This window comes from Lithobates pipiens, unplaced genomic scaffold (genome assembly GCF_037356315.1).
Source record: "Lithobates pipiens isolate NorthernLeopardFrog02 unplaced genomic scaffold, aLitPip1_a1.2 Scaffold_13, whole genome shotgun sequence".
Taxonomy (NCBI): domain Eukaryota; kingdom Metazoa; phylum Chordata; class Amphibia; order Anura; family Ranidae; genus Lithobates; species Lithobates pipiens.
This window is the reverse complement of record NW_027507718.1, coordinates 143,321,732-143,465,910: the sequence shown is the minus strand read 5'-3', so window position 1 is coordinate 143,465,910 and position 144,179 is coordinate 143,321,732. Positions and strand designations below refer to the sequence as shown.

General features: G+C 43.7%; 1 protein-coding gene across 1 annotated transcript; it reads right to left on the bottom strand.

Annotated features, from left to right (window-relative positions):
- Positions 1–43,659: 43,659 nt before the first annotated feature.
- LOC143974374 (complexin-4-like) lies at positions 43,660–142,010 on the bottom strand. Its single transcript, XM_077475665.1, has 3 exons — positions 141,639–142,010; positions 89,183–89,270; positions 43,660–45,829 (listed from the first exon to the last, which is right to left on the bottom strand). Exons 1-3 carry the CDS (start codon positions 141,806–141,808, stop codon positions 45,611–45,613), a joined length of 477 nt encoding a protein of 158 aa, XP_077331791.1. The 5' UTR covers positions 141,809–142,010; the 3' UTR covers positions 43,660–45,610.
- Between the last annotated feature and the right edge of the window lie 2,169 nt (positions 142,011–144,179).

Genomic DNA, 144,179 nt, shown 5'->3' with positions numbered 1-144,179 from the left:
TCTCCAGTTGCCGGGCCTCTCCCTAGATGAGACGGCACCGGACCTCCTTTGAATCATTATGGCCTCATATCCATTCAGGCCTGTCCCTGCAGTTGTTTCGCCTCAGGCTATCCAGCCCCGAGGCTCGGAATTGCATGAATCCACACCCCATGCCAGGAGGGCCATGGGGGCTGGTCAGGACAATCAGGACCAGACAAAAAATCTCTTCTGGACTGGAACCGCGAACCACGTGATTGCAGTACCTTAAATACCACCTCCCAGAATGCACAGCAGGAAAACACTTCCACTGGGCTGGTTCCGAGACAAGGATGTCACTCAATACATCCAACCGGCCTGCGTTCTACCACTTGCTGGTGGTGACAGCGACACCGGCAGCCAAGGAGAACTCAGTGCAATCCAGCTAGACTGGTACTGAAACCTCAATTTAACAAAATTATCCCTAAAACCCAACTGTGGTTTTAGGAATATTAATTTTCAAAAAAACATACAGCACATGCTCGTCAGGAGCCGGCGCTACATATATATTTTTTGTAGAGGACCAAGTTTATATTGTATGGGTTACCTCTGAGGATGCATATGTTAGAAATGATAGAAACTTGCAACCCTAGCAGTTCTGTAAATCAAATTTATATAGGAATGTGACATACTGTAGGTGTGCACAGCACAGCCTATTGCATTAGGGTGTGCACCCCAAAGCTCAAACACGTGTGTGTGTGTGTGTACTATATATTCTATATATCAGCCCTCAAAAATTCCACTCACCCGCTCGCATTTTGCGAGTGGATTTTGAGGGCTGGCGAGAAGGGCTGCCTGGGAGCGGGGGGGGGGGGGGGGGAGTGAGCACCACCGATCACAGAGAGGAAGAGAGGAGAGCCGCAGGCTGGATGATTAGAGCAGGGAAAATCACAGCTTTCATTTCAATAGCTGTGTGTTGTTCCCCTGCCGTGCACCATCACATAAGCCCTTCCTCTTTTTCCTAGGACTATGATAGACAGATCACCCGTCCAATCCTAGGATGGGTAACATGTATCAAAGTTTCCAAGACAAGGGGAGGGGCTTATGTGGCGGAGCGTGGTGGGGGAACAATACACAGCTATTGAAATGAAAGTTGTGATTTTCCCTGCTCTGATCATCCAGCCAGGGGCTCTCCTCTCTTTCCCACCACAGGTAGGTTGCATGGTGTGCACACAGGCTGCATCGTGGACACAAACTGCATGGGACACAGGCTGCATTGCACACAGGCTGCATGGTGGGCACAGGCTGCATGGGACACAAGCTGCATTGGACACTGGCTTCATGGTGGACACAGGCTTCATGGTGGACACAGGCTGCATGGTGGACACAGGCTACATGGGACACAGGCTGCATTGGGCACAGGCTGAATGGTGGGCACAGGCTGCATGGGACACAGGCTGCATGGTGGTCACAGGCTGCATTGGACACAGGCTGCATGATGGGCACAGGCTGCATTGGACACAGGCTTCATGGAGAGCACAGGCTACATTGGACACAGGCTGTATGGTGGGCACAGGCTGCATGGAGAACACAGGCTGCATTGGACACAGGCTCCATGGTGGGCACAGGCTGCATTGTGGGCACAGGATGCATTGGACACAGGCTGCATGGTGGGCACAGGCTACATTGGCGGGCATAGGCTGCATCATTGGTGGCCACATGCTGCATTGGTGGACATGGATAAAGTTGTTAATATGTTTATAGCTGAGCTCTGCATAAAACATTTAAATGTAATTCCATGAGATAATTTATGGTGGTTTTAGGGGCCAGTTTAAGGGCAGGATAGGGGTTGGGCGGAGCAACTGGTGGCAAGTAACCCTTGAGGCCTGCCTAGTAGCTCAGGATTTACAATTTTGAGCCCTGCTATATGTTAGGGGTGCACTGAATGGTTTTTTTTTGTGCCAAAACCGATACCGAAAATGAAAAATACACTAGGCCGAAAACTGAAACCGATACCGAAAATGACCGATACCGAAACTTATTTAAAAAAAAATATTTTTATACAGGAGATGGTCAGAGACTGGGGACATGGTACAGGAGATGGTCAGAGACTGGGGACATGGTACAGGAGATGGTCAGAGACTGGGAACATTGTACAGGAGATGGTTAGAGACTGGGGACATGGTACAGGAGATGGTCAGAGACTGGGGACATGGTACAGGAGATGGTCAGAGACTGGGGACATGGCACAGAAGATGGTCAGAGACTGGGGACATGGCACAGGAGGTGGTCAGAGACTGGGGACATGGTACAGGAGATGGTCAGAAACTGGGGACATGGTACAGGAGGTGGTCAGAGACTGGGGACATGGTACAGGAGGTGGTCAGAGACTGGGGATATGGTACAGGAGGTGGTCAGAGACTGGGGACATGGTACAGGAGGTGGTCAGAGACTGAGGAGATGGTCAGAGACTGGGGACATGGTACAGGAGGTGATCAGAGACTGGGCACATGGTACAGGAGAGGGTCATAGACTGGGGACATGGTACAGGAGATGGTCAGAGACTGAAGACATGGTACAGGAGATGGTCAGAGACTGGACATGATACAAGAGATAAATGCAGCCAGCCTGTGTCCCCATTGCAGCCAGTGTGTCCCCTGTGCACCCAGTGTGTTCCCAGTAGTGCAGCCAGTGTGTCCCCAGTAGTGCAGCCAGTATGTCCCCAGTGCAGCCAGTGCGTCCCCAGTAGTGCAGCCTGTGAAGGAAAGAGCGAGGAGAGCCGCCTCTGCCGCCTGGTTGATTAGAGCGGCGGGAACATCACAGCTTTAATTTCAATAGCTGTGTGTTCCCCGCCGTGCGCCGTCACATACAGCCCCTCCTCTTTGTCCTGGCACTTTGATAGACAGATCACCCATCCAATCCTGGGATGGGTGATCTGTCTATCAAATGGTATAAAGAGATATTCCTGCGCCTAATCAGGGTAAGAAGGGAGACGTACTGCTGCACACACTGGAGGGAGATATCTAAACCCAAAAGAGTAAACTAGTAAATAAAAAGTAGTGGTGTGCTATACTGTGACAGGGGTAGTCCAACCTCAGGGGATGGTATGCTATATAAGAGCTTGAACTATAAGTACCGTGGCTAGGCAATTATGCAGATACTAGTTTGACATAGCACAAAATTAATTGCTCACAAATGTTTGAAACATATATATAAATCAGTATAGCATATGCTCTATAGGAAACCACGCAATTATTCCTCTCTAAACATCAGAAGGTTGTGACATTCATTTTAAATAAATATCAGGAATTTATATATATATATATATATATATATATATATATATATATATATATATAGAAAAAAGGAAGAGGAAATCTGCGCTACAGTGTATACTTAACGAAAATGTGTGATGCAGCAATTCTAATATATACCCAAAGTGAAATATACATATGAAAACAAAGAAAAAGAAGAGAACTGCGCAATCCCTAATACTTCTATTAGGATGTAAACCACTCTACCTTAAAGAAGTGTATCTTGTGATCTATTATTCTAACACACCAAACTAATGACTAAATAAACCATAAGGCATTACTTATAACTAAATACAGTAAACATATATATTGCCCCTCATAGGTTATGAACCAAAAGGAAAAAATGTACAATTCTAAGTCAGCGATTCAAAAACAAGAAACATATAAAGTAGAATCAAACAGTACTGAAAATGTATGTGATAACATAAAGTCCATTAAAAGTCCAACTGGAGAAACACCCTGTGTAGAAGGGATCTATTCAATCGTAAAACTTTTCAATCAACGTGAAGTAAAACCAGGTGCACCTCCACCAGACAAGTAATAATAGCCCCTTACCAGACGTCCCGGTAGGGAGCGCTTAATCACAAAATGGGTCTGAAGATGGATCAAACTTGAGCCCTCCAAATGGAATACTTTTACGTAGGGCAGGTTAGGAGATACGCCAGTCATAAACCATCCAGCAGGGGAAAACGCTGTTTGAAGCGGGACTCAGATGTGTAGCATTGTAGGATCAAGGAAGGTTCACCATAGGGAGGAAAAGATGCTCCAAATAGTGTAAAATCATTTATTAAAACAAAAATATAAAACAAGAGATGCACTTACAAACATGAAAGAACATCGGGCATATCATCAAACTGGGCAAGCGTCGGCCGATCGCGAACACCAATCGATATCCCTTCTGGTACCAGTTCACATGAGGCAAGTCAGCGTGTCACGCCACCCAACGCGTTTCGTGAAAAATTCACGTCGTCTGGGGTATGGGTGACACGCCATATTGCCTCCATTATATAGTGAATGTTGGAACAAGCCACCTCCTCCGTTGTGTGAGAGCCTGTTTCACTTCCGGGATCAAAGGACCAGGCCTCACTCTCATATCCAATAGAGTGAGAGCCTGTTTCACTTCCGGGATCAAAGGACCAGGCCTCTCTCTCATATCCAATAGAGTGAGAGCCTGTTTCACTTCCGGGATCAAAGGACCAGGCCTCACTCTCATATCCAATAGAGTGCGAGCCTGTTTCACTTCCGGGATCAAAGGACCAGGCCTCACTCTCATATCCAATAGAGTGAGAGCCTGTTTCACTTCAGGGATCAAAGGACCAGGCCTCACTCTCATATCCAATAGAGTGAGAGCCTGTTTCACTTCCGGGATCAAAGGACCAGGCCTCTCTCTCATATCCAATAGAGTGCGAGCCTATTTCACTTCCGGGATCAAAGAACCAGGCCTCACTCTCATATCCAATAGAGTGCAAGGTCAAAGAGCCAAGGCGGCGGAAATGTTCCATACAATCACCCGCCCCTCCCTGTTTACGACTGTAAAACGACGCTCCTTACAACGGCGTGACAACACGCCGTACGTAACGAGCGGATGACGCCACATCGTACGTCACGAGCGGATGACAACACGTGGTACGTAGCGAGCGGATGGACGGCGCACATCACCCACTACAAGGAAGTATGTGCGCTCCATCTGATGCCAAGTCTCGCTTTCAATACAATGTACGTAACGAGCGGATGACAACACACCGTACGTAGCGGGCGGATGGGCGGCGCACATCACCCCCTGCAGGGAAGTGTGTGCATTTCATCTGGTGCCATGTCTCGCTTTCAATACAGTGTAGTCGTGGCTCCAGACCTCCATAGCAAATAAATCTTCCTCCATATCACGAAGGAGGAAGAATAAAGAATTATATATATATATATACCTCAAATAAAATTAAATTAAAAAGGGAGGAGGGGACTAGTCCAACCACAAGATTAAAAATTATTAACTAACACTTAATAATCAAAAATGGATAAAAAATACAAGGCACTTTGTAATACATGGCTAACTCAATATGTGGTTAAACACTTCATAATATTAAGATAGCGGTATTAACTAAGCTACAAAGTTCACCCACAGCAAAAAGTGAAAGGGGCATACACAACTGTATTATGTAGAACTCAATACATTATGAGAAAAAAGGATGAGAAAAAAGATATTTCTCTCTCAAAATGGAAAGAATGGGAGCTTACAAGAAAAACCATCAAACGCTACATTGAGGTAGAAAAATCCACAAATATCCAGATCCCACAATGTCCCACAATGTCTGATGGAAAAAGTCATAAATGCTTTACGTCTGTGGCAGGAACAACACGTTAAGCATTATTAATAAACGCATTAACGTCTGTATCTGTGTTCATACCGTAAGGGGTGTAAGTTTTTAGTCTATGGATCCACGACATCTCCAGCCGTGAGATCTCTCTGACCAGAGCTCCCCCCCTCCAGTGGGGTTTGTACTTATCAATCCCCATGTACAAGGTGTTAGACGGATCCCTTCCATGTTTCTCGTCATAATGTCTAGAAAGGGGATGTTTGTCAAAACCCCGTTTAATGTTGGCGATATGCTCATTCAATCTGACCTTGAGGGCTCTCTTAGTTCTCCCCACGTACTGAAGCCCACAAGGACATTGGATGAGATAAACCACTGCTTCTGACGAGCATGTGATGAACGGCTCCACTATATACCTTCTCTGGGTGCTGGTGGAGACGAATTCAAGGATTTTAGAATTTTTGTTCTTATTGTAGGAGCATACCTGGCAATTCCTACACCTATAGAACCCTTTGAGGTTCTGAAAGAAGCATCTGTCATTCACAGGGGGGTTCTGTACACTAGGAGCAATCATATTGCCTAGTGAAGAGACTCCTTTAAAAATTACTCTAGGGACTTCCGGTAGGATAGTTCCAAGAGTTTGGTCATTGGTCAAAATATGCCAGTGTCTACGGATCAGCTGTTTAACCTTCTGATGTTGCATCGAGAAGGTAGTAACGAAGGGTAATAAAGACTGATTGGCATCGGCCTCACTCTCCCTATCTGCCAGCAAGGTAGATCTGTCTCTCTCCCGTGCTTTTGTATAAGCCTCGGTCAACAGGTCTGCCGCGTAGCCTTTCTCCGAAAACCGCTGAGATAGTAACTTGGCTTGCTCATCAAACTTGTTGGTGTCAGAACAGTTTCTCCTTATGCGTAGGTACTGTCCCAAAGGGACCGACCTTAACCAGGAGTCCAAGTGACAGCTGCCCATAGGAATATAGGAATTCCTATCTGTGGATTTGAAGAAGGTGGAGGTAACAAAACTCTCACTATTAACCTTGATGTTTAAATCTAGAAAGTTCACACCTTCCTGGCTGGCTTCATAGCTAAATTTGATGCCTCTCGAGTTGTTATTTAGCCCTTCCATAAAGGCATGGAGTTCATGTTCGTCACCATCCCACAGGAGGAGGACGTCATCAATATATCGTGCCCACAGCACTATCTCCGGTCGTCTGGGAGAATCGATGACATCCTCCTCCCATTTGGCCATAAATAAGTTAGCCAAACTGGGGGCATATTTGGCCCCCATGGCAACCCCTTTGTCTTGACGATAAAACTGGTTGTCGAACCAGAAATAATTGTGCTTGGCTGCAAAATCTAAAAGGGCCAAAATGAAATCAATCTGAATCTGTGTTAAACCAGAGTCTCGCTCCAAATAAACCCTGGCGGCTTCAAAACCCAATTCATGGGGAATAATGGTGTAAAGTGATGTGACGTCGGCTGTCACGAGCCATAAGCCTGGGGTTGGTTTGTAGGAGTTTAACATATTAAGGATTTGCTTGGTATCCCTCACGTATGATGGGATTTTCTTCACAAGTGGCTGAAGAAAAAAGTCTATATACCTGCCCACCCTGGACGTCACCGAGTCTATACCGCTAACAATAGGGCGACCAGGGGGGCAGGTAGTACTCTTATGTAGCTTCGGGAGATAATAGATAACTGGGGTTCTAGGGGCCATAGGTATAAGGAAAGATTTTTCCTTGTCCGTAAGGATCCCTCTACGGAAGCCCTCATCTACAATCCCTGTTAATTCCTTTTTGTATTTAATCACTGGATCCCTGCTAAGCAGGGAATAAGTCTCCCTGTCATCAGTAATGCGATGCAACTCTTTGAGATAGTCGCACCTGTCCAGGATGGCAATGCCGCCCCCTTTATCTGCAGGTCTGATGACAAGGGACTTATTGTTGCAGAGGGAATCCAAACCCTTCTGCAGATCACCCCGAAGTTTGCATTTCTTTACTTTCATCCCATCCAAATCCTTAAGTACTAGATCCCTAAAGACTTTGATACTAGGAGCCAGTGTCCCTGGGGGATTGAAAAGGGATGCATTGGCGAGGCCGGAATGTTGAAAGACCGGACTCGACCTATTATTCTCCTGAATGGGGTTACCCAACATGTACCGCTTGATGTTTAATCTGCGTACAAACTTGTGTATGTCCATGTAGGTCTGAAATTTGCTCAGACATCTTGGTGGAGCAAATTTCAGACCCTTATCCAAAAGCCGTTTTTCGGGGTCAGAAAGTGCCTGGGTGCTGAGATTAAAAATACCCTCCCCTAATGCCTTTTTCGTTTTAGCTGCTTGTATCCGCCTCCCCCCTCTGACTCCCCTCTTGGTTCTATAGGCCTTTTTAGGCCTCTGTGGTCCCTGGGAAAATCCCACCCACGATTATTGATGGAGTCATGACTGGGTTGGGAGGGCCTAAACACTGCACTTTGATCTACCCTCCGTGATCCAATCGGGTATGGTGCTTGCTGGGGATTATCCTCTCTCTGGCTCCCCATGTATGGGGCTTCAAAGTCTGCCAACGGGAAGAAACGGTTTTGAGTTGGAACTTCCCAAGGTTGATTTCTCCTATTGGAGTATACTGACCTCTCTTGGTCAAACCCTTGAATGGAGTCCCATACTGGATAACTGCCAGGTCCTTGAGTTAGGGTAGGTCTCTGATGACCTCCCTGATATGGGCCCTTATTGTACTTTTTCTTGTTTTTGTTATTGTATCTCCCATTTACGGGTCCCCTCCCCGGGGAAGCCCACGGGGGTCTTGGAGATGCCAGAGACAAAGAGGTATTACCTCGTAGCTGCCAAGGACCTGTGCCCGAATGGGCCTGACTGCTCGGTGTGACTCTGACTCCCTGTACCCATTCTGTGGGATAATGCACTATGTTGTCCCTTGGGACTGCCTCAGAAGGACCCCTCTGAGTATTATTAGGAGCATTGGGAGGAAGAGTATCCATCTGTTCTCTTTCCATGGCTAATTTCTTCTGCCATAGAAAGATGATCCCAGACTGGTAATCCTCCTTGTCCCTGATGAACTTCTTTTTCTTCTTGAGCTTTTGCTCTTTCTCCTCTTTCTCAAGAGTTTTAAGGAGGTTCTTAGAACACTCCTTATACTCTTCAGTAGTGCTCAGAGGAACTAGTGATTCCTTGATTAGTTTGATTTCTTTTAATGATTCAGGGCTCTGTCTTTTACGGTTTCTAGCTCAAAAAAAGAGCGAGAAATTAGCCCGCCTTGATGAAGAAATCAAACTAATCAAGGAATCACTAGTTCCTCTGAGCACTACTGAAGAGTATAAGGAGTGTTCTAAGAACCTCCTTAAAACTCTTGAGAAAGAGGAGAAAGAGCAAAAGCTCAAGAAGAAAAAGAAGTTCATCAGGGACAAGGAGGATTACCAGTCTGGGATCATCTTTCTATGGCAGAAGAAATTAGCCATGGAAAGAGAACAGATGGATACTCTTCCTCCCAATGCTCCTAATAATACTCAGAGGGGTCCTTCTGAGGCAGTCCCAAGGGACAACATAGTGCATTATCCCACAGAATGGGTACAGGGAGTCAGAGTCACACCGAGCAGTCAGGCCCATTCGGGCACAGGTCCTTGGCAGCTACGAGGTAATACCTCTTTGTCTCTGGCATCTCCAAGACCCCCGTGGGCTTCCCCGGGGAGGGGACCCGTAAATGGGAGATACAATAACAAAAACAAGAAAAAGTACAATAAGGGCCCATATCAGGGAGGTCATCAGAGACCTACCCTAACTCAAGGACCTGGCAGTTATCCAGTATGGGACTCCATTCAAGGGTTTGACCAAGAGAGGTCAGTATACTCCAATAGGAGAAATCAACCTTGGGAAGTTCCAACTCAAAACCGTTTCTTCCCGTTGGCAGACTTTGAAGCCCCATACATGGGGAGCCAGAGAGAGGATAATCCCCAGCAAGCACCATACCCGATTGGATCACGGAGGGTAGATCAAAGTGCAGTGTTTAGGCCCTCCCAACCCAGTCATGACTCCATCAATAATCGTGGGTGGGATTTTCCCAGGGACCACAGAGGCCTAAAAAGGCCTATAGAACCAAGAGGGGAGTCAGAGGGGGGAGGCGGATACAAGCAGCTAAAACGAAAAAGGCATTAGGGGAGGGTATTTTTAATCTCAGCACCCAGGCACTTTCTGACCCCGAAAAACGGCTTTTGGATAAGGGTCTGAAATTTGCTCCACCAAGATGTCTGAGCAAATTTCAGACCTACATGGACATACACAAGTTTGTACGCAGATTAAACATCAAGCGGTACATGTTGGGTAACCCCATTCAGGAGAATAATAGGTCGAGTCCGGTCTTTCAACATTCCGGCCTCGCCAATGCATCCCTTTTCAATCCCCCAGGGACACTGGCTCCTAGTATCAAAGTCTTTAGGGATCTAGTACTTAAGGATTTGGATGGGATGAAAGTAAAGAAATGCAAACTTCGGGGTGATCTGCAGAAGGGTTTGGATTCCCTCTGCAACAATAAGTCCCTTGTCATCAGACCTGCAGATAAAGGGGGCGGCATTGCCATCCTGGACAGGTGCGACTATCTCAAAGAGTTGCATCGCATTACTGATGACAGGGAGACTTATTCCCTGCTTAGCAGGGATCCAGTGATTAAATACAAAAAGGAATTAACAGGGATTGTAGATGAGGGCTTCCGTAGAGGGATCCTTACGGACAAGGAAAAATCTTTCCTTATACCTATGGCCCCTAGAACCCCAGTTATCTATTATCTCCCGAAGCTACATAAGAGTACTACCTGCCCCCCTGGTCGCCCTATTGTTAGCGGTATAGACTCGGTGACGTCCAGGGTGGGCAGGTATATAGACTTTTTTCTTCAGCCACTTGTGAAGAAAATCCCATCATACGTGAGGGATACCAAGCAAATCCTTAATATGTTAAACTCCTACAAACCAACCCCAGGCTTATGGCTCGTGACAGCCGACGTCACATCACTTTACACCATTATTCCCCATGAATTGGGTTTTGAAGCCGCCAGGGTTTATTTGGAGCGAGACTCTGGTTTAACACAGATTCAGATTGATTTCATTTTGGCCCTTTTAGATTTTGCAGCCAAGCACAATTATTTCTGGTTCGACAACCAGTTTTATCGTCAAGACAAAGGGGTTGCCATGGGGGCCAAATATGCCCCCAGTTTGGCTAACTTATTTATGGCCAAATGGGAGGAGGATGTCATCGATTCTCCCAGACGACCGGAGATAGTGCTGTGGGCACGATATATTGATGACGTCCTCCTCCTGTGGGATGGTGACGAACATGAACTCCATGCCTTTATGGAAGGGCTAAATAACAACTCGAGAGGCATCAAATTTAGCTATGAAGCCAGCCAGGAAGGTGTGAACTTTCTAGATTTAAACATCAAGGTTAATAGTGAGAGTTTTGTTACCTCCACCTTCTTCAAATCCACAGATAGGAATTCCTATATTCCTATGGGCAGCTGTCACTTGGACTCCTGGTTAAGGTCGGTCCCTTTGGGACAGTACCTACGCATAAGGAGAAACTGTTCTGACACCAACAAGTTTGATGAGCAAGCCAAGTTACTATCTCAGCGGTTTTCGGAGAAAGGCTACGCGGCAGACCTGTTGACCGAGGCTTATACAAAAGCACGGGAGAGAGACAGATCTACCTTGCTGGCAGATAGGGAGAGTGAGGCCGATGCCAATCAGTCTTTATTACCCTTCGTTACTACCTTCTCGATGCAACATCAGAAGGTTAAACAGCTGATCCGTAGACACTGGCATATTTTGACCAATGACCAAACTCTTGGAACTATCCTACCGGAAGTCCCTAGAGTAATTTTTAAAGGAGTCTCTTCACTAGGCAATATGATTGCTCCTAGTGTACAGAACCCCCCTGTGAATGACAGATGCTTCTTTCAGAACCTCAAAGGGTTCTATAGGTGTAGGAATTGCCAGGTATGCTCCTACAATAAGAACAAAAATTCTAAAATCCTTGAATTCGTCTCCACCAGCACCCAGAGAAGGTATATAGTGGAGCCGTTCATCACATGCTCGTCAGAAGCAGTGGTTTATCTCATCCAATGTCCTTGTGGGCTTCAGTACGTGGGGAGAACTAAGAGAGCCCTCAAGGTCAGATTGAATGAGCATATCGCCAACATTAAACGGGGTTTTGACAAACATCCCCTTTCTAGACATTATGACGAGAAACATGGAAGGGATCCGTCTAACACCTTGTACATGGGGATTGATAAGTACAAACCCCACTGGAGGGGGGGAGCTCTGGTCAGAGAGATCTCACGGCTGGAGATGTCGTGGATCCATAGACTAAAAACTTACACCCCTTACGGTATGAACACAGATACAGACGTTAATGCATTTATTAATAATGCTTAACGTGTTGTTCCTGCCACAGACGTAAAGCATTTATGACTTTTTCCATCAGACATTGTGGGACATTGTGGGATCTGGATATTTGTGGATTTTTCTACCTCAATGTAGCATTTGATGGTTTTTCTTGTAAGCTCCCATTCTTTCCATTTTGAGAGAGAAATATCTTTTTTCTCATCCTTTTTTCTCATAATGTATTGAGTTCTACATAATACAGTTGTGTATGCCCCTTTCACTTTTTGCTGTGGGTGAACTTTGTAGCTTAGTTAATACCGCTATCTTAATATTATGAAGTGTTTAACCACATATTGAGTTAGCCATGTATTACAAAGTGCCTTGTATTTTTTATCCATTTTTGATTATTAAGTGTTAGTTAATAATTTTTAATCTTGTGGTTGGACTAGTCCCCTCCTCCCTTTTTAATTTAATTTTATTTGAGGTATATATATATATATAATTCTTTATTCTTCCTCCTTCGTGATATGGAGGAAGATTTATTTGCTATGGAGGTCTGGAGCCACGACTACACTGTATTGAAAGCGAGACATGGCACCAGATGAAATGCACACACTTCCCTGCAGGGGGTGATGTGCGCCGCCCATCCGCCCGCTACGTACGGTGTGTTGTCATCCGCTCGTTACGTACATTGTATTGAAAGCGAGACTTGGCATCAGATGGAGCGCACATACTTCCTTGTAGTGGGTGATGTGCGCCGTCCATCCGCTCGCTACGTACCACGTGTTGTCATCCGCTCGTGACGTACGATGTGGCGTCATCCGCTCGTTACGTACGGCGTGTTGTCACGCCGTTGTAAGGAGCGTCGTTTTACAGTCGTAAACAGGGAGGGGCGGGTGATTGTATGGAACATTTCCGCCGCCTTGGCTCTTTGACCTTGCACTCTATTGGATATGAGAGTGAGGCCTGGTTCTTTGATCCCGGAAGTGAAATAGGCTCGCACTCTATTGGATATGAGAGAGAGGCCTGGTCCTTTGATCCCGGAAGTGAAACAGGCTCTCACTCTATTGGATATGAGAGTGAGGCCTGGTCCTTTGATCCCTGAAGTGAAACAGGCTCTCACTCTATTGGATATGAGAGTGAGGCCTGGTCCTTTGATCCCGGAAGTGAAACAGGCTCGCACTCTATTGGATATGAGAGTGAGGCCTGGTCCTTTGATCCCGGAAGTGAAACAGGCTCTCACTCTATTGGATATGAGAGAGAGGCCTGGTCCTTTGATCCCGGAAGTGAAACAGGCTCTCACTCTATTGGATATGAGAGTGAGGCCTGGTCCTTTGATCCCGGAAGTGAAACAGGCTCTCACACAACGGAGGAGGTGGCTTGTTCCAACATTCACTATATAATGGAGGCAATATGGCGTGTCACCCATACCCCAGACGACGTGAATTTTTCACGAAACGCGTTGGGTGGCGTGACACGCTGACTTGCCTCATGTGAACTGGTACCAGAAGGGATATCGATTGGTGTTCGCGATCGGCCGACGCTTGCCCAGTTTGATGATATGCCCGATGTTCTTTCATGCTTGTAAGTGCATCTCTTGTTTTATATTTTTGTTTTAATAAATGATTTTACACTATTTGGAGCATCTTTTCCTCCCTATGGTGAACCTTCCTTGATCCTACAATGCTACACATCTGAGTCCCGCTTCAAACAGCGTTTTCCCCTGCTGGATGGTTTATGACTGGCGTATCTCCTAACCTGCCCTACGTAAAAGTGTTCCATTTGGAGGGCTCAAGTTTGATCCATCTTCAGACCCATTTTGTGATTAAGCGCTCCCTACCGGGACGTCTGGTAAGGGGCTATTATTACTTGTCTGGTGGAGGTGCACCTGGTTTTACTTCACGTTGATTGAAAAGTTTTACGATTGAATAGATCCCTTCTACACAGGGTGTTTCTCCAGTTGGACTTTTAATGGACTTTATGTTATCACATACATTTTCAGTACTGTTTGATTCTACTTTATATGTTTCTTGTTTTTGAATCGCTGACTTAGAATTGTACATTTTTTCCTTTTGGTTCATAACCTATGAGGGGCAATATATATGTTTACTGTATTTAGTTATAAGTAATGCCTTATGGTTTATTTAGTCATTAGTTTGGTGTGTTAGAATAATAGATCACAAGATACACTTCTTTAAGGTAGAGTGGTTTACATCCTAATAGAAGTATTAGGGATTGCGCAGTTCTCTTCTTTTTCTTTATATATATATATATATAAACTATAAGAAAAATACAATAAAAATCAAAGTGTCCTAAATCGTGCAAAATAAAATGAATGATTAAAAATGCGATTGTAAAAACTGCCAAAAAACGCATACAGTGCCAGTGTTACAATATGTTACGCAGGTGAATAAACTCTCTAAAACATATTACAATATTGAAAATAAAAACGAAATCTTATTTAGAATGACAAACGTCCATTATACTGTGCAAAATGTCGCGATTATATCCAAAAAATCGCATAAAGTGCCAGTGCTTAAATATAGTAGTGAAAAAATAGTGAACAAAATGCAGCAAAGGTGATACTGGTGATGGTGGGTATATCTCTCGTGATCCTGTGTGGTCTGTTTATGGGTGTCCCCTTACCTTACAGCTGTAAGGTAACAGCATATGAACAGTATATCCTTAGGGTCCTTGACGCTCTTTCCCTTTAAGGTCTGCTGTGGTGTCCCCAAATCCTGGCGTTTTGTGTCCTGCCTATTGCGCTGTATGGCCCCTTTAAATGGTAGCTCTGAGGTTTTTAGCGTGGGGGTCCCTCAGCGGTTGGCATATGTGTGGGATTAGAGAGATATAGAGGAAGGATGCCCCATAGTGTAGTAATTTGAACAATTGACTTTTATTAAAAATAAGCAGATAAAGTACTCACAAAAAAATATTTTAAATGAGCGCTATATAAACAAGCAGTGAGCTCAGTATGCGTCACTTCCGGTAGTTCTCATCCCGACGCGTGTTCGTCACGGGTCACGTGACTTCATCAGGGGATGGATAGTGCTATTGGAAGTGTCTTTAAATAGGCAGAGGAATTAGTATTATAGCGGCCATTTTGGTGTAGACCCGGAAGTTCCTCGGCGGCCATTTTGCGGTCTACCTGGTCGCCGGAAGTATGCATGTGGCCATTTTCTTGGTTAGCTAGCAGCATCCGGTTTCCCGATGGCCGTAAACGGATCAGTGGCCATTTCAAGTGTCACCAACAGTAAACATCCGTTTTTTTTGCAGCCGGAAATGTCACCGCCCCTTTCTTTTAGGTTATTGAGGCTACAATGCGGATACACCGCTACTAGTAAACCGCGCTTCATTCGGTCACACAAAAAGAAAGAGGGGGTGGGGGAAACTCATAATAAAGAAGGGCAAACGGTATGCCCAAACGAAGGCAGAAAAAAACAGGGCACGGAAACTAAATTATATAATAAAAAATATGGAAAAGGAAAAAATTATTATATCAGGCACAAAAAAACAATAACAGAAGGTAGAAAATAAAAATAAAGATAAAAATGAATATTTAAAAATAGCAGTAAAATTGAGAATAATAAATGGGAAGTATTAAAAATTTCAAATAAATAAAGACAGAACTATATTAAAAAATTACGAAAAAATATTATGTGTGTATATATGTGTAAATAAATATGGTGAAAAACGCAACAAATTGCTGCTGGAAATGCCGTATTGAACCACACCATATAGAACATACATCCAAAACAATAAACATAAAATATATATATAAAAAAAATACATATATATGTGCATATAAAATTATATATAGACGAGGGTCTCTATAGAGGAAAATGGGGCAATGGAAAATCCTAAAAATTATGACAAGAAGTGTATAATATATTGATAAATATACAATAATCCTATATTCTAGGGCCATTTGATATATAGGAGCGAAAGACGAGGTAAATATTCCATGAATACAGAGATAAAATGTTTCATTTTCAGGGGGGCTAATACTCATTGGATGTTAATGGGTTGGGGTAAACAGACAAACTAGAGTATAATCTGATGCGCATTACTTAATGTAGAAATAGGAGGAAATGCACGGAATGCATGGGGAAATTATTTAGTTTTCTTTTTCCTTTTATCTTCTTGGGGGGGCTGATTTGCAATAGAAATATAACATATGGAGTAAGTGGAGTATATGATACAAAGTTGCAGAGACAGAGTATCTATATTGAACTATAGTGAGATATAGGTAATGAAGCGTGAGGGTCGCAGGAAATAGGGGGTCGGGGGGTCTGTAATTATCGAGTGATTCCCACATAAATATGTTAAAGCGATACAAAGGGGGGATTAAAAGTCACTAATAAAGCAGTCAAGGTCAAATTCAATATTGAGACCCTTTGGCGTAAGTGTGTCTAGCGTAAATATCCATTTGGACTCAAGTTGACTGAGAGTTCTTACTTTGTGTCCCCCTTGCCAATGTTTCACATAGGGCTCAATCCCCCAAAATTTCAGTTGAGATGGGTCTTTGTTGTGATGCAGGGCGAAATGTCTTGATACTTAATGCTTGTCGAACCCCTTTATTATGTTTTTTACATGTTCTTTCACTCATACCCTGAGTGGTCTCTTGGTGCGGCCTATATATATTGGAGTCCACAGCTACATTCTATAGCATATACCGCTCCAACAGTATTGCAACAGATAAAGTTGAAGTGAATTATTTTTTCTTTTCGTTAGGGCGCTGTGTTCTGGTGCAGGCATAGCATCTTTTACAGGGAAAGAACCCTTTCCCCGTGAAGAATGTCAGTCCTCTACCTGGCGGGTCTGGAATACTTTTCACGATTTTGTCCCTGATGGTGGGGGCTCGCCTATAAACGAATTTTGGACAGATGGGAAGGATATCATTTAGGCGTGTGTCTGCTCGTAATATGTTCCAATTCCGTTTAATGATCCTTTCTATCCGTTTATATTGTACATTAAAATCCTAAATAATTGGGACATTATCTTGCGACGGCTTGTTGCGAGGTTTATTTTTGATAAGATCTTCACGGTTTATTTCTGCTACTTCTGTTATTTTTTTATTGATGAACTCTTTTTTGTAGCCTTTTTCTATAAATCTCTGTTGCATGTTTATAGCCTGATCATAATACTGTTCTTCCTGTGTACAATTGCGTCTCAAGCCCATTAATTGGCCTTTCGGTATGTTGTATAGCCAGTTTTTATGATGGCAACTTTCTAACGGTAAGTAACTATTCCGGTCTACGCTTTTAAAGTGTGTTTTGGAGAAGAGTCTTTTGTTCTCTTGTATTATTTCCAAGTCCAAGAAAGCGATTGACTTGTTGCTTATTTCCCATGATAGTTTGATGTTTCTATCGTTCCTATTCAAATTCTCCAAAAAGGCCATAATTTTCATTTGTTCACCTCTCCACAGGATGATGACAGTATCAATATATCTTCTGTATGTGTATAGCTCGCTTGGGGGGTTAGCGAAAACTTCTTCCTCCCACTGTGACATGAAGAGGCCTGCAACGCTGGGAGCAGATTTTGCTCCCATGGCTACACCTGTCTTCTGGTGGTAATAGTTCCGAATGTACCAGAAGTAGCTATTCTTAAGGCAGAAGTCTAAACATTTTACAAGAAATTTCCTCTGAATACATGGTATATCATCTAAGATTTGTAATATGTGCTTTGTGTCCCTTAAATAGGCTTGTGTCTTTTGCACAGCCGGCTGCAAGTAGTGGTCTATGTACTGTCCCATTCTCGCTGTCAGTGAATCTATGCCATTCACTATTGGTCTAGGGGGTGGGTTTTCTTTGTCTTTGTGAATTTTTGGGAGTGAATAAATGATTGGGGTTCTGCATGACTCTGGTATTAGGTATTTTGCCTCTTTCTTGTTTAGTATGTCCTTTTTTAGGCCTAAGTGCACGACTTGTTCGAGTGCTTTCCTGCACTTAAACATTGGGTTGCTCAGGAGCCGGACGTATGTCTCCTCATCTTCCAACAGGGAATTCATACCTGCGTTGTATTGTTCTTTAGAAAATATCACAATGCCCCCTCCTTTGTCTGCTGGATGTATGACTAAGTCTTTCCTCTTAGCTCGTTTCTGGATCCCACTTTTAATATGTTTAGGTTCATCGCGTTTCTTTATCTTCAGTTCTTTTAGCTCCTCAAGGACAATTCTTTTAAATACCTCTATATGTTTATTATCTTTTGTTGCAGGGCTAAAAATTGATTTATTTCTTAGAGTACTGTGCATAATATCCTCAGTGGGTTATCTAGTACTCCTATTTCTTCGTGGGAGAGTGGTTGTCCACTAAGGTTGAAAATTCCTTTTCCATTTACTCTCTTTTTCTTTTGTGTTCTCTTCACCCCTTTGCATCCTCTCTTCTTTCTGGTGTCTTTCTGGTGTTCTTCTTTGATTTCTTGGGTTCTCGTTTCTCCTTGGTGGATTTGGGGACACCACAGCGGGACCTTAAAGGGAAAGAGCGTCAAGGAACCTATGGATATACTATCTATCAAAGTTCCCCGGACAAGGGGCGGGGAACACACAGCTATTGGCCTATGACTCTAAAGTGCTTCCCAAAAACACCCCGCCGATGTAATTCAGATGCCCGGCACACAAAAATGGGTGCACTGGCACTTTATGGAAGTGCCACCACTGCTGCCAGGCCTCCTGCCTGGGGATTGGTCAAAACTCCCATCGATATTCAGACCCTGCCCGTTTCCCTTCGCCCTCTAGCTTCTAAAAGTTTCCATGGACCTCCAGAACAAGAGGGAGGCGATAGAGTCATGGTCTGCAGAGTCTTTCAGCCTGAGCTTAAGTTGAACCCGCAGAAAATTCCAGATTCACATAACTACTGTTAGTCAGCATGAATTTACTTCACTACACTGTACACTGTCTCTCTCTCTCCTTGGATTGCAAGCATAATTCGTTCTGGAAACTTGCTGGCAATCCAAAGCACTTGTAAGTGTAGCAATATGGTTACATTTAGACCCCTTTCACACTGGGGAATTTTTCAGGGACTTTTGGGCTAAAAATAGCACCTGTAAAGTGCCTGAAAAACACCTCCCCTACAGTCCCAGTGTGCTTTCACACTGGGGTGATGCGCTGCCAGGACCGCTCCTGCCCATTGAAATGAATGGGCACCACTGCCGAAGTGCCTGCAAAGCACCTCAGCAACGGCACTACACGGTCGCATTTAACCCTTTATTCGGCTGCTAACAGGGATTGAAAGCGCATGGCGTTGCTAAAATTACGGTAAAGCGCCGATAAAATTAGCAGCGTTTTACGGTCAACACCTGCCCCAATGTGAAAGTGGTCTTAATGAAGGTACATTTAGCAACTCACATGGTTCATGATTAAAAAAATCTAAGTATACAGACATCTGGGGTAAAGCTGTTCACATAGACCAGTGGTGCACAACCAGTGGCCCGCAGAGCCCTCTGGGATAGCGGGTTGGCAAGCCCAGATTGCAAGTTGCCAATCTGCCATCCCAGAGAATTAGTGTTGTGAATTAAGCTGGGCGGTAGAGGAAGCACAGCTGTGGGGAGAGCAGAGTTGCATAAGCTAATGCTTCCTATATAGCGCCGACTCCTGTCACAGGTGAAGTGATACCAAATGCACTCTGTCTAGGACAGCAACAGCCGGCAATACCTAAATGGAAGACTGTTAATGAAGGTACATTTATTACTAAAATCACATTGTATATATGAGCATATCTGTTCTGCAGTGGTTACTGGGCTGCTTTCAAACTGATCCGCAGGTGCAGTGCAGTGTGCCTGCGGGTTACCAGTAGTACCAGAGTTTGGTGCCCTTTCAGAAAGTGCACTACGCCTGCAAGATATAATAGAAGTCTATGGCAAAGTGCAGCTTATCCAAAGGAAAGCCACAGGTGCACTGTGCTGCACCAGCAGTGTAGATAAACCGTAGCGCATCAGTAGGGAGTAGCTTGGTGTTTGAGTCGAACACTGGCTGTTCGCTCTTTCGGCGAATTCCAAACGTTATAGGCTAGTCGCGCCACATTTGTGTGGCGCTCACAGCCCACAATGCACTGCGCCATCTCAGTGCATTGCTGGCTCATGATTGGCCAAGCATGCACTGTGATCCCGCATGCTTGGCCAATCACAGTGCCGGCAGCGAGGAGAGCCTGCTGCAGAGGCCTGTTCTCTAATACAGGCATCTGCAGCAGTTAAAGTGGGTGTTGTGTGCCTCCAGCACAGTATACACCTGTATATACCTTGTATTGATGGTGTTCTCTAATACAGGCATCTGCAGGAATTAAAGTGGGTGTTGTGTGCCTCCAGCACAGTATACACCTATAGCTACCGTTTATTGCTGGTGTTCTCTAATACAGTTATCTGCAGGAGTTAAAGTGGGTGTTGTGTGCCTCCAGCACAGTATACACCTGTATCTACCCTTTAATGCTGGTGTTCTCTAATCTAGGCATCTGCAGGAGTTAAAGTGGGTGTTGTGTGCCTCCAGCACAGTATACACCTGTAGCTACACTTTATTGCTGGTGTTCTCTAATACAGGCATCTGCAGGAGTTAAAGTGGGTGTTGTGTGCCTCCAGCACAGTATACACCTGTAGCTACCCTCTATTGCTGGTGTTCTCTAATACAGGCATCCGCAGGAGTTAAAGTGGGTGTTGTGTGCCTCCAGCACAGTATACACCTGTAGCTACCCTTTATTGCTGGTGTTCTCTAATCCAGGCATCCACAGGAGTTAAAGTGGGTGTTGTGTGCCTCCAACACAGTATACACCTGTATCTACCCTTTATTGCTGGTGTTTTCTAATACAGGCATCTGCAGGAATTAAAGTGGGTGTTGTGTGCCTCCAGCACAGTATACACCTATAGCTACCCTTTATTGCTGGTGTTCTCTATTACAGGCATCTGCAGGAGTTAAAGTGGGTGTTGTGTACCTCCAGCACAGTATACACCTGTATCTACCCTTTAATGCTGGTGTTCTCTAATCTAGGCATCTGCTGGAGTTAAAGTGGGTGTTGTGTGCCTCCAGCACAGTATACACCTGTAGCTACCCTTTATTGCTGGTGTTCTCTAATACAGGCATCTGCAGGAGTTAAAGTGGGTGTTGTGTGCCTCCAGCACAGTATACACCTGTAGCTACCCTTTATTGCTGGTGTTCTCTAATCCAGGCATCCGCAGGAGTTAAAGTGGGTGTTGTGTGCCTCCAGCACAGTATACACCTTTAGCTACCCTCTATTGCTGGTGTTCTCTAATACAGGCATCCGCAGGAGTTAAAGTGGGTGTTGTGTGCCTCCAGCACAGTATACACCTGTATATACCCTTTAATGCTGGTGTTCTCTAATCTAGGCATCTGCAGGAGTTAAAGTGGGTGTTGTGTGCCTCCAGCACAGTATACACCTGTAGCTACCCTCTATTGCTGGTGTTCTCTAATACAGGCATCTGCAGGAGTTAAAGTGGGTGTTGTGTGCCTCCAGCACAGTATACACCTGTATCTACCCTTTATTGCTGGTGTTCTCTAATCCAGGCATCCGCAGGAGTTAAAGTGGGTGTTGTGTGCCTCCAGCACAGTATACACCTGTAGCTACCCTCTATTGCTGGTGTTCTCTAATACAGGCATCTGCAGGAGTTAAAGTGGGTGTTGTGTGCCTCCAGTACAGTATACACCTGTAGCTACCCTTTATTGCTGGTGTTCTCTAATCCAGGCATCCGCAGGAGTTAAAGTGGGTGTTGTGTGCCTCCAACACAGTATACACCTGTATCTACCCTTTATTGCTGGTGTTTTCTAATACAGGCATCTGCAGGAATTAAAGTGGGTGTTGTGTGCCTCCAGCACAGTATACACCTATAGCTACCCTTTATTGCTGGTGTTCTCTATTACAGGCATCTGCAGGAGTTAAAGTGGGTGTTGTGTGCCTCCAGCACAGTATACACCTGTATCTACCCTTTAATGCTGGTGTTCTCTAATACAGGTATCTGCAGGAGTTTTTTTTTTTTATATTTATTTCATAATTTTTTCCATGCACAAAGTATAAAACATAACATACAAGGAAAAACATCTTGCCCCCCCCCCCCCCCCACCTATAGCCCTGCCACCTCGCTATATTTCTTAGTTAATTTAAACACTTTCCATTGCTCCCATTTCTTTCGGAATTTGTTGTTTCCACTCTCTTCATCTTCTTCCCATCCCTCCATTCTATACATAACCTCTACTCTTTCTATCCATTCCCTCAGTTTTGGGGCTTCTACCTGCCTCCAATTTTTTGGAATCAGGCTCTTTGCTGCATTTTTTTAGGTGTCCTATGAGGGCCTCTTTATACTTTTGGGTTGAGGTATCTGTACCATGGAAGAGGCATGTCCAAGGGTTTTCTGGTATCTGAGCTCCTGTTATTGTTTTTATCAAATCTAATATTTCTCTCCAGAACTTTATAATTTTTGGGCATTTCCACCATATGTGTGCCGCACTCCCTTGTTGTCCACACCCCCTCCAACAGTTCCCGGATTGATCTTCTTGGTATCTCCTCACCCTGTCTGGTGTCCTATACCACCTAGCAAGGCTTTTAAATTAATTTCTATTGTGCTAATATTTTTAGATGTCCCGTGTATTAAGTGCAGGATTTTTTCTATGTTCTGTTTCTCCCCTCGTGGTCCTATTTCTTCTTCCCACTCTTTTATATATGTAGGCACCTCCAGCTCACCCATTCCCCCCAGCGTCTTATATATCTGTGAAATGTTTACCCTTGTTACTTTCCCTTCGCACATCCGTTCTAGGGCGTTAAGATCTTCTCCGCTTCTCAGCGGTTGCGGCAACGCTGAGACGAAATGTCTGAGCTGGAGGTACCGCCATCCATCTATATCCATATATTCCTTCTCTCTTTGTAATATTTCTAAAGTAACTATTTTACCCTCTTTTATTATGTGTCTCAATTGAGTATCTTCTCTTTTAATCCAATGCCCTCCCATAGTGCTCTTCCCCGGTGGGAATAAATGATTTTCTTTTAACCCCATTAATGGGGAATTGTATTTCCATTTATTATTTTTGTGTATTCCATCCCATATTCGAAAAACATTTTTTGTAAGTGTAAGTGTTGTTGGTCCTAGTGATCTGTGTTTTAGAGGTATCCAAATTTCCCTTCCCAATCGTGTCTCTGCTGAGCTGTGCTCTATTGCCACCCACCTCTTTTCATTATCTAGTTTTATCCACTCCACCACCCGTGTTAATTCTATGGATTCATAATATTTCTTAAAATCCGGTACCTTTAGACCTCCCCTCTCTTTTTCCAGTTGTCATACCTTTAAAGCTACTCTAGGTTTCTTATTTTTCCAAATGAGCTTAATTATTAAGGATTTGATAATATTGAAATAGACTGGAGGGATATATATTGGTAGCATCTGTAGCTTGTATAGTATTTTTGGTTGTATGATCATCTTGAGGGCATTTATCCAGCCAAACCAGGACAATGGTTTCATCATAATTTTTTTCATATCTTCTCTTATTTCATCCAATAGGGGGATATAGTTTATCTCATAGATTTTCCTTAGTGAAGCGACCAATTTTATACCGAGGTATTTAATTTCCTTCTTCCACTGAAAGGGGAATTTACTCTTAATATTCTGTTCTTCTCCACTGCTCGTGTTGACATTTAGCACTTCCGTTTTCTTTGAGTTTATTTTAAAGTTTGATAATTCTCCATACTGTTCGATCGGCTTTACCAAATTTGGCATATAGATTCTGGGTTTTGTCACATAAAATAGGACATCGTCCGCAAATGCGGCTACCTTATGTATCTCTTCCCCAACCTCAATTCCTCCTATATTGGGGTTTTTCCTCACTGTCTCCAACAATGGTTCTAACGTCAACAAGAACAGTAGGGGTGAGAGTGGGCATCCCTGTCTAGTCCCGTTATACATCCTGAAAGGGTCAGACAGGTTACCGTTTACCCTTACCACTGCCATTGGGCACTCATAAAGTGTCTTTACCCAGCTCAGGATTCGGGTACCGAATCCCATTTCCCTCAGTGTGCCTATCATGAATCCCCAGTCTACTCGATCGAAAACTTTTTCTGCATCTATCGATAAGAGTAGACTGGGGATTTTGTTCTCTTGCATTTTCTGGAGGAGCAATAGTGTCCTCACACCATTGTCTCTTCCCTCTCGGCCCCCCACAAACCCCACTTGGTCTGGGTGGACCAAGTTCGGGGTTCATTTTTTCATTCTTGTAGCCAGTATTTTTGCAAACAATTTTGCGTCAGTATTTAACAATGAGATTGGTCTATAATCTGAGCATATCAAACCCTCACTTCCTTCTTTCAGTATTATAGTGATTGTTGCTAAAGAGGCTTCCTTACTCAGACCATAGTTTATACCTAGACCGTTAAAGTATGCGCATAACCTTGGTGACAATATTTCCCCAAATTTCTTAAGATATTCTATTGTATAGCCATCCGGGCCCGGGCTTTTCCCTCCTGTAGTTTCTTTTATTGCTTGTTTTACTTCAAATACTTTTATAGGGGACTCCAATTCCTGTGCTTTTTCCTCTGGTAATCTAGGGACCTTGGCGTTTATTATATATTCTTTAATTTTCTCCTTTCTTATATCCTCTTGTTTTTCTGTCTCCTTTTTCCTTACCCCATACAGTTGCTCATAGTATTCTCTGAATACCTCCGCTATATCTTTAGTCTTATACTTGGTATCGCTGCTTTTATCTAATATTTTCTCAATAAAGTTTTTTGTTTTCTTTTTCCTCAATATCCTTGCTAGACTCTTACCGTTCTTATTTCCCCACATATATCGCTCCTTCGCTATTTTATAATGTTTTCTCCTTGCTTCTTGCTCCATTATTTCTTCTAACTCTGATTTTTTAATAGCTAGATGTCGTTGTAACACCTGTGTCTGTCCTTGTCCCCTCTGTTTCTCTATTTTATGTTTTAATTCCAATCTTCTAATTTCTTCTCTTAGTTCCTTTACCTTATTATTCCTTTCTTTCTTTCTTTTTGCCCCAAGGGAGATATATATTCCTCTTATGTAAGCCTTATGAGCCTCCCATAATATATTCTCCGCCGTCTCTTCCTTCTCATTTGAGGCAAAAAAAAAAATCCAATTCCTTTCTAATTGTTTCCTCTCCTTCTGCGTCTAGTAGGTCTTTATTGAGTTTCCAAGTAAATGTTTTTTTTTTCATCTCTGGGATATTAATTCTCATAGTTATGGGTGCATAATCTGACAGGGTCCTAATTCCAATGTCCGTATCCACCACTTCCTCCAATAACTGATGTTCCACCAACCAATAATCTATCCTGGTGTATGTCCCATGCACAGGGGAGTAGAACGAGTAGTCTTGTTTCTTTGGGTATTGCATCCTCCACACATCTATCAGCTGTAACTCAGCCATCCGTTGTTTAATTGCGTTCCTTTGTCCGCTCCCCATCTCCTGTGCATGGGACGAACTATCCAGTCTTGGATTCATCTGAAAATTTAGGTCTCCTGCCACAATCACCCTCCACTCCTTAAATTCCCGGAGTTTTCCCAGTATCGTTCTTAGATAGACTATTGGGTTCTTATTTGGGCTGTATATATTTGCCAGGGTATATTTTATTCCCCAAAGTTTCCCTTTTAAAAACAGGAACCTCCCTTCCGGGTCCCCCATCATGCCCTCTACCTTAAATTGTATATCCCAGCCTAGTCCCACTGCTACCCCCTTTGTTCTACTTGAGACTGAGTCTCCATAGAACCAAATTGGGTATCTTGGGGAATATAGTCTTATCTTACTTTCATGATTTAAGTGTGTTTCCTGCAAGAACACAACCTCTGCATTAAGTTGCTCCAATTCTCTTAATATCCTATACCGTTTGTTTGCTACATTCAGACCTCTCACGTAATATGACACACAGTTAACCGTTATCATACTGAAACCCAAAGAATACCCTTTTTACCAGAGGTTTTGAGCTATAGGTTATTCTCCTCCCTCCCTCCCTCAATCCAGAAATACTTAAAGCGGGAGTCCACCGGGACTCCGCGTTTTTTTTTTTTTTAAAAGCCAGCAGCTACAAATACTGCAGCTTCTGACTTTTAAAATAGTGACACTTACCTGTCCAGCGCGCCCGCGATGTCGGCACCCGAAGCCGATCTCTAGGTCATCTGTCGGGTCCTGCCGCCGCCATCTTGAGTATGGGAATCAGGAAATGGAGCCTTTCGGCTTCATTTCCCGGTTCCCTACTGCGCATGCGCGAATCGCGCTGCGCAATAAGGACGCTCCCCGCTGCCTCTGGGATCTGTGTGTTTCCCAGCAGGCAGCGGGGCACTTGCGGGAAGGGGCGGGCACTTGCAGAAAGGGGCGTACGTTAGGCCCCTTTCCGCAGAGAGCTATCCCGGAAGTGGGTGCAGTTACCTGGATTATCCAGGTAACTGCACCCCCCTCCCCCCTGAAAGGTGCCGATTGTGGCACCGGAGGGGGGGAGGGTTCCGATGAGCGGAAGGTCCACTTTAGGGTGGACCTCCGCTTTAACAACTAAAGTAGGGAACAATAGAAACCCAAGTATGGGGGAAAAAAACAGCCCAGTCAACTAAAGGTGCGAGAAAAGAGGCAGCTAAACTAAAGGGGGCCCAAGGAGAGAGGACACAGGAGAACATGGGAACAGAAATGGAGACTATAGAGGGGAAGACCTGAGAAGCGAATCCCAAATGCCCACTAAATTGGATATGTTGGCAATGTTTGAGAGAATGGAAAATCTGATTAACAGTGAGGTTGCTAATGTACGAATGGATGTGGGACATTTGTTAAAGAGGGTAGAAGAGGTGGAAGAGAAAACGGAGAGACAAACACTGGAGTTAGCTGGGTTGAAAACACAAATGAAAGAGATTTAAAAACAACAGAGGGACTGTTACTATAGAATGGAAGCGCAAGAAAACCAAAATAGGCGCCAAAACCTAAGAGCTATACCAGAACAGAATGGAGAAAATCTGGAGGAAAAAATGAAGGAGATATTTAACCCCCTATTAGAGAGAGGACAAGCCGAAAAGATAAAAATAGAGAGAGTACACAGAATAAGGAAACCACCTGGATTAAAAGAGGATATGCCACGGGATGTGCTCATTAAGTTTCACGAGTATTCAGATAAAGAAAAGATATGGAACAATCTAAGGAAGGGACCCCCTCTACAGTATGAACAAAAGACTTTACAAGTGTTCGCGGATCTATCGGCAGAAACCTTAATAAGAAGAAGGAAGCTCAAACCTTTGTTGGACCAATTAAGAGAACTAAATATTAGATATAGTTGGGGGTTCCCCGCAGCACTAATAGTACACAAGGAGGGGAAGACAGTAAGGTTGAGATTTTTAGAAGATGTTCAAGATTTTTGTAAAAACCTACAGATTCCAATACCAAAAGTATCTGCAGGAGTTAAAGTGGGTGTTGTGTGCCTCCAGCACAGTATACACCTGTAGCTACCCTTTATTGCTGGTGTTCTCTAATACAGGCATCTGCGGGAGTTAAAGTGGGTGTTGTGTGCCTCCAGCACAGTATACACCTGTAGCTACCATTTATTGCTGGTGTTCTCTAATACAGTATTAAAGTGGGTGTTGTGTGCCTCCAGCAAACCTGTAGCTATCCTTTATTTCTGGTGTTCTCTAATACAGGCATCTGCAGGAGTTAAAGTGGGTGTTGTGTGCCTCCAGCACAGTATACACCTGTATCTACCCTTTATTGCTGGTGTTCTCTAATACAGGCATCTGCAGGAGTTAAAGTGGGTGTTGTGTGCCTCCAGCACAGTATACACCTATAGCTACCCTTTATCGCTGGTGTTCTCCAATACAGGCATCTGCAGGAAATAAAGTGGGTGTTGTGTGCCTCCAGCACAGTATACACCTGTAGCTACCCTTTATTGCTGGTGTTCTCTAATACAGGAATCTGCAGCAGTTAAAATGGGTGTTGTGTGCCTCCAGCACAGTATATACCTATAGCTACCCTTTATTGCTGGTGTTCTCTAATAAAGGCCTCTGCAGGAGTTAAAGTGGGTGTTGTGTTCGTCCAGCACAGTATACACCTGTAGCTACCCTTTATTGCTGGTGTTCTCTAATACCATACAGGCATCTGCAGGAGTTAAAGTGGGTGTTGTGTGCCTCCAGCACAGTATACACCTGTAGCTACCCTTTATTGCTGTTGTTCTCTAATACAAGCATCTTCAGGAGTTAAAGTGGGTGCTGTGTGCCTCCAGCACAGTATACACCTGTAGCTACCCTTTAGTGCTGGTGCTCTCTAATATAGGCATCTGCAGAAATTAAAGTGGGTGTTGTGTGCCTCCAGCACAGTATACACCTGTAGCTACCCTTTATTGCTGGTGTTTTCTAATACAGGCATCTGCAGGAGTTAAAGTGGGTGTTGTGTTCCTCCAGCACAGTATACACCTGTAGCTACCCTTTATTGCTGGTGTTCTCTAATCCAGGTATCTGCAGGAGTTAAAGTGGGTGTTGTGTGCCTCCAGCACAGTATACACCTGTAGCTACCCTTTATTGCTGGTGTTCTCTAATATAGGCATCTGCAGGAGTTAAAGTGGGTGTTGTGTGCCTCCAGCACAGTATACACCTGTAGCTACCCTTTATTGCTGGTGTTCTCTAATACAGGCATCTGCAGGAGTTAAAGTGGGTGTTGTGTGCCTCCAGCACAGCATACACCTGTAGCTACCCTTTATTGCTGGTGTTCTCTAATACAGGCATCTGCATCAGTTAAAGTGAGTGTTGTGTGCCTTCAGCACAGTATACACCCGTAGATACCCTTTATTGCTGGTGTTCTCTAATACAGGCATCCGCAGTAGTTAAAGTGTATGTTGTGTGCCTCCAGCACAGTATACACCTAAAGATACCCCTCATTGCTGGTGTTCTGTAATACAGGCATCTACAGAATTTACAGTGAGTGTTGTGTGCCTCCAGCACAGTATACACCTGAAGCTACCCCTTATCACTCCTTCCCTAGACCCACCATGTCCACCTGAGGAGTCCCCCGAACTGTTTGAGCACAGTGTTGGGTACATGCACCAGGAGGATGCCCAGCGTTTTGAAGGCTCTGATGATGATACCCATTTAGAGGAAGGCAGTAGCGTGAGCGCAGAGAGAGGGGATGCTCAAGAAGGACAGCAATCTGGCAGTTTTGCTCCAGTGATGAAGAGGGAGGGGATGATGAGGTCACTGACTCCATGTGGGTGCATGATTGGAGATGTGCCTCCTCCTCTCTCCTATGAGGCAGGATGCCCTCCGGGGGCAAGCTTAGGGGCAGCACACCGACTGAATCACACCGCAGAGCTCTGCCTGTGCAGGGCGCTGCCTCTGCGTGTTATTCCAAAAGTTCTTTGGTGTGGGTCTTTTTTGAGATGAGTGCATCAGATCGCACCGCTGCTATTTGCAACATATGTCTCAAGCGTATCTGCCGTTGCCAAAACATCAGCCGCTTGGGCATCACATGCTTGACCAGACATATGTTGACCTGCCATGCAGCTTGTTGGCAAGCGTACCTTAACCACTTAAGCCCCGGACCAATGTGCAGCCAAAGGACCAGGCCCCTTTTTGCGATTTGGCACTGCGTTGCTTTAACTGACAATTGCGCAGGTGTGCGACGTGGCTCCCAAACAAAATTGGCGTCCTTTTTTTCCCACAAATAGAGATTTCTTTTGGTGTTATTTGATCACCTCTGCGGTTTTTATTTTTTGCGATATAAACAAAAATAGAATGACAATTTTGAAAAAAATGCAATTATTTTTTACTTTTTGCTATAATAAATATCCCCTAAAAATATATAAAAAAACATTTTTTTCCTCAGTTTAGGCGTTTATACGTATTCTTCTACATAGTTTTGGTAAAAAAATTGCAATTAGCAATTATTGATTGGTTTGCGCAAAAGTTATAGCGTTTACAAAATAGGGCATAGTTTTTTAGAATTTTTATTAATAATTTTTTTTTTTACTAGTGATGGCGGCAATCAGCGATTTTTATTGTGACTTCGACATCATGGCAGACACATCGAACATTTTTGACACATTTTTGGGACCATTGTCATTTATACAGCAATCAGTGCTATTTAAATGCACTGATTCCTGTGTAAATGACACTGGCAGTGAAGGAGTTAACCACTAGGGGGCAGTGTAGGGGTTATGTATGACGTGATGTTTTTTTTATTGTAAGGGGCGTGGCATGGCTTGTGACGTCACTGATCGTCCTTCCCTATAAAAGGGAACAGACGATCGGTGACAGCACAGGGAAGCACGGGGAGAGGTTTGTTTACACAGTTTTTCAGCTCTGTGACCCGATCACGGGACACCAGCGGCGATCGAGTCCACTGGTCCCGCGGCCACGGTCACTGAGCTCCTGACCCACGGCTGGGCACTTAAAGAATCACGTACCGGTATGTGATTGTGCCCAGCCGTGCCAATCTACCGACGTATATCATTGTGAGGTGGTCCTTGTGGTTAACCTGAAGTGGTTAAAGACCCACACCAAAGAATAAAGCGGTCCTCTCCTTGCTCCTCATCAGCTGGGATCTCCAACCCCGCTAGACCTTCAGTCCTCTCTGAAACCTGCTCTGAGAGGAACGAAGGTGTAGAATTAGGTGTGTCACAGCCAAGTACTTGCGGGCACTCTGCTAGCAGTACACCCATGTCTGATTGTAGCAGGCAAATGTCCCTGCCCCAGCTGCTGGACCATTGAAAGAAGTTCACTCCCAGCCATCCACATGCCCAGCGTCTGAATGCTAGCTTGGCTAAATTGCTAGCACTTCAACTGCTGCCTTTTCAGTTGGTAGACTCGGCCCCCTTCCGTGAGTTTGTGCAATGTGCGGTTCCTCAGTGGCAGGTCCCCAAACGCCACTTTTTCTCACGGAAGGCAATTCCGGCTCTCTACCAGCATGTGGAAGGCAATGTCCTTGCCTCGCTGGACAGGGCAGTCAGTGGTAAGGTGCACATTACCGCTGACTCATGGTCCAGCATGCATGGACAGGGATGTTACCTATCCTTCACAACCCACTGGGTCACTCTTCTGGCAGCTGGGAAGGATGCAGGACAAGGTGCAGTAGTGTTGGAGGTTGTTCCATCACCACACCTCCAAAATGCTACTACTGGTTGTGACACACCTCTCTCCTCCACCCCCTCCTCTTCTTCTTCCTCCATGGCCTCTTCCATTGCTTTGTCCTCAGAAACAGCGGTGCTCTGTAGGCGTTCAAGGGGCTACGCAAGTACGCAGGCAAAAAGATGCCATGCCATGCTTGCGCTGGTTTGTTTGGGGGACAGGAGCCACACTGGGGCAGATATTTTGTCAGCTCTGAAGGGGCAGGCCGAGAGGTGGTTGATGCCATGCCAGCTTAAGCCAGGAATGGTGGTTTGCGACAATGGCACCAACCTCCTCTCCGCCCTCCGACAGGGACAACTGACCCATGTGCCCTGTGTGGCTCAAGTCCTTAACCTGGTGGTGCAGCGGTTCTTGGGCAGGTACCCGGGCTTACAGGATGTCCTGAGGCAGGCCAGGAAAGTCTATGTGCATTTCCACCAATCATTTAATGCCAGTGCTCGGCTGGCTGAGCTCCAAAAGGAGTTGCACCTGCCCAAGAACCGCCTAATATGTGACATGCCCACCAGGTGGAACTCAACATTGGCCATGCTGCAGAGGCTGCACACGCAGCAGAGGGCCATCAATGAGTACCTGTATGACTACGGCACCAGGACAGGGTCAGGGGAGCTCGGTTTTTTTTTCACCACACCAGTGGGGCATGATCAGGGATGCATGCACTGTCCTGTCACCATATGAGGAGGCCACGAGGATGGTGAGCAGTGACAGTGCATGCATCAGTGACACTGTACCTCTTGTCCACCTGTTGGAGCACATGCTGCGTGGAATAATGGACAGGGCACTTGAGGCAGAACAGAGGCAGGAAGAGGAGGACTTCCTTGCCTCTCAAGGCCCCCTTTATCCAGACAGTGTTCCTGCTGTCCCACCCATTACACAGGAAGACGAGGAGGAGGAGGAGGAAGCTTGTGTCAGCATGGAGGTGGAGCCTGGCACTCAGCATCAGCAGTCTTTTAGGGATGATTTACAGTCCCAAGAAACCCGTGGACTTGTATGTGGCTGGGAGGAGGTGGCTGCGGATCATGTTGTCCTTAGTGACCCAGAGTCTCCGGACTGAATGCCTCAGCTAACCTACGCTGCATGGCCTCCCTGATCCTGCAAAGCCTGCGGAAGGATCCTTGTATTCTTTGGATCAAGGAGAGGGACCATTACTGGCTGGCCACTCTCCTTGATCCACGGTACAAGGGTAAGGTTGCGGACCTTATCTTGCCATCGCAGAGGGAGCAGAGGCCTTGCAGAAAGGTCTGTGCAACGCGTTCCCAAAGACTGGGAGGTTACAAACTCCTGGTCCTGGACAACGTGTTGCTGAGGCTTCGGTCAGTCACAGAAGGAGCAGTGGAAAAGGTGGCCGTCTGACCGATGCGTTCAGACAATTTTTTAGTCCGCAGCCCCAAGGTATGATCGGTTCCAGCAACCATCGCCAGCGTCTGATTTACATGGTGCAGGAATACCTAGGGGCAAGGTCAGACTTGGACACCTTTCCCACCAAAAATCCTCTGGTTTACTGGGTCTTGAGGATGGATCACTGGTTAGAGCTTGCACAGTATGCAATTGAGCTACTGGCCTGTCCTGCATCCAGCGTTCTTTCGGAACGCACCTTCAGTCCTGCTGGAGGCTTTATAACCAATCACAGGCTGCTCCTGTCCACCGACTCGGTTGATCAACTGACCTTCATAAAGATGAATCAGTCTTGGATCACCACCAGCTACCAAGCACCTGAAGCTGATGTAACTGAATATTTTTTTTTAAATGTCACATCCCTTCAAGACTGCCTATGCTGATGCTGAGTGACTGTCCTGTTGTGTTGACTGACTATCCTCTTCCTCCTCAATGATCCTGCTGATAGCTTGGAAGAATATTTTTGGTTCTGGGTGATGCCACCAGCCCAATTTTTCAAACCCTGTTTAACAGGGACATGTAATTACAATTATGGATGCAATGCTTTGCAGTAGGGCTCATTCCTGCACTCCAACTAGAGTATCTGGGAGAGGTTGCAGTGTCATGGCATCAGCAAGCAGTGCCTAAGGGACAATTTTTCAGACCCTGTTTAACAGGGGCATGTAATTACAATTCTTGATATAATATTTCACAGCAGGACCCGTTCCTGCGCCTACCGAGAATAACTGTGAGGACTTATAGTGTTGTGGCACCAGCACCACCACCACAACCACCAAAGGCCCAATTTTTCTACCACTGTTCAACAAAGGCAGGTAATTACAATTCTTGATATAATCGTTCACAGCAGGGCGCTGCAGTGCCCACCAAGAGTCACTTTGAGGGCTTACATTGTTGTGGCAACACCAACACCTTAGGCCCACATTTCTGCAGAGCATATAGGGCAGGCCCCTACTTTCAAACATCCAACTTACAAACGTCTCCTACTTGCAAACGGAAGGAGACAACAGGAAGTGAAATGAAAAAAGACAGACAGCCAAAAAAATTATACAGGGGTGATAACCCTTCCCTATGTTTTCCAAAAAGCTTAAACATTTTTTTTTTTTGACTGGAGCTACACTTTAAAAATGTACCAGTTCAAAATTACAAACAGATTCTACTTAGCACAACAAACCTACACAGTCCCTGTCTTGTTTGCACCACCTGTATACTGCTGTTCTGAGTATATAGGGCCTGGGGGCCCCACGCCTTTCCATTTTTAAATTTGGGTAGGGTTCCCCTTAATATCCATACAAGACCCAAAGGGGCTGGTAATGGGCAGGGGGGCTACCCATGCCATTTTTTCTCAATGATTTTCATCCATATTGCCGGAACCAGACATGACATTAGGTTTTAGGCAAGCAGTTTAAAAAAAAAATTCAGTTAAATGTAATTTTGTGCAGGGACTGTTCTAAACGCGGGAAACACGTGCCACCTCAAAGGCATACTATAGGCACCCCCCAAGCACGATATTTAAAGGAATATTTCACTTTTTTTCACTTTAAAATCGGTGCTCCCGAAAAAATGGCCGTTTTAAAAACATTTTTTTGCCATTGACCCATGTCCACTGGGGCAGGAGCCAGGTCCCCAAACCCTTTTTAGGACAATATCTTGCATATTAGCCATTAAAATTAGCACTTTTTTATTTCAAACCTTCAAGTCCCATAGACTTCAATGGGGTTCTAAAGTTTGCACAAATTTTCGGTCCGTTCGAAAGTTCTGGTGCAAACCGAACCGGGGGGTGTTCGGCTCATCCCTACGCATCAGTGTAAAAGCAGCCTCAGGCCCCTTTCACACGATCAATCAGATCCAATCAGATCCTCCATTCACCTCTATGGAGAGGCAGATGTAAATGGACTTGTGCGCTTACACCCACCTACCTCCAATCCGATCCCCTAAAAAAAGCAGAAGGGCATCCGTCCCCTTCCAACTGGGCGGATCAGATTAGAGGGCCCATAGAGTAGAGCGTATATGCCGAGTGGACACGGACCTGTCATCCGCCCGATCCGCTCGTGGCCTGCGACTGGTTAAGAAGTGGCCCTCGCTCTTCAAAAGGTTGGGCACACCTGACATAGACCTTCCTCTGCACCACCTACTCTCACCACTGTCACTCTTCAATCATGACCGGGAAGTCTACCCTGAAAGCGAGCCTTGAATTGCTTGTGGAATGCAGCATGGAAGGGATGACTTTGATGGCGGTGCAGAGGATAGTCTATGTGGACAGCTTTATCCCAGATGCCTGCATACTTAGATGTGCCTGTTTTAATCATCAATTATGTAACTTGATAAATGTTGTACCTTCATTAACTGTAACCATATTGCTACACTTAGAGGTGCCTCTCTTGTCTTTTATACCCAGTTGGGACATGACACTACGTATATCAAGACATCACTTGTATATCAAGTCAAAATGTATTTAAAGATTTAACTTGTCTTGGAAAACGCTCTCAAACCAAGGTTTTACTGTATACAGTATATACACACACACTCTTATAAATAAAGATAAACAAATATTTTAAAATGTATTAAAAACACAGACAGTGTCAGTAGGATAGTGGATGGTTTCAGTCAGTAGAGCAGTGGATGGTGTCAGTAGGGCAGTGGACATTAGTGGTGTCAGTAGTTTTTTTTTATTATTATTTTTTACCATTTTATCATGTTATTTACAATATCATTTTTTGTTATTTATTTACATTTTTTTTAGGTGCCTTGTTGTGGGGGCTTTGGTGAAATATCTAAACTGACCCCAGATGTTTCACCTTTGAGAGAGAGAGAAAATGACTGAGGACAGCGATTCCCCAGTTTATTTCTCTGCAGCCTCATCTGCATTGGACAGTGAATGAATGGGAAGTAGGGATGAGCTGAACATCCCCGGTTCGGTTCGCTAAAGTCTATGGGACTCGAACATGAAAAATCAAAAGTGCTAATTTTAAAGGCTAATATGCAAGTATGCAAGTTATTGTCATACAAAGTGTTTTGGGACCCAGGTCCTGCCCCAGAGGATATGCATCAATGCAAAATAAAGTTTAAAAAAACTGACGTTTTTTCGGGACCAGTGATTTTAATAATGCTTAAAGTGAAACAATAAAAGTGTAATTTTCCTTTAAATATCATGCCTGGGGGGTGACTATAGTATGCCTGTAAAGTGGCGCATTTTTGCCGTAGAACAGTCCCAGCACAAAATGACATTTCTAAAGGAATAAACATCATTTAAAACTGCTTGCAGCTGTAATGTAATGTTGCCCCCCCCCCCCCAGCCCATTACCAGGCCCTTTGGGTCTGGTATGGATATTAAGAGGAACACCGCTCCCAAATAAAAAAAAAGGAGTGGGGCACCCAGGCCCTATATACTCTGAACAGCAGCAATATACAGGCGGTCCCCGAGTTACAAACAAGATAGGTACTGTAGATTTGTTCTTAAATTCATTGTTCTTAAATCTGTTTGTAATTTGGAACAGGTACATTTTGTAAGTGTATTTTTAAGCTTTTTGGATAACATCATCACCCCCCCAACATTTGTTTTGCTGTCTTTGACCCTGTTCAAAAGATTTCACCTCACTTTCTGTCCCAATGACAATTGGATTTAGAAAATTTTGAGTTATTACGGAAACAAGGATTGGTGATAAAGCATCAGTGGAGACACCTTTTTCCCATATTTACTCTTACAGGAGAGAATTTCCCCTCCTAGGGGTAGATTTTTTCTTACTTTGTCAGGGATTTACCATTGCTGGACGTGCGAATATGCGCGTGAGTGGGGCAATCCGAGCATCAGCGCGTTTGCGTGCCGGTGCATGTCTCAAGCGCGCGCACGTGCGCAACGGGTTCGTGTTTGGCGCCAGTGGCCCTATATAAGGATCTCAGCTGCACTTATGTGGCGCTGTTCGTCTGCAGCTCTGTACCCAAAAACCCTGATTCTTGCCTGCTTGGCCTGTTTGATCTCTCTGACCTCTCCATCCCCGATCCGGCTTGCCTGACCCTGTTTATGGACTTTGCTTGATTTCTGCTGCCAAACCTTGCCTGACATTTGACTTTGCTCCAGCCTGCTGAATCTCCCTGACTGCCTACCTGTTGTGACCCGGCCTGCCTGACTACTCTTTGCCTGCTCCGAGTGTGCTGTGTTCCATCCAGGTCCTGTAGCTGCTGCCCTGGCATCCACCTGCCTCCTGGTTGCTGATTCGATGTCATCTCTGCCATCTCCTACAGTTCCAACAGTCCTGAGAACACCCAACACCCTGCTTCACGTCAGCTGCTGCAACCTGCTCAGACACGCCTACCCCGCTGTGCTCACAGAATCATTGAATCATGTCTCCACTCAAGTGGCCCTTGAACCAGAGTCGTAAGAGAGGTCTTCTCCTACTAAGTCAGGCTCATCTGGAAGACAGCTTTCCGGACCCGATTCGGCCACTACGAGTATTTAGTCATGCCCTTCGGCCTCTGCAACGCCCCAACTACCTTTCAGTATTTCATTAATGATGTGTTCAGAGACTTCTTGGACATCTTTGTAATCGTCTACCTAGATGACATTTTAATTATCTCTGGATCCCTTGACCAGCACCGGAGGCATGTTGGCAGAGTGTTATTCCGTCTCCGTCAGCACGGGCTGTATGTGAAGGCTGAGAAATGCAAATTTGAGCAGCAAAACATCAAATTTCTCGGGTTTTAGATCTTTCCAACAGGTATCAAAATGGACCCCCAAAAAGTGTCCGCTATACTGGATTGGCTGGTACCCTTAGATAAAAAGGGGATACAACGTTTCGTAGGCTTTGAAAACTTTTATAGAAAATGTATTAAAGGGTTCTCTGCTATAATCACTCCCATCACACAGCTGACCAAGCAAAATGCACACTTTCACTGGGGCCCGGAGGCCCAAGAGGCCTTCGAGAAACTTAAAATACTGTTTTTACTTCAGCTCCAATCCTTAGCCACCCTTACCCTTCACTACCATACATTTTGGAAGTGGATGCCTCTGAGATAGCTGTGGGAGCAGTTGTTTCACAATGGCAAGGTAACAAGGACTTGATGCATCCTATGGGGTTCTTCTCCCGGAAGCTCTCTCCTGCCGAGAGAAATTATGATGTCGGTGACCGAGAACTATTTGCCATTAAATCTGAATTAGAGGAATGGAGATACTTATGAGAGGGGGCGGTTCACCCAGTGTTAATTTACAGCGATCACAAGAACCTAAAATATTTGCAGCAGCCAAGCAACTAAAACCCTGGCAAGCTTGTTGGGCTTTATTTTTCTCTCATTTTTGTTTCCACATCACGTACCATCCAGGATCAAGGATGTTTGAAAATAGGGCACCGCCTGAATATACTACGGCCTGCCCTATACACTCTGCGGAAAATTGGGCCTTAGGTGTTGATGGTACCAGAACACTGTAAGTCCTCACAGTTACACTTGGTGGGCGCTGGGACGGGCCTTACTGTGAAATATTATATCAAGAATTATAATTACGTGCCCCTGTTAAACAGGGCATAAAAGTTGGGCCTTAGGCAGTGGGGACACAACACTGTAAAGCCTGACAGATACTTTTGTTGAGCGCAGGAACAGGCCCTGATTTGAAATATTAGATCAAAAATTTTAATTACGCGCCCCTGTTAGACAGGGGCATAAAAATTGGGCCTTAGGTGGTGGTGTCACAACACTGTAACCCCAGACGACGTCTATGAGGACGAAACGCGTCGGGACTCTACTGCAGCCGAATTTTTAATGGAAAAAGCGCTTGATTCACTGTACAAATGTGAGTTTATTACCATTTCTTTCATTAAATTTTTTTTTTATGGAATTACGCTATATGGCCCCATTTTCTTATTCCATGTGTTCAACAATCTGAACTGGATCATATAGCTGGAGAAAACCTATTATTTATTATATGGGTGGAGTGACCATTTCTGAAGTTTCCCTGGCGAGTTCAACCTCGTGAATGTGGATTCCTATTTAAACTATACAAGCCTGTGTGATCCTTCGAATATACATTAGTTTGGGTCAGATACGTCCGGTAAGCCCGCATCATAAACAGTCTTGGGATTGTCACGTGGTGTCTGCATGTTTTCCATATCCAATGAAGGTGGAATGTGAAGTTGATTACACACATGGGATTGGATCACTTTATTTAAAGAGACTGTGTTGATCTTTTTAATTTTTTTTATTTTTTCTTTTGTTTGGACTATTGAACATTTTCGTTTTTGGTTCACAAAAAAGTATAATCATATGTGTGAATTGTTTCTATTTTGCACAACTTCAAATGACTGTTTTATCTAACATAATCTTGGTGTCCATCTAGATTAATGTTCTTATTAGGAACACTGTGGAGCTTTGGGAGGTGGCACACGAGGTTATGTCATTTAGTTTATGTAATCTTTGCAGAGTTTTTTAGTGCTACACTTTTGTATAGAGCACAACACTGTAAGACCTGATAGATACTTTTGTTGAGCGCAGGAACAGGCCCTGCTGTAAAATATTAAATAAAAAATTGTAATTACGCACCCCTGTTAAACAGGGGCATAAAAATTGGACTTTGGGCGGTGGTGGTGGTTGCACAACACTGTAAAGCCTCACAGATACTTTTGTTGAGCGCAGGAACAGGCCCTGCTGTGAAATATTAGATCAAAAATTATAATTACGCATCCCTGTTAAACAGGGGCAGAAAAATTGGGCCTTAGGGAGTGGTGGTGGTGCCCTGAACCGAAAAAATATTCCTAGAAGCTATCATCATGAAGACTGAGGAGGAATGGGATAGTCACTCAGCATATGCAGTCTTCAAGGGATCCCACATCCATAGAAAAATCAGTGGGTTACATCAGCATCAGCTGCTTGGTAGCCGGTGATCCAAGACTGATTCATTTTTATGAATATGAGCCGATCAACAGAGTCTGTGGATAAGCGCACTCTGTGATCGGTTACAAAGCCTCAGAAAGAATGCTGGATGCAGGACAGACCAGTAGCTCAATTGCATATTGAGCAAGCTCTGGCCAGTGGTCCATCCTCAAAACCCAGTAACCCAGTGGATGTTCTGGTGGGAAGATCTCCAAGTCTGACCTTTCCCCTAGATATTCCTGCACCATGTAATTCAGATGCTGGCGATGGTTGCTGGAACCGATCAGACCTGGGTGCTGAGGACTGAAGAATTGTCTGAAGGTCAGCCAGCTACCTTCTCCACCGCTCTTTCTGTGACTGAACGAAGCATCAGCAACATGTTATCCAGCACCAGGAAATTGTAACCTCCCAGGCTCTGGAAACGCATTGCACAAACCTTTCTGCAAGGCCTCCCGAAGATGTTTCATCTTCTGCTCCCTCTGCTAAGCCAGGAAGAGTTCTGCAACCTTACCCTTTGTAACGTGGATTAAGAAGGGTTACCAGCCAGTAATGATCCCTCTCCTTGATACCATGAATCCTAGGGTCCTTTCGCAGGCTTTGCAGAATCAAAGGAGGCCCCAAAGCATAAGTTTACAGACGCATTCAATTGTTCTCTGGGTCACTGAGGATGACGTGGTCAGGAACTACCTCCTTCCAACTCCTTGGGTTTCTGGGGACTGAAAACCATCTCTTGAAGACTGCTGCTGAGTGTTATCCTCTACATCCATGCTGGCACAATCTTCCTCCTCCTCTTCTTCCTGTGTGTTTGGCGGGCCCACAGGAATGCTATCTGGATCAAGGGGGCCCTGAGAGATAAGGTAGTCCTCCTCTTCCTCCCGCTATTCTGCCTCAAGTGCCCTGTCCATTTTTTCACAAAGCGTGTGTTCCAACAGGAATACAAGAGGTGCAGTATCACTGATGCATACACTGTCACTGCTCACTATCCTCGTGGCCTCCTCAAATGGTGACAGGACAGTGCATGCATCCTTGATCAGTAGCTACTGGCTTGGCAAAAAAAAGCCAAGCTCCCCTGACCCTGTCCTGGTGCCATACTCACACAGGTACTCATTGATGGCCCTCTACTGCAGGTGCAGCCACTGCAGCATTGTCAACGTTGAGTTCCACCTGGTGGGCACGTCATAAATTAGGTGGTTAGCGGGCAGGTTGCATTCCCTTTGAATGTCAACCAGCCGAGCACTGGCATTGTATGACCAGCGGAAATGACCACAGACTTTTCTGGCCTGCCTCAGGAGATCCTGTAAGCCAGGGTACCTGCTCAAGAACCCATGCATCACCAAATTCAGGATGTGAGACAAACAGGAAACATGGGTCAAGTGTCCCTGTCAGAGGGTGGAGAGGAGATTGGTGCCATTGTCGAATACAGCCATTCCTGGCTGAAGCTGGCATGGTTTCCACCACCTCTGAGCCTGCCCCTGCAGAGCTGACAGAATCTCTGCCCCAGTGTGGCTCCTGTCCCCTAACCAGACTAACTCAAGCACCACATGGCATCTTTTTGCCTGAGTGCTTTCATAAGCCCTTGAACGCCTACGGAGCACCGCTGGTTCAGAGGACAAATCTGCAGAGGAATAGGCCATAGAGAAATAAGAAGAGGAGGGGGTAGAGGAGAGAATAGTGGCAGAATCACCACTAGCATTTTGGAGGTTGAACCCTGTCCTGCATCCTTCCCAGCTACCAGCAGAGTTACCCAGTGCGCCGGGAAAGAAAGGTAACATCCCTGTCCATGCCTGCTGGACCATAAATCAGCAGTAATATGCACTTTACTGCTGACCGCCCTGTCCAATGAGGCCAAGACATTGCCTTCCACATGCTGGTAGAGAGCCAGAATGACCTTTCCGATAAATGAAATGGCGTTTGGGAACCTGTCACTGAGGTACAGCACATTCCACAAATTTGCGAAAGGTCAAAGTCTACCAGCTGGAAAGGCAGCAGTTGCAGTGCTAGCAATTTGGCCAAGCTAGCATTCAGACGCTGAGCATGTGGATGACTGGGACCAAATTTCTTTTGATGGTTTAGCAACTGGGGTAGGGAAATTTGCCTGCTAAAATCCGATGTTGGTGTACCACTAGCAGATTGGCCGTAAGTACTTGGGACACCTATTTTTATACCTTCATTGCTCTTAGTGCTGCCTTTGGCCAATTACGGCTCTCTTAGCTGAGGATGCTGGGATTGGCCAAAGCATGCAGGTCATGGTGCATGCTTTGGCCAATCATCATACAGCAATGCACTGTGCTCCCGCAGTGAATTAAGGGCCTTTACGTGCTGCTCGAATTTGGTGCGAACGGCCAATAATATTCAGTTTTCCATGAACAGACGAACAGCTCATGTTCGACCCAAACAGAAAGCACATCCCTAATGGGAAGGGCTCTGTGTTGAGCTACTTCCTGTTCATTCACAAACTGAAGCATAGTAAACACATCTTACTATGCTTCAATTATGAATATACACAGTAAGTGATTGGTATACCTATGGGATGTGAAATCATTTTGGGTTAATATGAATCTAACAGAATCTAAAATACTCTTGATTGCCTAGTGGCCATTAAAAGGAGAAGTGCAGCCAAAGCTTATTCGGCTGTACTTCTGCGGATCACAGGAGTGTAGTTCATTTTCCACTTCTGTAACTCATTTACAGCAGGCAGCGGGTTGAAGCCCGCTGTCGGCAGATGCCACAGTGCCGGTCCAGGTTTGGGAAAGATCACGACCATATGGTAAGGATCCGCCTACATGCCTGAACGGACACCTGGCTCAGCCTCTCAGTGAGTCGCCCCCCTCCAAAGCCCAGCACTCTAAAATATACTAGGTGTTTTTTTCCCATCCGTGTCTCACTGGAGAGTTTATCCTTTACTTCTTGACTTATTCCAGAGACGGTGGTCTACTTTGAAAAGATTTCCTGTTCTCATTAAAACATTTCCTCTCTCTGAGCTGCTTTTCTAATAAAACAATTACATCTACATGGCTTGAAGTTAAACTCCTGGATAAGGAAATACTGTCTAAATACAGGGAACACGTGTATTCTTGCCTGAACCTCAGTGTGATATGTGTATTTCTTCCATATCTCTACATTAATTCAGTGGAAAACTTTATTGTTGTGCAGGAGCGTCCCATAATAAAGACCAGTCACTTCTAATCAGCCTCCATGGGCAAAGTGACTGGTCTTGCTCCCTCCTGTAGTTTCTACAGGCAGCCTATGGTGGGGGGAGCCCCTCCTACAGCACAATGATGATACTCACTGATACCTTTACCATGTAATTTCTGGGTGATGTTACAGTAACCTGCTTGTCCAATTGGAGAATGTCCTGTATTTATTGAAAAAATACAAGGAATTCTGTGAATGACAACAGTGCCAAGGTCAGTATGTAGTGGGGCAGCTGCTTGACAAAGGGCCTGGAAGATTGTGGTGACCATTGCCGACATTGTTTGTCAGCTTGCACAGTGGTACCTCAGGTATGGTATATGTATACTTACATTGGTCCAAGCTGTAGTATGCTCAAGTATGCAATTGACATCATACCTGGAGCTCAGGTTAAGATGTTTTGTGATATGGATCTTTTTAATACTTTGTTGTTTCCACATTGTGTCTCTGTTTGCACTCAGTCTTCTGTTTTTAATGGATGTTGGTATTTCTATTTTGTGCATTATCTGTATATAGTTTTGCATTGATACTGAACCTATGTTAGCGGTCATGCATAGGTATGCATTTGCCCACACAGCCTAAAAAACAGACATATTTAAGTGCCCGGGTGTCACTGGTGGTTGGGTACAACTCACTGCCAGCAGTCTGTAAAAATAAATGACAAGTTAAAATATACAGTGGTTGTTCACACATCCAAGTGGTACTTGTAAATACGGCCATTTGCATACAGAGACATATGCCACGAATGTAGACTTTGTGCATTCTGTTCATACTTATCTGTATGCATACAGTCATGTACAAGAGTACCACTTAAATGTTTGTACAGCCCCTGTGTATTTTAGTGAGCTGTAAGCATTACTTAAGTCACATGACTTGTGACTCCTGGGTGCCAACTTACACTTGGCTTTTATGCTGTAGGGGCAAATGTGACCATGAGCTCTTTAGAGAGTTGATTGTTTGATATGTGTGTGCTCTGGTCCATGTTTTCCTGATACAGTTATCCCTGATTGAGTGCTTTCACTAAGACAAAGTCTGGCTAAAATACATTTGAATGGGAGACCCCTGTTTAAGCTGCACATATGCTAAAAAAAAAAACTGCAGTTTTACTGGAATGAGAGATGGCTCTTTGGGATTTCAGCATACGTCTTTTTGGGATAGATACATTTTGCAGCAGATATGTAAACATAGATTTTATTTTAAAGGTTTTCATTTGGAAGAAAAATTGTAACAATTTAAAAAGAACACACGTAGTAACACGATTTTAAAACAAACACATTGATAGGATAATTTACATCAACTGGCCTCATGTACATTCACATGTGCATTAAAGCACTATTAAACCCAAAAACTAAAATACATTAAACTTCAGCTCATCAATTCTAAGATGTGCTGGCTACATTTGTTTTTCTTTTTAGACTTTTTTCCTTTATTTTCACCCGGTGATCCTACCTGTAAGTCTGTTATTTTTCAACTTCCATTTATTTATCTATGTAAAAGCTTTATCCCAAAAGGAAAAAAAAACTGCTGTAACTGCTTTCTAAAGTATTATCTGGAGCTCAGCTTCAATTTGTTAGTAAAGTCCATCTAAATTGCTAGTCTACCACTGCCCTCTCCCCAGACTGACAAAGTTGCTGTCTAATGTCCCGTACACACAGTCGGACTTTTCAATGACAAAATCCGTACTATTTTCTCCAACGGATTTTGGCCCAAACTTGCTTTGCATACACACGGTCACACAAAGTTGTCGGAAAATCTGATCGTTCTGACGTAGAACGTCTACAATGGGACTATAAACGGGCCAGTAGCCAAAAGCTTTCGTCTCGTAATTTATTGTGAGCATGTGTTGCACTTTGTCCGTCGGAATTGTCTACACATGATCGGAATTTAAACAATCAGATTTTGTTGTAGGAAAATTTTGGATCCAGCTCCGGAAATTCAGACGGAAAAAGTCCAATGGAGCCCACACACGATCGGATTTTCCAACAACACGATCCGATGGCACATTTTCCGTCGGAAAGTCAGACCGTGTGTACAGGGCATAAAGGTTACTACTTTACTATTTCATCGAGAATGCAGACAACCTAAGATGGGAAGTGTGTTACTGACAGAATAATCTGGTGAAATAAAAGGGGAAAAAAAAGGAAACAATTGCAGCCCACCACATCGAAGGACTGGTAAACTGCAATATATTATATTTTTGGTTTTGGAATTAATACTTCTTTAACGTGGTCATAATATGATAAATATGATGATGATAATAATAATAAAATGAGTCATGGCCCAAGTTAAGCCCACCACAATTTAATAAATTTACGCTGTAATGCAAATACATAATTATTATTGATCTAATGGACTTAGTGGGCTAATTTGGTTGGCATATTATGCAATCTCTTCTTTGTATGCCCTGCAAAGGTGGTACTCTTGGGACACTTGAACTGCATACACTGTGTGCAGCCAGCTATAAGTGAGTGTTCTAGACTAGAGATCAAACACTCCCTCATGTGGTAGTATTAACATACTACAGTACCTTGAAAAAGGTTAGAGAATTCGGTTCAGTTTTACTGTAATGCCGTGTACACACGACCGGACTTTGGCAGCAAATCTGTCGGACAATTCGATCGTGTGTGGGCTTCGGACCTTTTCTGTCGAAAAATCTGACGGACTTTAGAAATAGAACATGTTTCAAATCTTTCCGAGAAAAACGCTCGTCTGTATGCAGGTGCGACCAAGAATGACGCAAGGGCAGCTATTGGCTACTGTCTATTGAACTTCCTTTTTCTAGTCCCGTCGTACGTCATTGCATTAAACGATTGGACTTTGATGTGATCGTGTGTAGGCAAGTCCATTTCAGCGGAACTCCTTCGAAAAGTCAGTTGAAAAGTCCGTCAGAGTTCATGCTGGAGAAAAGTCCAGTCGTGTGTACGCGACATTACATGCAATTGCCAGAAACTAAAGAAATCCATTAAGTTAGACACTATTGCTGTAGAAATGATAGATTACATATGGTATAATAAATAACAATACTCTTGGCCTAAATAGTAGCATAATAAATCACATAATTGAATATTGCTAAAGAGCATTTGCAGCTTTATTTATTTCAGAATGATTATCCATGCTCATAATTTGTCACATTATCTCACATTTTTCCTCAGCTACTCTTTTCACTTCTGTAATAGTTCCTTGAGCCCGTGTCTTCAGCACATCCATATCAAAGTCAGGCAGCATGGAATGTAAAAAGCCCTGTTCTTCTTCCTCCTCTTCATCTTCCTGTACCATCTTAGCAAGATCTTCTGGAAGGTCCACCTCTCCCCCTGCCATCTGTAACTGGGCATCATCCTTTTCACTCTGCAAATGAAAAAAAAAAAAAAAAAAGAGAAAAAAGGGTATTGTGTTTGATGTGGGTTCTTAACACAAAAGTGCCTTCTATTGCTCTCAGCCTTTGCCAAATTGCTTTCTATTGCTCTAATGACCTAATTTCCTGTTAAAAGGTGGCTGCTTTTGTTCTCCATGGTCCCACTGTAAGTAGGGAATAGGGATGAGCCGAACACCCCCCGGTTCGGTTCGCACCAGAACTTGCGAACGACCCCCGCGTTCGAAACGAACGTTAGAACCCCATTGAAGTCTATGGGACTCGAACGTTCGAAATGGAAAGTGCTAATTTTAACGGCTAATATGCAAGATAGTGTCCTAAAAAGGGTTTGGGGACCTGCCTCCTGCCTCAGGGGACATGGGTCACTGCAAAAAAAAGTTTTAAAAACTGCCGTTTTGGCGGGAGCACTGATTTTAATGACGATTAAAGTGAAAAAAAGGTGAAATATTCCTTTAAATATGGTGCCTGGGGGGTGTCTGTAGTATGCCTGTGAAGTGCCACGTGTTTCCCGTGTTTGGAACAGTCCCTGCACAAAATGACATTAAACGGAAATAACAGCATTTAAAACTGCTTGCGGTTTTAATGTTATATCTGGTTCCTGCAATATGGTTGAAAATCATTCAGAAAAATGGCATGGGTAGCCCTCCCTGCCCATTACCAGCCTATTTGGGTCTTGTACGCATATTAAGGGGAACCCCGTACCCATATTAAAAAAAGGAAATGCGTGTGGCCCCCAGGCCCTATATACTCAGAACAGCAGTATACAGGCGGTGCAAACAAGACAGGGACTGTGTAGGTTTGTTGTGTTAAGTTGAATCTGTTTGTAATTTTCCACCGGTACATTTTTAAAGTGTAGCTCCAGTCAAACAAACTATTTTTAAGCTTTTTGGAGAACATAGGGAAGGGTTATCACCCCTGTATAATTTGTTTTGTCGTCCATCTTTTTTCATCTCACTTGCTGCTGTCTCCTTGCGTTTGCAAGTAGGAGATGTTTGTAAGTTGGATGTTTGAAAGTAGGGGCCTGCCCTATATTATAGCGGTATGTACTGGGTACAGAGCACGCAGACAGCACGCACTATCTCCTAACACTACTGACTGCAAGCTCTATTATTAACCACTTGACCACTGGGCACTTAAACACCCTTAATAACCAGACCAATTTTCAGCTTTCGGTGCCCTCACATTTTGAATGACAATTACTCAGTCATGCAACACTGGACCTATAGGAAATGTTTGTCCTTTTTTTCACACAAATAGAGCTTTCTTTTGGTGGTATTTAATCACCTCTCAGTTTTTTATTTTTTGTGCTATAAAAGAAAAAAGACCGAAAATTCTGCGAAAAAATGAATTTTTCTTTGTTTCTGTTATAAAATTTAGCAGATTAGTAATTTTTTCTTCATAAATTTTGGCCAAAATTCATACTACTACATATCTTTGGTAAAAATAAGTACAAATTGGTGGATATTATTTGGTCTTTGTGAAAGTTATAGAGTCCACAAGCTATGGTGCCAATATCTGAAAATTGATCACACCTGAAGTACTGACGGCCTATTTCCTTTTTTTTTTTTTTCACAAAATTGTCATATTATCAGGTTATTTCACACACACAGCATATGCATACCAAAAGACCCTGGAGAATACAATGGTGGTCGTTGCAAATTTTTATCTCACACGGTATTTGCACAGCAATTTTTCAAACGCGTTTTTTGGGGGGAAAAAACAGTTTTGTGCTTAAAAAACAAACAAAAAAAACAGTAAAGTTAGCCCAATGTTTGCATAAAGTGAAAGATGAAGTTATGCTGAGTAAATAGATATCAAACATGTCACTCTTCAAAATTGCACATGCCCGTGGAATGGCGCCAAACGTCGCTACTTAAAAAATCCCCATAGGTGACGCTTAAATTTTTTTTTACTGGTTACATGTTTTGAGTTGCAGAGGAGGTCTAGGACTAGAATTATTGCTCTCGCTCTAACGTTCTCGGCGATACCTCACATGTGTGGTTTGAACACCGTTTTCATATGTGGGCGGGGCTTACGCATGCGTTCGCTTCTGCATGCGAGCACATGGGGACATGGGAGCTTTAAAAAAAATGTTTTTTTTTTATTGTTCATTTTACTTTATTTATTTTAGTTTGACATTTTTTTCCCCAAAAATATATTTTTGATCACTTTTATTCCTATTACAAGGAATGTAAACATCCCTTGTAATAGGAATATGGGGTGACAGGTCCTCTTTACAGTGAAATATGGGGGTCAATATGACCCCACATCTCACCTCTAGGCTGGGAAGCCTGAAATAAAAAAAAAAAAAGATTCTGGCTTTGATCGTACTGGCGAGTTGGTAGAAGCACCGGAGGGCGGTGAGGGGTGGGGGGCGTCTATGGCTGGATATTTCAGGGTATCACCGAGTATGGCTGGGTATCTCCGAGTATGGCTGGGTATGGCAATTTATGGCAGGGTATTGCAGAGTATTGGCGGGGTATTGGCGGGGTACTACAGAGTAATAGCAGGGTACTGCAGAGTATTGGGGGGTACTCCAGAGTAATGGCAGGGTACTGCAGAGTAATGGGGGTTACTGCAGAGTAATGGGGGGTACTGCAGAGTAATGGCAGGGTACTGCACTGCAGAGTAATGGCGGGGTACTGCAGAGTAATGGCGGGGTACTGCAGAGTAATGGCAGGGTACTGCAGAGTATGCACTGGTATTGCAGAGTATTGGCAGGGAATTGAGGGGTTCAATTCGGTGAGCAGCGATGTGGGCACTGCAGATGCAGCCCACATCGCTGCTGACACCGATCTCTTTCCCCTCCGCTGTACCGATCGGTACAGAGAGGGGAGGGAGGAACCGGCGTCATAACATGACGCCGGTTTGTTTACAAGTGATCACTCCGTCATTTGACAGAGCGATCACGTGGTAAACGGCCGCGACGAGCGGCCGTTTACCGTGATCCGTGATGCGCCGGGTCACGGATGCTCTCGAGTGCGCGCCCCAGGGGGCGCGCGAGAGCAGAATTCTGGGAGGCCGTTAATTAACGGCCTCTCAGAGTTAAACAACCGCCCTGAAGCCGTTAATCGGCAATGGGCAGTTGTTAAGTGGTTAAAGCTAGATCACTAGCTATATAGGTGAGGTGAATATAGTGGTGTATACTGCGGTCAGGGCACAGACAACAACCACTACACAGCAGCAAGATAGGAAATCAGCCAAAAACGATCGGTGTGTACTGTGTTGAAGGTACACAGAACACCCACTGCTTCAGATGCTAACACACTACACGAGGCCGCCTCAAAGGCGGCCTTATATAGTGTGGGGCGTGCACTACACAGCCTGAGCTATGATTGGCCACAGGCAGGATGCCTTTAGCCAATCATGGCTCTCCTCGCTGCTGGCGCTACGATTGGCCAAGCATGCGGGGTCACAGTGCATGCTTGGCCAATCATGAGCCAGCAATGCACTGCGCCACCGCAGTGCATTGTGGTCCGCGCGCGCCACTCGAATTTTGACGCGAATGGCCCAAACGTTCGGAATTCGCCGAACGGCCGAACAGCCAATGTTCGAGTCGAACGTACGTTCGACTCGAACACGAAGCTCATCCCTAGTAGGGACATAGCCCACCCTATCTTGCTTGCTCCCAAGATTGACTAGGAAATATGGACTTGAGGCATGTACACTACTCGTTCCAAACAAATGGAAGTGAGATAGAAAAGGAAAATTTCAAGATCTCGCGGAGGACATTACAAGGAACCATCTCCAACTGCAGCACTGTGAAAATAATTATTTAAAAATTTTTTTAATAAAATTGTAAAAAACAATAATAATAAAAAAAAAGATAAAAAAATTACTGACATTTCCCACTGCTCTACTGACACCATCCACTGCCCGCACAAAATCTTTGTAAAGGAAAATAAAATTGTAAAAAATAAACATTAAAAAAATGTACACTGACCGTTGCCCTACTGACACCATTCACATACTATCCACCACCATATACTCCACACCTTTCTCCTGCACATACTACCCACTGCCATATACTCTGCACTTCTCTCCCCTAGCTGATCACTATATTAGTGTCACTGCTGTTGTCAGTGTCAGCTAGTCAGTTAAACTAGCCATGGATGATTAGAATCTTGCCTGGTTTAGCAGGGAAAGGCTAAGATTCAAACCATCTATTGATAGGCTGATTGTACCCAAGTGATAGACCGACTTGGATGCAATCAGCCTGTCCGATTGTTACATGCAATTATTTTTTCGAGGTGGGGTTGAGGGAAGAGCCAGCTACAGGGCCAGGGGTGGGGTTGAGGGTGGGGCTGAAGGGGGCTCTGGGCAGCACAGTAAACAATGCCAACATACTGATGTAACAGACAGAACAGGGCAACTTGCAGCACCTTACACCCAAAACTGTCATTGGATGAGGCCTGAAAATCCACCTGGTAAAGCTTATGTGGCAGCCTTACAAATATCAGGAACAGATGACTGAAAAGCCTTTGAAGCATGGATCTGGAGGGAAGAGAGGACCCTATCCTTTAGATTAGGGGTAGGCAAATGTTGGCACTCCAGCTGTTGTTCTGTCAGCTTACATAGGCATGCTGGGACTTATAGCTAGACCTTAGCTAGACCTTATGCTTGAAAGATTTCTTCACAAGATGACGTCATCCTGGGGCATAGGAAGACGTCACGTGTCGAAACAGGTAGGGAGGAGCGACGTGCTTATGTCACCACGTTTTCTCAGGTCCTGGAAGGATGGGCTGCTACATTTGAGCTGGCCGGCTTATTTATGCATGTTTTTAAGTACTTTTGTAAGTGCACCTATTTTTCACATTAAACTTAATGTCGAAAGATTTCACACTATGGAAGCCTTATCTTTTTTTTGGGGGTCCTAATTTGATTGGGTGCTCCCTTGAGTGGCGGGTGATCTTCAACCTGGTTCCTCTGGAAGAAAGAAAAAGGCCTTGGCTGATTATAATAGCGGCAAGCGAGTTAGACCTTCCATAATAAGAGGTCATAAAGAACTGGTAAGCGGCCAATGCATAAGATGGAAGATTTTCTTTGGAATTCTGACATTAGTAGTGCACTGTGTGGATTTTTTGCTGGCAGCGTGTTTGCTGTTTTTTTCTTTATTTATTTACTATTTTAGTGCAACTTTATTTTTGGAACATTCAGTAAACACAACTCAATTTTTTCACTTACATTGTGTCTGTGTCTTTAACCCTTTGATTACCACTGAAAATGTCTGAACTCAGTGTTGTGGAAATTCTTATAAATGTATGTTGTCAGATGTCCACCAGTGTCGGTTTTGCTGTAATGCGCTCATATGAGCGTATTCACACATACAGACGTTGGCGGAAGACCATTGGCTGTGAAAACCTTGCTGTGGACACTGCAGATATGGTTGCTCTTTTATGGATGTTTGTTTATGCCTCACCAAGAGACTGGCCACTTCTTGGCAACTGCATTAATGACTCCGAGCAAACATGTCTGCGTACATGGGAACTTTGGCATAACTATATGAAAATTATGGCCGACTGTGCCATGGTTTTGTATGGTTCGTATCATTGAAAGCATTTAGTCGGTTTGCACGCGGTTTTGTGCAGAGCCATCTTTCTATTTAGTGTTCACAGAAAGCATGGCTCTGCACCTGATCGTTTGCACACGTCACTGCTAGTCTATTTGAATGTATACATGAATGTGATTGTTTTTTTTGAAAGAATACAAATGTCTGATTGGCTGTCTGTGAAGACACCACCTTCTTTTGTTATTAGAGACAGGATATTTGGCTGTGTGCTCTGCGTACAGCCAAATTTCGCTGACAGATTGGCGGGCCACGGTACGGATGAACAGAACTCCTTTGCAATATGTGTTTAGGTAGGTTCTGCTTTGCAAAAAGAACAGATTTTATGTCTTTTGAAATAATGCTGAAAGTTTGATCGTATGTGTGTGTATGTGTGTGAGTGTGTGTGTGTGTGTAAGTGTATGAGTTATGTATGGTGTTTAACTGACTAGACTGAAGTTGTGTAAGTAACTGAATGAGAAATGGAAACTGTATGTTGTGTATAATTTGTTAGTATAGATCTGGCATTAGTTGCAACCTGCAATGTGTGGGTGGCTGAGCAGTTTGTAAGTAACTGCATGTTTGTGGCCATGCACGGGGGAGGGACAGCCAGGATGGCGGTTCCATGGTTGTTACAATAGAATATGTATGTTGAAAGGGCTACTCCCTGTGGACAATAGAAAGGGGGGGGGGGTTTCTTTTTATTTTGAGATGAAAAGACCATGCAAGCATTCACTGTGGGTGGGATGGTCTTGGTTTGTAGGATGGCTGTTTGTATTTCTGAAATGTTTTTTTCTCTGAAAGCTGATGCGAATAAGTATTGAACTTTGTTTGAGAAAAGAGGTTATGTTTGAGCTGTGTTATATTGTGGTTTATGTGACGTTGTTGTTTCATTGGATAACATGTGTTCCTAAGTGTGCATTCTCAATTGTGCGGCGAGATTACATACTTTTCAGTGGAACTGTTCCTAAACTGTGTGTCTATGGTTAAGTGTGCATGTTCAAATGTATAGTCAGCCTTTGTGGAGAAAGATTCTAGTGAAGAAGTCTGATTTAGAAGGATCAACAATTGCATTTCATGTGTTGGTGTTTTAGTGTGACCCTTTTCTCATCTGCCATTTTGTGGTCGCTCAATGTTCATTTGTTGCAACTACCATTTTATGTAACTTTTGGCTTTTTTGATGACGCAGGGTCCCCCCTTCCCCAAAGCACCCCCCATATTGAGGGCATGCGGCCTGTTACGGCTCAGGAGGGGGGTGCTCGCTCGTCCCCACCCCCTTTCCTGACCGGCCGGGTTGCGTGCTCGGATACAGGTCTTATATGGACCTTGGGGGGCCCCCACGCCGTTTTTTTTCGGCGTAGGGCTTCCCCTTTAGGTTCATACCAGGTGACTGGGCCAGCGACGTGTCAATGTTGCTACCTGGAGCCGCGTTCAAAATTAACGGACTTTCCTCCATTTGCTCAAAATGAACGGACTTGTGGGCAAGCCCGTTCATTTCAAAAGTACGCCGGACACCCGCCATAGTCCAGTGGACCTAGTCCACCAGAAAAGTCCAGTTGTGTGTGGGCAGGTCCGCTCGTTTGGAAAGTCCGGTGGACCTCCGCTTCAAAGTCCCGCGGGTCATTGTAAAGAAGCTTGAGGGATGAGACCACACCAGCCACTGCAAGAAGTAGCTCAACCACACCAAAGAATTGAGGAGTATCTTCATTTATTTATATTTTTTTGTTTAGTAAATTTTAGCAAGGGTAATGATGAAAAGCATCCCAACTTATTGTTTAACCAGTTGCCTAATGCCGTATTGTAAAATGATGGCGGCAGGAACTGTTCCTTCCTCCGGGTGGGCATCATATGACGTCCTCTGCTTCCCAGCATTGTGGAGAGCGCCGCATCTCTGGGGACTCTCGCGCAGGGTGCGCATGCCTGGCGGCCGCAATGTCCGCCAGACACCCGCGACAGAGCCGGGATGTGGATCTGTGTGTGTAAACACAGAGATCCACGTCCTGTCATGTCCTGTCAGGGGAGAGGAGAACTGATCGGATGTTTCTTGTACAGAAGAACATGATCGGTCTCCTCCCCTCATCAGTCCCCTCCCCCCACAGTTATATTCGCTCCCTAGGACACACATTTGGTTGCCCCTTCGTGCATCGGCGCCACGGTCCACGCGTCATGTGCATCACGCCATTTTCGGCATCATCACGCTGACGCTGTGAGCACTATCTGCGTGGCCATAATGGGGGTAGCGGCCGGCGCCAATCACTGGGCGGTTCCATCAGCTCTAGTGTCGGCGCCCCTCCCCCCCACTCTCGGCTCACGCACGTGGTTTTGGCGGCGTGTATTTAGCCTCTCCCAGTCCGAGATGGCTGTTTACACAGCCGGTCTCCTCCTGGGATTCCTGCACACCAGTTGATTTTTCACTGGGTGTTGCATGGCTCACAGCAATCTTTTACACTACTATTCACTTGCTTTATGTTTCCACATTCCTATGACATTATCCAGCACTCTGTTCACTCAGGTTTATTTACTACACATCCCACACTTTCACCACACTTCCCATCCTTATCATATTTTTGCAGGCACACTACAACCACCATATACGTTTACACATCACTTTTAAGTTCATACCTATATTTATTTAATACCTTTTTAAATATTTTGTTTTCAGACATTTTTATTTCCACACAAAACTTCCCATTATTATTATACTTTTGTAGACCCATTATATTTACCATATATACTTATGCACTACCTCTAAGCTTATTAATACTTCTTAATTACATGTTCACCTAATGCTCATTTATACATCCGTTTTTAGATACGTCTATTTGTTGACCCATATACCAGCACTGTCAGTACACGGAGTTCATCTTCACACCCAGGCATTTTTTCACTACAACCGTTTCTGCCTAAATATGCCGCCTCAGCTCCCGGGGGGTGATTTGTGCCTCCGACTCACCATGGGCCAGTTGCTGTTTGCTGCGCTCGCTGCCAGGGTTGGTAGATATGCTTGGCTAATTTCTTTTTAAGCACCTTATGTATTGTATCTATTCCCCTCTATATAGAGTGTGGTTTACTATATCTGTACATTTTACAGGAATCTGTCGCATCATGAGTGGAGATACATCCACGAAACGCGTCGAGCTACATTGGATGCTACAGTGATATCTATTATGTCCTGACGTTGTCACCAATATTAATTCAGTACATTTATGTTTATATTATGTGATTATAGACATAGGTGCCGGATATGTCGCCCTGAGGCACTTTTAGGCCATGCTGCTGCTCTACATACTATCTACTGTTTACATATGCTTCTTGATTGATGCGTTTTTACATATACCTTGATGTCATCATAAACATATTTTGTGCCAAATAATTGTACATGTATGTATATATATATGAATTTACTTTGTACATTGTTATGAATTCAATTCAATTCTTTTTTTACCTCGACCTCCACACTTCAGCCGCTTAACTTTAAAGTCCCAACTTCCTTTCAAATTTGCTTAGGACACACATTTAACCCCTACAGTGCCCCCTAGTGTTAACCCCTTCCCTGCCAGTCACATTTATACAGTAATCGGTGCATTTTTTATAGCACCAAGTCATGGTTATGCAGTGATCTTCCTGTGTTTGCTTACCTCCTCTCATGTGTTCAGACTAAGAGGCCAGCCACTTCCACCTGGTGGTTTTTATAAGTTCTCCTCTAAGCATGGCTCCACCCCAGGCCCTATCAGGGAGCCCTATATTAACCTGTGCACTGCAGGCCATCAGGGCTGATCAACCATTGTGTATTCCTTTGTGTGTTTAGCTTCCTGTTACCTGCCGTGTGCACGTCTACTGTTTTCTGTTACCGACCTTGGCGTGTCTTGACTATCCCTGTTTGCCTGTGATCCTGACCTTTTGGCGTGTCCCCGACTATTCTTGTCTGCTTGTGGCCCCGACCTTGGCTTTGTCCCTCACCATCCCTATCCTCCTGTTGCCTACTGTGGGTGTGAGCTGGGGGACCCTGGGGGTCGCGACCTGGAGCCAGTTGCAGCCAAGTCCATCCTCACCACTAGAGGCACTGGTGAACACCTGCTGGCTCTTAGACTCCACGCCCCAGGGAATCTTACGCTCTAACCCCAGTGGGATCTGTCCCCCGTCTGCAGCAGTCAGCCATAGGGTCCACAACCTTGTGGTGCACTCCTGATCCCTATGGTGTGCACCTGTCACCTTGCCTCAAGGTGACCTGACAGTTTGATCAGCCATGGACCCGGCTGACGTGCCGCTTCCTGCAGTCGATCCGTTGCAGGGCTTAGTTCGCAGACTTGAGACCCAAGAATCGCATCAGATGATGCAATTCCTTCAGGATTTGGCATCCCGTTTTGAACAGGCTCAGGCCTCATTAGGACCCCCAGTTCAACAACCACAACCGCTATCTGCTGCTGCACCTATCGCATCAGTCGCAGCCATACATTCATTACAACTACCAGCTCCGGTCCGTTTCTCTGGGGACTCCAAGGCTTGCAGGGGGTTCCTTAGCCAGTGCACAATTCATTTTGAGCTTCAGCCCCAAAACTTCCTGTCCGATCGGGCAAAAGTCGCATATATCATATCCCTCCTGTCCGGCGAGGCGTTAGCTTGGGCTGCCCCTCTGTGGGAACTGAATGATCCAGTGGTTTCTAGCCTGTCTGATTTCTTGAAACTTTTTCGAAATATCTTCGAGGAACCGGGTCGTGTCTCCTCAGCGGCTAGCGCTCTTTTACGTCTCCGTCAAGAGTCCGCTTCCAGACTATTCCTGTTAAGATGTCAGTAGGGAAACTCCACCAGGAGTGGATATCCTTCCTTGTCTTACCTAAGGCTTCATCTCCTATCATATTAGGTCTTCCTTGGTTACGGCTCCATTCTCCACACGTTGACTGGTCTGCTGGACAGATCCTGGCTTGGGGTTCCTCCTGTTCCTCTTCCTGCCTACTCAAGGGTACCCCAAAGGAGAAACTTCCTGTTACCACCATCCCAGTATCTTCTGCTCTTCCCGCTGTATATAGCGATCTCTGGGATGCGTCCTGCAATAGTCGGACTGATGCACTCTCTAGGTCATGTGGTACTCTGGATGAGGGGCCCACCTATGAACCTGAGTCGATCATTCACTCCAGTTTGCATAACCATTTACCTTTGTCTGTCCCTAATCTCCCTTGGACGCACAGCCAGGCTAACTTGTCTGCAAGTTCCACAGTTGCTATGCCCTGTGATGCGATTGAGATGGTCGCTACACCTGACAATACTATTCAGTCGACCTCTGCACCAGTTATGCCAGTCCAGCCCATGCCCAAAGAGCTTCCTGCTTCTTGTTCAGCACCTTCGGTGACCTTGCCTCACTCTACTGCTACTATGTCTGTTCAAACCCGTTTAAGAGGCTCAATCCATCCTTTGGATAGAATACCTCATTCGGCCAGGAGGGGTTTTCAATTTTTTTCTCAGGGTTCTCTGCATTCTGTTTGTGTTGCAGCTATCCAGCTTGACTCTTGTGACATGTCACTTTCTAACCAACCTGACCTCAGGGATCCACTGACCTCTGCCCAGTCTGGTGGTCCTGTTATGGATGCCCAGCTCATCTTTAAGGGTGTGGGGGACCCTGCTCAGACTCCTGATCTTCTCATGCCCTTACCCATTCCTAAAAAGCCTTTAGTCCTCAAGTCCTCTCGTCCTCTCCCTACCCCTGTTTCGGTCTCTGAGGATAATCTAAAATACGAGGTTAGTCAAGTTTTGGATTCCCGGCTCCGTAAAGGCAATCTTCAGTACCTCGTACTTTGGAAAGGGTTGGGCCCTGAGGAGAGGTCTTAGATCACTGCATCTGAGGTCTTTGCTCCCTGTCTGTTAAGGAGGTTCCATCTGGAGTTTCCCTTTAAGCCTGGACCCAGGCGGGGGAGGGGGAGGCCTCGTAAGAGGGAGGGTACTGTCATGGTTATGCAGTGATCTTCCTGTGTTTGCTTACCTCCTCTCATGTGTTCAGACTAAGAGGCCAGCCACTTTCACCTGGTGGTTTTTATAACCTCTCCTCTAAGCATGGCTCCACCCCAGGCCCTATCAGGGAGCCCTATATTAACCTGTGCACTGCAGGCCATCAGGGCTGATCAACCATTGTGTATTCCTTTGTGTGTTTAGCTTCCTGTTACCTGCCGTGTGCGCGTCTACTGTTTTCCGTTACCGACTTTGGCGTGTCTTGACTATCCCTGTTTGCCTGTGATCCTGACCTTTTGCCGTGTCCCCGACTATTCTTGTCTGCTTGTGGCCCCGAACTTGGCTTTGTCCCTCACCATCCCTATCCTCCTGTTGCCTACTGTGGGTGTGAGCTGGGGGACCCTGGGGGTCGCAACCTAGAGCCAGTTGCAGCCAAGTCCATCCTCACCACTAGAGGCGCTGGTGAACACCTGCTGGCTCTTAGACTCCGCGCCCCAGGGAATCTTCGCTCTAACCCCAGTGGGATCTGTCCCCCGTCTGCAGCAGTCAGCCATAGGGTCCACAACCTTGCGGTGCACTCCTGATCCCTACGGTGTGCACCTGTCACCCTGCCTCAAGGTGACCTGACACACCAATCGCTTTATAAATGTGAAAGGTCCCGAAATAGTGTCAAAAGTGTCCGATCTGTCCGCCGCAATGTCACAGTCATGAAAAAAATCGCAGATCGCCACCATTAGTAGTAAATAAATAAATAAATAAAAATGACATCTATTCCCCATTTTGTAGACGCTATAACTTTTGCGCAAACCAATCAATATACACTTATTGAGATTTTTTTTACCAAAAATATGTAGAAGGATACATATCTGCCTAAACTGAGGGGCATTTTTTTATTTTTTTTTAAAAATTGGATATTTATTATAGCAAAAAGTAATAAATATTGTGGTTTTTTTTTTCAAAATTGATGCTCTTTTTTTGTTCATAGATCAGAGATGACAAAATACCACCAAAGGAAAGCTCTATTTGTGGGGAAAAAAAAGCAAAAAATGTAATTTGGGTACAATGTCGCATGACCGCACAATTGTCATTCAAAGTGTGAAAGCGCTGAAAGCTTAAAATTTGCCTGGGTAGGAAGGGGGTGAAAATGCCCAGTATGGAAGTGGTTAAAGAAAGTGAACAGGACCAATTGCTGGGTCTACTCTGAATCTCCACCGAGCTTTAGTCCCCAGCGATGACAGTGGGACATGCTATTTATGATGTTAATATTGGTATGAGGAGTTTTGACAAACTAGTAAAGACTCCAAACAGACACTTGTCAATGGAATTTAACAATACATTTCTAGAGGATAAAATTGGTTATAGTTTTAATAATAGTTCTGGTTCTTGGCGGTTTGGGTATCGGGGCAATTAGGTAGCCCACAAGTTTGTTTAAACTTTAGTTTGGTGCTTATGCGGATCTACAACTTTTAAGGTAATTCCCCCTGTGTGCTCTGCGTATAGCCACATTTTGCTGGCACCTGGGTGTCACAGGTGTTGGAGGACTTGCATGGTTGGGGCAACAAGTGGGGTACAGATTCAGCAAGTGGCCCTCACAGGGGCAGCGCTACATTTGGGGGCTCATCCAGGATACTTCTCATGAGATGCCCCAACAAGTTATGTGACGAATCTAGGGCTGAAGAGAGAATGGACTCGGTAACCAACACTGACTAGGGTCGAAAGCATGAGGGTTGGTTGGACCTGATTACCGCATTGAGGGTGCCAGGAGTCAGATGGGCCGAAAGAGAGGTACATAATTTGCTGGGCAAGGCTGTGCGAGAACAATGGGCATACCTTGTAGATATGAGATCTGAGCATGAGGAAAATTGCACTTACGTCCTGATGGAGTAGCGGAAGAATATTCCAGTTAAGTATAGAAGAGTATGGTGAGTTTGGCTGAGGCATTAGAGGCACCAATAATTGCACTACTGTCAGAAGGATACCCAGGTGAAAAATGTACCTAGTTTGGGTCTGTGAGTCCAGTCTCTGAGGCAGCCAATGCTTCAGTACCAGGGAAGCCACCTGCATCCTTCTACGCTGACATGAGTAAACTAGTTGAGAGTCTGGTAAAGAACAGTGCCAACTCAGCCCATCAAGGGTATAGAAAGCTACAATCCTTCTTGGGACATATACCAACCCCAGGGGGAGAAGAGTTTGATGGATCAAGCCCTGCAAGCAGTGGAAGAGTGGAATGAGACAGTCATGGTGAAGAGACAGAGAATAAGTCTGGAGCCCCACAGCAGATGTAATCAGAAGCCTGAGGAGGGGAAAGCCAGACTGCGTGGCAATGGATTACATCAAGGCAACATGTGCTGTTTATGGGAGAGTAGACCTTATCTGATGTATAAGTTCAGCACACTCAACAAAGAAGAGGGGAAAGACTGTCTGACTATGTTGTTAGAGTGAATCGGATTCTACATCACATTATCTTAAAAAAGGAATTGGTCCCTGAGAGGCTGTCAAATCCCGGCTTGAAATAATCCTGCAGGGCACAGGGCCTAACCATCCCATTGTTCTGCAGTTGTTACTTAAAGGGGCACATGTGGTTCCAAGTTATCCAGAGTTTACAAAGCCGGTCAGAGAAGAAGAGGACTTGTGTGATGAGAAAAGCCAAGGGGCACAGGAGGTGCCGTAGATCTCCTCTAAAACAGAGAAAGCGTCGACCCAACCAGTTCAAATAGAGAGTGGTGCACAGGAAGTGGGTAGCGATGAGGAGTGAGAGATGGGGGAGTGCTTTGGCACCACCGTTGTACAGACTGTCACCGAAGTTGTTCCTACTGAGTAATGCCTTGTACCCACGATCAAACAATCCGGTGGAAAAGTCCGGCGGACTTAGAAAGTAATTTTGTACTCCAATCTGTCCATCGGACTCGCATTTCGGTGGACAATCTGGCCGTGTGTGTGCCAGTCCGCCGTACTTTTGAAATGAACGGACTTTTCCCACCCGGAGAAAAGTCCGCTCATTTTGAGCGCGTCTCCAGGTAGGGCCAGCAAAGGAGGTGTCGCTGGCCCCGTCACCTGGTATGGACTTAAAGGGGAAACCCTACGCCAAAAAATCGGCGTGGGGACCCCCCCTAGGTCCACATTAGACCCTTATCCGAGCACGCTACCCGGCCAGCCAGGAAAGGGGGTGGGGACGAGCGAGCGTATGTATGTAGGCCATGTAATTTCCGCTGAAGGGTTAGCCACAGATCCAAAGTAGCTGTAGGCAGTAACTACATGGCCTAGGCCAAAGACTGTAACTGAGCTGAGTTCCTTCTTGGGGTTCTGCTCCTACTGCAGGAGGTTTGTGGCCAACTTTGTGAAGATTGCTCGACCCCTTAACGAACTGTTGCAGACCACTTGGGCAAAGTGTAGGGTAATCCAAGTGTAAAGAAGCCTGGAAGCCTGTAAAGAAGCGCAGGGAAAGGGAGGGTCCATACAAGAGCAATGGACCCCCATGAGAAGGCTTGCTGGTGCCTCAAGAAGAGCCTCACTGAAGCCCAGTGCTGGCCTATGCTGATCCAGCAAAACCATATGAACTCCACGTGAATGCTAGCAGAGATGGAATGGTGGACTCCTTTACCCAGAACAAGACAGTGGGCTCAGACCCATAGCCTATGTGAGTCACAGCCTCACTCCATCTGAAAGAATTTACCCCGTCCACAAACCGGAGTTCCTTGCCCTGAAATGGGCAGTGGCGGACAAGTTAAAAGATTACCTATATTGAGCCACGTTCATGGTGAAGATGGACAACAATCCTTTGAAATATCTCTTATCCTCTGCCAAGCTAGATGCTACAGGGCATAGGTGGTTGGCTGCGCTAGTCTGATTCCAGTTCAGTTTGAATTATATGCCTGAAGCTGGGAATCGTGATGCAGACGCTTTATCTCTCAGACCTTACTGGTGTATGGAAGAGCCAGAAGACTGTACCTATGTGACTGCTGAAGACATGCAGGCCCTGTGTCGAGGCACAGCCCAACAATTTAAGGGGGCTGCAGGGGTTGAGTCTATAGGAGCCCATCCCTCATGCCTTAGTATTACTGTGGCATAACGTAGGTGTGCTGTGGCCAAATCCAAGGTCATACACCGGGAATGGCATAGGCTGCAACTCAGAGATGGATTGTTGTAATGGTGAGGTCCCTACGAAGATATGGAGAAGAAATTGTAATTAATCCTTCCTGAAAAACACTGCACACCAGTGTTAGTGGCCTTGCATGATGAACATGGGAATTTAGGCACAGAGAGAAATTTCTGTCTAATCAGAGATAGGTTCTACTGGCCTAATATAAGAGCAGAAATAAAGAGCTACTACTCCAGTTTGCCATGTATTCAACGTAAGACATTACCAGTCAAAGCTGCTCCAATGGGACACCTGTAAAGTCAAGGGCCCATGGAGCTGTTTTGCATTGACTTCCTGTGCCTGGAGCCCGATACAGGTCAAAAAGAAGTAACGTCCTGGTGGTGACTGACCATTTCATCTGCTATGCTCAGGCCTATAGGATATAAATTAAGCTTTGACGCTAAAACCCTTCATAACGTACACCTAAGTGCAAAAAATAAATGTGTAATTTTATTATGTGATCTATTCAGTGTTGCTATTGCCTAGCCTTTATTTATTGTATTTATTAACCAAAGAAATATAATAAATAACATAAACCAAAATAAAAAATGGGCGATCTTCTGGTGTCCGCCGTATGGTGGTATTTACCAAATGTCTATATGTATACCTCTTACAACTCTGTGTTAATATATATATGTTATAAAATGCCCAACAATAAACAGCCCAAAAATGCACATGTGCAATAAATGAATAATAATAGATATATCGAAAAGAATAAATGAAAAAATAAAACAAAAACTAAAACAAAAACTTTGGTGATCTGAAAGCAGTATTCTATAGCTGTAAGTTCCAGAAGTGACAATCCAACATGATCATATAGATAGCAAGAAAAAATCCTTCAATATCCAAAGAAATTTTTTTCAAAATCGCATCACTCAGTTGCTGAAAAAAACCGCATAAAGTCTTTGAAGCAAAAGGATAGGATAAGGTGACTAGTGCAGGAAGGTTAGGAACATTCCTCTCCGGTGCGCCACTCAGTGTTAAGGAAATATAATTGTGCTCACCAGAGAGAAAACCCTCAACAGGGTTAGCCGAGCGATCACAGTATAAGCCACTGTGCTGCTTTCTTTAGGCTCTGCTCCTGCTGTGCTGGGGGAATATTCGCCCTTTTACTTCCGCATATGGTCCATTAATAAGTGCATAGAGGAGGAAACAGAAGTACATCCATAGTGCAACACTGTATTCAAACTTTTTATTCAATTAGGCGTGGCCAAGGACGTGCACCTTCATACTAGTAAACAGGCAGCAGCGCCGGCGAAGCTGACACACACGCAAATTGTTTTTAACAACATTGTGAGTAATTTTTTATTAATTGAATAAAAAGTTTGAATACAGTGTTGCACTATGGATGTACTTCTGTTTCCTCCTCTATGCACTTATTAATGGACCATATGCGGAAGTAAAAGGGCGAATATTCCCCCAGCACAGCAGGAGCAGAGCCTAAAGAAAGCAGCACAGTGGCTTATACTGTGATCGCTCGGCTAACCCTGTTGAGGGTTTTCTCTCTGGTGAGCGCAATTATATTTCCTTAACACTGAGTGGCGCACCGGAGAGGAATGTTCCTAACCTTCCTGCACTAGTCACCTTATCCTATCCTTTTGCTTCAAAGACTTTATGCGGTTTTTTCAGCAACTGAGTGATGCGATTTTGAAAAAAATTTCTTTGGATATTGAAGGATTTTTTCTATATGATCATGTTGGATTGTCACTTCTGGAACTTACAGCTATAGAATACTGCTTTCAGATCACCAACGTTTTTTTGTTTTAGTTTTTGTTTTATTTTTTCATTTATTCTTTTCGATATATCTATTATTATTCATTTATTGCACATGTGCATTTTTGGGCTGTTTATTGTTGGGCATTTTATAACATATATATATTAACACGGAGTTGTAAGAGGTATACATATAGACATTTGGTAAATACCACCGTACGGCGGACACCAGAAGATCACACATTTTTTATTTTGGTTTATGTTATTTATTATATTTCTTTGGTTAATAAATACAATAAATAAAGGCTAGGCAATAGCAACACTGAATAGATCACATAATAAAATTACACATTTATTTTTTGCACTTAGGTGTACGTTATGAAGGGTTTTAGCGCCAAAGCTTAATTTATATCCTATATTTCTGGCCTACTCCTTTATCTAAAGAAGTAGGATCTAAGCACAGGCAGCTTCAACCCCTTGAGCTTTATTCAACCTTCTTCCACCCATCTTTTCAATTAGTAATCTTTGCAGAATTTGTCCATAGCGCAATCTTAATAATTCACCTATGCTCAGGCCTATCCTACCTATCCTAAGATCAGCAAGCCACTACAGTGAGGAAAGTCCTGGTGGAGAAATTCTTTGTTCATTATGGACTTCCGATCAGGATTCACTCTGATCAAGGTCAAGATTTTGAGAACTGGCTAATACACCAGCTGTGCAAACTACTGGGCAAAAGGAAGTCCAGGACCACACAACACCACCCTCAAGGGGATCCCCAGCCAGAGAGATTCAACAGAACTTTGCTGAACATGCTGGGAACTTTTGTTGTGGAAATTTGAGTGTATAAAATTTTATTCTAGGATGTGTGTTTTATAGATTGTCATCTATCTCCCTGTGTCTGGTTTAATCGAGGAGCGCTCTAGCAAATCGAGACCAGTGGTAAAAACGGTCAGTATGAAAACCTTCTCATGGGATTTGAGACGTGTTCTCTGTGTCTGTGGATGTTTGTTGGTTTGTAGGTACCAAGCGCAATGCACTGGGCTTCTTGCCTTCAAATTACTATGTGAATTAGAGAAGTGAAGTCCACATAACGAGATAAACATAATATTTTATCTCTGTGTGGCTACGTTATCCCTTTTGGATACATATCTGCTTTAATAAGAGGACACTGGTATCTGCCTTGTTAATATACTTGTACTGTATATTGACAACACCAGTAGCAATGTCCCCACGGATTGTCTCAAGCCTATAAAAACCATTATAATGAGCTCACTCCATATTGTTTACTTTGAAACAGTATCTGATGTGCTGCATGCTGACTAAAAGGGGGGGTGTGCACTTCCTATTGTGAGTGCCCCCCCTTTAATGTATGTGTCATTTCCTGTGATGTCATTTTCTGTACTGAGGAAGTGCTTGTCTGTTGTGGGCAATCACTTCCTGTTTGTCATACTTTTGGAGATAATAAAAGGCGATGATGGTCCCCCGGGGGTCAGAATGATGGAACTGAGTATGTAAGAAGGATGGTCATGTCTGTTCATTGGGAAGAATGGGTTAGAAGGTAAGCTAAAGTATTATATCATTAAGATGGAAATGGGTGCTTATATGAGCACAGTAGATGTGTCTGTGTGCATAGCATACAGCCAGATTGCCACGTCAGATGGGACCCAGGTAGGAGTAAACAGAACCTCCTTTTGCAATTGGATCATTAAGCTATGTGATGCATTGGGGAGGTCCTGCTTTGCAAAAAGAACACATTTTTCATCTTTTTAATATAATGCTGGAAGTGTGTGTGTATAGGTGTGTGTGTGTGAGAAGGTGTGTGAGAAGGTGTGTGTGTGATTTGGATCAGTTTCGAGTGTATGTGTATGGAAACTGCATGTTGTGTAACAGGTTGTATAAGTAACTGAATGAGAAATGGATGAATTTAGATTTTTACCTATGTATGGAACAAGTAGACTGCATGAGTCTTGTAGAGCAGTTTGTAACTGCAAGTTTGTGTGCCATGAGGCCTGGGGGAGGGGCAGCCAAAGTAGCTATCCCATGTTGTGGATAATAGGAAATATTTTGTGTTGAACGGGCTACGCCCTGTGGGAAGGGAAATTACGTTCTGAGCAATCGCTGTATGTCCCAATGGCTTGTTATGGAAGCTGATTACAGAAAGCTGATGCCAGAATTGAACTTTGTTTGGGAAAAGAGGCTATGTTTGAGCTGGCCTGGGATATATTGTGTTATATTGTGGTTCTATGTGGTGTTTTTGTTTCATTGGATAACATGTGTTACTAAGTGTGCATTCTCAATTGTGTGGTAAGATTACATACTTTTCAGTGGAGCTGTTCCTAAACTGCGTGTCTGTTTAAGTGTGCATTTTCAAATGTGTAAGTTTGTGGGGAAAAATGTTGGTTTTGGCGGGAAAAATCTGCATTTTGTTGTAGCCTAGCTTTTGTTGTCTGCCATGTGACCAGGCTTGGTGGCCATTTTGAAAATCTCTGTAGGGGAAGGTGCAGACACCATTCCCTTGTGTGTGAAACCATGTGACATGAGCCACCATCTTGTTCCTAGGCCATGTGGTCTGGGCCGTTACCTTTCTCTCTAAGTGCCATTTCCTTTAAGTGAATTCTATTTTTGTACTTTTTACATGACTTTTCAGTTAAGCTATTGCATTTTCTGTAGTAATTTTGGTTTTCAGTGGAAATCTCTACTTTGCATTGGGCTTCAGTGAATAGTGAAAATAGCTTTAACTGAGTTTTTGTACACAGCGGTGTGTTATTTTTATTTTACAAATGTATGGAAGTTGATCAGAGGGAAATTCATTGTTTTTTTTCTAGGCTTGTATTGTATAGCCTGCATATAGGGCTAGGCTCCCCCTTCCCCTCCCTTTTCCTGTAACATTGATATGTAAATGAACTCGTTTTCTGGGTTCATGCTGAAGCATTTTGGAGACACAGGAAGTTGGTGGGAGGAGCCGGGGGTCTTCTAACTCATGTTTGGAAGGACAATGGGAAAAGCAAGAAAAGAAAGTGTTTTACATTTTAATTTCAGTTTTTTCTAAGGTTTATACTGTAATACAGTTTTGGGTAGAGAGCAAATAGGAGGCATCCATGTTGTTTGTTGTAATATCTAGGTACAGAGAGAAGCCACATTGTTCTGTAGAGTAAGCGGGCGTAATTGTGTTTTCTGTGCGGCTAAATCTGGCGACGTAGTGTATGGGTGTACAAAGGAAACGCTTGTGTATGCATACACTGTGAGAGGTAGAGACTTAATTCGGGGGGGGGGGGGGGTGATAACACCTCAGATGGGGTTTCTAGTTGGGGGACTAGCTGTAGTCCGTCGATCCACCGCAGAAGATGGCACCTGGCGGTGATCCCCAAAGTAGGTGCAACGGTTTCCCTGGACGCAGGGGTAAGACGATAAGCCGATTCGAATCGCCATGGGCACTAGGAGGTTCATGCAAGGGAAGGATTGGAGGCTTCCCGTAGTCAGACTGCTGCACAGTACATAAAGATCCTAGTTTTGGGGCTAAAGGTCATTAGACATTTAACCACTTGCTTACTGGGCACTTAAACCCCCCTCATGCCCAGACCAATTTTCAGCTTTCAGCGCTGATGCACTTTGAATGACAATTGCGCGGGCATACAACACTGTACCCAAATGAAATTTTTATCATTTTTTTCCCACAAATAGAGCTTTCTTTTGGTGGTATTTAATTACAGCTGGGAGTTTTGTTTTTTGCTAAACAAACAAAAAAAATCATGTTTAATAGTTTGTTATAAAATTTTGCAAACAGGTAATTTTTCTCCTTCATTGAGGTGCGCTGATGAGGCGGCACTGATAGGCTGCATTGGTGGGCACTGATAGGCTGCACTGGTGGGCACTGATAGGCTGCTCTGGTGGGCACTGATAGGCATAGTTAAGGCGGCACTAATAGGCACAGATAAGGCGGCACCGATGGGCACAGATAAGGCGGCACTGATGGGAAAAGATGGGCACAGATAAGATGGCACGGATGGGTGGCACGGATGGGTGGCACTAAGGGGCACTGATAGGTGGCACTGATCGGTGGCTCTGATAGGTGTCACTGCTGGGCACTGATGGGCGGCACTGATGGGTACTGGTAGATGACACTGATGGGCACAGATATGTGGCACTGGGGTGCAGCACCTTTGTTGAGGCAGATTGTGGGCACTGCTGGGTGGCACTGTGGGCACTGCTGGGTGGCACTATGGGCACTGCTGGGTGGCACTGACGGGGGGCACTTATTTTTTATTGAGGTGGCACTGGCAGGGGGCAGGTGGGCACTGGCAGGGCTGGCCGTGATCGGGACTAATGTTTTCCGATCACGGCCGCCGGTGATCGGCTCTTTTTTTTTCTCCTCGCGCTGACAGGAATAATAGCCAATTACCGGCTCCGTTGTATCACATGATCAGCTGTCATTGGCTGACAGTTGATCACGTGATAAGGGGTCGGGATCGACCCCTTGCTCGGATCGGTGATCAGGCGAGTCTCATAGACTCGCCGATCACAGAGCACGCCGCGCGCGCCCCTCAGGGGGCGCGCAGGCCACTCGTGCACAGAACGACGTCAATAGACGTAGTCCCGGCAAAGGAGGTCAACGCTGTAGCCGTCATTCGGCTATAGCGCGGGTCTCAAGTGGTTAAAGATTGACATAGGTGGTCGAAGGATACTATTTTGGGTATCCCTCTGGAGTTGATGTATCACAACTGCGGCTTCAGAAATCTGTAATGCTGAGTGAGTTGACGGATGTGTAGTACTTGCTTTTGTGATTCTCAGAGGAGGAACTGTGGTTAAAATTCTCATGCCCGTTTTAGAACTTTGAGTGGCTGGTCCATACAATATTCTGAGATGTTCTCGTGTCTTTCCCATTGTATGTATTATTTTTTTTTCTATCGCTAAGACTGAAGGCAGCATTCCATTTGGTTGTTATTAAATTTGTAATTTTTGATTTGGAACTATGAAATATCTCCCCCACATTTGTATCAAAATGTTTGTGTCATGTCTGTATGTAGCAACAAGAATATGTTTGAACCCACCCAGCCCTCTTACGTGTTGTGGGAGCCCTCTTACGTGTTGTGGGTGTTGTATTTTAGTAAGAACGTGAAAGTAAGGGTTACAGAGGGTTTAGCTATTATCGGTGGTAAGAATGACAATTTTTCAAACCAATGATAACCGCTCCAATTCTAGCCAAGTTTGTGACAGGTGACTGGGTTGTTGTAAAGAAGATTGCAGAAGGAGACAAGGATGAGAAGTATCTTTTTAGTTATATTTCTAAAGTGTATTTTTCAACTAGCTAAGAAAGCGAACAGGACACATGGTTGGGTCTACTCTGAGTCTCTACTGAGCTCTAAGTGCCCTAGCAATGACAGAGGTGTTGATATATAGGCATATTGGTGTGAGGAGTTTTGACAAACTAGTAAAATCCAAACAGACACTTGTCAATAGAATTTAACAATACATTTCTAGAGGGTAAAATTAATTATAATTTTAAAAAAACGCTCTGGTTCTTGCCAGATTTGGTATCGGGATAACTAGGTAGCCCACAAGCGTGTTTCAACTTTAGTTTGGTATTAATGTGGATCTACAGCTTATAAGATAATTCACCTAAGGCAAGAGGTTCATGTATGCTGGTGAATCTCATCCCAGCATCTTATGTCGCGGCCAATTCTGATGGCGCGGGAGAAGGTAAGAATAGCAGGGACAGCTGGAAGGGAATTACTTGTACACGGTGGGGGCTTGAGCTCATGAAACGATTGAAAAATTTCTCATCCATTGAGGATGGGATGGTTTCATGTAACTGTTGAAGCTACAAGGAAGTTCCCACAATCCAAGGGTGGTTCCTGGGATTTCATAAGTAAAGATTGCTATACCTGGATCGGGGATACTGGTGAAAAAGTTCAGGCCCATATGGATAAGGCTAAGAAACCTAAGAGGCAAAGCCAGAGCTATAGCTAGTGAAGGTTGGAATCCTTTTAAGGGTATGGGAATCTGGGGGCATTTAATTTTTATTGTTGCAGCGGATCATAGTTGAAGGAAGTAGGGGTATATTTACTCACGTTGTTTTTGTTTCTATTCCTCTATATGCCGTGCTACTGTGGCCTGATTGGACGCGTGACCAGAGCAGATGAGCACATCTTCCTCAATAAGATGCCCAAGAAGCCCAACCCAGGAACAAGACACAGAGGATCCCAGACCGACCAGCGACTACTACAGCTCACAATGTCATCCCTCCTGAAGAAGAGAATCTACATGTCAAGCCGTGTTTTCCTTTTTATGGACTCATATGGACTGTAAGGACTGATTCATTTCCAGGTGTAAGAAGAAGATCAAGATTCATCGAGGGACACATGGGAGCATATGACAAAAAAGGATGGACTGTTGTGGAAATTTGATTGTATAACATTTTATTCTAGGGTGTGTGTTTTATAGATTGTCATCTGTCCCCCTGTGTCTGGTTTAATCGAGGAGCGCTCTAGCAGAGTGCACTTGGGTCAAATCGAGACCAGTGGTAAAAACGGTCAGTATGAAAACCTTCTCATGGGATTTGAGACGTGTTCTCTGTGTCTGTGGATGTTTGTTGGTTTGTAGGTACCAAGCGCAATGCGCTGGGCTAGTTGGTGGGCATGTGTACGGCATTGTTATATGCGAACTCGGCGCAAGGCAGCAGGGAGACCCAGTTATCTTGTGAGAATGAGCAGAAGCACCACAGGTATTACTCCAAGGTTTGGTTTGTCCTCTCCGTCTGGCCATTACTCTGAGGATGATAAGCAGAAGAGAGACATACCTCAATTGACCGAATCTTGCAAAGGTTCCTCCAGAAACCAGAGGTGAATTGTACCCCTCTTTCAGAGACAATATTATCAGGTAGTCCATGTAAACTGACTATTTTTCCTTGATAAAGATTCTTGCTGTGTCCGTGGCGGAAGATGTACCAAGCATTGGTAGAAAGTGAGCCATTTTTGATAGTCGGTCCACTACTACTACCAGGAAGGATCGTTGTGAAATTTTCTGATGGAGGGAGATTAACTATAAAGTCCATGGACATATTTTTCCAGGGTTGCTCTGGGACTGGTAAGGGTCTTAACAAACCCAAAGACTTGGTTTTGGAACCTTTGTTACGCTGGCAAATCTGAGGTGAACTAACATACTTCTTGCAGTCCGATTCTAGGAAAGGCCACCACAGGTATCACTGGACGAGGTCGATCGTCTTCCAAACCCCAAAATGCCTGCCCAGCTGGTTATCATCACATTTTTTCAATGCTTGCAATCTGACTTCCTGGGGAAAAAGATTTTTGTCCTGATGCCACAGGAACCCTTTTTGACTCCTTAAGGTTAAAATTCCTGGCTCTGTGCATTGGAGGGAGGCTTGTACAATAGATGCCCTTAGGTCTGGTTGAATTAATAGTTTTGTGTGGACAGGAGTGGTTTCTTCAGTGGTGTTTGGGAACATCCGAGACAGAGCATCAGCCTTTCCATTCTTGGATCCAGGACGATAAGAAATATGAAAATTAAATCTCAAGAAAAATAATGCCCACCACACTTAACAGTTCCAGACGTTTGGCAGTCCGTAGATACTCTAAATTTTTATGAGCTACAGTATGTAACAATGATTTGGGGCCATGTCATCGGGGAAAGGACAGCTCCTGTAGCCACTTCCGATGCATCGACTTCCAGAGCATAGGGCAATGCAGGGTCAGGGTACTGAAGAACTGATGCCAAAACAAATACAGCTTTAAGTCTGTGAAATGCTGCCTGAGCCTCCGGGGACGACTGTAATCTTGGAATGCAAATGGGTTAGTCAGGTAATGGGTGCGATAATGGCTGAAAAGTTTTTCATAAATCTTCTGTAGAAGTTGAAAAGCCAATAATCTTTGAACAACCTTCATGTCCAAGGGGGCAGGCCATTCCAGGATTGCTAGCACTTTTTGGAGATCCATGGCCACTCCCTTAGTAGAGATGACAAGTCCCAGGAACTGGATTGACTCTTTTTTAAAGTGACATTTTTCAGCTTTCATGTACAATCCATGCGTTCTTAGAATAGTTAGCACCTTCTTCATGTGGACTCGATGGGTTTCCAGGGTGGCTGAGAAGACAAGGATATCATCCAGATATACAATGATGAAGTTGTCAAGATAGTCTCTGAAAATATAATTCGCAAAATGCTGGAACGTGGCTGGAGCGTTACAGAATCCAAATGGCATTACCAAATATTTGAAGTGTCAGAAACGGGTACGGAATGCTGTCTTTCACTCATCCCCCTCATGAATGCGAGCCAGATTATAAGCACCCTGTAAGTCCAGTTTAGAGAAGACTTGAACAGAATCGTTGGAAGAGTTCCTGGATGAGGGTAAGTGGGTAGCGATTTTTGATGGTAATTTTATTCATCTCTATGTAGTCTACACAAGGTCTTCATGTTTTATCCTTTTTTTTGACAAAGAAAATGCCAGCACCTGCAGGGGATGAAGTAGGGCGATTAAACCCCTTTTCCGGGTTTTCATTGATATATTGTCATAAAGTTTCAAGTTCAGTCTCTGACAGAGGAAAACTACAACCACAAGGGAATTTCGGAGCCTGAAAGCAATTCAATAGGGCAATAAAGACAATGAGGTGGAAGGGAGTCAGCACCTTTCTTGTCGAATACATCCAGAAATTCTTGGTAGGCAGAGGGTATATGTGGATTGCTGCTGAAAACAGGTTGTATGGTGAGACAGCTGGTGAAGTCTTTAGGACTAGGGGCAAGGCAATGCTCCTGGCAATAGGTAGATGAAAACAGGACTTCATTCTTGAGCCAGTCGATGTGAGGGCCCCAGAGTCAATGCTAGCTGAGAGCCGGACCTCCTCTTCCACCACCAATAGGGAAATTGGGAGAACAGGGTGAGATGAGGTAAGTCCTGACACTTGACAGTGCATTGGGAGCTTATAGGATGGCTTCTTCGGCCTGATGTGGCAGTTTTGCAAGAAATGTGTACCTCCACAGTAGAAGTAAAGGTTCGCTCATTGGCGGTGGAGCCTTTCTTCGGGTGACAGGGCAGGGTGGACCAGGTCAATCTGTCTGGGTTTGACTTCAGACGCTGATAAGCTGGAGGAACCAGGTGCCAGAGGAAAGGAAATTTCAAGCAATCTTCAGGCTGGTTGGATGTGTCTGCAGCCCATGTGCGGAAGTCCACTGTGTAATCCTATGCTGGCCGCTGCCTCTGCTGCAGGGTGTGCAGGGCATTCTCAGCCATACGTTGGGGGTCATCGTATAACTGGGCCATAGCCCTGAAGAAAGTGTCAGTCAATGATGGGACTCTTGTTCTAACAGTCCGTGGGCCCAGACCTGGGGAAGGTCCATGAGTAAGGATATAATGAATCCAAATTAAATGTTCTCTAGGGAGAAAGTTCTTGGTTGAAGAGCCAGGAATAGCAGGCATTTTTAAAGGCCCTAAACTTTCTTCAGTCCCCTGAGAACTGCTCAGGGGTTGGCACTTGTGGTTCAGAAGGTGGGATCAGCACTGTGTGGGAAGACTCGGGTCTCGGATCAGGAGACACGGGATCCGGGAATAAGAGTTGCAGGCAGGGCCGCTGTTAGAAATCATGGGGCCCCGTACAGCCTACCCGACTGGGCCCCCCCCAACCCCGCCCTCGACCCCATCCTAGGCTCCTCACCTGACCCAACCTCTGCAGATTTGTCACCGTTTACATATGCACACGTGTTCATTATTGTGCATGAATACAGGGGGACAGAGGCAGTTTAATAATGTTTTCAATTTTATTTTATTACAAAAAAAAATGTACACTGTATCTTTAATTTCCCTATCTATCTCTTTTATGAATAACATCCTTTCTGATAGCATAGGGTCATCCTTCTGGAAAGGTCTGGGGTGTATTAGACCCCAAATCTCTCCTCTGGCCTCCAAAGCAGTTGATCAAACAAAGATCGATTTGATCAGATGTTTGTTTAAGCCAGTACTGGCTTGCTTATATGAGACCATGTAAGTAGGAAGCACATTATCAGCTCCTCTCACTGTGTCCCAGGAACTGGATGTTGCTGCCCACATCCTTAATGGGACCCCTGATTGAACGGGAGAGCAACGGTGGTGAAACCCCCTTCCACTGCCTGCAAAAGTAATCCAGGGGCTTCTTAGCCACTAAGATTACTTTTACTTTGTGTAGACTTGTTGGGGCTAAAAAAATAATATCCTGATCATTGCTGCAGCCATGACCAAGATATCACCCTTTCAATCCACTAATGTACCAGTACATTGCTGGACAGAAAGTGGTTAAAGGGGGGTGATTGGGAGGCACATGTCTACTGCCCCCCCCCCCCCCAAGGAAAGTGTAAAGTAGCATCTCACAGCATTTTATGATTATCAGAATTATGGAAATTACAGAGGTAGCACAGTCAGCATGTGCTCTGTCATGGATCTGTCAGTGTCACATGGCTTTTGGGTGCTGACTTTGTTAACTGTGTGTTACAAAATTTAACCCTGCAATAGCATACAGCAATAACAAAGTAAGCACCAAACTGCAACATGACACACTGACAGATCCATGACAGAGCACATGCTGACTGTGCTGCCTGCATGAGGATCATAATGACCTGCTATGCTGTGTATCAGTGTGTAAGCCTACCTACGTGAGACAGTGAGGATTTTATCTGCTGTTCTCCACTCACTCTGCAGTGCAGGTCCAGCCATGCTGTCCTCCAGGTTCTTGCTCCCTCTCATCCACTGAGCCACCTGTCGCCTCACCTCAGTCTTGGCAGTCGGCATGGGAGGCGGAGCTAAGTTACGAGGCTCTGTATTATCACTCCGCCAGGGAAGGCAGTGGCAGCCGGATCTATTTAACTAGCAGAGCAATATGCGGTGAAGCTTTATGTACATGCGCCCGAAAAAGGAGAAATAGTCCAAGCGCTGTGCTCACCCTCTGGGCCCCTCTGTAGAACAGATGGGGCCCAGTAAAATGTAATTACAACCCCCCCCCTCCCCCACTCTTTCTCTAAGCAAGTATTAGTGGGGGAGAACTTAGTTTAGAAAGCTCTAGTTTTTAATTTGCAGAAATTAACTGTAAAGCTGACCGGGCCCCCCTGTGGAGCTGATGGGGGCGGGCCCAGTAAAACAGGGCTGGCTGTACTGCCCTATCAGCGGCCCTGGTTGCAGGTGACCTTCTGAACATCTTGCAGTTTCTGCACCACTTGGGTAAGTACAGTGACCTGTTGACACATAGCCTCTATAGGGGAAGCACCTCTGATGATTTCCGACATGGCTGGATTATATTGTCAAGGGCGGGTATGGAGATCGAGATGCTAAGAGGGCTCCCCTTGCGGCTAAGTGCAGAGTGCCCCTGGAGTTGGGAACAGGGGGTGTGGTGCTCAAAGAAGCACGGTTTGCCAGGTGCTTGTTTGCAGTCAGATGAGCTTGGCCACTTAGGGATGACTGAAGCAGGCTGAGCTGAACTTGCTGCGTTTGGCAAGTAGATGAACCAGGAGCCAGGCCAGAGGGGTGAGCCAAGGTCATACACGTGAAACAGGAACAAGCAGAGTCCAGATGCAAGCCGACGGTCGAGCAGGGGGGATCAGGTACAGAAGCAAGGTCCAGATGTAAGCCAAAGGTCAAAACTGGGAGATCAAGGAGCGAGGTCAAGGCAAGATGGGTCAACAACGGGTAATCACAGATCAGGAACAGGGCCACAAGGCACACAAGGAAGCTGAGATAATCCAGCAATGTCCTGCTGTCAATGGTTGGCTTAAATAGGGCAGTTGGCGACAGCGTCTGTCACACCACTTGTGCGCCATCAGGCACGCACAGTATTGCGCTTGCCTCAATGTGTGACAGTATGCGTCAGTGCGTGCTAATGCAGGCACGCACACCTGCACATCTCATAGCCTGCCGTGAGCATCCATGTAGGTTCTGGGCAACATTGCTAGTTCTGTGACGGCCAGGTCCCTGACAGTCCCCAAGTTGATTGATTAACTTGGGTACAACCAGCATGAAAGATTTTACATGTGATTGTTGATAGCAATATTCACTGCATTTTCCTGGCAGGGACTGTTCCCCCCCCCCCCCCCCTGGAAGAAAGGAATGGCTCCACAGGAGGTATTCCCCCATCAACATTGACTGTGTTGATGGAGAAATCAAGCAAATTTCTTTCCTGCAATCCTCCCCGAATCCCACCCAATCACTATGAGCCTCGCAGCAGGCTCTGCCTCAGGGATGATCAGTACTCCAGTGGGAGCCACCTGATCGCCATTGGGCTAGGGGAGGGGATCTATCACTGGCATGTTCTGCAGCGGGGCCCTTTCCTGCCATCTGGAGCCCCCCCCACAGCAGCGGAATGCCAGGGCCCAGTCGCAAGTGCATCCTTTGCGATCCTGGGAGTTCCGCTACTGGTACCATAGCTATAAGGTAGCTGGTTAGGTAGTTCCTAATGGCTTCTTCTCTGGTGGTGGTAGCAAGTAGCCTGCAAAGCACTCTTACCAGATCCAGTGACACAGCAGCAGCGGTCCCTTCAATCAGGATTCTGGGGTTGCCCGTGACCAGGGGAGGGCTGGCAGCCTTAGACCTAGGGGCAAGTCCAGTCAAGTGGCCCATTGATCCACCGAATCAGCACAGCCTCACCAGTGCCTAGCAGCACAGCCTCACCTGTGTCCATCAATGCAGCCTCACCAGTGCATGGGGATTATAGAGAGGCCAGCCACCGGACTACACAGAGTGGGGATCTCTTGCTTGCCCAGCATGGCCGCTGTTATACGAAGTCCCAGCTCCTATGATAGACATCATCAGTGTGCTGTCTATCATAGGAGCCAGTCCAGGAGGTGGGACTTCGTATGACAGCGCCTGCCAGGTAAGCGAGATATCCCCGCTCTGTGTAATCTGGCGGCGCTCGTCCCCCTCTAAGGCAGCCCAATGGGCCCAGCGGGACCCATGGTAGGACCAGCCATGGGTGCCCTCCCACTACCCCAGCTCACAGTGCAATTCCAATTGGCCCTGCAAAGCAGGGACAAAACTAGACTTGGTCTAGGGACAGTGTCCTCAGTCCAGGGACTGTCCCTGGAAACCAGGGGTGTCTGGTCATCCTAGGCTAGTGGCCAGCAGGCCCCACAGGCCATGGCCAACTCCCAGCAGGACCCACAGGTCAGCAGCCAGCAGGACCCACAGGTCTGCGGACAGCTCACAGCAGGACCCTGCTGAGAGCTGCCTGAAGACCTGTGGGTCCTGCTGGCTGCTGGCCTGTGGGTCCTGCTGGCCTGTGGATCCTGCTGAGCATGGCCATCTCCCAGCAGGATCAACAGGCCATGGCAAGCTCCCAGCGGGGGACCCACAGTGTTGAGGGTTATTTTGAGGTTACTGGGTGGGTACTGGCCTGTGGCAGGGTAAATAGGATGTATGGGGGGTAGATATGGGGTTCAGTTGTGGGTGTCAGAGTCTCTCTCCTCAGCAATGGCAGCTGGCCATGCCAGTTCACCAGGTCCTTGCATGGCCTCCTTCGGTCCTGGGTGTTTGCTCCTTTCCTGGGGTCAAGTAAAATTGCAGCCCGAGACAGTCACTTGGGTCCCGACTTCCTGATGCGCCCTGCTGCCTCTGCCTGCCTCCAAGCTCTGGGAGTTGTAGTTTCCTGGCTGTGTTGCGCTGCTCTTAGTTCTCCCCCCACCAGGAGCTTGAGCATGCTTGGACTACAACTCCCAGAATGCCCCTGGCCCGACTTCCTCAGAGAAAAAATTTAATTGGCATTAAGCAGGCCACCGGCTGTTTTGGATATATAGTTGGGGGAAATTGAAACCCTGCCCCCCTGCCCAGCCCGCCCCTGCCCGTGACTACTACAGTAGGCAGTGCAGCAAGGTTTGTAGCCTGGCAGTGGCTCTGCAACATGGTCCTTTCGCTCTTGCAGTCTCCCCCCATATGGTACTTGCCTGGTTGTTTTTCAGCAGATCGGTCTCTCTGGGGAGGAACTGTACCACACGTTCCTCTCACTAACTCCCCCAGAACACAGCACTATCCTGGTAAATTTTTGCCTGGGCAAATCTTGCTCCCTCCTTCTTTAAATGCAGGGTATAGTCAGGCACTATGGACTTCAGTGAATAGTTCATTCCTTTGGAACTACATGACCCATCATGCCCCTCAAGTCTCCTCTGATTGGCTGCTTGCTCTGCTTTGACAGAGGGAGGGGGAAGAACAAGCATACATTAGACAGAGTTGGCTGCTGACAGGAGGGTGACAGAGCCCTGGGTGTGACTGTACACAATACAGACATATGATGGGTGGTGACAGATGCAGGCTGGTGTACACAGGGTGTGATGGGGTTTGGTTGACACTTGCCAGCTCCTCCAGGGTGCGGCTCCCTCTCCCAACAGCAACAACAGCACACGTCTCACCTGCAGGCCACTATATCCCCGCACCCCCAGACAGGCACCTGTAATGTGAGTCCAGCAGCCTTCTCCCTACGAGTCCCTTCCATGTGTACCACCTGAAGAGTACATTGGCCTACCGCTAGTCACAAGACTGCCAATCCAGTGTGATGTGAGATTTAATGTTCGTAGCTGGGGACCGAGTCTGGGCTGGTAGTGGTGGTGAGGCAGATGAGAAGGTCAAGGCCGGCTCTCTATTGTTCTGGCAGATGGCATGGCAATTCAATAAGAAAAAAACAAGATGGAGCCCCCTGCTGTCTGCAAAAAATGTTCAAATGGTCAGTCCACCCCTGGAATTGGCTTCTTGGCTACACCGGGAAAACCATTTGTGGGCTCACGGAGCAGCTGCTTTGGGCCCCACAACAATGACAGGGCCCAGGGCAGCTTCCCCATCTGCCCTGCGCTAAACACAGCCCTGATTTTAAAGGAGAGGATTAAAGAACATCTCATAAATATTAGTAAGGGATTTGACAAGCATTATTTGTTGGTACACTTTAAGGACAAACCTAATCAAGATCCCAGAGGATTGGAAAACAATTGTCTAAGGGACATGAGCAAACGGGAATTGTGGTGGATACACCAGCTAGGATTGTTAGTGGCGAGTGGATTAAATATGGATTTTGACCTCGGATGTTTTCTGAGTGACCTTTAAATCCATTATTTAGGATAGGAACTATTTTTTGTGTGGTTTTAAAGATGCAGTTATATCTCTTCTTATACCCCTTGGGTCTGTTATATAGGTTATCTCTGATATTCTGATGTTTTCTTTTGAGAATCCCTGATTCGTTTATTTAGATTAGATTGGCTGATGTGGTTGAGGCATGTATGCGTTCATATAGCAGGTTATTTGGGGGGAGGTTATGGTTTTTAATTTTATTCAATTTGATATATTTTTTAAATTTTATTTCATTTATTTTAAATGATTGGTGGTCAGTTTATATTACTAGGGGAGCTCATACCTACCACTTGTCATATAATCTACTGTATATACATATGTAATTTTATATTTTATTTTGATGTATTCAGTAATTATATAGACACATTTTGTCCATTGCATATATTTACCAGTGTGTTTGCCTACAGGCATACATCCTATTGTTAATATTTAGACGTCATATATTAATAAAGGAATATGATATAATTTGTATTTAAAGAACAATAATATTGTGGCAGCTTGCATTTACCTCTGATAGTTTCATATGTAGTAGGACTATGGGAAAATGGTGCTGGTCTGGACTACAACAAAATGGAGGCATTTCAATTGTGTATATATAGACAGCCCTAGATCCTATAGATCCATCCCGTCCAACAGAGATCCTTCTTAGGAAGAAACGTGAAGCTGTGTCGATATGCATAGGGGAGGGTCTAAGACGGTGAAGGCACTCAGGCTCAAACCCGGTGTTAGCATCTACTCGGGAGATAGTGGATGTGGGGCTCTGTGCGATACATACACTGCCTATTTATTTGCTACAGTTTGGTGCGCTGCAAGCACCTATATTATGTGAGTACCTTGCACTATTTATTAAAAATTTGGAAAGTTTTTAAACAATTCAAGCACTATTGGAGTTTTTTTTCCTCATGCACTTTGAACTGACTACAGAAGAGGAGATGGTTGGAGGAGCATAGGAGCCTACTGATTTAGATTAATCCTTCTATACTGATCCTGCTCCCTCAGTTTCAGGTCTGACGTTTCCTCATTTGCTCCTTTGATCTTCGTAGCACAAAATTTGGGTGCAGACTCTTCACAACTTTTGTCATGATTTTGGCCTTTCTCACATTCGGGTTGGTGTACGGTCCATTCTTGCCATCATTGTCGTTCTTCCTCAAGATATCCACCATCTCCAGAAAGGCCATATTTGATATTTGAAGCCTTAAATCTTTGCCTCAGGGATCAGGATGTTTCGGCCTCCGGGCTTTCCTCCTCCACATTCTGACTCCAATCACACACCTGCTGTGTTTCCGCCATGTCGCTCCTACTGTGCACCGAAGTGAAAGGTCAGGGAATATTCTAGAATGTCAGGGGTGGGCGAAGTGGGCGGAGTTTCACACCGCTGCAGTGTATATAAAGTTGGCACGCGTGTGTCGTATGTACATTCTGTGTGCGGAGGAAGGAGGACAAACGTTCTAATGAAGGTAACATTTTAACTTGGGACATCAGTGGCCTATACTGATTCAAGTTTGAGGCATATATTGGGATAATATTATGAGCGTTAAGGCTGACATTAGTGTTTTGGTCTTGTGTATTGTCTTACAGCAAATATGAATCACTTTAACCACCTCGATACAGTGCACTTACACCCCCTTCCCGACCAGACCAATTTTCAGCTTTCAGCTGAAAGTTTTCAGGCAACACTGTACCCATATGAAACTTGCTTCCTTTTTTCCACACAAATAGAGCTTTCTTTTAGTGGTATTTAATCACTAGTGGGTTTTTTTATTTTTTGTGCTATACATAAAAAACTTACATTTTGTGAAAAAAATGCCTTTTTCTTAGTTTCTGTCATAAAATGTTGCTAACTAGTAATTTTTCTTCATAAATTTTGGCCAAAATTTATACTGCTACATATCCTTGGTAAAAATAACCCACATTAGTGTATATTATTTGGTCTTTGTGAAAGTTATAGAGTCTACAAACTATGGTACCAATAACTGAAAATGTATCACATTTGATTAGGCCTTCAGTACATCAGGTGTATTTCATTTCTTGAGACACTAAGGGCCGGTTCACACTGGGACGACTTGTCAGGTGACTTAGCTGCCTGACAAGTCGTGTCCCATTCTGTACAATGGAACCATTCTAATCGGAGCGACACAAGTCGCTCCGACTTAGAAAAAGATTCCTGTACGACTTTGGGTGGCGACTTGAGGTGACTTGCATTGACTTCTATAGAGAAGTTGTTTTGCAAGTCACCGCAGCGGTTGTGTCCAGGTCGCCTGAGGCAGTTGCGCTTTTTAGAAAGTAGACATTCCAAGGTATTAGGTAAGTAGCATGGTGAGTTTTTTAAGTTGTCATTTTTTCCCACAATTCTTTGCAAAATTAAGATTTGTTTTATTTTATTTTTTACAAAATTGTCATATTATCAGGTTATTTCTCACACACAGCATACGCATACAACAAATTACACCCCAAAATACATTCTGCTACTCTTCCCGAGTATGGTGATACCACATGTGTGAGACTTTTACACAGCCTGGCCACATACAGAGCAGCAACATTGAAGTAGCACCATCAGGCGTTCTACGAGCATAAATTACACATCTCATTTCTCAACCACCTATTACACTTTTGAAGGCCCTGGAGCACCAGGACAATGTAATTGCCCACAAAATTACCCCATTTTGGAAAGCAAACACCCCAATGTATAATCTATGAGGCAGAATGAGTCTTTTGAACGGTTCATTTTTTTCCAGAAGTTTTTGGAAAATGTGGGAAAAAAATAAAAACACATTTTTTTTTTTTACACAAAGTTGTCCATTTATAAGATATTTCTAACACATAGCATGTATATAGCAAAAATTACACCCCAAAACACATTCTGCTACTCTTCCTGAGTATGGCGATACCACATGTGTGAGACTTTTACACAGCCTGACCGCATACAGAGGCCCAACATTGAAGTAGTACCTTCAGGCGTTCTACGAGCATAAATTACACATCTCATTTCATTCCTACCTATCACAATTTTGAAGGTCCAGGAGAACCAGGACAGTGAAATTAAGCACAAAATGACCCCATTTTGGAAAAAAAAACACCCCAACATATATTCTATGAGGCATGGGCTGCAAATAGGTACTCGGGTACGCTGATAGGCTGCAGATAGGTACTCGGGTACTCTGATGGGCTGGTGACAGGTACTCGGGTACTCTGATGGCCTGATGACAGGTACTCAGGTACTCTGATGGCCTGGTGACTGGTATTCGGGTACTCTGAAGGGTGGTGATAGGGACTCAGGTACTCATATGGATTGTGACAGGTACTCGGGTACTCAGATGAACTGTGACAAATACTCATATGGATTGTGACAGGTACTCTGATGGACTGTGACAGGTACTTGGGTACTCTGATGGACTATGACAGGTACTCGGGTACTCTGATGGAGTGTGGCAGGTACTCAGATGGACTGTGAGTGACAGGTACTATGATGGGTGGTGACCGGTCCTCTTTATTGTGGGGGCAATTAGTGTGATTGGTGTGTACAGTAGGCGGTAACGAGATGTTACCACAATCTCCTTCTCACACGCGATCGATGTGTGAGGAGGAGAACCCGGTAACATCTCGTTAATGCGGTATATTTACATTTAGTGATCACGTGTGAAAGGATCACAGCCCATCACGTGGGTAAACAGCTGGCCAATGGCTATTTACCAGCGTCGGTGACTAGCAGTGTTCCCGGGAACATGGCGCCACCGATGCGCGCGTGCAGCGCGATCACGCGCATGTGCCGTGCACAGTGGGGATGGAACTATCTGTGATCGGCCGTGACTTCATCACGGCCGATCATGTGGTAAACAGCCATACCCAATGGCTGTACACCCCCCTTGGTGGCGAGTGGTGTCTCCGGGACACACCGCCACCGAAGGAACAGGGATGCGCACGCACTCCCTGTTTAAATGGGAGGACGACATATGACGCCCTCCCACCACAAGAGCCACGTCGCCTGGCCGTGAATTCATTGCCAGTTTCATAGACAAATACAGGGAGATGAGGAAGTTGTGGGAGGTGAAACACAGCTTATATTATAATAAACAAGCTAGGGGGTCAACGCTGGAGAAAATTCTGGAATTTGCGAAGACTCGGGTCCCCGATGCAACCATCGTGTTCTTGGAAAAGAAAATTGGGATCTTGAGGAACATGTATAAAAAGGAGCATAATGAGATCTGCTGACATCCCACCCGGTCTGATCCGCCAAAAGCAGATGCTCGGCCCTACATCCGGACCCGTCGCTATCGGATCGGGTGACATCTGATGAAAACAGACATGCTGTCCATTTTCATCCAATCTCTCCATAGGAACCAGTGGCGCTCAACAAGCCCCTCCCAGCTCAGTGAGCAGAGAGGGACCTGTCGTTCGCCGGCTCAGCGGAGATCAATGGAGAGACCTCCCGCTGAGTTGGCGGACAGAGGCGGACTCCGTGGAAGCGGATCTGCCTCGTGGGAATGAGGCCTTAGCTGGCATATCAATGGCTCCCTACCCGTAAAATATTCTACATATTTTTCACACACTTCACGGGTGCTTTGGGGGGGGGGGGGCAAGCCAGGACAGACAGCTTCCAGGGCCATCAGTGTTGGTTAACGAAGTCTGGTCTGGAGCATTTCTTTTTAAAAAGTTGTGCAGGATGCAGCAGCATAAAACAATGTGGTTCAGTTAGTACTCTGGCAGGTTGATTGCCGCTAGAAATAGGCAGAGCTGTCTGGCGATTATCCCAAAGGTATTCACGACTCTTCAGGCTTTGGCCAGCTGGTAATTAAAATCCCTCTTCTCTGGGGTGAGGATCCTCTGGGGGAATGGCCTCATCACGTATTTGGCCAGACCAAATGCTTCATCAGCAATAAAAACAAACGGAAGTTCTTCAATGTTCTCTTCCGCAGGTGGCAATCCCGAGCCACCAGTCTGGAGAAGTCCGTAGAACTCAGTCTGAGCAAAGACTCCACCATCTGACATCTGGCCATTCTTCCCCATGTCCACATAGAGAAACTCGTATGTCACCGACACCACCGCCATCAACGCGATACTATGAAACCCCTTATAGTTAAAATAGTATGACCTCGAATGAGGGGGTTGGGATGATGTGAATGTGCTTCCCATCTTTTGCCCCTCCGCAGTTGGGAAAGTCCCAAAGATGGGCAAAGTGAGATGCCACAGTCTGCCATTCATGTAGCGTTGGAAGGAAACTGTGGAATCCAAACAGAAAAAAGAACAGTAATTTTGCACATAAACATTGCAAGCAGATTAGACACAAATATTCTTGGCCAACATCAGTATAACATTGATTTTAATGCCTTTTTTAAAGACAAAAAAATAAGGTCCACTTATCAGATTCCTCACCCCCTCTGATGGCCCATTGTCAAAATTCTGAGGGGGGGGGGGATTCCAAATGAGTTTTTGAGAGTCCAAAAAAGCCTCTGACACTCTGCATGAATTTAAGGACAACAATAACATTTGTACACATTATAGGGGTGTTTAGGGTAAAGCAGTACAATGAAGCTGACAAAATACATTGTTTAAGTGACTAGGCCAGGTGTGTATGGGCCCAGGATAGCATGCAGGAGGTTAGTGAAGGCAAATATGCATTTAAGCCAAAAAAAGGGGATTAAAAGATTCAAGCATGCATGAAGACAAAGGGGACACTCACAGCATATTAAAACCAGGGTAATTATGGAATGATGAAAGAAATACAAAACATTAGCATACATATAATGTGATGTTAACCACTTGAGAACCAGCCTCGTTTTGAGATTTTGGTGTTTACATGTTTAAAACAGTTTTTTTTTTGCTAGAAAATTACTTGGAACCCCCAAACATTATGTATTGTTTTTTTTACACCCTAGAGAATAAAATGGCGGTAATTGGAATTTTTTTTTTACACCATATTTGCACAATGGTCTTACAAGCGCACTTTTTTGGAAAAAAATTCACTTTTTTAAACAAAAAAATAAGACAGCAGTAAAATTAATTTTTTTATATTGTGAAAGATAATGTTATGCTGAGTAAATTGATACCCAACATGTCACACTTCAAAATTGCATCTTGACTTTGTACTTTCAAATAACTACTTTACGTTTGAGGGCACTAAGTATGCACAGATCCGAGGCACAGCCATGGGGAGCTCAGCGGCCCCATCCTTTGCCAATATCTATGTGGGCCTGCGTGAGGAACGCTACATTTACCTGTCTGATGCCTTCACCAACCACATCAAATGTTGGTTTAGATACATTGATGATATTTTTCTTATCTGGACTGAGGAGGACTCTTGTTTTTTGATTTTGTTGACTTTCTGAATAGTATCTTCACAGGGGTCGTGTTCACACCTGAAATTTCATCATTCTTGGATGTAATGATCACTAACTCTCAGGGATCTCTGATCACATCTCTCTTCACAAAACCCACTGACAGAAACACGCTTCTGCACGATCAGAGTGCACATCTCAAACATCTTTTGAATAGTCTGCCGATATCCCAGTTTATATGAGTGTCACGGATCTGTTCTGACAAGTTACGGCAGCTAAACAAGATGTTTCTGGAATGGGGGTATCCTGCTGAGGTCCTTGACCACGCATTAACCAAGATCGAGATTACTCGTACCAAGCCCTCTGGGCCCCTCGATCGGCCATTGGTCATACATACATTCAATCACGAATCTGATTACATTAAACAGACCATTACTAAAAACCTACACATTCTACGAGCTGACAGCGAACTGGCATATGAACTGAAAACGGTACCCCTTATTGCACATAGATGCAACAAAACTCTTTGTGACTTCCTTGTACAAGCTGATCCTGGACAAAAATATGCCAAAACCATACCAAAAACCTCCCAGAAGACCGGTTGCAACAAATGCCACAACTGCAATATTTGCAATTCCCTTATATGCGGTGAATCTTTTATGCACCCACACAAGGGCAACCGCTATCGCATAAAAGAGTACCTGAACTGCAACACTGACTATTGCATCTACATCCTTAAATGCCCATGCGCACTCACTTATGTTGTATACAAAAGTGTAGCGCTAAACAAGACGATGTCTATGAGGACGAAACATGCCGGGACTCTACTGCAGCCGATTTTTAGTTGAAAAAGTGCTTGATTTACTTCATAAATGTGAGTTTGTTATCATTATTTTTATTAAACTTGTTTTTTTTATGGAATTACACTATATGGTCCCATTTTCTTATTTCATGTGTCCAATGTTCTGAGCTGGACCATACAGTTGGAGAAAATCTATTATTATCCATTATATGGATGGAGTGATCGTTTTGGTGTTTTCCTGGTGATTCAAACTTCGCAAATGTGAATCCCTACTGTGACTACATAAGCCTGTGTGATCCTTCGAATATATATTAGTTTGGGTCAAATATGTCTGGTAAGCCCGCATCCATATTGGTGGTGGGATTGTCATCCATTTATAATGAAGGTGGAATGTGAATCTGACTACACACGTGGGATTCGATCACTCTATTTAAAGAGACTTTACGGACCTTTTGCTTTTTTTTTTCTGTTTGGACTATTGAATATTTGGTTTTTGGAGCACAAAGCAGCACAACTTTATGTGTGAATTGTTTGTATATACACAATTCTAAGTGATAGATTGTTTTATTTAATATAATCTTGGTGTCTATCCAGATCAATGTTCTCATCATAAGGAACATTGTGGCAGCCCTGGGGGGTAGCACGTGGGGTATTATATAAAGTTTATACAATTTTTGCACTTTTTCTTGTTTAGCGCTACACTTTTGTATACATTGCAAATTTTTTACCTTGAAATATCCATTTGGGTGTGTTAGCAGCTTTTTTATATTTGGATAGCGCAGTGTTCAATTTTTTATTTTTATTTTCTGTATGCACTTACTTATGTTGGCAAAACGACTGACCCTTTTGAAAAGGAGATTCCAAAAACACAGAAACAACATCAGAGTTGCCCTGTCCAAGATGGAGGAAGGTAAGCAGGTTGACTACACTAAACCAGTTGCTGTGCAATTTTTTTTCGAACACAAACATCAAACGCACAAACTGAGAGGTATGGTCATAGAACATGTTCAACAGCCCATCAGAGGTGGTGACCGTGACCGCCAACTAATACAACGTGAAGCCTATTGGACCCACACCCTGGGCACGGTGCATCCTAGAGGACTGAATACCAACCTATCGTTTACATGTTTTTTGAATGAGAAATAACGGACCTGTGTTCTTTACTGGAATGATGATCGTACTTTTCTCCTTTGACCATGGAGTTTTTTTCTCCTTCTTTTTTTCTTTTTTCCAAATTATCCTGTTTTGATGATGGACCTATGGCATCCTTTTGGGGATTACAATATGAGTGGGGTGACTACCTCACCCCCATCTTCCCTGTAACTCATGTACTTTTATGTTCCAGAGATTACTATGTTACTGTGGCGACTACCGTAACCAAAACTCTCCCTGCAATTTGTGTATTTTAAATTTTATATAATTAGATTTTTTTACCTTTTTTTGAATTGAGCCCTCCAGGTCCCCTGCATTATTGTGGTTAATAACCCCCCCTTCCCCCCTTTATTTTCTATCCCCTCATCCCTTTTTGTTTCCCTTCTCTCCCCCAGTTTTTTTTTTTTTATTCTCGCGTCTCCTTTTTCTCCTTTCCTTTTCTTCTCCCCTTTTTTCTCTTTTTCTTTTGTATTTTCCTTTTCTTTTTCTCTTCCTCTCGTTCTCTTCCTTTTCCATCCACTTTGTCTTCCATCTAGGTTTAAATTCCCTCATTCCTTTCTGCCCCCTCTTTTCTTCCTTTATTTCTTTTACTGTCTATTTCTTTAGTTTTGTTTTTCACAACTCCGTGGTCTCACTTCTTTTCTCCTTTATTTTCTTCCACTGTTTATTTTTTCCATTTTCTTTTCTCACTCACTGTCACTGCCTTTTTGTTTTCATCACTAGTTTTCCTACACTACGGCGGCTTGCTCTTATCCTATTCACTTCTTTCCTCTGGCCCTCCTCCCCTGATTGGCCACCTCCGGTGTTATGGGCGGGGTCCGCCAACGTCATTCGTTTCCATGACATCAGCGGCCCAACCATGACAGCGTAATTTGCTTCTCAGCTACTGCCGTCACAATGCGCATGCACGATCGGCGGTAGCCACCGAATCTGCCGCAAAGACTACTTTTATCTTGTAGAGGACTGTCCCCTGAAGAAGGGGATACTGGGGTTATGGCAGCTAGCTGCTGCCATAACAACGATATCCTCCTTCAAACAGCTGCCGTAAAACTGTGGCGGGGCAGTCTGTAAGTGGTTAAAAGATATAAAACTTACCCTAATATAGTCCTTCTGCATGGCCTGAATAATAGCAGAACAGGTCTCTGGAATAATGATCCCCAAAGCCTGGGGGGAGATGCCTGTAGAGAACTTGAGGTCCTATAGACTTCTCCCCGTCGCCAAGTACCGCAAGGTGGCGACTAGCCTCTGCCCGGGAGTGATGGCTTGCCGCATGCAGGTATCCTGCCTGCTAATATAAGGGGTGAGCAAAGCCAACAAATGGTTAAAAATGGATTCCTTCATCCGGAGAAAATTCCTGAAATCATCAGGTTTATTCTCCTGGATCTCACACAGCAGAGGTATATGTGAAAACTGGTTACGCTGGAGTAACCAATTTTTGGTCCATGAACTCCTCCCCACCCTGTTCATGGACTGGGCTTGGGTCAAAGCAAGAACTCCAACACCAAGCCCCCACATAGCATGAACTCTACAATGAGTACGTAACTGCAACATGGCTTCAAAACGGTCGGCTGGTCAGAACGAACTTAACAGAATGCATCAAAGGACAGCAAGACCTGTGAAGAGTGAGCTGAAAATCAGAAAGGAGCTGACAAGAAAGCACTGAAAAACAGATACGAACTGACTACATGCACTGAAAACAAGATACAAACCCACAAGCACAAACTGAACAGCAGTAAAAGGATCAGAATAAGCACGAGTCTGAAAAGCGAAAATCGTCTGTCACCAAACATCAACTAACCCGAGATTAGCAGAAGGAGCCCAAAGATTGGTGCACTGGGTATTGAACTTCCTTATTCTAGTCATGTTGTACGTCACCGCATTCTTGATGATTGGAATTTGGTGTGACCATGTGTATGCAAGACAGCTTGAGTGAAATCTCATCAGAAAAACCATCAGAGCTTTTTCCAACCAAAATTCCGAATGTGGTGACTGCATTCTTTTTCTTTTTTTTGTTTTCCATTATTTATATTTGGCCATCCAGCCAATCAGGAACTACCAATCAGTGGGAGGTACATGTTTTGGAACTACATTTCCCATGATGCTCTTGTACTCTGCAGTGTAGTTGAGCATCATGGGAAATATAGTTCCAAAACATCTGGGGTGCCAAGGTTCGTCATCACTGGCCTAGGGAGTCCACATGGCAAAATTTAGGCCGTTTCACCAACAATTTTGCTTTAAAAATAAATGTGGTGAATTTCAATCCTTCATCCCTAGTTAAGGTCTCTTTTATGCAGGCAGCCAGGGGGCTTAACCCCCTGTCTTTACTGTCCCCCTAAAGTCTACAATATAGCTGGAGTGGGCTGTTCACATACAAGGCAAATTTAATGTGGCATGTAAGGTTAACCGGCAGCACTGCCTGTCAAACCTACCCAGCAGACGGCAGCTGCTTAAGTGCATTCTGAAAAGCGACCCACTGTGGCTCGCTGTTTGGAGAATAAACAAATGTGAGATGAGCTAATCTATTTATTATTAGACTTCCCAGGTTTGGACAAACATATTCAATGTTAAGATCTGAACAGGTCTGTGATTAGAAATGGCAGAAATATTTATTCAGACCAGAACTTTCTTTAAGACATGTTTTGTTGAATGTAAGCACACAGCTTTAACACAGATGCTAGAAAACTATTTTTACCTGTGGCAGTCTGTACTTGTCTCTCATATGCATTCTGACTGTTGCCCTCTCTGCTTTCTTCTGTGCAAAGGCATGGTCCCGTTCTATCCTGTGTAAACATATCAGTAGTCATTTAAACAACATATGGGAAGAAAGCATAGGCAAACTTTCTTATGACTTTGGACAGATGTAACTTTATGAAAGTGGAGGTTTTATGTTTGGATCATGTATCATTTATAGTTGTCGAGGTTTTATACTGCACCTCTTTAAAGGCTTCTCTTGCCCCTGGCTAAAAGCCATCAGGGCAAAAAAGAAACTGCTTTATTTGCTTTGTAGAGATCCCTTTTGGCTATTGGATAGTAATTAGCTACATATTTTGACCGCAATGTAGATTTACAAATTACTTAGTGATTTCACCTTTTCAAAGAATGGATTACCGTGACACAATAAAAAAAATAAAAAATGAGTAAATATCAGTGCGTAGGTTGCATTTGCATGACTGAGAAGAATAAAGTTGTATACACTCATCATACAATGTACAATATATAATTTATACCATGTGGTGTTGGAGTTAAGCAGTTACAACAGTTCTATTTAAACATGAAGCAGTCAGATGAAATGTATATAATCACTCTTTATACCTTTATGCACAATACAATACATCTTGAGATTTTGGAACACAGACCAGAAACAATCTCTGAACAATTTCCTGCCATCTTACTTACTAGAGTTCTTAGCTATGTGCAATAAAATACTTGATGCAGGATATAGTATATTTATTAAATTAAAAGAAACCTTGAGGAAAAGGAAAATATTAAGTTTAAGAACACCTAGCAGTCCAGGTTTTCATGGCCTTATAATCAGATAAAATATCCAAATAAATATTTATAGTGTACTTAAAGGGGTTGTAAAGGGTCCTTTGTTATTAAAAGAAGGGCCCCGATCCTCCTCTTCCGCATTCCCTGGGAATGCTCCCGAGTCCAGCTGCTGCGTCCATTGACACAAACAGTAGGACTCAGCCCCGCTCCCCTGGCTCCCGTGTCACTGACTTTGACCACAGCCTATCAATCCAGCCAATGAGGACCAAGACAGCGGCTGGAGCTGTTCTGCTCATCCCCGTCGCTGGAGCATTTAAGTTCAGGTAAGTAAAAGGGGAGGCTCTGGGGGGGGGGGGGGGGGGGGCTGCTGCACTACAAAAGAATTTCCACCTTAATGCAAAGAATGCATTAAGGTGAAAAACCTTTAGGGTTTACAACCTTTTTAATGGCAACCATTATGTTGTCTTCTTAACTGCCATTCCTAGCAACTTTAACTGCACAAGCTGCATTTATTTTGCAGGTGGAAACCAACATACAATTATTATAATACAATGACTATATAAAGTTTATTCCTTGTCTATAGCCTGAGCTATCACATACAGTCAGTTCTCAAATAAAAAAAAAAAAAAAAAAAAAAATATATATATATATATATATATATATATATTATACACTGTATTACCAAAAGTATTGGGATGCCTGCCTTTAACCACTTGCCCACTGGGCACTTAAACCCCCTTCCTAACCAGACCAATTTTCAGCTTTCAGTGCTGTCACATTTTGAAAGACAACTACTCAGTCATGCAACACTGTACCCATATGAAATTTTTGTCCTTTTTTTCCACACAAATAGAGCTTTCATTTGGTGGTATTTAATTGCTTGCCGACCAGCCACCATCATTATACTACGGCAGGTTGGCACAGCTGCGCAAGCTGCCATAGGTGTACGTCGGGCGCTTCAAGAGCTATAGGGGGTGTTCGGGTGCGTGCATGCCCGCGGCACAACACTGGAGCCGATGTGCGTGACGGGCAACCACAATGTCAACAAACAGATTCCCATTCTGTCGGAAGTAGAGGGAGAATAAAAATGACATAAATATATCCCCTATTTTGTAGATGCTATAACTTTTGCGCAAACCAATTTATACACTTATTGCAATTTTTTTATTATTTTTTTTAACCAAAAATATGTAGTAGAATACATATTGGCCTAAACTGATGTAGATTTTTTTTTTTTGGGGGGGGGGGTATATTTATTATAGCAAAAAGTAAAAATGACTGGGTTTTTTCAAAATTGTCACTCTTTTTGCTTATAGCGCAAAAAATAAAAACCGCAGAGGTGATCAAATACCACCAAAAGAAAACTCAATTTGTGGGAAAAAAAGGACATACATTTTGTTTGTGTACAACATCGCATGACTGCGCAATTGTCAGTTAAAGGGACGCAGTGCCGTATCGCAAAAAATGGCCTGGTCATTAGGGGGCAAATCTTTCTGGGGGTGAAGTGGTTAAACACCTCTGGGTTTTTTATTTTTTTGTGCTATAAATAAAACTTTTTTTAAATTATTTTTTCTTTGTTTCTGTTTCTGCAAATCACTCATTTTTCTTCATAAATTTGGGCCAAAATGTATACTGCTACATATTTTTGTTAAAAAATATCCCAAATCAGTGTATATTATTTGGTCTGTGTGAAGGTTATAGTCTACAAGCTATGGTGCCAATCACTGAAAATTGATCACACCTGACTGACAGCATTTCTCATTTCTTGAGACACTAACAAGCCAGGGAAGTGCCTTGCGAAAGTATTCGGCCCCCTTGAACTTTTCAACCTTTTGCCACATTTCAGGCTTCAAACATAAAGATATAAAATTTTTATTTTTTGCGAAGAATCACCAACAAGTGGGACACAATTGTGAAGTGGAACGAAATCTATTGGATTTTTGAAACTTTTTTAACTAATAAAAAAATTGCGTTAATACTTTGTAGAGCCACCTTTTGCTGCGATTACAGCTGCAAGTCGCTTGGAGTATGTCTCTATCAGTTTTGCACATCGAGAAACTGAAATTCTTGCCCATTCTTCCTTGCAAAACAGCTCAAGCTCAGTGAGGTTGGATGGAGAGCGTTTGTGAACAGCAGTTTTCAGCTCTTTCCACAGATTCTCGATTGGATTCAGGTCTGGACTTTGACTTGGCCATTCTAACACCTGGATACGTTTATTTGTGAACCATTCCTTTGTAGATTTTGCTGTATGTTTGGGATCATTGTCTTGTTGGAAGAAAAATCCTCGTCCCAGTTTCAGGTCTTTTGCAGACTCCAACAGGTTTTCATCCAGAATGGTCCTGTATTTGGCTGCATCCATCTTTCCCTCAATTTTAACCATCTTCCCTGTCCCTGCTGAAGAAAAGCAGGCCCAAACCATGATGCTGCCACCACCATGTTTGACAGTGGGGATGGTATGTTGAGGGTGATGAGCTGTGTTGCTTTTACGCCAAACATATCGTTTTGCATTGTGGGCAAAACGTTTGATTTTGGTTTCATCTGACCAGAGCACCTTCTTCCACATGTTTGTCCCAGGTGGCTTGTGGCAAACTTTAGACGAGACTTTTTATGGATATCTTTGAGAAATGGCTTTCTTCTTGCCACTCTTCCATAAAGGCCAGATTTGTGCAGTGCACGACTGATTGTTGTCCTATGGACAGACTCTCCCACCTCAGCTGTAGTTCTCTGCAGTTCATTCAGAGTGATCATGGGCCTCTTGGCTGCATCTCTGATCAGTCTTCTCCTTGTCTGAGCTGAAAGTTTAGAGGGACGACCAGGTCTTGGTAGATTTGCAGTGGTCTGATACTCCTTCCATTTCAAAATGATCGCTTGCACAGTGCTCCTTGGGATGTTTAAAGCTTGAGAAATCTTTTTGTATCCAAATCCGGCTTTAAACTTCTCCACAACAGTATTACGGACCTGCCTGGTGTGTTCCTTGGTCTTCATGATGCTCTCTGCGCTTTCAACAGAACCCTGAGACTATCACAGAGCAGGTACATTTTTACAGAGACTTGATTACACACAGGTGGATTCTATTTATCACCATCAGTCATTTAGGACAACATTGGATCATTCAGAGATCCTCGCTGAACTTCTGGAGTGAGTTTGCTGCACTGAAAGTAAAGGGGCCGAATAATTTTGCACGCACCACTTTTCAGTTTTTTATTTGCTAAAAAAGTTTAAATTATCCAATAGATTTCGTTCCACTTCATAATTGTGTCCCACTTGTTGGTGATTCTTCACAAAAAAATTTAATTTTATATCTTTATGTTTGAGGCCTGAAATGTGGCAAAAGGTTGAAAAGTTCAAGGGGGCTGAATACTTTCGCAAGGCACTGTATAAATACCCCCAAACGACCCCTTTTTGGAAAGTAGACATTCAAGGGTATTTAGTAAGAGGCATAGCGAGTTTCACCATATCACAGTAACATGAAACATATTAAAATACAGTTCATAATAGTACAAAACACCATTATTCTGATTACACATTTACCATGATCACTAATAGGCGGGTGAGAATTAGGACAGTTACTGCCCATATTTGGAACCAACCAATCATGAGATGGTAAACATAAGGTGGGAAGGTACCAATTCAACAATTCCACAGCACCATATAAAAACAGAATCACACATGATTCCTGAGAACCACACACCCAGACGCTGATACACTCCCTGGACGAACACAAAGCTTGGTTTGGACCACTTCCCATCTTGTTGGACTTTGCTGATAGGAAGAACCAAATAAACTGGTAACCCTTTGGACACCTTCCTCTTTTTTAAATAGTGGTCAGATACAGCCCATATAAATGTTAAGCAACTTTTTCCTTCCAAAATTGTAGGAATTGCATGTTACCGTTTATGTTTTAACCTTATCGTGTAAAGTGTGTAGGGTAGTTTAGTAATTAATAATTTGGGTATGTTGTGTGTTGAAGCCGTGTCTGGGTGAAATTAAGTATAAACCTATATTACAACTAATTTGGCTATTGTGGTCCCTGGAAAATTGTCTATTGTTCACTCTAATTTGGCAGCTCCTTTGAAGTTAGAACTTATTTCAAATTTGGTAATATCTGTTGGCTCCTCAAGATATATTTCGGTCTTTCTTCCGGCCGGGGAAAGTCGGGGCATTGTCTTATGAGCAACAAGAGATATTATTTTTAATAGTTTAAGACACGGTTAAACACCCCCTTTTACAGTTGGTTGGGGCTATCCAAGGGTTACTTTTTAAATTTTAAAAGAAATGATTTTATTGCTGTGTTGATGTCTTTGATTATGTCTAAGAAACCTGTCAGCCCATCTGAGTACCCGAGTACCTGTCCCAGCCCATCTGAGTACCTGAGTACCTGTCCCAGCCCATCTGAGTACCTGTCCCAGCCCATCTGAGTACCCGAGTACCTGTCACAGCCCATCTGAGTACCCGAGTACCTGAGTATCTGTCACAGCCCATCTGAGTACCTGAGTACCTGTCCCAGCCTATCTGAGTACCCAAGTACCTGTCCCAGCCCATCTGAGTACCCGAGTACCTGCCACAGCCCATCTGAGTACCCGAGTACCTGAGTACCTGTCACAGCCCATCTGAGTACCCGAGTACCTCTCACAACCCATCTGAGTAACAGAGTACCTGTCACCAGCCCGTCGGAGTAACAGAGTACCCGTCACCAGCCCGTCAGAGTACCCGAGTATCTATTTGCAGCCCATGCCTCATAGAATACACATTGGGGTGTTTTCTTTCCAAAATGGGGTCATTTTGGGGGTAATTCCATTGTCCTAGTGCTCCTGGTGATGCTATGCTGGTGATAGGTAGGAACAAAATGACATGTGTCATTTATGCTCCTAGAACGCCTGAAGATACCACTTCCATTTTGGTCCTCTGTATATGGACAGGCTGTGTAAAAGTCTCACACATGTGGAATCGCAATACTCAGGAGGAGTAGCAGAATGTGTTTTGGGGTGTAATTTTTGCTATATACATGCTATGTGTTAGAAATATCTTATAAATGGACAACTTTGTGTAAAAAAAAAGATTTGAATTTACTTTCCACGTTTTCTGAAGACTTGTGTAAAAAAATTAACCGTTCAAAAGACTCATAATGCTTCATAGAATATACTTTGGGGTGTTTGTTTTCCAAAATGGGGTCATTTTGTGGGTAATTCCATTGTCCTGGTGCTCCAAGGTCTTCACAAATGTAATAGGTAGTTAGGAAATTAGAGGTGTCATTTATGCTCCTAGAACACCTGACGGTGCTCCCTGCATGTTATACATTTTGGCCCAAATTTATGAACAAAAATTACTTATTTGCAAAATGTTATCATAGAAACTAAAAAAAAGTGTTTTTTTTTCAAAATTGTCGCTCTTTTTTCACTTATGTCGCAAAAAATGTCGCAAAACCCAGTGGTGATTAAATACCACCAAAAGAAAGCCCTATTTGTATGAAAAAAATTATAAAAATTATTTTTGGGTACAGTGTTGCATGACTGAGTAACTGGCATTCAAAGTATGAGAGCGCTGAAAGCTAAAAATGGGTCTGGTAAGGAAGGTGTATAAATGCTCTGTATTGAAGTGGTTAAAGAGCTCAGGAATTTATTGTGGTATATTACTGATCGTCTGAACAAAATTAATATTAAGTTATTATCAATTGCCGTAAGTGTCTGGAGGCAATGCAAATCCATTGTACATTCAGACACTATACTTTATTTAAAATTTACCATTCGCCAAAACTCTACTTTTGTTTAACTGAAGAGATATTCATACTCCATGAAATTTTCCAGTTTGTCATGTTACAACCAAAAACATAAATGCATTTTATTGGGATTTTATGTGATTGACCAACACAAAGTGGCACATAATTGTGAAGTGGAAGGAAAATGATAAATGGTTTTACAATTTTTTTTTACAAATATCTGAAAATTGTGGCATGCATTGTATTCAGCCTCCCTGAGCCAATACTTTGTAGAACCACCTTTCACTGCAATTACAGCTGCAAGTTTTTTGGGTCTCGGAGTGCATATGCGTGCGGCTAACTGAGCAGTACATGGCTGCTTAGAGCTCTGTGGATACCAGGACCTGACAGCTAATAACGGCAAGTTATAGCAGCACACCGCTTTACAAAACTGTTACATTTGTCACTGAGACATCAGGGCACATTTTGATACTATGTACAGTGGGAAAAAATCTAAATCTAAAACTTTAAAAGCCCAAACATCGCTGACTGGAACTACTGCTAAAATGGCGGCAACATCATCCCCCTGCAATATTTCCTCACAGAAAAAGACACAAATAAGGATTTCTCCCTCTACACAGAAAGGTGAGACAGATTTTGATTTTGGAATGACTCCCATTACTTTACAGAACTCTCCTCCTGGCTCTGACTTATTATGTCAATTTGAGAGAGTTTTACAAAAGGCTTTACAAAACACCTCAGATACAATTACTGAGAGACTTACACAAGAGATTCGTGAGGTGGGCCATCGCACATCTGTCCTAGAACAGAGAATGGATGAATTGGAAGTTATTACAAATAATCAAAAAGAAGAAATAGAAGCCCTTAGGGAAGAAAATTCTTCCCTCAGCAGCCAACTCAAGGAATTTGAAAATAGAGCCAGGAGATCTAATCTTCGTATCCGTGGCATCCCTGAGGCTATAGAAGATCTCCAATCCACTATTACTGCGCTTTTCCAGGAATTAGTCCCATCAATTCCTATAGAGCGCCTGGAAATGGACAGGTTTCATAGAACCCTGGCTCCCAGAAAAGAGGATGGCCCCCCCAGGGACATTGTAATAAAATTACACTACTTCCGTACTAAAGCACAAATAATGGAAGCAGCCCATAGTAAAGATTGCTTAATCTTTCAGGGGCATAAATATCAGATTTTTCAAGACCTCTCACAGCAAACTCTAATGAAAAGAAAGGCGATGAAGCCACATTTGCAGATTCTCCAACTTCATCGCATCTCTTATCGCTGGAAATTCCCATTTGCTGTCCGCTTTTCTCACCGAGGTTCTACCTTCACCTGTAAAACGGAAGATGATCTCATTGAAGCAATTTAAGAACTTCGCCTGTCAACATCAGAGGGAACAGCTGAAGGATCCAAACATCGAGCAACATCTAACTCTCCTAAACAACCACAGGACACTTCTAATCTTTCAGATCATCCCAGTATGCATAAAAGGTGCCGTACTGCTTCACCTCCATCAGCTCAAGAAGAACAGATGGACTGATGTTAATATTCTTATATGTGATATAGAACCCCTAGGGCATGTTCTGCCTTAAATCATATATTCAGTGACATCATCAGTAAATAACACTGCGATGGGTCTTACACCCTAACATAATATAACGTTCTTAATTTAAATGCTAATATAGTGCTAATACTCGGTATATTTGCAACACCTTCATTTCATAAGAAATTATATATATTATTATCCTCTCCTGGACCTGTTGTCGTGGGTTTTACTTCTGATTAATGGGTACAGGACAGCTATAATTAATGAGACAAGCACTATAAATCATCTTAAAATCGACCTCAGAGAAGCTTCACTAATTCTATTTTTATTTCATACACTTTTTTTTTATTTTTTATTTATTTATTTATTTATTAGTACTTTTGTTAATGTACCAAGTATAATTATATAGTTATATAATAGTTCTAAAAACTTGCTTGTTTACAAATTTATAGACTATTTTGAATGGCTGTCATAATCCCGGTCATAACGTACTGTGCATTCAACTTGATCCTCGAGTACCCGATGCTGTAATCGGATACTCTTTGGACCTACAGTATCCATTGGTTGGTGATTTTTACCACCCACTGAATACTTGCTCCACATAGGAGCCACCCTTTTTTCTATACCAAAGCTTCTCATACCCCTTTCAACTACCATATTCAACTCATACTTTTCATTTCCTATCTACATTACCCCATATACCCTTCCTTGCCCTAACCAAATACCCACAACTCTCCTGATATTCCACTTCTTCATAAAAATGACTTTAAATATTCTAACCCTCAATGTACAGGGACTCAACTCCCCCTCAAAGAGAACTAAAGCGTTCCAATACTTTTCCAAGCCTAAAGCACAAGTGGTATGTTTACAGGAAACACACTTTTCAACACAATCCTTCCCAAAATTCTTCAGTCAACAATACCCCCAGACATATACTGCCTCTGCCTCTACCAAACAGAGAGGTGTCTTAATAGCTTTTCACCGTACCACACCGTTTATACTTAAAAAAGAAATTAAAGATCCCGAGGGAAGATACCTACTACTCTCTGGCCACTTGCTAGACTGCGAAGTTACCATAGTCTCTTACTATGCCCCGAATAAGAATCCATTGTCCTTCCTCTCTCACTTGTTCTCACTAGTGGATACACATAAAACTGGTACCCTAACGCTCTGTGGAGACTCTAATCAAGTGATATATCCATTCCTAGACAAATCCCAGACTCCAATAAATGCTCAGCGCCTTTCATACCAAAACCTTCTTAATCAGCCTTCCTTACTAGATACTTGGCGTGAATATAACCCTATAAGGAAACAATATACGCACTATTCTCATCCTCACAAACAATTCTCTCGAATTGACCATCTCCTTATAAACACTAGTACCTCTCCCCTTATCCTTAACTCTCAAATTGTACCATGCTCTTGGTCAGATTATGATGCTGTAATGACATCCTTTTCATCATTAATTCCAAGACCTAATTACCGTACCTGGTGTATAAATGACAGTCTACTAACCAAACCTAAATACAGACAAGATATAGAAAATGCTATACAAGACTACCTTGCTAACAACAATCCCTTAGATACAAACCCTTTGACACTTTGGGAAGCCCTTAAACCATCTATCAGAGGGGTCTGCATTAGCCAAGCAACATATCATCAGAAAAAACAAAAACAACTACATGCACAACTTGATGATGCTTTTTATAAAGCCTCTGAGAATTTTCAAAACTCACCCTCACAGCAAAATAAACAATTATATGAAAAAGCCAAATTAGAACTCGACCTATTCTTAACAGACTCTGCTGAAAAGATTCTCTGAAAATCAGCACATACTTTTTATATGAAAGCCAATAAGCCGACTACTTTCTTAGCCATAGCCCTACGCAAGGCAAACTATACCCCTAAACCGATCCGCCTCCAATTATCCAAAGATTATTATTCTAGTAACCCTCTCAAAATTATTCATAAGTTTAGTAAAGGACTCACTGATCTATACCGAGATACTCATAAATTTGACAAAGCAAAATTTGATACCCTTCTCTCCTCTATACAACTCCCCTCCCTTTCGACTGCTCAAAAAGAACTTCTTGATAAACCAATCTCAGATTTTGAAGTCCAAACAACAATAAAAACTCTGAAAATCCACAAACGTCCAGGCCCTGATGGTTTCTCAGCTATATTTTATAAAAATTTTACTACTATACTATCTCCCTTTATGGTAGAGGCCTTTAATTCCCTTCTCACAAACCATTCCTTTCGTGATGAATCCTTAATAGCATCCATTGCCATGATTCCAAAACCGAACACTGATGACACTTCTTGGTCCAATTATAGACCAATTTCAATACTTAATTTAGATATTAAAATTCTAGCCAAGATCCTCTCTAACCGACTAAATCCAATAATAGGCTCCCTCATTCACAAAGATCAGACATGGTTTATTCCCTCTAGACAAGCAGGTGATAACATTCGCCGTGCTACCCTCCTAGTCCACATAGCAAGATCCCATCGTATAACTACCTGCTTCCTCTCAATAGACATAAGAAAGGCATTTGATTCTATTTCTTGGTCCTATCTCAACTCCATCCTAATCCGATGGGGATTCGGAACACAATTTAGAGGTTGGATCTCTTCTCTGAATCAAAACCCAAAAGCATATGTTTCATATTCTGGATACCATTCCCAATCCTTTGCCATTGAGAGAGGAACCAGACAAGGATGCCCCCTTTCCCCTCTTATATTTGCTTTGGCAATCGAACCTCTCGCACAGCTTATACGCTCCAATATAAATATTAAAGGCCTCGAACTAGGAGGTTATCAACACAAACTATGTATGTTTGCTAACAACGTTCTTATTTTCCTAACTTCACCACTTACCTCAGCCCCAAATCTTATAGATATCCTAACCAAATTTGAATCAATATCAGGACTCAAAATAAATACTCATAAGTCCAAAGCCTTAAACATTTCTATTCCACCTGACTTAGAGGCGCAATTGCAAGACTCCCTCCCATTCACATGATCATCAACACAAATTACTTATCTTAGAATTATATTTACAGCTAACCCAACTAATCTATATTCGGCAAACTACCCCTGCATGCTAACTCACCTCTCAACATTAATGAAAACCTGGTCCTCTCTCACATTGGCATGGATGGGTAGAATTTCTGTAATTAAGATGACAATACTTCCTAAGATCCTATATCTCTTCAGAGTGCTTCCAATACAGGTTCCAGCATATTTCTTACGCATATTACAGAGGAAAGTTTCCCAATTCATTTGGGGAAAACTTAAGCCCCGCCTCCCACAATCTACCCTTCACACTCCTCGTATTGGTGGTGGATTGAGTGTTCCTAATTTCTCTAAATATTATTATTCTGCCCAATTAGCCATGTTACCTAAATACCCTGCTACAAAAGAAATTCCCCTTTGGGTTATAATTGAATCAGTAGAATGTGATCCTTTATCAACTGCAAACCTTCTTTGGCTCCCACCAGCACAACGCCGAGCAATTACTAACCCTATTACTAAGCATAGCCTTTCAATTTGGGACAGACTAAGAGCTCATTTTGGTCTCCAATCCGAACATAACCCCCCTCTTTCCTTCCTTAATAACCCATCTTTCTATCCTGCCTGGACTTCTCCATCATCTTTCCTTACTTGGTCAAATGCAGAATTAACCCGTTCTCATCAGTTTTATGAATCCTCTTCTATTACCCCTTTTGCTGCATTACAAAAAACACATGTTATACCTCAAAAAGAAACATTTAGATACTTACAAATAAAACAATTTCTAATCCAAAACACTCCTTCAAATCCATCTACCCCAAGCTTCACTTTCTTTGAACAAGCTTGCAAATCTGATCCTCACAAACGAGGGCTCATTTCAAATCTGTACAACCAACTATTATCGCATACAACCTCTTTCGCTCCAACCTATACATCTAAATGGGAAAATGATTTAAATCTTCAACCAGACAAACTAAACTGGACTCACATATGGCAGGCTACTCGGCCTCCCCAAATATAGTAGCTTCAGAAACTAACTATAAGGTGCTTACTAGATGGTACTTAGTACCTGCTAGGATTTCAAAATTCCTCCCGCAATACCCAGCTAACTGCTTTCGAGGATGTGCTGACTTAGGCACACACTTACACATTTGGTGAGATTGTCCCATAGTCAGAGATTTTTGGTCAGAAATATTCAAAATTCTTTCTATCATTTTCAAAACCACAGTAGAACCAGACCCTACGGTAGCACTCCTGAATAATAAACCTCAAACTTTAACTCACCACCAATTTAAACTTCTATTATCGATAACCACGGCTGCCAAACAAAATATTACAAAAGCCTGGAAAACACCCACTTTATGCATGGTATCATTCAAACATAGAGCAACGCAAGCCATGATTCACGCTAAAATAGAGGCAACCGTACTAGATAAAGTTCCCATGTTCGAATCATTATGGCTTCCTTGGATTGAACACTACTTACCACATGGTTTAGACCAGGCATGTCCAAAGTCCGGCCCGCGGGCCAATTGTGGCCCTTGTTCCAGTTTAATACGGCCCCCTGGTAATTTGGATATATACATCTTTTGTGGCCCCCAGGGCCACAAAAGATATACACTGTATTTATCGGTGCTGACTCGGAAGGGACGGGGGAGCGGGACGACTGTTTACATGGCTGCGACTGCAATAGGAAGTCCCATCTCCTGGGATGGCATTGTACGACTGTTATGTCTATCATAGAAGGCAGGACTTTGTATTAAAGAGGCCACGAGTAAACAGGAGATTCTCCTACATGTAATCTGTCGGCACTCATCCAGTCCCCCTGCTTGTCCCCTCCGAAGCTGCTGATGGGCATGGATCAGTCTGCACTGAAGGCAATGGTGAGGCTGCATTCATGGAAATGGTGAGGCTGCATTCATGGCAATGGTGAGGCTGCATTCATGGCAATGGTGAGGCTGCATTCATGACAATGGTATTCTGCATTCATGACAATGGTGAGGCTGCAAATGGGCACTGACCCTTATTTTGCTTCACAGTTCTTTATTTAAAATGTAGGTTTTTTTCCTGAAACGTCCCTCTAAAAGGGAAGGTGCATGTTATACTCCTGTGCGTCTTACATGCCGATAAATACGGTGAATCCAAATAACACTCCCAAGCTCATCCTTAGTCCTGAGCAGCACTTGGGGTTTCATTGGGGGGCACAAAAGATATATATATCCAAATACCACGCCCAAAGCTCATCTCTTCACCACACACAGCCACAAAGGCAAGAAAATTCTTGTTGGGCACTTGGGCAGTGTATTAGTGCTCGGACGAACACACTTGGGCTCAGGTCACACCTAATGCTGATGTGGCTCACAGGCTCCTATGTGTCCTGGTTCACCAATTCAGGTCCGATTTCAGGGCTCCTGTGCAAATTCACACTGGAACTGCATCAGAGATGTGTGAACCGACTCCATAGAGAGCCGGTCACAATCTCCTACTATTGCAAATTGGATGCGGGGATCCCAATAGTGTGAACCCAGCCACCGAATTTTAATGGTTCAAAGAAGGTCAGGCAAAATGGTCGGCCCTCACGCATGTTCACTTCATCAAACCTGGCCCTCGTTGAAAAAAGTTTGGACACCCCTGGTTTAGACCAATCTCTTATATTCTCATGAAACAACTAATCAAACATATATCTTACCCGCTATGTTACATGTAGAATTTATTAACATAGCATTTTCTTTCAGGGTGGTCTCCACCCTCCACAACCCTTATATATGCTTCCCCCACCCTTGCTTTCCCCACACCCTCTCCTTTTACTATATATAGATGTACAAGCTAAATAATGAGTTATATATTTCCTAATGTTATTACTATAGAGGAGATTTTAGGGATGGTTTAATTAAGTATCTTTTATTCAGGGAATAACCAAGCCACATGGTTGGATCTTCGCCCTGAATTATCTACTTACCTCTCTATACCTTCCTGGTAACAACCTTTCTTTTACCCTATATTATACCAAATCTCCTCCAACCCTAAACTTTGAAACTACAATTTTTACTATGTATCTAATATCTAATAAAGTTATTAAACTTTATACATGTTTATCTTTAGCTAAAATGTGTTAAACTAATATATCCCAAATTACATGACTGTTATTATAGTATTCGCCTCCTGTTAATATACTGAGAAGCCTCATTTCACACTTTTATACATTCTACTTAACTATAAATCTATTGTATGACTCTTTTTATTGCATTATATTCAATAAAATATTTGAAAAGCAAGTTTTTTGGGTCTCTACCAGAGTGAGATTTTTGCCCATTCTACTTTGCAAAATAGCTCAAGGTCTTTCAGATTGGATGGAGAGCGTCTGTGAACAGCAATTTTCAAGTCGTGCCACTGATTCTCAATTGCATTTAGGTCTGGACTTTGACTGGGCCATTCTAACACATGAATATGCTTTGATCTAAACCATTCCATTGTAGCTCTGGCTGTATGTTTAGGGTCTTGTCCTGCTGGAAGGTGAACCTCTTCCCCAGTCTCAAGTCTTTTGTAGACTCTTAACAGGTTTTCTTCTAAGGTTGCCCTGTAATTGGCTTCATCCATTTCCCATCAACTCTGCCCAGCTTCCCTGTCCCTGCTGAATAAAAGCATCCCCACAACATAATGCTGCCACCATCATGTTTCACCGGGGGGGGGGGGGGAGGGGGGCGACGAGTGGAAGACTGCGTTTAATACCAGAACAGGCCATTATGAATACCTGGTAATGCCTTTTGGCCTTTGTAACGCCCCGGCAGTTTTTCAGGAATTTATTAACAATGTCCTCCGAGATTTGTTGCAGTTGTGTGAGGTGGTTTATCTCGATGATATCCTCATATTTTCCAAGTCCCTGGAGAGCCACCACACAGATGTCTGTCGTGTACTTCAGAAACTAAGAGAGAACAATCTCTATAGTAAACTGGAGAAGTGCGAGTTCCATCGTTTCATAGTTTCATAGTTTCATAGTTAGTAAGGTTGAATAAAGACACCAGTCCATCCAGTTCAACCTGAGTGAGTGTCTACCCCTATCCCTGTACATTGCACACTCACATTGGTCCCTACCCTCAAGGAGCCCACAATCTAAGGTCGCGGAGGAAACCCACGCAGGCACAGGGAGAACATGCAAACTCCAGGCAGGGAGTGTCGTGGTTGGGATTTGAACCAGCGACCCTTTTACTGCTAGGTGAGAGTGCTAACCACTACACCACTGTGCCACCCATATCGTGAACAGGTTACATTCCTGGGCTATGTCATTTCCACTGCTGGTTTTTCAATGGACCCAGAGAAAGTTTCGGCAGTCCTACAGTGGCCTCAACCCATGGGTTTACGTCCCCTGCAGCGTTTCCTGGGCTTTGCCAACTACTATCGGAAGTTTATTCGTAACTTCTCATCTCTGGTCAAGCCTCTGACTGATATGACCAGAAAGGACGGTAACCCACAGAGTTGGTCTCCGGAGTCCATTAAGGCCTTTGAGACTCTCAAGGCTGCCTTTGTTTCTGCTCCTGTGTTGGCCTGATCCTACTTTGCCTTTTATCCTAGAAGTTGATGCTTCTGAGACTGTAGTTGGCGCCCTTCTGTCCCAATGTCCTAACTCTGAGAGCGCTATGCATCTGCGTGGCTTCTTTTCCAAGAAATTGTCACCTGCTGAGTGCAATTAGGAGATTGGTGACAGAGAGCTGTTGGAGATTTTAGCCCTGAAAGAATGGAGACATCTCCTTGAAGGTACCACTGTGCCCGTTCTTATTCTTACTGACCATAAGAATCTTACATTCTTGTCTGAGGCTAAGCGACTCTCTCCCAGAAGGGCATGATGGGCTCTTTTCTTGTCGAACTTTAATTACATTGTCTCATTCTTACCTGGTACTAAGAATGTAAGGGCTGATGCCTTGTCACGACAATTTTCCTCCACTTCCAAGTCAGAGTCGGTTTCCGGTTCCTATGATTCCTCCTGATCGTATCTTGGCTACGGTTCGTACCAGTCTTACTTCTCCTTTGGGTGACAAAATTCTTGCTGCTCAGGTCCATGCTCCTCCTGATAAACCTTGTGACCGCTGCTTTGTCCCAGAGAGTCTCCATACTGCAGTGCTCCAGACTTATAATTCTCCCAAGGCAGCTGGCCATCCTGGGAAGAATCAACTCATTTGGGCCATCTCCCAACAATTCTGGTGGCCTAGTCTATGGGCTGATGTTACTGTCTGTCCTGTGTGCTCAGAGTAAGACTCCATGACATCTTCCAGTGGGCCTCCTACAACCCATACCCAATGGAGAGAGGCCCTGGACTCACCTGTCTATGGATTTCATTGTGGAATTGCCCAACTCCCAAGGCAACACTGTTATCCTTATGGTGGTTGACCGGTTCTCAAAGATGTGTCATTGTATTCCACTTAAGAAGTTGTCCACCTCTAAGGAATTGGCTTCCATTTTTGCTCAGGAGATCTTTCGCTTACATGGGCTACCCAAGGTGATTGTCTCAGATAGGGGCAGTCAGTTTGTCTCCCGGTTCTGGCGAGCCTTTTGTGCACAGTTGGGAATCCAGCTTGCGTTCTCTTCTGCGTATCACCCGCAGTCTAATGGGGCCACAGGATGAGCCAATCAGTCCTTGGAGCAATTCCTACGTTGCTATATTTCTGACCATCATAACAACTGGTCTGACCTATTTCTTGGGCAGAGTTTGCTCACAACAACTTCCATGTTGCCTTACTCATTTGTTCCGCAGAATATTCCTGCGTTAGAGGAGCATCTCCGTGGTCTTCGTTCTACTTGGGTACAAGTCCAGGAGGCTTTGCATCATGCTAATGATAGGTACAGATTCCATGCTGACCGCAGACACCTGCCTGCGCCTTCCTACCAGGTTGGGGACAGGGTCTGGCTGTCATCTCGCAACCTCTGGCTTCGTGTTCCCTCCCTGAAGTTTGCACCTCGGTTATTGGGCCTTTCCGTATCCTTTGCAGGATTAACCCAGTAGCTTGCGCGTTGGACCTTCCTCCTAGTATGCGCATCTCAAATGTGTTTCATGTCTTATTATTGAAACCGTTGGTCTGTAACTGATTTACCACCTCTGTGCCACGTCCTCACCCTATTCAGGTTGAGAACCATGAGGAGTATGAGGTGCAATCCATTGTTGACTCCCGTAGGTTCCGTGGGCGCATACAGTACCTGGTGCATTGGAAGGGGTACAGTCCAGAGGAACGCTCCTGGGTTTCATCCTCTGACGTACATGCCCCTGTCCTCCTCCGCGAGTTCCATAGACGGTTTCCCCTCAAGCCCAGTGGCCCTCCGAGGGAGAGGGGTCATTGAGGGGGGTACTGTCAGGGCTGGCTTAGCCCTTCCTCCTCTGGGCTGGCCACTCAGCTGTCGGCTAATTGCCAGCTCTCTTCTCTTTCCACAGTTACCAGCTGTTCCAGATGATGCTCGTCTGACCTGCCTATTTAAAGCCTTCCATCTCACTTTTCCTTTGCCTTCACGTTGGTCACATCACAGGGAACCATCTCCTGCTGTTTGTTTGAAGACTGGCTTGCTGACATCTAACCTGGCTTCTCATCCTGCTTGCGGTTGCTCTCCTTGGATCCCTGACTTCCAGCCTGGCTGATTACCTGATCTGGTTAATGAACTTTGGACTGGCTAACTACCCGATCTGGCTACAGGACTCTGGCTATGCTTGACTACGCTTTTTTCTATTTACCTTTTTATTTTTTATTAATAAACAAGTGTGATTTGCATGTACTTCTGTCTCTGTCTGTTTCATGGTTTCTGACATCATGTTCCTGTCATCCTCAACCTCAGAACCAACATCTCAATGTAATAATGGCTGGGCATCATCAGGAAGCAAGTGGCTGATGCTGTGGTCAAATAACTCAGCTGACTCCTCAATGGCTGACATTGGGGGTATGGCAGGCATAGATGTGGACAAGGAGGCAGGTTTATCCACTCTGGCAACTGCAGGGGTCTGCACACTTTGCTTGCGTGACAGACAGACATTATTGGTAGGGAGGGGGCGGTGTTTATAGTAAATGTAAAGAATGTGTGCTATGTACAGGTTGCAGAATACAGGCGTTTGCTATGTACAGGTTGCAAAATGCAGGCATTTGCTATGTACAGGTTGCAGAATACAGGCTTATGCTATGTACAGGTTGCAGGATGCAGGCGTTTGCTATATACAGGTTGCAGACTCCAGATGTGTGCTATGTACAGGTTGCAGAATGCAGGCGTGTGCTATGTACAGGTTGCAGAATGCAGGTGTGTGCTATGTACAGGTTGCAGAATGCAGGCGTGTGCTATGTACAGGTTGTAGACTCCAGATTTGTGCTATGTACAGGTTGCAGAATGCAGGCATGTGCTATGTACAGGTTGCAAAATGCAGGCGTTTGCTACATACAGGTTGCAGAATACAGGCTTGTGCTATGTACAGGTTGCAGAATGCAGGCGTTTGCTATATACAGGTTGCAGACTCCAGATGTGTGCTATGTACAGGTTGCAGAATGCAGGCGTGTGCTATGTACAGGTTGCAGAATGCAGGTGTGTGCTATGTACAGGTTGCAGAATGCAGGCGTGTGCTATGTACAGGTTGTAGACTCCAGATTTGTGCTATGTACAGGTTGCAGAATGCAGGCATGTGCTATGTACAGGTTGCAAAATGCAGGCGTTTGCTATATACAGGTTGCAGAATACAGGCTTGTGCTATGTACAGGTTGCAGAATGCAGGCGTTTGCTATATACAGGTTGCAGACTACAGATGTGTGCTATGTACAGGTTGCAGAATGCAGGCGTGTGCTATGTACAGGTTGCAGAATGCAGGTGTGTGCTATGTACAGGTTGCAGAATGCAGGCGTGTACTATGTACAGGTTGTAGACTCCAGATTTGTGCTAAGTACAGGTTGCAGAATACAGGCGTGTGCTATGTACAGGTTGCAAAATGCAGGAGTGTGCTATGTACAGGTTGCAGAATCCAGACGTGTGCTATGTACAGGTTGCAGAATCCAGGCGTGTGCTGTATATAGGTTGCAGAATGCAGGTGTGTGCTGTATATTGCTGTGTGATCACCACCCACCTATAGTAGCTGAGCTGTGAGTTTACCTGGTAAGGGGAGGGGGGGGTGTTGCTGTGTTCACAAACCAGGTATAGAGTAGATGAGCTGATCTGATAAAGGGGGGACTTACACCCACATCTTGCAGCCATCAGATCCGTCCAGCAAGCAGCAGGTCACAGCAGCATCTTGCCATCTTCCCTGTGGCCATCAGATCCCATCCACGGTCCAGCAAGCAACACGTCTTGTCAGCAGGTCAGTTCCCAAATCTGAATCAAATCATCAATGCCAATGCTGTCCCCAGGGACAGATCCGATCCAGAGATCGCCATACAGTGGGATCTCTGGATCAGATCTGTCCCTGAGGACAGCAGATTTTGCAAAGTATGGGCCATACTTTGTATTGTCAGCTGTCTCCCTGTCTCGCTCTGATGTCTCCCTCATAGCAGCTCCAGTCCAGCTCTCCACTTTCCTCACACCTGAGTGACTGACACCTCTGTCCTGTCCCGTCTATTGTCACTGGCTACCATGGATGAACAGCATCGGCTGTTATTACAAGGAGCGGGAGGGGACGTCCCCATCCCTCCACAGCTCCGCCCAGGTCTCCCATCCCACCCGCAGACCTGAGCCACCAGCCAGCTGGCCAGAGACCCTAACAAAGCTGAATTTGCCTTTGATCAGGTCTCCGATGTAGAAAACTGGAAGCGACAGCACAATGTCACTTCCGGTTTACTCAGTAGCAAACAGCACCATTTAAAAAAGAAAGCAGAATTAAAAAAACACTGATCTTGGCAGAGGAGGGTGTTTTTTGCAGGTGTTTTTACAGTTGGGGGGGTGCCAGATATAGGATGGGCTCTGGGTTCCAAATGCTCTAGATACACCCCTGCACGGTCTCACTACACTACACAAACTATATGAGCTGTCTCTACTCTAGCTGCACACTATGCAAAGCTGAATGATGGTCCTCCTCACTACACTCACACTATCCCTAAGACTGACACTAAACTAATATTCTACACTGACAATTGAAGCAAAATAGCACAGTATAGCACACTAACTAATAACACTGAACAGAGCCTTGTTCTATTTCTCTCCACGCTGAAATCACACTGAAAATGGCTGCCATTGAAAGAATAATTTTATACTGTGGGGCATGAATGAGCCATGATTGGATGAAGTCATGATGACAGTGTCCAATCATAACCCCTTGTACACACGGTCGGACATTCCGACAACAAAATCCGTTGGATAAATTCCGACGGATTTAGTCCGGAAGTGGTGTTGCATACACACGGTCGGACAAAGTTGTCGGAATTTCCGACCGCCAAGAACACGGTGACGTAAGCCGCGTACGACGGGACTAGAATAGGGAAGTTTAGCACCACGTCCGGCACCCTTTGGGCTCCTTCTGCTCATATCGTGTTTATCGCGTGTTAGTAGAAGTTTGGTTAGAGACAATTCGTGCTTTTCAGATTTGTGCTTCAGATCGTTACTGCTCTTCAGTTTGTGCTTGTCGGTGCGTATCTGCTTATCAGTGCGTGTAGTCAGTTAGCATTTGTTGGTCATTGTGGACTATATCTTGGTATATAGTACACTTTGATTTTCAGTGCTTATTGTCTGCTTGTTTCTGGTTTTCATTTTGTTCTTTCAGGCCTTGCTGTTTATCAGTGCCTTCTGTTGTCCGTTCTGACCAGCCGACCGTTTTGAAGCCATGTTTCGTGTATGTACTCGTCGTAGAGTTTGCGCTGTTCTCGCACATGCCTTTGCTTCATGAGATCCAGGAGAATAATCCTGATGATTTCAGGAATTATCTCCGGATGACGGACCCCGTTTTTCACCGTCTGCTGGCTTTGCTGTCCCCTTATATCAGCAGGCAGGATACCTGCATGCGGCAAGCCATCACTTCGGAGCAGAAGCTCATCACCATGTTGCGCTACTTGGCGACAGGGAGAAGTCTTCAGGACCTCAAGTTCTCGACAGGCATCTCCCCCCAAGCTCTGGGAATCATTATTCCAGAGACCTGTTCTGCCATCATACAGGTCCTGCAGAAGGACTATATTAAGGTAAGTTTTCTCCTTTAACATCACATTCTATGTATTTAATGTTTGCAAATGTATTGGATTTCTTTCCTCATTCCATAATTACCATGATTGCAATATGCTGTAATTGATATGCTGTGCCCCTTTCTCCTCATGCATGCTGGAAGCTTTTCAAGTTCCTTTTTTGGCCTTCATGCATATTTGCCTTCACTTACTTACCCAGCATGCTCTTCTGGAGCCATAAACCTATAGCTTAATCACTTAGCAATGTATTTTGTCAGCTCCATAGTATTGCTTTCCCCTAAACACCCCCTAAAATTAGTAGAAATGTTATGTGTGTGCTTAAATTCATGCTGAGTGCCAGAGTTTTTTTTTTTTTTTTTGGTGGGCCAAACTCATTAGAAACCCCCTCCCCTCAACTGCTAGGTCAGCTGATTTTTTTCTCCTATTATTACCTTGATAGGTAATAGCAGAATGTCAAAATGTGCTTCCATTTGTTCCTTTTTTTGTATTATGACACTTCTTACCTGTCCGGTGGGCTGCCAATAGTGTAAGTATGGAGGGGCAATGAAGTGGAGAGGGTTACTTGTCTAAAACATCCCCCCCCCTCATTTTTTGCAATAGGCCATCAGATGGGGGGTTGGGGGGGTGAGGAATCTGATAAGGGGACCTTATACTTTTGGCTTTAAATACTAATTTCCAAAAATGTTATACTGATATTGGCCAAAAATGTTTGTGTCTAATCTACTTGCAATGTTGATGTGCAAAATGACTATTTTTTTTTCTTGTTTGACTCCACAGTTTCCTTCAACGTCACAGGAATGGCAGACTGTGGCCTCCCACTTTGCCAGCCATTGGGACTCTCCCAAATGTGGAGGTGCAATTAATGGGAAACACGTCTGCATCGTCCCATCCCCCTACTCGGGGTCCTACTATTATAATTACAAGGGGTATAACAGTATCATGATGTTGTTGGTGGTGTCAGCGACGTATGACTTCCTGTATGTGGACGTGGGGAAAAATGGCCGTATGTCGGATGGTGGAGTGTTCGTGCGAACGGAGTTCTACTGGTGTCTCCAGAGTGGCAGTCTGGGCTTGCCACATCCAGAGGAGAATGTCAAAGGAGTCCCCCTCATTCTCGTCATGGATGAGGCATTTGCTCTGGCAAATCATCTGATGCAGCCTTTCCCGATGAGGACCCTCACCCTGGATCAGAGGATCTTTAATGTGCGGCTGGCCAGAGCCAGAAGAGTAGTGGAGAACACTTTTGGGATAATGGCCAGCCGGTTCCACCTATTTTTCACTCCAATACACATGGCAGAATATAAACGAAATCATATTGTGCTTGCCTGCGGCGTTCTGCACAATTTTTTGAAAAAACACTCAACAAACTATGTGGCCTCAGTTGGGCTTGATGCAGATTTGCCGGAAAATGTCAACCTCACGGCCCTTGAAGCTGCTCGTCCTGGCTTGCCCCCCCAAAGCGCCCGTGAGGTCAGATCCAGATATGTGGAGTACTTTGTGGGTAGGGGGGCCATTGATATGCCAGACAATGTCTGAGAGGCATTTTTTAAATACATTTTTCTTTGAAACTCCAATAATCTTTGTTTTCGTTTACTGCTTTGGCTTTGTTTTAGGTGTTTCCTAGGTTTTATTTGGGGTTTTTTGGGCCTTTTTCTACAACAGTGCAAACACAATTTCAGAGCGAGATGAGGTGACAGTCTCTTCTTCAGATAATCTTATTATGTTGTGGGTCTGCTACATACACACCTTGTTTTTGTTGATAATGTATGTAGTGCATTACCGACAAAAATATTGATAATTTTCAGCACCATGGCAGAAATATGTGGGGTCATGAAAATGCCATGATTGAGGAAATTTAAACTTCACTGTGGGTGTTATTTACTAAAGGCAAATCCACTATGCACTACAAGTGCACTGAAAAAGTGCACCTGAAACTGCACTTGGAGTGCAAAGTGGATTTGCCTTTAGTAAATAACACCCATTGTCACAGAAAACAACAACTTTACTACAAATACTGCTTTTGTACATTGAAAAAGGAAGCCACACATTGTTGATAATTTAATTTAAAAATACTCAAAGCACATTCACATGTGCGTTTAGAAAAGGTTTTTTTTACAACAAACCAACATATCTGGTGTATAGAAAACATTATTTTGGGTAACATTTTTCTAACTTGGAGTTTTTTGTGTAAACAGGCATCAAAGCATAACATACAGAACACAGGAACTTACAAAGGTCAACTTTGAAAAGTGATGATAATATCAGACATGAGTATGTACAAACTGTGCTGATATTGCCTTCATCACATGGAGTGTCACCCCTGGAAAAGCCAAATTTGGAAGATGCACACAAATTGAGAATCAAAAAGTGGCCAGTTTCCTCCTGATCCCATGCCTAATGTCAACATGTGCTATCTCCCATCATGGGGTATCAATGTACGTGTTTTGGGGGTGCAACCCCTTCATCTCAGCCACTTTAGTAGCAAGGAAGGGGTTGCACCCACAAAACACGTACATTGATCCCCCATGATGGGAGATAGTACATGTTGACACACTGTGTGCATCTTCCAAATTTGGCTTTTCTAAAAATATAAAAGTGTTTTTGAACATTTAAAATGGATGCTAGCTAGTTTGGGGTGTTTCAGACTCTCCCTAAAACATCAATGATGTTCTTCATTTTTTGTTGAACATCATTGATGTTTTTCTGGATATTCTCTAAATCGCGATTGCACTCCATTATCTCCCCAATGAGGATCTGGGCACTTTCACTGGTAAAATGCGATTCTTCTTCCACAACATCCACATCACCTAAAAACAAAACAAAAAAACACACCATGTATTATAAATATGCAGGCATACATTGATTAGCTTACCTGAAGCTGTGGTCTCAGACACTCACCTGTTGTGGTGCCAATTTTGCCAATCTCTACAATCTCTCCAATCTCGCCTTCCTCCTTCTCCTCTGCTTGTACTTTTGGTATTTCCCCTTCTTTGGGAGGTGTGGGGTCCCTGGTGTCCTCAGACGTCCCAAAAAAGGAATACTTAGCATACAGATATTTGAGAAACATTGCTTGGAAGTGTTGTACAATTTTGTTTTTTGGCAGAGTTCAAAGGTGAAAACATTTTTTTTTGACACTTTCTAAAGCTGGAATAATTACCTGTTCTGTGAACAAATGTAGTCAAGTGCAAGTTGGCAAAACATCATTTTTGGAGTGGGCTAACGAACGATGTTTATTATGAACGATTGAACCCATGAACATGAAAGTGGCCATTTAAACTGTACAACATTAAATCAAAGCACATGGACCTGTATGCAAGCAATAATAATAATATGAACACACGCCAACTACTTACTTTTTTGAAGAACTCCCTTGATCCTTCTGTACTGATCGTGCTCCTTCAGTTTCAGGTCTGACCAGCGCTTTCTCAGTTGATCCTTGGATCGTTGTACCCCAAAATTCTTCTGAAGACTCTTCACAACTTTAGTCATGATCTTGGCCTTTCTGACATTTGGGTTTGGGTAAGGTCCACACTTCCCATCATAGTCGTTCCTCTTCCAACATCTCCCCAAAAGACATATTTGAGGCCTTAAATCTTCTCCTCCGGGATTGGGACATTTCAGGCTCCGGGCTTTCCTCGTTAGGGTAATTATTAGTGTGCACCTGCTTTGTCTCTGCCATGTGCACTCCCCACTGCGCCAAAAGAGAAGGGGCGGGGAATAGTCTAGAAAGAACGTCAGGGGTGGGCAGAGTTTCACGCATGCACACTGTATATAAAACGCAACACGCGTGTCGTGCGTAAGATCTGTGAGCAGAGTGAGGAGCTGACGCGCCGATCGTTCACACGAAGGTACAATTTTAACTTGGTACATCACTAGCCTATACTGCTTCTATATAGGCCTATGTTGGGACAAGATTAGGAGAGTTTAGCCTGACATTATTATTAGGGGTTGTCTTGTGTTGTGTCTTGCAGACAAGATGGATCCCTTCAAGGAAACACATTTTATGGGGCTATTCATTGATCTTCTCAGGGAGCTGCCCTGCCTGTGGCAGATGAACAACCCCTTTTATAAGAACCTAAGAAAGAGGAAGGCAGCGCTGGAGAAACTGCTTGGTTTGATCCCCATGGCAGACATGACCTATGTGAAGGCCAAAATTGGTGCCCTGAGGAGTATATATCTCAGGGAGCGCAAGAAGTTCCAGGATTCCCTGAGATCAGGAGATCCAGGTGCCATTTATGTCAATAGGATGGTGTACTACAAGAGGCTGCATTTTCTGGCAGACCAGGGGGAACCCAGGCCACCACTCTATCGTCTTCCTTCAAGGCTTCCTTCACCCCCAGCTGAGGCTTCCAATGTCCAACCTGGGCCTTCCAGGCAGAAACATGTGGAGGGGCCCAGCTTGTTATAGCATTGTTAAACATATTTCTTGTCGTACATTTAATAATGCTAACTAGATGTTATTATTGATCAGTAAGTTGTGATTTAACAAAGTGGTTTACATATCAATAGACAGTAGTTACCAAAAATGATTGGGACAAGAATGAAAAATGCTGTGCTCAGAATGATAGTCTGTTCTATTTGGTAACATTCAATTTGCAACAGTCATGAGCACAAAATTGTGTGTTTGATGACCAAAAAACTAAAACTATGTCCCATTTTCATACACAGGAAGACCTCAGCCGGGAGGAGGCTGAGGCAAGTGGCAGCCAGGAGGTCGACCATCGCCCTCCTCCTCTTGCCACAACTACAGGAGCCGAGCCACAGCCTGGAAGGAAGCCTGTAGGGAAGTGCCTAAGGAAGACCAGAGAGTGATGGCCTGGGTTCGGTCTGGTCTGACAGAAGATGCAGCCCCTTGTAGGACCACAGCCTGGGGACATAGATGGCATCTGCTCTTCCTGATCTCTTGGACTTCTGGACCAGACTGTTCTCCCTGAGATATATACTCCTTTTCAAATTATTTCATGTCTGCCCTGAGGGCCAAAGGCTTCGCCAAATTGACCAGTTTCTCCAGCGTTGCCTTCCTGTTTATTTGTTTGACACCTAAATAAAGGTTTTTTTTTTGGTTCAAGAAATACTTGCCTATGTGTTTTACTTCAAAAAGGACAGTTTATTTGTGAGTAGGCAGGTACATTTCAAAAATACAAAGTCTGATGAGAAATTATCTTCCTCATATTCTAATGGCTCCTCTCAACTATCCCCAACATCTCAGGGACCCGCAAAATCGCGGATGAAACTGGATTCATCTTGTCAGGCAGCTGATACTGTGAACACAGCTCTGCATAGTGATAATGCTATGTCCTCATTACAGACATCTATAGCTGCTTTCCCAACATCAGGTCAGCCAGTACTAGATACCACAATGAAAGAAATGCTTGTGTCATTACAATCATCTATTATATCTAATCTATCCTCCATGATTCATAAATTCTCTCTTGATATGAAACATATGGATGGTAGACTGCAATACGTTGAAAACAAAATGGAGGAATGCACTGAAACAGTGAATGAGCTAGTGGATGCATGTACAGAACAAAAAGATGATTCCATGTGGGTCAAGATGAAATTGGCAGATCTCAAGGACCGCTCACGTCGAAACAACATTAAAATGAGAGGAATACCAGAGTCAGTTCTACCTATGGACTTACGTAACTATGCAAATACACTATTTTCTACATTATTGCCAGAATTATCGCCGATTGAACTTACAATCGATCGTATTCATAGAATTCCCAAACCAAAACATCTAGAAGAATCAATTCCCAGAGATGTTATTCTGCGAATTCATTTTTATCAAGCTAAAGAGCAAATTCTCTCCAAAGCGAGGGGGCTAACTACTCTGCCACCACCATACTCAGATATACAATTATTTGCCGATCTCTCGCAATTTACACTACAAATGAGAAGACAGCTCAAAACTGTAACGAAGGCATTATCGAATCATAAGATCACATACAAATGGAGACATCCAACCACTATCATGACCACTTACAACTGGAAACATTTTGCTATATCTACCATTGAAGATGGCATGCAATTACTCCATACATGGGGTATTATAGTTGATCTTCCACATAACACCCCTGCCTTGAAGGAAAAACCAAATTTGTTCCACTTTGGACAAAAACGTGAACAAAATAGAATTAAATACAAATTAACTACTCCTGCCTGTTAACTCATATGCATTACTGACATATACGGTCTGGTTTGATGCTCAATACCTTACTACTTGAACTTCACCCCCTATCTTGGTCAGCATTCCTTTGAGTGGATTACTGCTGACTCTTGTAAAATCTTTTTTTTTTTACTCTTTTATTTATTTTTTTCTTCTCTCTCTTTTATTTTTTTTAAATTAATAATATTTTTTTTTTCCTCTTGCAATATATATTGCCAAATAACTACTAATAGAGTAATAACTCGTTTTTTCATAGGTTTGAAAAAAATATATATACATTGTTGTGTGCATGATTTAATAGTAACTGAACTGATCATATAACAAATACTTAGATATTTAGTTTAAGCGTTATAGAAACTAGAGAATATTCTTTTAGGAATATATAGAATTATAGTAACATCTAATTTTGATATATATTAATATGTCTTTCAAAATATTGTCCATAAATGCAAGGGGACTGAATCACCCAGTGAAACAAACCTCTATGTGGTTTACCTTTAATTGTGACATATTATGTGTTCAAGAGACACATTTTGCTAAAGATGCATCTCCCAAATGTCAACATAAACATTTTCCTCATATTTTTCAAACAAAATTCTCCAAAAAACAAAGAGGGGTGTTAATAGTTATTAGAGATACTATTACATTTCAATTAGATAATTGTATCACTGACCCTGAAGGTCGCTATATTTTTTTGATTTGTACCATTAACAATATTCAATACACCCTTGTATCTATTTATGCTCCGAATATGAGGCAAATGCATTTCATAAAAAAAAACTATAGAGGAGGCGAAGAAAGTTCAAAAAGGACACCTCCTGATATGTGGAGATTTAAATTTGATTCCAAACAATGATATGGATTCTTCTGCTAAGTCCAAACGCTATGCTTCTCCCGTTGATAAGTTCATAACTTCGAACGACTTATTTGGTGTGTGGAGACGTGGACATGCTAATGAAAGGGATTACACATATTTGTCACCACGGCACAATACCTACTCCAGAATTGACTTATTCTTGACAGATAAATGGCTGCTTGACAAGATTTTATCCTCCCATATACATATGGCCACGTGGTCAGATCATGCTCCCATTAGCATGTCCATAACAACCACATCATCCTAACCAAATTCATATATATGGAGAGCTAATAACTATATTCTCCAAAATGAAAATTACTTCACAACACTCCAACAACACCTTACTGAATTCTTTTTAATTCATTTGACATCTATATCTGACCCAATGATATTATGGAATGCTCATAAAGCTGTTATGAGAGGGGTGTTTATGCAATTAGGTTCTAAAGCTAAAAGAAAGAGAACTCAGAGAATGGATGAACTTACTAAGGAGATAGCCAAAGCTGAGGAACACAATAAAAATGATCCTTCTCCTTTCATTAAAACACAAATTTTCCAGTTACGTAATGAATTAAGAACCCTACTTCTAGAGACACATGAGAAATCCTATAAAAAAATTCAGAGCTACCACTTATGCAACAGGGAAAAAAGCAGGGAAAACAATGGCATTACGCATTAAAGGTTATCGATCTAAGACTAAAATTCCATTCCTCTACCATCCTCACGCTAATGAAAAATGACTTAAGTCTTCTTCAATAGCTGAAGCATTTAGTTCATATTATAATGATTTATATAACATTAAGAACGATGGCGTTACCCATCAACCTTCTCAGTAGGAGATTGACACCTTTTTGGAGCGTGTCAAACTTCCATCTATTTCCCCACAACAATTAGAATTTCTCAATTCTCCCTTTAGTATCCCTGAAATTCTACAAACTATCCGTATTCTTCCTAACTTGAAATCACCTGGTCCAGATGGCTTTACAGGGGAATATTTAAAAAAAATTCAAAGTACTCTAGCACCTATACTATGTGACATTTATAATTTAGCAGCCAATTCTTCATCATTTCCCAATGAAATGCTGAATGCTCTTGTTGTAACTCTTCCAGAACCAGATAAGGAACCATCTTCACCTAAAAATGTTAGACCAATTTCCTTACTCAATTTAGATGTTAAAATTTATGCAAAACTTATAGCCAAAAGACTAGATAGTTTGTTACCCTCTCTTATCCATAGAGATCAATCGGGTTTCACCAAAGGAAGACAAGCATCGGATGCTACTAGAAGAATGATAAATATAATACACCATGTAGAACTCACCAAATCTCCATCCCTGTTTCTGTCGCTTGACGCTGAAAAAGCGTTTGATAGAGTTCATTGGGGATACCTGTCATCAGTTCTGACTAAATTTGGCTTAACAGGTCAAATCAACAAAGCAATATTAGCCCTGTACTCTGTCCCCTTGGCTCGAGTGTATACTATTGATTCTTTATCACCTCCATTCCCAATAACAAATGGTACATGACAAGGATGCCCCTTATCCCCCCTAATTTTTAACCTTGTTATTGAACCCCTAGCTGAGAGTATTAGGTCCAACAAAAAAATTCTAGGAATTACCATTGCTGAACAAGAACATAAAATCAACCTTTTTGCAGATGACGTTGTTCTTATGATTACTGATCCTGTGAAATCCTTACCGAAAATTCAGGAAACACTAAATATGTTCAGCAAAGTTTCTTATTACAGGCTTAATGCAAATAAATCTTGTATATTGAACTTGGGGATAGATGAAAATACTACTAAACATCTTAAATTAAAATTCCCTTATACATGGACTGAAAGTACAATTAAATATTTGGGTATTCAATTATCAAATTCATGTAAAATACTGTTCCAATATAATTATATTCCACTTCGTAAGGCATTACAAGAAAATCTCACTAAATTAGCATCCCATGAATTTTCATGGATGGGACGTTTGGCAGCATTTAAAATGCTTCACCTTCCACAAATTTTATACTTTTTTAGAACTCTCCCTATTCCAATTCCGTTAAAATATTTCCAATCCCTTCAGACTCTGTTTTCTAGATTCATCTGGCAGGGTAAAAAATCTAGATGTGCTCATTCAAACTTAGTGAAGAAACGTCAAGCTGGGGGAACAGGGTATGTGGATTTCCAAGATTATTATTTAGCCTCGGTTCTTACACAGTCTAAGGAATGGTTTCTATCTCCATCTACAATTTGGGGGAAGATGGAAACTGCTAAGATCCCAGGAAATAATCTATCAATTTGGATTCCTTCCATGGCACTTGGAGCCAAGATACCTTCTCGGATCTCCCCAACAATATTAGCAACACTTAAATCCTGGGTTCGATTTCTGCATCCAAATTCATCACACCCTCTTCCTACCAAAGTCCAAATTCCGCTAAATACTCTACATAATTTCATGAAGACAACCTCATTTACACCATGGATAGAGAAGGGAATTAAATATCTATCTGATCTACTTGATAATGGGGTGATCAAACCATTTTGTACACTTCAAAAGAAATTTCAATTGCCAAATTCAGATTTATTCCTCTACATCCAAACTAAGAATTGCATTTCCAACCTCCCATCATGGACCTATAATGTTCCCCAATTGGCTTGGTCCTTCCTTAAAGCGGAGTTCCACCCTAAAGTGGAACTTCCACTGATCGGAACCCTCCCCCCCTCCGGTGTCACAATTGGCACCTTTCAGGGGGGAGGGGGTGGAGATACCTGTCAAAGACAGGTATTTATGCCCACTTCCGGGCATAGACTCCCGTGGGAGTCTATGTCATTTCCTGTCCTGCCGCGCTGTCTGCTGGGACACACACGGGTCCCAGAGACAGCGCGGACAATTCCTATTGCCCTGCGCGACTCGCGCATGCGCAGTAGGGAATCGGGAAGTGAAGCCGATTCGCTTCACTTCCCGATTCCCTCACCTAGAATGGTGGCGGCAGCAGCCGAGAGCCGAGCGATTGATCGACCTCGGCTGCCGGCATCGCTAGACCCCAGGACAGGTGAGTGTCCATTTATTAAAAGTCAGCAGCTGTAGTATTTATAGCTGCTGGCTTTTAATATTTTTTTTGTAGGTGGAATCCCTCTTTAAGATCCCCATACATCAACAAAAAGGGATCTCTCTGTATGGATCCCCATACATCAACAAAAAAGTGTGTTTACAAAGACTATCCCTTTAATTAGATGGGAAGAAGACTTAGGATACACCTATACAGTTGACCAATGGGAAAAAGCTTGTAACACCACATATAAAGCCACATGCTGCTCTACATTATGGGAAGTATCCATTAAATTGACTCAACGCTGGTATCTTACTCCTGAGAAAATATCTAAATTCAACGGCACATTTGACGACAAATGTTGGAGATTGTGCGGCAAAAAAGGTGATATGTTGCATACATTTTGGACATGCCCTAAACTTGGGAAGTATTGGGAAAAAATCTTTCAAGTTATCTCTGAAATGACCAAAACAGTCATTCCTCCAAATCCCTCACTGGCTCTATTATCCATTGATCTTGATCGATATCCTATCCAGTTTAGAAATGTGTTTACACATATTTTGCTGTCAGTCAGGATCAGTATAACGAGGAACTGGAAAAATCCTGATCCTCCTTCCATAAAAGAAGTGATAGAATCGACTCAAACTCATTACATTTATGAATCAATTCTAGCTCTTCTTTAGGGGATTGCGCCTCCCACTCACTATTTATACTACCCCCTTCTCAATAGAATATGCTTAATAATACTTATATTCACTAAATAATCACTGTGCCCCCATATTATCCAAAATATATACACAAGACATTAATTTATAATTGCAAAAAATATAGCGTCCCTATTGTGCGATATTTTAATTCGATTGCTCCAACTGTGCCGTCTTAATCTCTGATCATCTTCTAATCAAAAGTCCACTTGTGTCAACTAAAATAACCAAAACTGTGCCACCATCACCAAGCAGAATGGCCACTCACCAGATGTCACCAATCAGTAAGCCTTCGGTTCATTCAACGGATAACCAATCCACAACGCATTCCTCCCGTTAGCAATTCCTCAACGTCCATATATTCATACAAAATGAAATGGAACCAATATAGTGTAAAATCGTTTTAACTTTAATGGAAAAATCAATAAAAAACATATTGCACTCACATTTCAATGTGTCTATTGGCCGACACCAAGCCTTTCCAGCAATGAGAAAAACGTTCTAAAATCGGGCAAGCCACTGATGTTCCGCAGGTGGTGTTAATCTCCCTCCACTGGACCGACCTGTTTCTGGCTTGTATTCAAGGACCGTATGTCTCCCACAACTCCTACGCGTTTTGCATTTGAGCATCGTCAGGAAGCTGTGGGAGCCCTCCCCAAACCCCCCTTTTGTAATGCCCCCAATTACCTGTTACTATGCCACCGGAAGTGACACTGCCGCCATCTTGATCCCGGTAGTGCATACCCGACCTTTCCCTATTTACAAACTAGCCCCTTCCCTATAATCAATAATACCTCTACCTTAAAATATTATTTGTAATTAGGCCAATATCAGGCATTTTATCCTTCTTTAGTTGGTTCCCCAACCTTATGATTCCGTTTGGGAACTCATCCCCGTTTGTAGCCGAGGTGGGTTCTGCCATCTTGTTATAGGGCAATAATGCCCTTACTAGTGTGGTTCCATATAATTGATTTAATTAACCCCCCCCCCGCTACAGATATATGATTCCTAACAGATATACATATACATCATCCACTTACCCTGGTTTTTCGGGGGGGGGGGGGGCTAAGACTGGGATTGCAGCGGACCCTCAAGCACAGCAAGGGGGAGGTTGAGCGCCGGTACAACTTGGTATTTTTGTTTTTTTAATTCTAGCTCTTCGGCCTCACAAAAAAGAACATACTCATAAAATATGGCAGCCATGGTTAAAATGGGCTAGTCCCCAAAACATTGCACGAGTTCTTTGTTCCTAGATAACTTGAATTAAAAAATTACTTACCCCGCTCTAATATTTTAATCTTTGTTTTGTATCTATTAAATGACAGGTTACTATTACTGTCCCGAACACAGTTTAGCACCCATAGGGGTGTTCGGGAATATATTTAGGTTCATCATCTTTGAATTACTTGACTTGGCAGTATATAAATATATGAAGATAATATTTATTTTACTTTTGTGTATTGTCTCCACAATGGATGTATTAATAACCTCCCAATCATTATCTTTATTATCCCTATTATAATTGAGATAATTAATATGGTTTTCTTTATATTATATATTTTTTTAATTTTTGGATACTATTATCTATGTATCTAAATACTGTAACTGATCTGTTATTTAGTCATAATTTCTGTCATTTGTCTTGATAAAAATGTAAACTTTAATAAAAACTTTTAATAAAAACTTTTGATTAAAAAATACAAAGTCAAATTAATAACAAGGGGCACCAACACCAAACAACCTCCTCTAGATTAAAAAAGAAAACAATAAAATAAAAAGATAATAATGGTGTTGTGGTAAGTTGACACACAAAACATACCAAAAAAATTTGCGAGGATGAGCAAACTGTCAAAAAAGAAGATGTTAATTAAAAAAACCAACCACAAAATTTAAAACCAAAAAAATAAAAAAATAAAAAAGATTGGGGAGATGTGACGAATTAAAATATTGTATTCATGAAATGAGGAAAAAGAATAAAGAAATAAGTTTGGGAGAAGTGTGTGTGAATATGAACAGCAAAACAACTTCATTCTTATAGCATTGTAAAGAAAAAGAAAATGCGCTGCATTAAAGAATTTTTAACATTGCAGTGTGACGAATGTGCTATATCGATTACGAGCGGTAGTTTTACCTGACCGAGCGCTTCTGTCTCAGAATTTATTCTGAGCATGCATGGCACCTTGTCCGTCGGACAGCTCTCAAACTTTGTCCGTCGGATATTCCGACGGAAATAGTCCGGTGGAGCCCACACACTGTCGGATTATCCGACAACACAGTCCGATCGGACATTTTCCATCGGATTTTCTGACCGTGTGTACAAGGGCTAACACTGACAGTGTTCTGTGCCCTGATTGGCTGAAGATTTCACTGCCAATCAGGGCTTGCTATGCACTGTTCAGTGCTGCAATGCATTGTGGTCGGTTTGGGGGCTGAATAAACGGTTGAATGACCCGTTTGTTCGGATGTCCGTCGAACGAGCCAACAACGAACGTTTGGCCCAAACTAATGCTCGGGCCAAACCGTTTGCCCATGCTGAGCACTAAGATATTCCGATGCTCTGTCCTTCTGTTCAATTTGCATCCCTCTTCAAGAAAGAGAGCTTCTAGGGGGGAAAAAAAGCAATGTACTCCTATATAAGTGCTAAAATACTTGCATTGCAGGTACCACTGCCATTTTAGGCATCCTAAGAGCCTTACAAAAGGGAGGTACAAAAACCTGCTTAAAGATCTTCCTCTTCCGCATCTTCCTTTTAGGAATTGTTTGAAGAGGGTTAAATTGGCCAGTTGACTGACCCTGCAAGGAAAAAGCTTTACATTGTCAGAGTAGAGAATCCTTGCACAGGGAGAGGTGTAACAGACTCCTTTAGAGTGTCTTGACTACCCATGGCAACCTGTTGATTGCGGTCATCTTGCTCCCTGGATGCCTGAACAAAGCAGGAAATTAATACAGGGTTTTACCAGCCATGGCATGAGCAGCAAAAGCCTAGTTTACAGTGTGCATAATACACGCAGATCTGGAGACGCTTAATAGCAAGTGTCCATTAGTCAGCTTTCCATACAGCAGCTTTTAGAGGCACACAGAAGGGCTGACAATCTAGGAACAGCATCAGTAAGGAAGTCACTGCCCCTCCAACTATTACCTGCATAGAGCAGTCGCAGCATAGAGCGACTAGGCAGCAGCAGCACAAGGACTTGTTGCAGAAATAAACAAATGCCTGAAAGTCTAAAGAAGAACTCCACATTCTTAAGAAAAAAGTGGACACTTTCCTCAATGAATACACTACTGAAGTCTCTAGGGAAAATAAGTTTTATTCTTTTTCTAAAGGAAGTCTGGGGCCCCTTCTTGCAGGAGGCCCTGGGGGAAATTTTCCTTTTCGCCCCCTTTTAAATCTGGCACTGACAGCAACAGCTGTTTTTCTTTTGGCATAAAGGTTTTACATGAACAAATAAAAGCTGATCATTGTAAGCACCACTCTCTGTGGTTGTTCCTTGAGAAACAACAGACTTACACACTGGATGACCAGATGAAAATAAAGGAAAGAAAGCCTTAAAAAAAGACTATTACAGCCATCACATCTAAGAACTTGTAAACTTTAATATAATAAATGTTTGCCCTTGGGGTTAATACATACCGCTTTAATTCATTCAGATCTATGTGGTCATATGAAAACTCCAGAAAAAAATGTTATTTTCTCCTTATAATTGATGACTACTCAAGGTGTAATATGATCCTTTAAACATAAAAAGATGAAGTTTCGGTTAAACCTGAACAATATCTTGCAGTAAGCAATAAATTTGGCAAAATGCCTAAAATACTCTGCACAGATAATGTCAGAGTACATAATTGGTAAAACGCAATGTATTCGCAAGCTATTGTGAGGAATATAGTTTCAGGCTACTGTATAATGCTGTACCATACAATCCAGAACAAAATGTTGTTGTAGAATGAACTGCACATTATGTAAAAGTGGCAGAAACATGTTTCTTGATGAGGAGATGCCAACAACATTCTGGGAAGAGAGGCAATTAAAGCAGCATGCTATCTTCAAAACCACTTACCCAGAAAAGCAACAGAGAAAACTCCACGTCAAATATTTGGAAGCAAAGCATACACATATGTTCCTAAAGAAAAGCATTCAAAATGGATACCTTGTACTAAGGAAGGTATATTTGTCAGCTACAGTCTCAAAAGGGTTAAACAATTCTGACCCCAGACACCAATAAGGTAGCAATCAACAGAGATGTAAGGCTTTATTCAAGCTCTCTGTGTTTAGGGACATGCACCCACATCCATATGGATGTCAAATTAGGAGTAGCGGCTGTATCTTTGCAGCCACTCCATCCCAATCGACAACAATAGGACTATGCAGGAATGCACAGAACATCGCTGCATCCCCACTTAGGGGAACACGGACCTTGCATGGATACACACTGTAGTACACCCCCCTGTGAGCCAGACAGTATGCAGTGATTGTCTGAAAGATAACCTGAGGCAGAAGCATCCATAATTACTGCAGGAAAAATAACAGAACATCACTAAAAATTGGCATCAGTGATTTATCCACTAAAAAGGAAGACGCAACCTCAGTCAGAAAATCGGCAAGATCCAGCAAGGGCATCACAGTTAGACACTTGTCATATACTTGTATAGTACCATAAAGTCAAAGAAGAAATGCAAATGCTACCTTTTCATTAGAAATAAATATGGATTACAACTGCATATGAAGATAATCAGCTGTACGCTTGAGAACTTACATTATGCAAAGGTGTAAGCACACCTGTATGTAGGTGCAGTCTGTTTTCTCCACTGCAGGTGGTGCTCAACTGTAGCGATTCTACAGCTGCAGAGGAAGTCATGAGGAACTGAGTTCCTCTATGGTTTCCTGGGGTCACTGGGGAAGCTAACCAGTTGGATGCTGTTGACCCATATGACTCTGGTGGCCATCTTGGGTCAGGCATAGCCTATTTAAGGCATTGGCTACCAGGTTTGGTGAGCTTTATGCAAGTGGGTAGCTTAATGTACCCTGTTTGTTAGGCACAGCACTAGTTACAGTATATGGAAAGGTTCCTGATGATGAGGGAAAGCGTAGTCACAACTCTTCTGGATACCTTCCCGACTGGGCAAGAGATGGCCAGGCCGCATCTCAACAGATGCTGTCAGACCAACTTTTACCACATTGTTGGAAACCATAAGTGCACCCATTTCGTTGCTCCATTTCCTCAATACAAGTTTTATACTACACATGACTGTGACTTATTGCCACCGCATCACACTGCATCCACCTATACACCAACCTATCAAAAGCTGAACGGGGAAGATCTTTTACCTAAGGCCGCGTACACACGGGCGGACTGTCTGTCCAACTTAGTCCGCTGAAACACATTTCAGCGGACAGTCCGCTCGTGTGTGGGCTTCAGCGGACTTTTTCAGGGGACTGTCTGGCGGACTAAGTCTTTCGGAATTTCCGTAATATTGTCCGTCCAACTTTGGTTTCAGCGGACAGTCCGCTCGTGAGTAGGCAAGTTGGACGGACTAAGTATGGCGCATGCTCAGAAAGGATTTACACGGCCGAAGGTTGCATTGCAGTGTATTGGACGTCGTATTTCTAGTCCCGTCGTACGTGTTGTACACGTCATCGCGCAAGCTTTCAACGGACTGTCTGTTCATCGTGTGTGGTCAAGTCCGTTCATTCAAAAGTAGGACGGACTGTCTGTCGGATTGTCTGACGGACTTAGTTGGCCAGACAGTCCGCCCGTGTGTACGCGGCTTAACAATGGCCAGTACAGACAAGCGGTGGTAATGCAATTGAAAGTCGTTCAGTACCTAAAATCTACTCAAGACATGAACCTAAAATTATCTGCAAATGGTGATGCAGAACTCTAAAAGAGGATAGGACTTATATGAGAGTTAGTTGTTGAGTTGGAGTGTTAGCATGCTGTTTATACAGACATAGGTGCAACAACCATGTTTATATACAAAGAAGAACAAGGACGCGGCACTGTGCAATGGTGCGCAGTCATTTTGGAACAGGAAGGGTAAACTGTTCCTGTACAGTTGGGAGCATGAAATTTGTCCAAAATGTCTTGGTATGCTGACACCTTAAGAGTTCCCTTCACTGGAACTAAGGGGCCAAACCCAACCCCTGAAAAATAACCACACGTCATAATACCCCCCCCCCCCACCAAATGATTTGGAGCAGTGCAAAAAGGAAGGTATGAGCCAGCAGGTGCACCAACATAGAAACTGCTTCCTGTGGGGCACACAAAGAAGAGGAGGAGCCAAAAGTGCTGGTGTGCGAAAAGCGGAGTTTCCACTGTTAACATTTTTTTTTTTTAGGATGAATATGTTTTGTTTAAAAAGATTATTTATAGTACTCACTTTTCTGTGTTGAATCGACGCTGGATTGCCGATTTTATAGAGCAATATATATCATATTCCTGTTTGCTGGCAGTTTCCATAGTGCTTGTGGGCATGTGAAGACCACAAGCACTATCTTCCGGGCTCTGAAGCAGCTGAGCGACCAGCATGCACCGCCTGTTCTCGCGCATGCGCCATACACTTCTGACGTTGCCATCACAACGATTTTATAGAGCAATATATCTCATATTCCTGTTTACTGGCAGTTTCCATAGTGCTTGTGGGCATGTGAAGACCACAAGCACTATCTTCCGGGCTCTGGAGCAGCTGAGCGACCAGCATGCACAGCCCGTTCTCGCGCATGCTCCGTACACTTCTGACGTTGCCATCACAATGGACGGCGGTGGCGGAAATGCGTGCCCCATTGTGATGGCAACAAAGCCCTCGGCGCTGCCCACTGTCTCCTGGGAAATGATGAAAAGCATCTCCCAGGAGCACTAGGGAGCACGGCCACCAAGAGAAATGACGTCGGGCACCAGGTAAAGCAGGGGTGTCCAAACTTTTTTCAACGAGGGCCAGGTTTGATGAAGTGAACATGCGTGAGGGCCGACCATTTTGCCTGACCTTCTTTGAACCATTAAAATTCGGTCAGAGGTTGGGTTCACACTATTGGGATCCCCGCATCCAATTTGCAATAGTAGGAGATTGTGACCGGCTCTCTATGGAGTCGGTTCACACATCTCTGATGCAGTTCCAGTGTGAATTTGCACAGGAGCCCTGAAATCGGACCTGAAACGGTGAACCAGGACACATAGGACCCTGTGAGCCACATCAGCATTAGGTGTGACCCGAGCCCAAGTGTGTTCGTCCGAGCACTAATACACTGCCCAAGTGCCCAACAAGAATTTTCTTGCCTTTGTGGCTGTGTGTGGTGAAGAGATGAGCTTTGGGCATGGTATTTGGATATATATATCTTTTGTGCCCCCCAATGAAACCCCAAGTGCTGCTCAGGACTAAGGATGAGCTTGGGAGTGTTATTTGGATTCACTGTATTTATCGGCATGTAAGACGCACAGGAGTATAAACATGCACCTTCCCTTTTAGAGGGACGTTTCAGGAAAAAAACCTACATTTTAAATAAAGAACTGTGAAGCAAAATAAGGGTCAGTGCCCATTTGCAGCCTCACCATTGTCATGAATGCAGAATACCATTGTCATGAATGCAGCCTCACCATTGCCATGAATGCAGCCTCACCATTTCCATGAATGCAGCCTCACCATTGCCTTCAGTGCAGACTGATCCATGCCCATCAGCAGCTTCGGAGGGGACAAGCAGGGGGACTGGATGAGTGCCGACAGATTACATGTAGGAGAATCTCCTGTTTACTCGTGGCCTCTTTAATACAAAGTCCTGCCTTCTATGATAGACAAAACAGTCGTACAATGCCATCCCAGGAGATGGGACTTCCTATAGCAGTCGCAGCCATGTAAACAGTCGTCCCGCTCCCCCGTCCCTTCCGAGTCAGCACCGATAAATACAGTGTATATCTTTTGTGGCCCTGGGGGCCACAAAAGATGTATATATCCAAATTACCAGGGGGCCGTATTAAACTGGAACAAGGGCCACAATTGGCCCGCGGGCCGGACTTTGGACATGCCTGAGGTAGAGGAAGAGGCAGATTATGAGGGACCCCCTAGCAAGTCATGAAAAGGTGAGTAAAAAAAAAAAATCCCAAATGTTATTAATTGTTTTTAATGCAGTTGAATAATGCAAAAATAATTAATTGTAGGAGTGGAACTCGACTTTATGTATACCATGAATTAGGTACTTATGTATGAAATAAAGTTTTTCATTGAATATCTTACTCTGTGCAGGTATTTAATGATATATGTAGTATGTTAATTTTCTATCAAATATGAATTATTATGAGACAAATGCTCTACTCTTTTACACATATTATAGATATGTTAATTATAACTCCACACAACACTTGACCCTCCGTGTGCTTCATTTAAAGTCCCACTTCCTTGCTCTTCTTTGTATATTTTAATAGGGATGAAGACTGATGACAACTTCATCTCCTCATATAAAGTCCCATAGACCCCTCTTTTAGAAACCATATTTATATATTATAATGTAATTAGCAGTTCTGCCATTAAGTTGTAAACCTTTTTTTTCTTTTTTACTAGCAAACATGGTATACTTAACTTCGCTGTGCGATGGTGTTGCACAGAGTGGCCCGAACCTCTTCTTCTGGGGTCAAACACCAGCATTTTTGGTTCCTCCTCTTCTCTGTGTGCCCCCACAGGAAGCAGTTTCTATGATGGTGCACCTGCTGGCTCGTATCTTGCTTTTGGCACTAGTCCAAATCATTTGGTGGAGGGGGATTATGGTGTGGGGTTGTTTTTCAGGGGTTGGGTTTGGTCCCTTAGTTCCAGTGAAGGGAACTCTTAAGGTGTCAGCATACCAAGACATTTTGGGCAATTTTATGCTCCCAACTGTGCGGGAACAGTTTTGGGAATTAAAACAAATAGGAAGGAAAGGGAGAGGCCCAGGCGCTACCTGACGTAGCTAAATGAAATATATGAACCGTATATGTGTGAGCAAAGTAATATCTCCAGCAAGAGGGAGAGAAGGGGAGAGAAAATTCCAGGTGAGTAATAGTTATATCAGCACACACAGAAGATCACAGTAAGAGAACTTATAGAGAATGTCTCTTATAGAGTTATATCCAGAGCAGGCTGCACAAAGGTATTAAAGGCAGATGACTCTCACGGAGGAGCAAGTTATGCCCAAATTATCCGTAGATGTATAACCAGTAAGTAAATAATACATGTAAAAGATTCAGATTTACAATACTAACTACGCAGTCTATAGGTGCAGTCTAAGTGCCGCTATAGGAGGTCATAGATGTATTTAAATACCAGAATGTAACTATACTCAATGTCCCATAAGTGCTGTAAATATGTATAGGAGAAGTGCAAACAATTATATATCTGTGCAACGATTATAAAACATATATACCAAATAATGTATATTATGTGCAAAAATAGCAGACAGTATGCACTGTTGTGCAAAGGATGCGAGAATTGTGCAAAAACAGGCAAGAATTGTGCAAAAAGCAGGCAAAAAAATGTGCAAAAAAGGAGTGCAAAAAAATGTGCAAAAAAATGTGCAACAGTTACGCTGAATACATAAATTAATCAGAGAAAAGTCCTCCACAAACAATGAATGCAGTCCTTGTGAAAAACAGAAAACCTAAATCCAAAAGAAGGCCAAAAAAGGGCAAAAGATATATATATATATATATATATATATATATATATATATATATATATATATATATATATATTATTATGTAGAACCTGGAACAAATCCAGGAACAATATCAGAGAGCAAAAACATAACAAGAAACAGACTAAAAATAAAAACAAATAAATGAATAACAAAATTGCAGTCCAAATTAGGTTTCAAAATCTTCCAATAGTTGCAGAAAAAAGGTGACTGGTGCTCAAATATGATATAATTCAGGTGACTTCCGTGCTCGCCCCCTCAGGTCCCCACTCACCAGAACTCTATGCCCACACAGGGCGATCAGGCCTTCTATATTGCACAATGCAGGATCTGGTTGTTCCACGGGTAGGCACGTCCAAAGGGTACACCTCCAGCGAAGAAACCCCACTTTCCAGCTGTATCACCTTCCTTAGTGTGTGGACTTATTTGTACTCAATAGGTAGTGCTGTACCAGAGGATCCTCAGGAAAATAAAAAGGGTCTCATAGTGAAATATCTTCAGACTTTCGAAGTTTTTCAAGTTTTGGGAATTGCCCCTTCCTGTTTCAACAAGACTATGCACCATTGCACAAAGCAAGGTCCATAAAGACGTGGTTTGGGGAGGAGGAATTTGACTGGCCTGCACAGAGTACTGACCTCAACCCGATAGAGCACCTTTAGAGTGAATTACAGCGGAGACCTCAGTGCCTGACTTCACAAATGCGCTTCTGGAAGAATGGTCAAACATTCCCATAGACTCACTCCTAAACCTTGTGGACAGCCTTCCCAGAAGAGTTGACACTGTTATAGCTGCAAAGGGTGGGCCAACTCAATGTTGAACTCTATGGACTAAGGCTGGGCATATATTATACAATTTTCTCTTACAACTTTCCTTTAGATTTATCAAAACCATGTAATATAATAAGGTCAAACCTAAACATTTTCAATTTCTATGTAACCAGCCAGGCCCTTGGACTACATAGTTAAAGGTAAATCTAATGCCATGTACACATGATTGGAATTTTGGTCAGAAAAAGCTCTGATGTTTTTTCCGACGGAATTCCGTCGGGATTTTGCTCAAGCTGTCTTGCATACACACGGTCACACCAAATTCCAACCATCAAGAATGCGGTGACGTACAACACGTATAACGGGACTAGAAAAAGGAAGTTTATTAGCCAGTAGCCAATAGCTTCCATCTCGTAGTTGAATCTGAGCAAGTGCGAATTTTTGCGTGTCGGAATTGCATACACACGAACGCATTTTTGGAGAGGAACTTTTTTGGGCCGAAAAATTGAGAATGCGCCCTCAAGCAAAAGTCTGATGAAGCATACACACGATTGCATTTTCCGGCCAAAAGCTCTCATCGGTTTTTTGGTGGCTGAATTTACAATTGTGTGTACACAGCATAAGGGAAATTAATAAGAAAATTGTATAATGTATGGCCAGCTGTAGACTGGGATGCCATTAAAGTTTATGTGCGTGTAAAGGCAGGCATCCCAATACTTTTGATAATATAGCATATAGCTATGGTGCAATTTTCTGTCTCAGCGTAGTTTTCTAAAAAAGAAAAACATCTGTAACATCTTGACTTGTAAGAGACTTCTATTTTCCAACAAGTGTTTTTTTTTTTCCATTGGCACAAGTTCCCCCATGGCAATGCCCAGCTTCCCTTTGTTTTTTGTTTTTTGTAGTTTACCTTTTATACCTTAAAATGGAGAGAACAAAAACATTTGAACAACAATATTTGCCTCCATAGACTTCAGTGGTAATTGTTCTAAGTTCATGTTTGCAAAACTTTTACAAGATTTGAATCAAACAGGAATCAATAGCCTATCACTCTTCAGTATGTGTTTCTTAAAGTTCTCTGGGTATATTATGAAAGAATGCAACCCAACTACACGTTATAAATCAAAAATAATTTTGTAACAATAGACAGAATGTTTATATCAAAGAAAATTGAGTACTGTCCGTGATACTTTTTTTATTTGCACTAACATACAATTTTTCAGGACAAGCTTTCGGGTATGTCCCCTTCTTCAAGGTCCAAGCAGTACTGATTTACACATTTTTAAGCAGAATGTAACAACAAAACAAAAACAAAAATTCTTTAGGAGACTAAGGCTCAAAGAATATTTTCACAGTAATGAAAGGAATCCTAAGACAATAGGAAGTGACAAAAAGAAAAAGAACAGCAACTTCACACCTCCACAAGGACGCAACCCCAAACTGGATACCTATATTGACAGCTTCAGGCTGCGAGTTACATCCCTGATATCCACCCAGCAAAAGAAAATATTATACAACCTTTCACCACTGGAGCGAAGAGCTGTACATGATCTGCGCAATAATCAGGCCATAACCATCAAACCAGCAGATAAAGGGGGAGCAGTCGTTGTGATGGATACAGACAAATATATACAAGAGGGCCAGAGGCAGCTGGCAAATACTACTTACTACAAAAAACTGGATTATGATCCGACCCAGGATTTTACTAAGCAATTAAAAAATCTCATTGCGACAATACCAAGCCACCTACATTCAGAGCTTATCAATGCAATTCCGTATAATCCAGAAATTGGAGACTTCTACATGCTGCCCAAGATTCACAAGCCAGGAAATCCAGGCAGACCCATTATAACAGGTATGAATACACTTACCGAACATATCTCAGGCCTTGTAGAAAACATGTTAAAACCCTTAGTCATGAATAGGGATGAGCTTCGTGTTCGTGTCGAACATACGTTCGACTCGAACATCGGCTGTTCGCCCGTTCGGCGAATTCTGAACGTTATGGACCGTTCGCGCCAAATTCGTGTGGTGCTCACGTCCCACAATGCACTGCAATGGCGCAGTGCATTGCTGGCTCATGATTTGCCAAGCATGCACTGTGACCCCGCATGCTTGGCCAATCACAGCGCCGGCAGCGAGGAGAGCCGTGATTGGCCACAGGCAGGATGCCTGTGGCCAATCATAGCTCAGGCTGTGTAGTACACGCCTCACACTATATAAGGCCGCCAGCGTGGCGGCCTTGTGTAGTGTGTTGGCGTCTGTAGCAGTTAGTGGGTGTTCTGTGTACCTTCAACACAGTATACACTGATCGTTATCGGCCGATTTTTCGTTCTTGCTCTTCTGTAGTGGTTGTTGTCTGCGTGCCCAGTATACACCGCAATATTCACCTATATAGCTAGCTATATTTCTCTTTTTTAATAGAGCTTGCAGTCAGTGTTAGGAGATTGTGCGTGCTGTCTGCGTGCTCTGAACGCAGTATACACCGCTATATCCGCCTATATAGCTAACTATCTTACTCGTTTTAAATAGAGCTTTCAGTCAGTGTTAGGAGATTGTGCGTGCTGTCTGCGTGCTCTGAACCCAGTATACACCTCTATATCCACCTATATAGCTAACTATCTTGCTCGTTTTAAATAGAGCTTTCAGTCAGTGTTAGGAGATTGTGCGTGCTGTCTGCGTGCTCTGAACGCAGTATACACCGCTATATCCACCTATATAGCTAACTATCTTGCTCGTTTTAAATAGAGCTTTCAGTCAGTGTTAGGAGATTGTGCGTGCTGTCTGCGTGCTCTGAACCCAGTATACACCTCTATATCCACCTATATAGCTAACTATCTTGCTCGTTTAAAATAGAGCTTTCAGTCAGTGTTAGGAGATTGTGCGTGCTGTCTGCGTGCTCTGAACCCAGTATACACGGCTATATCCACCTATATAGCTAACTATCTTACTCGTTTTAAATAGAGCTTTCAGTCAGTGTTAGGAGATTGTGCGTGCTGTCTGCGTGCTCTGAACGCAGTATACACCGCTATATCCACCTATATAGCTAACTATCTTGCTCATTTTAAATAGAGCTTTCAGTCAGTGTTAGGAGATTGTGCGTGCTGTCTGCGTGCTCTGAACCCTGTATACACCACTATATCCACCTATATAGCTAACTATCTTGCTCGTTTTAAATAGAGCTTTCAGTCAGTGTTAGGAGATTGTGCGTGCTGTCTGCGTGCTCTGAACCCAGTATACACCGCTATATCCACCTATATAGCTAACTATCTTGCTCGTTTTAAATAGAGCTTTCAGTCAGTGTTAGGAGATTGTGCGTGCTGTCTGCGTGTTCTGAACCCAGTATACACCGCTATATTCACCTACATAGCTCTTCTCTATTTGAGCCATCTGCCATCTGCAGGAGTTAGTGGAAGTTGTGTGTGCCTCCAGCACAATATACACTACCCAATTGCTGGTTTTCCCAACTCCCTTCAGGCCATTACCATGTCTGGAAGGCCAGCAAGGAGAGGCAGACAGGCGCGAGCCGATAAAAGAGGGCAAGCAGGCTCTGTGTCTAGAGACAACAGCGCTGGTCGTGGACGCGGTGCATCGTCATCATCAGCACGTGGCCATGGGACACGCTTGTCCTTCTTTTCGGCAGCTGGACCTGTTGAGCCGCAACATCATCTCTCACCCAGGCTCAGGGTACTAGCAAAGCAGCTGCCAACGCATCGTCTTCCCTCCTCTCAATGTCATCATCAGTGACTCCTTCCCTAGACCCACCACGTCCTCCTGAGGAGTCTCCTGAACTCTTTGAGCACAGTGTTGGGTACATGCTCCAGGAGGATGCCCAGTGTTTTGTAGGCTCTGATGATGATACTCAGCTAGAGGAAGGCAGTACCGTGAATGCAGAGAGAGGGGATGCTCAAGAAGGACAGCAATCTGGCAGTCATGTTCCACAAGCTGCAGCATACTGCCAGGTTTGCTCCAGCGATGAAGAGGGAGGGGATGATGAGGGCACTGACTCCACGTGGGTGCCTGGTAGGAGAGAGGAGGAGGAGGAGGCACATGCCCAATGAGGCAGGATGCCCTCCAGGGGCCAGCTTAGGGACAGCACACCGACTGAATCACACCGCAGAGCTCCGCCTGTGCAGGGTGCTGCCTCTGCACGTTATTCTAAAAGTTCTTTGGTGTGGGCCTTTTTTGAGACGAGTGCATCAGATCGCACCGCTGCTATTTGCAACATATGTCTCAAGCGTATCTCGCATGGCCAAAACATCAGCCGCTTGGGCACCACATGCTTGACCAGACATATGTTGACCTGCCATGCAGCTCGTTGGCAAGCGTACCTCAAAAACCCACACCAAAGAACAAAGCGGACCTCTCCTTGCTCCTCATCAGCTGGGATCTCCAACCCCACTAGACCTTCAGTCCTCTCTGAAACCTGCTCTGAGAGGAATGAAGGTGTAGTATTAGGTGGGTCACAGCCAAGTGCTTCCAGGCACTCTGCTAGCAGTACACCCACGTCCGATTATAGCAGGCAAATGTCCCTGCCCCAGCTGCTGGACCGCCGAAAGAAGTTCACTCCCAGCCATCCACATGCCCAGCGGTTGAATGCTAGTTTGGCTAAATTGCTAGCACTTCAACTGCTGCCTTTTCAGTTGGTAGACTCGGCCCCCTTCCGTGAGTTTGTACAATGTGCGGTTCCTCAGTGGCAGGTCCCCAAACGCCACTTTTTCTCACGGAAGGCGATTCCGGCTCTCTACCGGCATGTGGAAGGCAATGTCCTTGCCTCGCTGGACAGGGCGGTCAGCGGTAAGGTGCATATTACCGCTGACTCATGGTCCAGCAGGCATGGACAGGGACGTTACCTGTCTTTCACGGCCCATTGGGTCACTCTTCTGGCAGCTGGGAAGGATGCAGGACAAGGTGCAGTAGTGTTGGAGGTTGTTCCACCACCACGCCTCCAAAATGCTAGTATTGGTTGTGACACACCTCTCTCCTCCACCCCCTCCTCTTCTTCTTCCTCCGTGGCCTCTTCCAGTGCTCTGTCCTCAGAACCAGCGGTGCAGGGGCTACGCAAGTACGCAGGCAAAACGATGCCATGCCGTGCTTGCGCTGGTTTGTTTGGGGGACAGGAGCCACACTGGGGCGGATGTTTTGTCAGCTCTGCAGGGGCAGTCCGAGAGGTGGTTGACGCCACGCCAGCTTAAGCCAGGAATGGTGGTTTGCGACAATGGCACCAACCTCCTCTCCGCCCTCCAACAGGGACAACTGACCCATGTGCCCTGTGTAGCTCACGTCCTTAACCTGTTGGTGCAGCGGTTCTTGGGCAGGTACCCGGGCTTACAGGATGTCCTGAAGCAGGCCAGGAAAGTCTGTGTGCATTTCCGCCGATCATTTAATGCCTGTGCTCGGCTGGCTGAGTTCCAAAAGGAGTTGAACCTGCCCAAGAACCGCCTTATATATGACATGCCCACCAGGTGGAACTCAACGTTGGCCATGCTGCAGCGGCTACACACGCAGCAGAGGGCCATCAATGAGTACCTGTGCGACTACGGCACCAGGACAGGGTCAGGGGAGCTCGTTTTTTTCTCACCATGCCAGTGGGGCATGATCGGGGATGCAGGCACTGTCCTGTCACCATTTGAGGAGGTCACAAGGATGGTGAGCAGTGACAGTGCATGCATCAGTGACACTGTACCTCTTGTCCACCTCTTGGAGCATACGCTGCGTGGAATAATGGACAGGGCACTTGAGGCAGAACAGAGGCAGGAAGAGGAGGACTTCCTTGCCTCTCAAGGCCCCCTTTATCCAGTGTTCCTGCTGTGCCACCCATCACACAGGAAGAGGAGGAGGAGGATGATTGTGTCAGCATGGAGGTGGAGGCTGGCACTCAGAATCAGCAGCAGCAGCGGTCTTGTAGGGATGATTTACAGTCTCAAGAAACCCGTGGATTTGTACGTGGTAACAAGGGTAAGGTTGCCGACCTTATCTTGCCATCGCAGAGGGAGCAGAGGATGAGTCATCTCCGGGAGGCCTTGCAGAACGGTCTGTGCAACGCGTTCCCAGAGACTGGGAGGTTACAAACTCCTGGTCCTGGACAACGTGTTGCTGAGGCATCGGTCAGAAGGAGCGGTGGAGAAGGTGGCTGTCTGACCGATGCTTTCAGACAATTTTTTAGTCCGCAGCCCCAAGGTATGATCGGTTCCAGCAACCATCGCCAGCGTCTGATTTACATGGTGCAGGAATACCTAGGGGCAAGGTCAGACTTGGACACCTTTCCCACCGAAAATCCTTTGGCTTACTGGGTCTTGAGGATGGATCACTGGCCAGAGCTTGCACAGTATGCAATTGAGCTACTCGCCTGTCCTGCATCCAGCGTTCTTTCGGAACGCACCTTCAGTGCTGCTGGTGGCTTTTTTACTGATCACAGGGTGTGCCTGTCCACCGAATCAGTTGATCGACTGACCTTCATCAAGATGAATCAGTCTTGGATCACCCACAGCTACCAAGCACCTGAAGCTGATGTAACCAAATAATTTTTTTTTGAAATATCACATCCCTTCAAGACTGCCTATGCTGATGCTGAGTGACTGTCCTGTTATGTTGATTGTCTATCCTCTTCCTCCTCCACTGATATGTTGGAAGAACATTTTTGGTTCTGGGTGATGCCATCAGCCCAATTTTTCTGCCCCTGTTTAACAGGGGCATTTAATTACAATTTTTGATGCAATGCTTTGCAGCAGGGCTAATTCCTGCACTAAAACTAGAGTATATGGGAGAGGTTGCAGTGTCGTGGCACCAGTGCCTAAGGCCCAATTTTTCTGCCCCTGTTTAACAGGGGCGTTTAATTACAATTTTTGATGCAATGCTTTGCAGCAGGGCTAATTCCTGCACTAAAACTAGAGTATATGGGAGAGGTTGCAGTGTCGTGGCACCAGCACCAGTGCCTAAGGCCCAATTTTGCAGCCCCTGTTTAACAGGGACATGTAATTACAATTCTTGAGATAATATTTCACAGGAGGGCCCGTTCCTGTGCCCACCCAGAGTAACTGTGAGGACTTATAGTGTTGTGGCACCAGCACCACAACCACCAAAGGTAAATTTTTCTACCACTGTTCAACAATGGCATGTAATTACAATTCTTGATATAATCGTTCACAGCAGGGCGCTCCAGCGCCCACCAAGAGTCACTTTGAGGGCTTACAATGTTGTGGCAAAACCAACACCTAGTTCTGCCATTTCTGAAGAGCATATAGGGCAGGCCCCTACTTTCACACATCCAACTTACAAACATCTCCTACTTGCAAACGGAAGGAGACAACAGCAAATGAGATGAAAAAAGACGGACGGCAAAACAAATTATACAGGGGTGATAACCCTTCCCTATGTTTTCCAAAAAGCTTAAAAATATTTTTTTTGACTGGAGCTACACTTTAAAAATGTACCAGTTGAAAATTACAAACAGATTCAACTTAACACAACAAACCTACACAGTCCCTGTCTTGTTTGCACCGCCTGTATACTGCTGTTCTGAGTATATAGGGCCTGGGGGCCACACGTATTTCCTTTTTTTAATATGGGTACGGGGTTCCCCTTAATATGCGTACAAGACCCAAAGGGGCTGGTAATGGGCAGGGAGGGCTACCCATGCCATTTTTCTCAATGATTTTCAACCATATTGCAGGAACCAGATATAACATTAAAACCGCAAGCAGTTTTAAATTACATTATTTCCGTTAAATGTCATTTTGTGCAGGGACTGTTCTAAACACGGGAAACACTTTTTTTTCACTTTAATCGTCATTAAAATCAGTGCTCCCGCCAAAACGGCAGTTTTTAAAACTTTTTTTTGCATTGACCCATGTCCCCTGGGGCAGGAGCCAGGTCCCCAAACCCTTTTTAGGACAGTATCTTGCATATTAGCCGTTAAAATTAGCACTTTTAATTTCGAACGTTCGAGTCCCATAGACTTCAATGGAGTTCTAACGTTCATACGAATATGGAGTCCGTTCGAAGGTTCTGGTGCGAACCGAACCGGGGGGTGTTCGGCTCATCCCTAGTCATGAACACTGCAAGTTTCCTACAAGACACCACTGATTTTCTGAACAAGCTTAACAATATACAACAATTACCACCAAATACACTTCTAGTCACCATGGATGTAGAATCTCTGTACAGTAACATCCCTCACAAGGATGGGTTGGCGGCATGTCACAGATTCTTATCATCCCCACCAAACCAAAAATACACTGCTGAGGATGTGACATAGCTCATCGAATTCATTCTTACACACAACTACTTCACTTTTAATAATGACATCTATCTCCAGTGTATGGGTACTGCTATGGGAAGCAAAATGGCACCCCAATATGCAAACTTATTTATGGCTGACCTGGAGGACAAATTTCTGAACAGCATACAACAAAAGCCATACAGATATTATCGCTATATTGATGATATCTTCGTGATATGGACTGAAGGTGAAGAAAATCTAAACCAATTCTTCTCATTGATCAACACTTTTCACCCATCTATAAAACTAAAAATGGATTATTCAAACACACATGTCAACTTCCTAGACACTACAGTATACATCAGGGATCACAAGCTTCACATGTCGATATACAGAAAACCGACTGACCGATGCAGCTATCTTCACAGTTCCAGTTTTCACCCGCAACACACTAAACGGGCCATCATACACAGCCAGGCCATCAGATACCACCGAATTTGTTCAGACCCAGAAGACAGAGATAAACATCTCAGAACACTGGCAGACTCCTTTCACATCTAAGGTTACAAAGAGAAAACCATCAACAACAGCATAAACACAGCCTTGAAAACCCAAAGAGAAAATCTCCTCCAATACACAGAGAAAAAAAACAAATTACCGAGTACCTCTAGTCACCACATACAACCCAGCACTAGAAGGGATCAAAAAGATAATCAAAGATTTACAACCCATTATAACAGAGGATGAAACTCTGAAAGGAATATTCCAACAATCCCCATTACTGGCTTTCAGACAACCACCCAACCTCAGACACAAACTAATCAGCAGGAAACTTCACTCTGATTATGAAGTCACAAATAATGGAAGCAAACCCTGCAATAAAAAGCGCTGCAAACTATGCAACCAGATCACTATCCAAAAGTGTCACATACACAAACGGGACCTTCAATATCATGGGATCTTACAACTGTACCTCCAGTAATGTTGTGTACCTCATCCAATGCAAAAGGTGCAGCAAAGGATCTTATGTTGGTGAAACAGGACAGAAGTTGCAAACGAGGATGAATTTACACAGACATACCATCAAGGAACATAAAGAAGACAGTTTATGCACACCTGTGGGGCATCACTTCTCACAACCGGACCACACTATAGAAGACCTCAATGTTTTAGTTCTTAAAGGGAATTTCAGAACTATCCAGGAAAGGAAAACCTTTGAACCAAGAATGATAATTCTTTTTGACACAAAAAATAATGGCCTGAATTTAGATATAGGTTTCCTTACCCATTATACTAAAGTTTTACAACCCCCTCTGTGACTAGCACCCCCCCCCCCCCCTCCATTCCATAGCTCTCCCTCTGTCTTATCTCACTAACTCATCTGTTATCTTTATTGCCATTGATTTGTAGGTTTTTTTTTCTCTTCTTTCCCTCAGAGGTGTTTTTTTTTGTTTTTTGTTTTGTTGTTACATTCTGCTTAAAAGTTTGTAAATCAGTACTGCTTGGACCTTGAAGAAGGGGACATACCCCAAAAGCTTGTCCTGAAAAATTGTATGTTAGTGCAAATAAAAAAAGTATCACGGACAGTACTCAATTTTGTCTGTCACAATTGCACTAATACGGCTACAATCACATTAAGTATATCAAAGGAACAAATTCTGTTTATGCAGTTCATCATCTTTATAACTGATTTTGCCTTAATGCAGCATTTTAATTACACTGGTTGATACATGTCATTTACAATTTAGCTCTATAGATAAAAAAAAATGCTACAATTTTTCATATACATCAATAAATATGTTTCAATAAATAAATATCTGATTTACTCTTTTGAGAGCTGTGGAAAACTTACTTCTCTTCCACCAGCTGTCTTTGGTATTCCTCAAACTCTTCTCTTGTCATACCCTTAGACTCTGCCGTCTCTTTGCCATCTGGATTTTCTTTTGTCTCCGTTTCACCCCCAAGGTTATTTCCCAGATTCTTCATAGAAGATCCCATCATAGCTTTCAGCATAAATGCCATGTCTGTATTTTTAATATGGCAAAAAGTGAGAAAAAAAAGTTTTCTCTCTCCTAAACACTAAAGAAACCTCAACGTTTTGAAAGTTATTTCATTATATAATGTTAATTCTTATTTAATGGTAATTAACCATTTCTAATTATGTTTGCAGGAGTTCAATGGTTCTTTTGCCTGTTGATTTCTCTGTTACAGTGCAAGGTGAATGTGTCCCTGCACAGACAGCCTAAACCAGCTTAAGGCATTAAGTATTAGTGAGGTGGAGATAACAGTATTCCTTTTTGCAGAGATCCATATACTCCCTCCTCTTAAGCCCTGAAGCTGCTCAAGATATCCCCAAGTTAAAGCACATCATTCCTTTAAAACTAAATAGGGTATATACTGACAGTATTTGATTGATTTGAATGAAAAATCATAGTACTGACAGTTTTTAATTATCGTGTTCACATTAATAGAACTTGGTTAATTGTTTCAGCTCCTTAGTAGTACTACCAGTTTTACTCATATCTGAATTTTCATTATAACCCATCCCTTAAAGTGGTAGTAAAGTCTTTCATTAAACTTTTACCGTCAATGCAGCAACTGCGTGAGCTGCTGTACAGCTATGGCGATTCGCGCAGGAGAGCCGACCTGTCGCCGTATAATGACAGCGGCTGGTCAGCAAGTGGTTGAAGCAGATCTCTAGCCACAAATAACAAGATAAAAATGAATAGTCCATTAACAGATAATATAACAAAACCAGCTTTCAGTGTTATATTCATCCATATTTTTAGGTTGTTGTTTTTCCGCATCCCATGGTCAGAATCGTCCAACCCACTTTCACTGAGCCCAAGTCACCCCAGACCCATGCCAGTCTGTTACTGGACAGTGAACGGAGAAGCAGCACAGTGATGACTTCATTTTTATATTACACTTTCTCCTGTTATCAGCATGCTTGTCAGCTTATTAACTGATAATCTCCTTTTACTGTTTCCTCCTTTCTCACTGTAGCTTTGCTATACAGTGACTTTAAGAGACCAATACTAGGTCAAATTCAGGTCAAACTAAATAAAAAAATACATTCAATACATTCAATGTGTTAATTATCCCAAAGAAGAAAGAAAAAAGTGTTGTAATATTTAAAGATCTGCATTAATGTAGGTCTTTTATACAGTGGATATAAAAAGTCTACACACCCCTGTTAAAATCTGCGGACCATGGCTTTTGCGGTAGGATGCGACTAAGAAAAAGTCAGGAAAGACCTACTAGAACACCTGAACTTTATTTGGGGTTAATCAAAGGCACTCTAAATAATGGCAGGTGTGTACTGACTCCTATTTAACATCAGTTTGAATGTGATTATTTCTGAACACAGCTACAGTCCCAGTTTTAAGAGTGTGTGCTCACATATGCAACCACATTTTTTTATTTTTACTTCCCTTCCTAAAAGATTTCAGTTTGTTTTTCAATTGAGTTGTACAATTTATATGTCACATTAAAGTTGTAAAAAGTTCTGAAATGATTTATCTTTGTCTCATTTTTTTTACATCACAGAAACATGACATTTTAACAGGGGTGTGTAGACTTTTTATATTATTATTATTATACAGGATTTTTATAGCGCTGACAGTTTACGCAGCACTTTACAACATTAGGGCAGACAGTACAATTATAATACAATTCAATACAGGGGAGAATCAGAGTGCCCTGCCCGTTAGAGCTTACAATCTAGGAGGGAGGGTAATATCCACTGTATCTGTGTTTTATATCTGTACAGGCATAACCCGCTTTAAGTGCACTCACTTTACGTACACTCACAAATACGGACATACCTGCGGGTGTACATAAACTACCTTGCAAGTGCAGATGTCCTGTGCAGCTGCAGTATGGCCTGGAAGAGGCAGAGCTGCTGCCGGAGTTGTCGCCAGTGAAGAGGCAGAGTTACCCGCCAGCCAGCCCAGAGTTGCCGCCTAAACGTATAACGTATAATTTTCACTCCCTGACTCCCTCCACTGTAGGCCCTGATTCCCCCCCCACTACAGCCCCCTGACACCCCAGAAGTGAAAAAAGATATTGCTTCACTTTAAGTTCATTTTACATATATGCTCTGGTCCTATTGTGTACTTAAAAGTGGGGTATGCATGTATAAAGTCCAGCTTTAAAAATAAAAATGGCTACATTTCTTTCTGGTTCAACTCCCTGCATGAAATTGCCTGAGAGGCTACAAAATGCTTGAAGGTGTATTATACTTACAAAATATAGTCATATTTTTAAATAAAAGCTTCAAGAGTCAGATTCTGCCTTGCGTGCAGCCCTCACTCCATGGAGGCCTCCACTGGACTCACTCACCCAGACCCAGTGAACGGAAAAGAGGTGGAGTTGGTTTGCTTCTATCCCC

Coding starts and splice junctions, on each gene's coding strand:
- LOC143974374 (XM_077475665.1), bottom strand. CDS start 141,808: ATGGCATTTATGCTGAAAGCTATGATGGGATCTTCTATGAAGAATCTG. Junction 89,271..141,638: donor AGACAGCTGGTGGAAGAGAA/GTAAGTTTTCCA, acceptor ATGTTTACACAG/GATAGAACGGGACCATGCCT. Junction 45,830..89,182: donor ACAAGTACAGACTGCCACAG/GTAAAAATAGTT, acceptor TTTCATTTGCAG/AGTGAAAAGGATGATGCCCA.